Source organism: Pithys albifrons, chromosome 1 (genome assembly GCF_047495875.1).
Source record: "Pithys albifrons albifrons isolate INPA30051 chromosome 1, PitAlb_v1, whole genome shotgun sequence".
Classification (NCBI taxonomy): domain Eukaryota; kingdom Metazoa; phylum Chordata; class Aves; order Passeriformes; family Thamnophilidae; genus Pithys; species Pithys albifrons.
Genome location: NC_092458.1, coordinates 121534532 through 121647555, shown reverse-complemented (window position 1 = coordinate 121647555; position 113024 = coordinate 121534532). Strand labels below are relative to the sequence as shown.

The 113024-nt window shown below is 44.2% G+C and overlaps 3 protein-coding genes and 1 pseudogene across 5 annotated transcripts; 2 read left to right on the top strand and 2 right to left on the bottom strand.

Annotated features, from left to right (window-relative positions):
* The first annotated feature begins 18532 nt into the window (after positions 1-18532).
* On the top strand, positions 18533-63622 carry PKNOX1 (PBX/knotted 1 homeobox 1). 2 transcript variants are annotated; one of them, XM_071566227.1, is made up of 12 exons: positions 18533-18600; positions 31485-31565; positions 35393-35496; positions 38143-38270; positions 39379-39550; positions 48454-48624; positions 50072-50171; positions 51007-51104; positions 53223-53351; positions 54410-54486; positions 56070-56242; positions 57164-63622. In XM_071566227.1, exons 3-12 carry the CDS (start codon positions 35446-35448, stop codon positions 57373-57375), a joined length of 1311 nt encoding a protein of 436 aa, XP_071422328.1. In that variant the 5' UTR covers positions 18533-18600; positions 31485-31565; positions 35393-35445; the 3' UTR covers positions 57376-63622. The 2 variants fall into 2 exon arrangements, with proteins under 2 accessions (XP_071422328.1, XP_071422336.1); XM_071566235.1 differs by lacking the exon at positions 18533-18600 and adding an exon at positions 31175-31235.
* An 8014-nt stretch (positions 63623-71636) lies between these two features.
* On the bottom strand, positions 71637-74417 carry LOC139680770 (fibulin-2-like). 2 transcript variants are annotated; one of them, XM_071573671.1, is made up of 2 exons: positions 74279-74417; positions 71637-72508 (listed from the first exon to the last, which is right to left on the bottom strand). In XM_071573671.1, exon 2 carries the CDS (start codon positions 72506-72508, stop codon positions 72002-72004), a length of 507 nt encoding a protein of 168 aa, XP_071429772.1. In that variant the 5' UTR covers positions 74279-74417; the 3' UTR covers positions 71637-72001. The 2 variants fall into 2 exon arrangements, with proteins under 2 accessions (XP_071429772.1, XP_071429764.1); XM_071573663.1 differs by having other exon boundaries at positions 71637-72512; positions 74279-74411.
* Positions 72583-78193, top strand: LOC139678208 (WD repeat-containing protein 70 pseudogene; annotated as a pseudogene).
* Positions 78194-80799: 2606 nt separating this feature from the next.
* LOC139680760 (cystathionine beta-synthase-like) lies at positions 80800-103874 on the bottom strand. Its single transcript, XM_071573651.1, has 16 exons — positions 103810-103874; positions 101677-101831; positions 97598-97704; positions 95445-95579; positions 93976-94055; positions 92655-92786; positions 91662-91731; positions 90056-90147; positions 88576-88701; positions 87469-87553; positions 85772-85877; positions 85151-85222; positions 83808-83942; positions 83150-83258; positions 82779-82863; positions 80800-80897 (listed from the first exon to the last, which is right to left on the bottom strand). Exons 1-16 carry the CDS (start codon positions 103819-103821, stop codon positions 80800-80802), a joined length of 1599 nt encoding a protein of 532 aa, XP_071429752.1. The 5' UTR covers positions 103822-103874.
* Between the last annotated feature and the right edge of the window lie 9150 nt (positions 103875-113024).

Sequence of the window (113024 nt, the reverse complement as noted above, 5' to 3'; positions counted from 1 at the left end):
CTATTTAATCATCTGTTGAGGGTTCCAGCATCCAGGTTCTGCAATAATTGAAATAATTGAAAATGTAAAAGAATCTCAGTGGGCAGTTCCTAATGAACTATATTGCACTGATTAAACTCTGAGGAAAAGAATTTATTTCTATGGATAGAAACCCTTGAATGTTACTTTTAAATGTGATGAAAATAGCATTACAGTAAAATTAGCTCCTGGTATTAATTGCTGGGACTATGCTTCACTTTCCACTTTTTTCCCCACACTAAATGTTAAAATTGTTGTCCAGCCTCACTCCTGCTCTGCAGAAAATGTGAGAAATGAGGCATTTCTCAATATACGTTATCAGCAGTTCCAGTTGGTCTCAGTAAATTCTGTATTTCCATCCTATTAGTAACAGTCCTCTGCCTTCTGGGAAAATCGCCTTGATGACCACCAGCTGTTGTGGCTTTAGTTCCATTTTGGCTTCTTGTTCATTTTGGGGTTTTTGGAGTTAATTGGTCTTTAAGTAGCTCTCCTTGCAATAGCTGCAGCATTTCCCATCACCTGTCTGTGATTTCAAGCAACAGACCAGGCAAGATCAAAGGGAAAACAGAGTCAGCTTTAGGAGTCTATCTGGGTATTGGATGTGAATCCCTGGGTGCAATTAGTAGAACAGGTATTTTATACTCTAACCTGGCAAAAATGTGGTAAGGAGGATCAAGAGGCCTACATCAATCTGCTGTGTAGAACTTTAAGTCAGAAACCCCTGGCAAGCAATTTTATTGTTCTGTAAAAACTAAAAAGCATGTTACTGACTCCAGCTGAAATGCAGAAATTGGCTCATGTATAAAAATCTACGTGCTGGGGGATAAAGAGCAGGAGGTCACTGTGAGACACCAGTGGTACCACGTACACTGTACTGGTAAAATGGAGAGAAATTTGCTGTTAACGTTAAAAACATGAAAGAATCGGGGTCTTCCTTTATTGAGGGCCCCAGTAAAGCTGCTGTGTTTTGTTACTACCTGAGGCTCCACACTGTAACCTGAACCCCATAGGCTGGAGCTGTGTTGGTGCTGGACTGTGTTCTGAACTGTTCTGTGATTATTCTGCAAATTGTCAGAACCCAAACAGTAAAAGTGAAATGTGTATTTTCTCAGCCTGCCCCCAGTAGCTGTGACTGTTGGCAGTTTGGAGTCAGACTTGCTCGCCTCATGCCCTTTTTACTTTGGTGTTGTAAACACTGACTGAATCCACTCAGGAATGGGTTGAAACTGTGTCTTGTTTCAGTCAACTCCTACTCTCTCTCCTCAGCTGCATTTCTAAGGAGATTCTAATCTGGTTCTGGGCTGAGCCTCTTGCTGCCCTTGTTTCATGATCACAGCAGAAATTAATGGTGAATGCTTTTCCTATCCGTGTAGTCCTGTCTCTGTGTCCTCCAGTGATTTTTCTGTACCTCTAAAATGAAGCTGGAACTTTAATAACTTCACAGCTCTTGTGGTGCCCATCTTAGGTTTGTTCTGTTCTGTGAAACAATCTGCTCTGAAGGGCACTAAGATTTATTTCCTACTGTTGTATTTTCCTCGACTTCAATGAACAAGGCTTCATTTTTTTGTCCTTGGCCACTATCAGATGTTGCTGTGTTTGAGTCATATGCCAACATTTAAATTTCAAGCCGGATGTGACTTAAAATGCTCAAATTCTGTAACATCAGTAACTTTGTCTTGCTGTGCTAGGCACTTGTCAGGTACAGTCAGGGACCTTGCTTGAAAGAATATAGAATCCAGGATATTAACATAATGCCTGGGAAACCCCAGATGTGAAAGAAATTAAATCTCAGTTGCTGTGTAAACCAGCTTTTCAGAACCAACACAAATTTCAGAAGTGAGGTTTTCAATGTAAGTAGCATTACTGGGATAGTACATGACAATCTGGAAAGTGGAATTCACTAACCCTAAAACAATAAAGCAGCCTCTTTTCAAAGGGAGTGTTTTTAAACTTTAGTTCCTTTGAATTTATCTGTTTATTTTTTTAAGTGTAGAAAACTGCTAATAAAATTGCTTTTCATAATTTCCTCCCACTTAAATCTTTTGAAGTAACTTGGAGCCCAGAGGGTTCTGGAGAGCAGTTGAAAACCCACTAATCCAAGGTCCATAAATTATAATGCAAACAGAGCCTGTGGTGATCACTTTAGTTCAAGACTTTTTGGTCCTCCTGGTGCTTCCTTTGGCCTCCAGTCATGGTAAGCACTGAAATACATAACTATCTCTTCAAGATTTGTTTTAAATTTGGGAAATGAGACTTTTAACTGGTGCACTTACAGATCTTCCACAGTATGTCCCCATCATTCAACAATCAATAAACCCTAAAAACCTGCCCCACGTCTTTCCTGTCACCACATGAGGGGTCTTTGCCTGAGCTACTTGCACTGCCTGTCTCTTCCAAACAGTTTTAATTCCTGGTGGATCCAGTCAATTCCTATTGTGCAGTGAGTGTGCAGAAAGCATCCTCAGGGTATCCTGTAGCATCATAACGTCAGAATTCTGCAGCTGGAGGTTGGAAGGGAAGTCCTGAGCTGATCAGTCCTGCTCTGTAACCAGTGCAATTAGATCAGGTTGTCCTGGACCCTGAGTTTTGAATACCTTCAAGGACAGAGGTCATACAGTATCTGGTCACCTTCTCCAGGGTTTGGACACCCTTATGATTTGAAAGGTAAACAAAAAACCCAGAAAGCAAAACATTTATGTGTTACCTAGTTGGAATTTTTTGTTTTCTGATCCTTACTGCACACCTCTGACAAGCCTGGCTTTGTCTTTTCTAAACCCTCCAAGGAGGTAGGTAAAGGCAGCAATAAGGTTCCCCTTATTCTCCTCTTCATACTAAGTAACTCCTGTTCCTTCAGGCTCATCTTGTGCAACAAACTCCATACCCATTTGTGTACTGGTGGGTAAAGCAAAAATATTTTGCGGAGGATCAAAGGACATCACATGACAAACCATTATGATTTTAGGTAAAATGCCCCCCTTTATGGATACACTGCAAGTGGTTTATATAGGGTCAAAGCTACATGCTAATTGGCTATAGTAATTGTCACACCCTAAAGCAACATTTCTTATTGTTTATAGTCCATAGTCCATGAGTGCAATGCTTTTGCCAAACTCCCAAAAGCATTTGGAAGTTGTCCATCTTAATGCTGTTCTTTCCCATTGCAAACCGCAGGTGTCCTGTTTCAGCTTATCTCCTCACAGCTTCAAAGAGTCCACACAGAGCCTGGATTGCTCATATATCCATTCTCTGTAAGAAATTCTTCCTGCAGGTGGGGACATGGTGCACCTTCAGCATATCCTGCTCTCTTCTGTAGTAACACAGGTTGCCTAACTGGTCTCTGAGGTCCCCAGAGCTCCTCAGAGCTTATGATTCAAGGTATATCAAGGGATCCTATCCTGTATCAAAAATGGCATGGCCAGCAGGCCCAGGGCAGTGACCCTTCCCCTGTACTCTGCGTTGGTGAGGCCACACCTTGAGTGTTGTTTTCAGTTCTGGGCCCCTCAGTTCAGGAAAGATCTTGAGGGGCTGGAGTGGGTCCAGAGAAGAGCAACGAGGCTGGAGAAGGGACTGGAGCACAAGTCCTATGGGGAGAGGCTGAGGGAGCTGGAGGTGTTTAGCCTGGAGAAGAGGAGGCTCAGAGGTGACCTCAACACTGTCTAGAACTACCTGAAGGGAAGTTCTGGCCAGGTGGGAGTTGGTCTCTTCTCCCAGGCACTCAGCAATAGGACAAGGGGGCACAGGCTCCAGCTCTGCCAGGGGAAATTTAAGATGGAGATCAGAAAAAAAATCTTTCCAGAGAGAGTGCTCAGGCATTGGAATGGGCTGCCCAGAGAGGGGGTGGATTCCCCATCCCTGGAGGTTTTTCAGCTGAGATTGGCCATGGCACTGAGTGCCATGATCTGGTAAAGGGACTGGAGTTGGCCCAAGGGTTGGACTTGATGATCTCGGAGGTCTTTTCCAACCCAATCGATTCTATGATTCTATGCTAGAAGTGGACTTATAGTAATTTTCCTAATTTTTAGTATTGAATCTTCCGCAGTGTTGGGAAGAAACCTGAGAGTCTCCTGCTCCTCGAGTTGCTACACAGCAACACTATTGCAGTGCAGCTTCAGGTCCCCTCTGCTGTAAAAACAAACAAAAACTCTTGGAATCATTCTTGGCCCAAGTATTTGCCATCTGCCTGGGATTTACAGCCCTCCTGTGCTATTGCAGATTGGTTTCTTTGCTGCTGTTTGCAAACAGAGTTAGACACAAGGAGCTAAAACAAGGGTTAGTACAGGTCCTTTGAACGTCTGAGTGATTGACTTCACAACCAGGGTGTTCTTGTACTGCGGCTTTGTTTGTTTGTTTGTTTTGATTTTATTCTTTTAATAGAAACTCCTCTACACTCTGAGTAATATTAATTAAACTTAGGACTCTAAACAAAATATCCCATCAAGTTTCCAGATAAATCCTTCTCCTCTCAAGTGGTTTTACTTCATGGAATTGTAAATACTTATTATCTTTTCTATGATTCCATGGTTTAAGTGTTTATATATTACCTTTAGTGTTCATGTCAGGATGGTACCACTCCTAATACAAACTACACATATTTTTGAGCTCCTTTTTCTTTTTTTATTTTTGCCTACACACAGTCAATTACACTTGGAAATTCATAACCATCTCTGGAAGTCTTAGGATATGTGGCAGTTTTCAGATAGAAAAGACTGTATTAATGCAAAGTTAGGGACATAAGTTTAAGTATGTGTGTTTGTAATAAAATATCCCCAAAACTTTGGCTCAGTGTATGGTGTCCGTGGGTCAACTCTGACAATTTATTTTGGTCTCTCCTGTGCTCTCAGCAAACTTTTAAGTGAAAAATAGATGAGCAGGAACATGGTTCAGTAAATCAGCAGCTTCACAGGATATAGCCTATGTGTATGATAACTTCTAATACTCACAAAACCCGTGCCATGTGTCTTAGTTAAAATTAATGCCTAAAATTCTTAGTAATTGTCTTTGTTGCTCCATTCTGAATGTGGTTAAATGGCAGTGCCCCTTTCCAAACCTGAGTGTTTTATCAAGCCTAGACAGACAGTTCCTAACGCAGTTAACACCCAGTAGTGTAAAAAATGAGCTAATTAAGATTATTTATGCTTCCTTTTTTTTTGTTGGTTGCACTTTTGATTGGTTTTCTGTTTCTGTCTCATCTCTCTCCATGGTTATGAGATGCTCTTGGTGTTCCATTTGGCTGTTTGTGCAGGGGAGGGTACACTTGGTTTCTAAACTTGGTGACGGCATCTCTCTAGTACGGTAGGGGGAATGTGCAAGCCACAACACACCTTGTGCTTGGCAAATGCTCGTGTCTTGTCTCAAAGAAAGGGGCAAGGGTTATTTTTCCCTGGAGGCTTGGAAAGGGACTTGAGAGAACCATGTCTTTATGCTTTCATTGCTCATTTCCTTGTGCTCCTTTACAAAAAAAAATCTCCTATTTTGTTTTGAGTTTAAAATCATGCCAGACAAGCTCATTCTGAACTGTATGTTTCCCAAACTCTTCTGGGGTATTCCTAAAAGTGAGCTGTATCCTATTGAGAACTGGGAAAAATATGAGGGGAGCTGGGAACAAATTCAGAATACAGAAGGATAATGTAGGAACTGCCGGCAAGGATGGTCCTTATGACTCAGGTATGGGACTGGCTCTGGATCATATGTGAGAGCTCTGGTTGCCTGTGCAACTGTTGGCAAGACACATAATACCTTGGGTTCTCATCCTGGCTTCATAGACGAGGAGAGAGGCTTTCCCTTCGCACATCACGTGTATTTACCGAGCAGCTCCGAATAAAAACTAGTTAAAAATGGGAGAGATTTTTCCCCTACGTCTCCTGCCTCCAGCGCGCACGTCGTTTAGGAACTCGGAGCTGGCCGAGGCTCTCCCAGGAGACACGACGCTTATTAACAGCGTGACAAAAATACACTTCAGATAGTCTGCACAGCAATGCCAGCGATTCTGAAACTGCACTCAGGCAATGGGAAGGCTGTCGAGATACAAAAAAAGCTTTACAACTGTTCCAAATACTTACTAGTGGAAGACTGTTAACAGACAGGAAAAAATGGGGAGGTGTCCAAAACCAGCAATCCACCCTGGTGAGAAATCCAGCTGCTGGGAAGTGGAATGGTGCTGGAATTCATACCAGGTTGTTGTCTCTGGACACCAGTCAATGGACTCCATCTTTTATATCACCCTCCCGTTAGCCATAAGAAATCGGTGTTTTTCAACTCTTTTTCTCTTGGCTGCTGGATATGGAGAAGGAGCTTTTTCTCTCCAGTCCTTGCTGAAGGACTGTTTCAAAGCTGTTGAACTTTGGAGTCCAGGGAAGGAACATCACTACTCTGCCCCACTGCTGCTTCCTGAAGGTCACCATTGGACAGGGAAAAATGGACCGGTCTATCCTTCCTCCAGCTGCTTCTGCTGTTTGGTTGTTTACTGATGGGCCCTGAGCCTTCATAGCCTTCCTCCCCTCTGAATAACTTCAGAATTATCTCTAGAATCAGTGACTGCTTTCTTCTGTCCAGTTTGGGGAAACCAGCATCTTTAAAAATCTCCAGAAAGACACCCCCATTCCCACTCTCCCACCCCTGAAAATTTGAGATGACTATAAAAGAAGAGAACTGAAGAAAGAAATAATTGGGGGCTCTTTTCCTTGATGTTAGTTGCACTTTTATGGTTGTGTTTTTTGAGATTTTCCACATAGCCTCGAGGAATGGGGAGGCTATTTTTTTGGATGTTAAGATTCCAGGTAACAACTACAGGATTCCAGCTGCTCGGGCCTCAGGCTTCATGACACTCACAGATTTACGTGTGCTAATGTTGAAGAGATTTGGCAGCACTTCAAGCAAGCGAGTGAAAACAACGTGTTTATTCTAAGCTTTGCTCTTGCCCTTTGACTCGACAGCGGCTGTGCAACTGGCCTGGCTGCTCAGCTCTGCTCTGCCAGAGCATGGGAAAAGCAGGAGCAGCAGCAAGGAGACAGCTGGCTGGCTGCTGACTTAGAAAGACATCATTGCGTCACGTCACGCTTGGTAAGTTATCTTTGTGATCAGAAGAGCCAGGATTTCCCCCCCACCTTTTGGGGTTTTTTTGTGGGAGGGAGGTGCTCCAAATTGACCACAGGGATTTGGCCACATTGAGAAAAGTGTCCCATCCATCAGGGAAAAAGTGGTTTTTCAGCCCTGAAATGTAATGCTTTTCTGACCCTCCAAAAAAAGAAAAAAAAGATCTTTCCTGGACTCCTTTTGAATCCCCTTTAAATGAACTGTTTGTAACTTTACTAGGATTTTAAGGTATTAGGATCTTTTTCATATTTAGTGTGTGGATTGTCTGAATGGAAATATTAAAGCCAGGACAAGCAATAAAGATGGATTGCCAGTAAAATAAACAGTTTGGCCTCTGACTACACAGAGGAAGGAGATCAAGTCAAGAAAACATTTCCTAAAAGTCACTTCTCTAACTAAGGCAATTCTAATGGCTGATTCTTGCTTAAAACCTACACTATTTTGCAGTTTACTAATCCATTACATTTAACTCAGTGTGAAAGTGCAATTTAATTGATATTCTGCTTCCAAAGCAAGAGTGGTGTTATGATGGGCACTAAACTGCTCCATGAAATACAGAGTAAAAGTGAATGGGAAACAATAGGGATGTATTTCCGAGAATCCAAAGGGTTTGCAAATGATACATAATGAACAAACATGAAATCATATTGACATGCGTATGGATTGCTAGCAAAATTCTGGCTCTGGATGAATCTCAGGGAAAATTTATGATAATTCCTGTCACGCCAGACTTTTGCCTTGTCTCTTTAAAACTCTTATGGTGAAACTCATAGGGAGGTATGTCTTGCCCAGTTCGCATTTACTGTTGTAAAAGTGTACATATGTAGAAGACTCACTGGTAGGGAATCACATATGGGACTCCATCCTTGAAGTCACTAAGCCGGTGAGTGTATTTTACACCTATTTATGTTGAGCAGGCTCAGCAGCTTCCATGAGGAATGTAATGTCCTGGAGGGCTGACTTCATAATTTGCGGCTGTGTATATATTTCCTTCATGAAACCACATTTATGCTTCTCTATTATCCTTATTATTTTAAAGGATTTTAACTCCTCACAATTCCGGTTTCTTTTTCCATGAGCCCTGCTACCCTGTCGTTGGGATTCTGACTTTGTAGGTTTCAAGTCCTGGCTGTGGTGCTGAGGATCATGTTGCTCACTGGAGACATCTGGATGGGTTTGAGATCTGTACGTATCATAATCAGATCTCTTAACCATATATTTTAAGTCCATATTCTCTGCATTTCTCATTGTTTTGTATCCTCTTGGTTTGTATGAGTGTATGCAGTCTCATGTAATTTTATAAAAATGTTTTTCTTATGCAGGGTATGAATTTTTATAGCTTTGCGTTCACTTTCATTCTTTCCTTCCATCATTTTGTGTTTAAATAGGTAGAAAAGTCAGCTAATATGTACACAGGGACTGCTCCACCATGGACTGGATCTCTGAGTATCTCTGTTAACATGTGCTGTAGCCAAAGAAGTTTACAGCATGCAGAGGGAAAAGGTTATTGTTAGTGTAACTGAATAAGTATTAGGGTTAATATATAATGTATAGGTCTATGTAATGGATAGTTTTTATTCATCATAAAATGTTCAAATGACTTGCAGATGTATGACTGCTGCAGCTGTTGCAGACCTTGTAATGGCATTAGGCTCTGACTCAGAGAGCAGCTTGTTTGCCAAGAGATTCTGGCAGTGGCTGTGATATTCCCATTGAAAAAAGTATTGTCAGCAGTGGAGGTGGTGATACAAAACTGAGCTGGAGTATGAGAAAGGGGCAAGGCTGGGTCTAGGTATGACAGGAAAATGGGGATTCTGAAAGCTTCCTTTTTTCCCCCCATGTTTAACTGTCTCCATAGCGTCCTACTACTCCATGGTCTACTAGGGGAGCAGCTGGAATTTATAGCCACCACAGATTCTTGCTACATGCAGCTTATGTTATACTAATTGGGGAAAAACACAAAAGACCAAACCTTTGATAATGTAAAACTTTACTCACAAGTTTTAAAGAGAAAAAGCCAGCCACAGTCCCTCCAAGCAGACAGGATTGAGTCTGTCACACAAACTGTGCAGCATGGGAGCTGCTGCTGCCTATGGAGACTGCGGAGTCAGGGAATACACTTACTTAGCAGCCAAAGGAATGCCAGCATCCTACGGGTGCACACACTATCCTGAAAAAGTACTGAGGAAGAAAAAAAATCCTGAGTGTTTTGTGATTGTTTTCCTGGGTCTGATTGAAGTAGGGAAAAAAATGAAGATTGACAACCAAAATAGGCACATGTTTTATATGTGGGATGTTGTACTGAGATAAACACGCTGGGTTTGACACAGCTTTTTGATTCCTGGAAAAGCAGAAACATGACCATTTTTAGAAGAGAACTGGAGAAGGCAGTGCAAAACAAAAGCACAATTTTGACTGGATTCGGTGGTAATAGTCAGAAAGCAGAACTGAGGGAAACAAAACCAGGAGGCAGCTGAACTGTAAATCTCTGAAATGGTGAGGGAGCAGAGCAGGAATCACCTCTCGATGAAGAGCAGATTTCATCACTGCCCTTTCTGTTGCTTTAAACTACTTATGGAGTGTAGGGGTGAGTTGTGAAATGGACTGCAGTGCTGATCCTGCTCTCTATGAACAGCTACAAAGCCATAAGCAGTATTATTTCTGGCACATTTTGAAAGGTCTCTGCTGATTTCACAGTGTTCTGTCTCACCATGATCAATGCCATATTTATGAAAGTAAGTCGATCAAAATATACAGATTATTTGAAAAGATATGCAATGTACATGAGCTTAACTTCCTAGATTTAAGAAGAAAAGGAAATTCCAACGCTTATTTACGTGGCTTATGCCTTTTATGAGTAAAAGGAGTGAGTTGTTAATAGTTCTCTTTTCCAGGGCTCAGAATCATAGAATGGTTTGCAGTGGAAGGGACCTTAAAGATCATCCAGTTCCAACTTCCTCCCATGGACAGGGACACCTCCCACTAGACCAGGTTGCTCAGAGCTCCATCCAACCTGGCCTCGAACACTTCCAGGGATGGAGCATCCACAACTTCTCTGGATGAAATTCCTTTGATAAGAGAGAAAAAAAGACACCCTGCATGACTGCACTGGCTGTTGACTGGAGCAGTGACCTGAGGATGAGGTGTCTCTCTCCCTGGTAAATGTGCTGCTCACCAGACCAGAGTTACCCATTTAGTCTGAACAAGTCTTGCCCAGCAGACCAAGATCTGCTGGATAACCTCAGGAAGGTCCTATGGGGTGGGAAGCAGCGTGTGCCAGGAGTGTAGGGTGCATCAAGCAATTCACCCTTCCTGTTAGATGGTCCATGGGGGAAGTGGGTCTGCATTTCCTAGCATTGCAGAGCTTTGGGAATGCCTCTCAGGGTGTGCCAGTGGGGCACAAAGCATCTCTGTGCTGCCAATCCCCAATCCAGGGCTGAATGGGCCAGTCTTTCTTGGAGGAAGAAGCAGACCTTGGCAGGGATACAAGCCTGGATCCCAGAAGCAGCATTGCTTTGCTGGGAGAACATTCAGTCTCGAGCCAATTTGCTTCCCAGCCCACCAGCTAACCTGGGCACAGCATGAGGTTGGTATTTCTCCCACTGTTTCCAGATCCAAAGCTGTTTCACACAGAGCCAGCATGGGGTCTCTGCACCTCATTGTTCTGCAAGGTGTTGACACAAGCCTACTATAAATCTTATAAAAATTGTCCAGAAAGAGTCTACTATCTCCTTCTTCTTGTGAAGAAAGGCTGACTTTGATAATCTAAGTCACTGGCAGGCAGAAAGACATCATAGAATTGCAATCTGTAAATGGATTCAAAAAAGGGAATAAAGGAATTAATGGAGAAGTCTGCCAGTGGCCATTGAATATGATGGTCCGATTGCAACTTCTGATTCAGAGAGGTGGAAGCTGTGCCATGGGAGGTTCAGGCTGGACATCAGGAAGAATTTCTTTGTAGAAAGGGTTGTTAAGCATCGGAAGGGGCTGCCCAGGGAGGTGGTGGAGTTCCCATCCCTGGAGGGTTGAAGAAATGACTGGATGTAGCCCTCAGTGCTCTGGTCTAGTTGACATGATGGGGATGAGTCAAAGGTTGCACTTGATGATCTTGGAGGTCTTTTCCATCCTAATTGATTCTGTGATTCTGTAAACTACCAAGCCCAGGAGCTCCTAAGATACACCAGAGGAAAGCTGAGCCAGTTGTGTTTGCTCTTTCTCTAAGCACTTGCTACTGATTGCTGTTGGACTCAAGGCAGTGTGACCCAAAGGTACATGTGGAGGAAAGGATTGTCCTGCACTTAAGACCTGGGTCCCAGCCTGGTCCATCCAATCTGTCATGCCTGGATGTGGTGTCCTTGTACTCATATGACAACAGCCATTCTGTTGAGGAAGAGCCTGAAAGAATTAATGGGAATGCTGCCCCAAGCATAAACCACCAGCTGATCCAGAGTCTGCTCCAGATGCCCATCTGCTCCAAGGATAAGGGCTTCACCTGGAGGAGGTGGTAAAAACGTGTGTCACCTCTGGAATGACACTGTGGATGTGGGCCTGAAGGATATGGTGCAGGTCCTGGAGTGTGGACCATCAGAGACAGGCTTGGCTACGTTCAGCCCAGGGGTGGGAGTGCATGGTAGTTTCCACAAATCCCAGCTTGGAGAAGAGGAGGAGGGGAATGTTTGTGGAATGCTTCTGCCCCTGGCATTTCCTATTTGCTTTTAGCTCAGCGCAGACGTCTGTGTGGAGCTCAGCTTTCCTTTTGCTTTGTGCTGGAAACTCAGGTGCCTGGCTAGACAGTTGCATTAGGCAGCAAAGCGCCTAATCCTTACTGAAGGCCACCTAATCCTCTCAGCTTAATGGCCTTCTGCTCCTTCAGATAGTCTCTTCTTTATTTCTTCTCTATTTGCTCAGCATTTTGAATCCTTTCCTCTTCCAACTGCAAAAGATCCGGCTCGGCAGGCCAGCCATTCTCATTCCTTCTTCCCAACACCTCTTGGTCCTTCTAGGCTCCAAAATGCAGGATTCCATAAAAGCAGCTGCAAGTAAATGAGTAATGGAGAGGAAAGTCAGGTCTCAATGGACTGAAGAAAGTGCTCTGTAGACCAGTGTTTGAGTGCCTCTCATTAATGCTTCCTGGTTATTTTTTCTGCATTTCACTTTGCCGGATCCAAATCCCGCTCAAGCCAGTGGGAATTGTTCCACTGACTTTTGCAAGAGCTGGATCTAACTCCCGGTTTCAAAAGTAAAACTAGTCTCACTGGTTTTCTTTTATTTCAGTTGGTTTCACTTTCTGCTTCTCAACTCCCAGAATAACATGAATGCAGTCATAGTCCTCCATGGTGAGGTTCATACAAAATAATTCTTTCTTATGTTTTTTTGTAAAATAAGATGTATATTAGCAATTCCACCTCTGCTCTCTTTTTTTTTGCCTCATTACCAATGAGGTAAATAAAAATGTTTTTTTACACATTACACATTTTTGAAGAAATTTTGTAGTCAAACAATAGGATACTCTCAACTTTTGGCATTATTAAAAGCAGACAGTTTGCCTGCAGAAGGTAATCTGTTTATAGTATCTCAAGTGGGAAAAAGATACCTTGGGTTGTGAAAGATCATAGAATCATAGAATCATTTGGGTTGGAAAAGACCTCCGAGATCATCAAGTCCAAACCTTGGTCCAACTCCAGTCCCTTTACCAGATCATGGCACTCAGTGCCATGGCCAATCTCAGTTGAAAAACCTCCAGGGATGGAGAATCCACCCCCTCTCTGGGCAGCCCATTCCAATGCCTGATTACTCTCTCTGGAAAGAATTTTTTTCTGATCTCCAACTTACATTTTCCCTGGCAGAGCTTGAGCCCGTGCCCCCTTGTCCTATTTCTGAGTGCCTGGGAGAAGAGACCAACCCCCACCTGGCCAGAACTTCTCTTCAGGTAGTTCTAGACAGTGCTGAGGTCACCTCTGAGCCTCCTCTTCTCCAGGCTAAACAACCCCAGCTCCCTCAGCCTCTCCCCATAGGACTTATGCTCCAGATGTTTATTCCATCACCACGGAACTCCTCACACAGTTCCCAGGGCAAGGCATTGCACATGGGGAAGGTGACAGTGCATTTCTGCATCACAGCTTGATCTCCAGCCTGTAAGTGAAAGCTGTACTTTTATGATAAGCTCTTCTTCCTAAAATAGCAGTTTGTTCCAATTAACATGTCTGATAGCAGAAAGGGAGCAATGCAGAGTGTGGTGCTCCAGAACACAGAGAAGGGAACATTATCTTATAGAGCTCTGGGGGTTTATTCTCCAGATCACCGAAAATTCTTTCCAAGTAACGTGTTAAGATACTGGTAATGCAGTGACTCAACCATATAAACAGATGGAGTGAGTACTGTGCAGCCACTGATTCAGCTAATATACAGCTATGGAAAATGCAAATTTGATTTAACATGAGGAGAAATATTGAATAAGACATTTATAATTTTTCCTTTTTTTCAAAGGAGGCTTTGAGTTTGGAAAAACAAAAGACAATAACAGCTCATCCAAAGGATGGCATCCTGATCCCTACACAGGAACTCCAGGCAGTAGTACTGCACTGCAGTGCCAGCTCTTGGTCTGAGCCCAAGTCCTGCTGTGGGACATGAGCTCTTAATTTCTCCAGAGGGAGTGTTCCCAGCTGAGTTGCACAGATCTCCATGATCTAGTTCAAGCAAAGCTTGACATTTACTTAGACTGAGTTAACTCATTAATTTCGGCTTTAAAATCTTAAAAGCTATAACCATCATAAAGTAAGTCACACAATTTTTTCCCAGGCTCCTCCTATACCATGTAAAGTTGTGGCTGCAGATGTGAATGTGCTGTGCCTGCAAACAGGGCACACCAAAGCCACTCTTTGGAATGCTCTCCAAACAGCCAGAGGACATCTAAGCTGTTGACATGTCCTACTACATCTTTTTTTCCCTTGGAGTGACGAAAGGAGAAACTGGTTTTCTGCAGAGGGCTCACATTGTCAGGAGATCAACACTTAAAAACTCAACTGATTTTTAGGGAAGTCTGGGGAAAACCCTGCTCTGTTTAGATTATTCCAGTCTTATCACTTCAATTACAGTCTTTATTCCACAAGTTATGAGTACAGATTACTGCCACCTATATGGAAACCCATCCCTTCACCTCTATGTAAATGTTTCCCTTGAAAGCTTAATTATGAAAGTTTCAACTTACACAGTTGAGAGCCATGAGAAGTGATCTTTTTCTGAACAGGTTAAATGCATGTGAATGTTATGTTATGCACTGAGTTGTAATATTCAGAACTTGGAAATAACTGAAGTATGTCAGAGTAACCCTAATTCCTCTAGCAGCTGTATGTAGGATACGGTTCTGCCCTCCAATACACTTACACAATCCTTCTGTCACTAAATTGCTACTGCAAGTGTGTTTCAGTGAAGAGATTTGGGAGAGTGCTTGTCTCATTTGGTGAGCTTAGTGTGTGTAAATATTTGGGCCATCTGTGAGGAATGCTCTTATATATTGGGGACTGTTCTCAGTAACCAAGTGAGGTCCTGACCCTGCAAACATATCTGAGCATACTTTAAGTAATGAGCTGTATTTTATAAGTGTATTTAATATACACAATGTAAAGAAGGTAACAGATGTTGGAGAATCTGTGTGTTCTCTTATTTGTCTGAGTGTTACCAAACCTCATTTTTAAGTACTTGTAATTTGCTATTACAGAATATTAAAAAGGCATTTCATTCACCCTGGCATGTAGCTTTTGCTTTTTTAGAGAGAAAAGCAGCCCTCTCACCACTGCATTGAAGTGACTGCACCCATACCAATGGGAGTTCAGAGCATAAAACTCATCAGTTGTGTAATAATCCTTACAAGATGTGCAGTATGAGGAATTTCCTCAGGAGTGCTGTCTTCCATCCTGTGGATTGGACACTTGTTCTTTGGCAGAAGTGATAAGGCACAACCAGAAACAGAAAAAGAAAAGGGCACCTGTCCTTTCCCTTTTTGGTTTGTTTGTTTGTTTTTGTTCTTTGCCTTTGAGTCACACATCAGTTATTTTTCCATCCTTTTCCACTGCTGCTCCTGTTTTCCAAGTTCCCGTCTTCCCTCAAAAGCCCCGTACTTTTCAGTGCCTTTCCTAAATCTTCATCTCCTGCAGCCATTTTAGCTGTGGTATTTCAAAAATTAAGCTTATCTTTCAAGCCTGCCGAGGCTGTATCAGAGACAATGAAAGACAAACTGAAAAGCAGGGACCTCTGGACAGTGGGTGGGATCAGTGCTTTCAGCAAGCTGGAAGGCATGAGTTTGATCAAGAATGATTTTTAGGTTACTTTCTTGTGGGAGGGAGGTTTATACGGTCATGTCATGTAGGTACAGGTATATTTGGGGGGTATCCATCGGTTAATAACGTTTTAACCCAGTGGCTTACTCCAGACAGGATTAAAGCTGTCAGAATAGTTTAGTTTCATGAAAATAAGTTGTGGAGCAGGGAGGATGTGTCATGTACTCCCTGAATGATGGAAAGGCTGTAGCAGGAGCTTTTTAGGCAACAGCACGCACTGTCTAAAGAGTCACCTTAAGTACATCAGAACTTTGGAAGGGATTTCAGTTAAAGTTTGTACCTTAGACCCTGAAGTTAACAAACCACGAGGCACAGAGGTGTGGGGAACCAGGCTTTCTTCACTGTGGTCACATGCTTTAAGATCAAGGGAGATGTTAAAACATCTATTGAGACCATGAAAAGTGTAAGAGGAGAATGAAGGATGGAGTAACTGTAACTACAAAGGAGACCTAAAGATGGGATTACTGGGGTGAGGGGAAAACAGAGCAGATGATGAATTTCTACACCTGTTGTGTGCAGGGGGGCATTTGGGGAAGAGAAAGTGGCAGGCAGGAAGGGAAGGAAAAGCAAAGGGAAGCAGGAGGTGAAAAAAATTCAAGTCAGGAAAGGCATCAAGAAAGGCTTTGAAGATCGCTGGGAGAAGAGATTAAACAGAAACTAAATTAGTTTGAATTTAATTTGTACGTTCTCAGAAGAAATCAGTGAACTCCTATCTAAAGAAGTGCAGGCGAGGCAGAAGAGAACAAAGGGGCTGCAGGGAGAATCAAATTTGAAGAAGAGGCAGGTCTGGACATGGAAGCCAGTTAATTTTAAGCACTGTTTAGTGAATGTGTCACTAATGAATGTGTCAAGGATAATGGGAGCTGAAACTTGTGGTAGAAGATGCCAACCTGGCCACAGGAACTCTGTTAGAAGTGTTGTTACATGGCACAAGACCGGAAACAGAGAAAGAGGCTCTTGTGAATGAGACGAACTACGAGTTGGTTGGGTTTTTTTAATCTTGTTTAGATAAATCATTCCCATTAACTTTGAGCTCTGATTCACCCATCTGAGCACGGTGGATTAGCACAGTTCATTCCCATTCCTACTCTATCTGCCGGGTGTACAAGTTCTGCCTTTTCACAGGCCTGATGTCCATGTGGTTCTGACTGTATGGGGGGGGGGGAATGGCTGGAAAGGAACTCCTGTTAAAGGCTCCAGGCGGTCTGAGGATGGAGCAACTGTTTTGTCAGTGGACAAATGGTGGCAGTGTGCACAGAGCAAACAGATTCCTGAAGCAACTGTGTTGGCTTGAGCAGGGTCTTGACACAGCAGTGACACACAGAGGACCAACGGCAGACCTGGCTGGCAGAAACGTTTAAGTAGCTGTTTCTATTGCCAAACTATTAGCCAGGTTGTTAGAAAAAGCCTGGCCCAGGAAAGTGTTGTGTAAAAAAAGAAATAGGTGGCTTGCTACTGTTAAACCAACAGGAAGAGTGGCATGGACCATGAAAAAGGTAGGGTGTTCCCAGATTAGTGGGTACAGGATCAAGTAGCTTCCCAGCTGCTTTCTGCAGAACAAAAACCTGAAACTAAGCCTTCTTTGGTTTTAAACTGAGCTTCCCAAAACGAGATTAGCTCTGTGTGCATTGGCTTCTTCCTCCCTTTGATAACCTCTGCTCTCAAAGACAGCAATGGGTTATGGAGATGATCTGTCAGAAGTCTTGGGAGTGAGGAACAAGGTGGAGACAAGAGCCCACCTGTGACCTGACTGAAAGGCATTCCAGCCCTTTGGCACAGCAGAGAAACTTTTTAAATATCCCAACAGCAAAATGGCCAAGCCACAGGCACCAGTCTGAAAACACATTCCTGCTGCTCTCCTGCCCCTTACTTAGAACAGCTTGGGAAAGGGGGAATGTTTAACAGGGGTAACTCATGAGGGAAGGAGCTCATGACAGCGCTGGTTTCTTCCAAGTGGATTTTCAGTATAAAAAGTCATGTGTGCCCAGTACCTTTATTTGGGAGCATGGCATGATCTGGGCCATGGGCAGGATCTTGAGCAGGACCTGATCCATGGGCAAAACCCTGAGCAGGACCTGATCCATGGGCAGGACCCTGAGCAGGACCTGATCCACAGACAGGAACCTGATCCATGGGCAGGATCCTGAGCAAGACCTGATCCATGGGCAAGATCCTGAGGAGAGCCTGATTGACTAGCAGGACCTGATCCATGGGCAGGATCCTGAACAGGACACATGATCCATGTGCAGGATCCTGAGCAGGACCTGATCCATGGGCAAAACCCTGAGCAGGACCTGATCCATGGGCAGAACCCTGGGCAGGACCCTGAGCAAGACCTGATCCGTGGGCAAGATCCTGAGGAAGGCCTGATTGACTAGCAGGACCTGATCCATGGGCAGGATCCTGAGCAAGACCTGATCCATAGGCAGGAGGACCCTGAGGAGGAACTGATCCATAGGCAGGATCCTGAGCAGGACCTGATCCATAGGCAGTCTCCTGAGGGACAGCGCAGGGCCTACCCTCCCTCAGATCCCGCAGCCTTGGGCGGGTTTGCGGGCGCAGTTCTGTGCTGGAAGAGTTACCAGGCCCTGCCGGGCAGTTTCACCCCTCACACACACACAGGGCGGAGGAGACGCTTCCTCCGCGCTCCCGGGGACAGCCTTTGGCGGAGCCTCCACCGCGGCGCTCCCGGGGGGGACACCCCACAGGGCGGGGAGAAGGGAGTGAGGGGAGACCCACAATCCCGGTGTGGCGAGCACAGGGGACCCGAGGGCGAGCAAAGAGGACGCGGTGGGAGCGCGGCATGGCGGCCCGCGCCTCTCCCTCCTGGCAGCGCCACTTGACCTCTCCCTCCGTCCCTCCCCCCGGCCCAGCAATGGTTTCACCCACCCACCACCCTGCTCAGGGCGAGGGGCGTGGTTTACCCGGACCCCGCCCCCTCATTAATATTAATGAAGCTCCAGCACTGAGCGGGGCGGGGCGGCTGCGGCCCCGCCCCCCCGGCGATGAATATTGATGAGCGCGCGGCGCGTCGTCGGGGGGCGGCGCGGGCGGCGATTGGCCCGTGCCGGCGGCGCGCGGTGACGCGCCTGTCGGCGGTGCGGGTCCCGATTGCTGCAGCCGCTTGTCAGTGTGACGAAGATTGGCACCCGAGGTAAGCGCTGTCACTCAAACCCCGCTCCAGCCCCGCCGTCCATCACGGCGCGCCCGCCGCCACCGCCCGGCCGCGGCCGCGCCGACGAGCAGCCGGCACAGCAGCCCCGCGTTGTGGGGCTGGCGGGGGCGCGGGGGGGGGGGAACGCGGGGAAAAGGCGGCGAGAGGGGGGGGGGAGAAGCGGGAGGAACGGGGCGCCGCCGCCGCTCGCTCTACACGGGGGGTTTAAGGGGCGGTGGCGGGTGCGGGGAGGGGAAGGGAGGAAGGAGGAGGAGGAGGGGAAGGGAGGGGGGTGTGGGGGGAGCGAGGAAGGTTCTGGAAGGGCCGCCGTGCGCCCGTTGTGTCCCGGCGGGGGCGCGCGCGGGGAGGGGACGCGGGAGCGCGCGCGGGTCGGCGCGGAGGAGGAGGAGGAGGAGGAAGAAGAGGAGGAGGAGGAGAGGGGGCGATGGGATGGGATTGTGGCGGGGAAAAAAAAGAGGAGGAGGAGGAGGAGGCGACGTGATGCTTAAAGGGGCAGCGCCGTGTTGGCCGCTCATGTTTGGGGGAGAGTGGGGGGCGCTCCCGGGTCTCCATCGCCGCCGAGCTGGACCGGGGGGCTCGGGCCGCCGCCGCAGCTCTTCCTGCCCTCCTCCTTCCCTCTCTCCCTCTCCTTCTCCCTCCTTTCCTCTCCCTGCTTCCCTCCCTCCTGCCCTCCCTCCATCGCTCCCTCTCTCTGTCCGCACCTGCTCTGCCCCGGGAGCAGCAGGACGGGGGGGGATGCAGGAGGTACCCCCTGCCCCAGGGTACCCCCGGCCCCTGGCGCCGATTTTGGGGATGTGGGAGGTACCCCCAGCCCCTGCCGCCGATTTTGGGGATGCTCCCCCTTCCCTCCCCCTGATTCATAGAAAGCGGAGCGTGGTCTGGGCCGGTGTTTGTTTCCGCTCTGTTTTCATCTCGCTTTCGGTGTGACCCACTTGTCTCCCGGGGCCGTTTGGGGAGGCACCTCCTTGGCACCTGGACCGAGGAGGATTCGCGGTGTTTACGCGGCCGCGTTTGGGAGCTGAGACTTGACACTGCCCAGAGGCCCCGGTTGGGATGTGTGTAAACAGCAATAAATCAAGCGCTGGTTTTATCCTGAAGTATTGCCTCAATTAGCCACATGTCCCAGGTCTCCGTGGAGCAGTCCAGAGCTCTCCCTCATTCCCACCAAGTCCGGCAATTAACCATGTAACAATATAAGTATTTAACACCTCTGTTGTGCTAATTGTGTCGCTTGCTGGGTTTTTTTAATTACTTATTAAATATTTTAATTTTTCTTAAGTGGTGACATACAGTGTAATTTTAGAGACATAGTCACAGTATTTAATTTTAATAGTTTGGGGTCCCTTTTTTGCAGTTACATTTAAGTAAATGACGGGTGAGATTTTGGGAGGGAGAATCACAGGATGGCTTGGGTTGGAAGGGACCTTAAAGATCATCCACGTCCAACCCCCTGCCGTGGGCAGGGACACCTTCCACTAAACCAGGTTGCTCAAAGGCCCATCCAGCCTGGCCTTGGACACTTCCAGGGATGGGGCATCCACAACTTCTCATGGCAACCTGTTCCAATGCCTCACCACCCTCATAGTAAACAATTTCATCCTGTTATGAGACTCCAGATCTGGTATGACACCCTTAAAATGAGTTTTTGTGCCATGCAGTAAATTATTTTTGTTTCTTTTTTTTTTTCACATGCACTTTAAAGCTGCCCAGGCAGGACTCATTTTTGCCTTTACCCCTCTTTGGAATATGATTTGTGCATTCAGTTAAACACGTCACAGGATTAGGGAGCGTGGACAATATGTCCTGGATGTTGGAAAACACTTGGGCCAGGATCCTGGGGAGAGTAGCAGGAGGATAGATACAATTTCAGTGTATGCTAAATGTCTCATTTAATTTTATTTTTTTAAAGCTAAAAATTTCTAGGTTTTTACAAGAAACATGCAGAGAGTTTCTAATTTTATTCTTGAGCGTGATCTGCACAAAGTTTCACCAGTGTAGATTGTTTGAGGAGGGGAATTGTAAGAACTATAAGAGATCCACATATCTTACAGTTTTCCATACTGTGAACACACTCCCAGGTTGTTCCCTTCCCTGTATGGGATATAATCAGTTTATGATCTGCCTGTGCTATGGGATTATATCCCTTTAGTTGTATTCATATGTGTGGTTAAAGTGCAGTGGCTTCTGCAGGTGGATGGTCCCTGTTAGCTGCGTGTGTGAATTTTATGGATTACACTGGATCAGGAAATAAATTGTTGTGATTGTGTTAGAAATCCTGCCCTGTATTTCCACACTCTGTCATTGATACAGTATCAAGCAACAGCAGATGCATTTTGAGTGGGTTTTCTCTCAAATAAAACTGCAGAATTACCCTATTCTGGGGCTAACTCATACAGTCATTATATTCAGTTTTTTAGAAATTTCTGAGGGGAAAAAAACCCGGAAACATTTCACATCATGTATCCAAAAAAAGTAATTCTGGTGATGTTTTTCATATATATTCTATCTTCAGTTTATTCTATAAACCATACAGTGTATTTTTAGCGTTAACTGTTACCCCTTGACTTAATTTTTTGTCACCTTATGATTAAAGTATCCCCAGGAAAACTTCAGTTTGGGTTTCTCTGTGTTCTCATACCATAATCTCCAGTTGAGTGGTGAAAGGCAGAGCTCAGTGTGCTTCAGTCACAGGGCAAAGATGGGAAGTGCAGGGGCTGTTGGCGGCGCACTGAGGTTTTGGAGACTCAGATAATTTCTCATGGATCTCCTGAGTGGGTTTGGGCCATGGTTTATTTTTTTTCCCCCTCTTACTCTGTTCTTGTGTGTCCTCTACAAAAATGCAGCACTAATACGTGTCTCATATAAGAAGCAGGTTCTGTAGTCATGTCGTGATGTGCTTTGCTGGACTGAAATTGTTGCCATTTCCTGTGTGCTGGTAGGAAAACGATTCTTCAGTTTTTGTGTATGTTGTTGTTAGAGTTGGTTGGCATTTTGTTTTGTGTTTGGAAATTCCACTTTGGCCTGTGAAAAGTCAGTCTGATATTGACTTACTGTCTTGACTTGTACTCTGAATCTCAATACAATTTTAAATATTTGGGTTCCATAAAAATAACAATTTAAAATCAAGTCCTTGCAGTCTTCCATTAGTAGGACCGAAAGCAGTTTAGAATGAATAAAATACATGTTTAAATTTATTTTAAATACTTCAGTTTTATAAAACAGATATGTCTTCCAGAGGCTGTACTTCTTCAAAATTTTGCTTTCCAACTGTATTTCTCTCATGGCTTTCCCTGTGCTGTAGATGCAATGCTCTAATAAAGTCCAAATAATTCTGATTGCTGCCACAGCAAGTTTAGAAGTGTTCAGGAGCAGTTCCATTTCCTGGCAAAGAGTGACTCTTTGGTGTTATTAAGCCCACTATTAGTGGCCAAGGGTGACTGATCCACAGAACCAGCGCTGTGGTAGTGAAACTGCCTGTTCTAATGGCCCTGTTAATGTCCTGAATGAAGCAACCCAAATTGCATTTCAGAATATTATGTTGTGGTCTGGGAGCCAAATGTTGCCTCTGTAAAACTGGCACATATGTGAAAGCTTACAATAAAGCAGATTAATATTTTTATTTTGGTGTAAGTAAGACTGAATGCAATTTTTTGTGTGAAATTTAAAATTCTACAAATGTTATTTCTCTTGCAGCAGCAGCTTGTTACTTCAGTCTCACTTGTTAAAAGAGCCTGTAGGTTTGAAAATGAGAATTCTCTGGGGTAGGTTATTTTACCACAGTTCAGTGCTGTACAAAATGTAAAGCAACTTACTGCTCTTCTAAGCAAGAGGATTCCAAGAGCAAGGAGAAAAAGCTGCTGATGGAGTTCTTTCATTTGCTTGCTTGGTGCCAGATGTTACTGAAATATTTTACCCAGACCATTATAGATCTCCCCAAGGTAACTGAACACTGAAATATTTGCTCTTGTAGCAGGTTCTTCACATTGTTCACTCACTATGGTTGTTTCATGCCAGGACTGTGGAGCACAGGATTCATCAGATGGAACTGGGGCTGGGGTAGAAAATAAAATAGTGGCACCACAGATCTGGAAATGCCAACTTTGTTGTTAGAAGCGCTGCCAAGTTCTGATGAAGCTGGTGAGGGGCAGTAACTTGGTTCCCCTGTCAGCAGTGTGGGGATCCCACATCATTAGAGTGACCTCAGCACTGTCTAGAACTCCCTGAAGGCAAGTTCCAGCCAGGTGGGGGTTGATCTCTTCTCCCAGGCACTCAGCATTAGGACAAGGGGGCACAGGCTCAAGCTCTGCCAGGGGAAATTGAAGTTGGAGAGCAGAAAAAACTTCTTTGCAGAGAGAGTGCTCAGGCATTGGAATGGGCTGCCCAGAGAGGGGGTGGATTCCCCATCCCTGGAGGTTTTTCAACTGAGATTGGCTGTGGCACTGAGTGCCATGATCTGGTAAAGGGACTGGAGTTGGCCCAAGGGTTGGACTTGATGATCTCAGAGGTCTTTTCCAACCCAATTGATTCTGTGATTCTGTCATCATGTGTGCCACTGAAAGGGAAAAGTCAGTATTGGAAGTGGAATTAAAACTTGGCTCTTGTCATCACATGGTTGGTTATCATCCTTCCTGGGAACACACTGGGTTTTAATGTGGCAGCTGCTCCAGGCCATCGTGTGCCCATTGTTTCCTACACAGGCTTATAAAAGGTACTTGCTGTTAAACCTGAGGGCCATTTGAGTAAATAGAGAATCAAAAGGTGATATTCAAAAATGGGAACTGACTGTGATAATGACAGACTGTCCCTTGGCCTGGCTGTGCCCAGGGGGCTGCGACTGTCTCTTCTGCATCTCACAGGAAATTCAGGCAAAAAAATACAGCATGGCAGATTGCTGCTGGTGTAATAAAAGAGGGATCCATTTTTTTAAACAGCCAAATTCCAATTTATATTTTATTGGTGAGCTTTTGGAATTGCCTATGGTTTTTTCTTGAGGACAGAAGAAGCTAGGAAATGTGGCTCTGCTTCACATCCTGCTTGGCTTTCTCCAAATCACATAGCAAACAAAACAAAGGGAAAAGGATATTAGCATGCTTACTGAAAAATAAAGTCCAAGCCTTTCACATTAAGAGGAAACAGAGTCAATTACAGAACAAAAACTGGAGCTTTATACATCTTTAACATGCCTGGAGAACACGGGAATGAAGATGTGTGTGCTCTGCTCTGTTTTTTAACCAAAGAATTTGAACTTCCAGGTCAGTCAGTCATCACTTAATTTATGTGTTCTAACCCATTTTTGTGTGTTCTAGGCCAAGATAGTAGCAGTACTTGAAGTAAGATTACTGGTTTTTATTTGTTTTAATTATTATTTCTCATGGTGTATTCCATAGCTTATTTCTTAGTCATATTGAAATTTGCCATGATGAATATATTTGATCAGGGTTATTCTGGCAATTTGAAGACTCAGCATCTTGAAAATGACTTTAAGGGAAACTAAATATGTTAATTTACAGGAAAGGGGGAATACTTCTTACTTAAGAGCATAACAACAGCTGAATTCTGGAATTCAGCATGGAGAGAGAGGAGAAGGTCAGCATTCACATGGAGCATATGGCTGTTCCTTGGCAAACTTGAACAGCTTGACTGGCAGCTGGTCACCAGTGGTGTTCCCCAGGGGTCAGTGTTGGGTCCAGTCCTGTTTAACATCTTTATTGATGATTTAGATGAGGGGATTGAGACCATCATCAGCAAATTTGCTGATGACACCAAGTTGGGAGGGAGTGTCGACCTGCAGGAAGGCAGGAGGGATCTGAAGAGGGATCTGGATAGACTTGAGAGATGGGCTGATTCCAATGGGATGAAGTTCAACAAGGCCAAGTGCAGGTCCTACACTTTGGCCACACCAACCCCCTGCAGCGCTCCAGGCTGGGCACAGAGTGGCTGGAGAGCAGCCAGGCAGAAAGGGACCTGGGAGGACTGAGTGACAGGAAGCTCAACAGGAGCCAAGAGTGTGCCCAGGTGGCCAAGAAGGCCAATGGGATCCTGGCCTGTATCAAAACTAGCATGGCCAGCAGGCCCAGGACAGTGACCCTTCCCCTGTACTCTGCATTGGTGAGGCCACACCTTGAGTGTTGTGTTCAGTTCTGGGCCCCTCAGTTCAGGAAAGAGATTGAGGGGCTGGAGTGGGGCCAGAGAAGAGCAACGAGGCTGGAGAAGGGAGTGGAGCACAAGTGCTGTGGGGAGAGGCTGAGGGAGCTGGGGGTGTTTAGCCTGGAGAAGAGGAGGCTCAGAGGTGACCTCAGCACTGTCTGGAACTACCTGAAGGGAAGTTCCAGCCAGGTGGGGGTTGGTCTCTTCTCCCAGGCACTCAGCAATAGGACAAGGGGGCACGATGGGCTCAAGCTCTGCTAGGGGAAATTTAAGTTGGAGATCAGAAACAAATTCTTTGCAAAGAGAGTGCTCAGGCGTTGGAATGGGCTGCCCAGAGAGGGGGTGGATTCCCCTCCCTGGAGGTTTTTCAACTGAGATTGGCCGTGGCACTGAGTGCCATGATCTGGTAAAGGGACTGGAGTTGGACCAAGGTTTGGACTTGATGATCTTGGAGGTCTTTTCCAACCCAATCGATTCTACGAAATCTTAAGCTCTTGGAAAACCTGATTTATGTATGTTACTGGAGAACTATTTAGAAGAACTAGATTATCTATTTCCTGTAACATGAGTGTTTTCCTGTCTGTTGGTCCTTGCATGTCCCTGACTGTGCAGTCACCCTCTGGACCAGGTAGTTACCATGATGCATCCCACAGCAGTGGGTAATGGATAAGTTTAATCCTAAATAGTATTTTTTACTTGTGCTTCCCCTCCAACCCCAGAACATTTGGGCAGCAATTCTGCCCCTGGAGAGGTGAACAAACACTGGTATTTGGGGAGAGGTGGAGAACAAAATGGAGCAGGAAAGGAAGGGTTTTTATTTAATCACCATTTAGAAAAAACCAAAGAAAACCCTTGTTCATTTTATGGCCTAAACTTAGTAGCAAACCAAAATTGTTCAGGTTTGTCCAAAAGTCAGGGTCAAAAGAGAGAAGATTCTGGAAGTGTGAGTCGATGGATCGGAACTGGGTTTGACAGAGGGTTGCAGGACCAGCATTTTGTGTCAGTTTCAGTTTTTTCACTAGTCCCAAGTTAATGCTTGATGCATTCAGAGAGTCATTATTCCTGAAATCATAAGGGACATAAAAATGAAATAATTGATAATGGAACATCTTGATCTTGATGAAGTGTTTAAATGCCAAAAATGCATAGAGGGAGTTTTCTTACCCATTCAACATCCAAAGGCCATTTAAAATGCAGTTGTTATGTACATAAAACCCCATCCTTAGGCTGTACTTCAATGGCATGAGGAATTCAGTCTTTTGCAGAACAAATATTTGGAAACTTTTATGGTTTCATAATGAAAATGTTGGAAGACATAACATATGTTTACATAAACTGCTAACATTGTAAGTATTCAATAGCCATAAATGCAGTGAGTGCTGGTTCTTTGTGTCTTCTTTATGAAACCGCAAAGTGTAAACACAAAACAAGATTAATTTCAGTCATAGTTTATTGGGTGCTGATGCAAATCATGATTAAAATAAGATTTCCTGTTGCTTTGACTTAATTTGTCTGGAAGGATATGGTTCTGTGAGTGTCTTCAAAAGTGAGAGATTCACTACAAGCTTGTGTGGATATTCCAGAGGCTTCACTGGCAAAGGGATCTGGAATTGAGTGTAGGACATAAGCAGTGTTGTTGTTTATCCATGTGGGAATTGCCAGGGAGATGTGGAGGGTGGAGTTCTCTCATTTTCCTTTTCTTTTTTTCCCCTTCTTTTCTTTTTTTAATGGAATTGTGTTTGAAAAAGTAATTAAATCTCATTAAGTAGGAAAGTTGTACCAGGATCACTTCCATTTGTGGAACTGCTGGTACATGTTCTCTGGTGTGTGAGGGGTGTTTGTAGTCCTTGTCATGCCACCCTCTCTAGAAACTGCCTTCTTGATTTTTGGGTCCAGAATGTTATGACAGCACATTCGGTGAAAACTGAGAGGAAAAATTCCTTCTCTGTCCTGTAACAAAAAGTACATGTGTGGATTCATGATGTGTGTGTGAGGATTTACATGCTGGAACCATTAAAAGTCCTTTGGTTTGCAGTGTTGAGAAGACAGAAAGAAAGGAATCTTCATTTACTGTGTGAACACTGGTGATGGATGAGGGAGTGATGGGAAATATTTTTGCTCCCTTGGCCCCTAATCCCTCAGGAGTCTTGGAGCAATTAAAGGAGGTTTCATTTCCCCGGACTTTTGTTTTCCTCTTGCCAAAATTGCTGTTTAGTCCCCATAATTCCTTACTTTATGGAGCTAATAAAGCAGAGTCAAATTACAGTGTGAACTGGGTAGGAGAAACTGAGATGCTGCAGAAGGTTTTCTGAATCTGAGAATCTTTTAATAGTCAGAAGAATGGGGTTTTCATTTTGGAGAAGGTAGGAGAGGAACCTGAGGATTTTCTCCTCTAAGGCCAAGAGCTACCTGGGGGCAGGATCCCTGGGATACTGAGGTGATGTTATTTTATGACTGCATTGAGCAAGATTCCTCATCTTTCTCATCCTTGTTGTTAAGAAGTACTGTGGTAAATTGGGAATGACATGAACCAGTAACATGAACCATGATAATGCACCACTTCTCAAGAAATGTGTCAATGTACACATCAAGGATGTGTGCAGAGTTAGTGAAGTTCTTCACAAGACGCAGATGCCTTTAATTTTACTTCTCTTGTTGTGCCTTGAGAAATTTGTATGACCTATGCATCCTTCATACACATTTAATCAGGTAACTGCATATGCAATTTTAGCTTGTTAAGTGGCACATGTTTTATAATACTTTTTTTTTAATTTAGTACTTAAAAGTAGGAGAATTCCCAGAATTAAATATACGAAAAGCAGAGTTTACACAAAAAGTCAATTGCTGCAGGAACACATATCTTTTAATCATAGAATCGATTGGGTTGGAAAATACCTCCAAGATCATCAAGTCCAACCCTTGGTCCAACTCCAGTCCCTTTACCAGATCATGGCACTCAGTGCCACGACCAATCTCAGTTGAAAAACCTCCAGGGATGGGGATTCTACCCCCTGTCTGGGCAGCCTGTTCCAATGCCTGATTACTCTCTGGAAAGAATTTTTTTCTGATCTCCAATTTCCCTGGCAGAGCTTGAGCCCGTGCCCCCTTGTCCTATTGCTGAGTGCCTGGGAGAAGAGACTAAGCCCCACCTGGCCAGAACTTCCCTTCAGGTACTTCTAGACAGTGCTGAGGTCACCTCTGAGCCTCCTCTTCTCCAGGCTGAACACCCCCAGCTCCCTCAGCCTCTCCCCACAGCACTTGTGCTCCAGTCCCTTCTCCAGCCTTGCGAGGTGGTTTGTTGTTTGTCATGCTGTGTGACATTGTGTGGTGATGCTTGGAAGGTGCTCTGTGATAAAAGTGTTTTGTATGGCTTGTTAAGTTCTGAAATAGGGGGATATGAAAAGAGGACACTATGAAAGATTAATGAGACAGCAAAGCAGTGTTTACAGTGTTGGAGAGATCTTAATGAAGTCACTGGTACATAGTATGCATTTTCAAAATCCTGCATGCAAAGAAAGGTTCATGGCAGCTTGTAATGTAGCCTGTATCTGTGCAGAAATTGACCTTTAGTTGCTGATTTTAATTTGTTTTTAATTTTCAGTTTCTTTAAGTATAATGTGCACTCAGTTTTTTAATGTAATCTCATATTCATCAAGATTAGCATATAAATAACTTTACTGCACTGCCAAACAATAAAGGGAGAAAAGTGACACAAAGTAAATCTCATTTTACTGCAACCAAAAATTAGTTTTGTGGCTTTTTAGGGCTTGACTCCCAGGGCAATTGACAGCATAGCTGTTGTGTAATAACTGTGTGGCTGTATCTGTGTGATGGAACTCCCTGAGGCTGGTATTATGTTCCTGAACAGGAACATTGTCTTTCCTAAAAGTGTAATACTCTAAATAATGATTGTACTTTTTAAGTGGATAACATGGAGGAAATGGAAGCCACCTTGCTGCTGAATGAGGAGAGCATTCTCATTGAGCAGTTTTAATAAACTTGTCTGCATCAACTCCACATTGATTTGTTTGTCTTAATTTCACTTCGTGGGCAGGTTGATGGAGATCGATCACCAACCACTGCAGCAAAGGTGGGATGAACCCTGGGTGGCACGTCATGTGCACTCCACTTACTGCTTCATTACTATTATTATTTGAATCTATCAAAATGCAAATGTACTCGGATCTTTGGCCCCAACAACCCCCTGCAGTGCTCCAGGCTGGGCACAGAGTGGCTGGAGAGCAGCCAGGCAGAGGGACCTGGGGGTGCTAATTGACAGGAAGCTCAACAGGAGCCAACAGTGTGCCCAGGTGGCCAAGAAGGCCAATGGGATCCTGGCCTGAATCAAAACTAGCGTGGCCAGCAGGCCCAGGACAGTGACCCTTCCCCTGTACTCTGCGTTGGTGAGGCCACACCTTGAGTGTTGTGTTCAGTTCTGGGCCCCTCAGGTCAGGAAAGATCTTGAGGGGCTGGAGTGGGTCCAGAGAAGAGCAACGAGGCTGGAGAAGGGACTGGAGCACAAGTCCTATGGGGAGAGGCTGAGGGAGCTGGGGGTGTTTAGCCTGGAGAAGAGGAGGCTCAGAGGTGACCTCAGCACTGTCTAGAACTACCTGAAGGGAAGTTCTGGCCAGGTGGGGGTTGGTCTCTTCTCCCAGGCACTCAGCAATGGGACAAGGGGGCACGATGGGCTCAAGCTCTGCCAGGGGAAATTGAAGTTGGAGATCAGAAACAAATTCTTTTTAGAGAGAGTGCTCAGGCATTGGAATGGGCTGCCCAGAGAGGGGGTGGATTCCCCATCCCTGGAGGTTTTTCAACTGAGATTGGCCGTGGCACTGAGTGCCATGATCTGGTAAAGGGACTGGGGTTGGACCAAGGGTTGGATTTGATGATCTTGGAGGTCTTTTCCAACCCAATCAATTCTTTGATTCTAAGATGACTGCAATGTCCACTGGCTCCTTCTCAGCCACATCTTTCCCTCTGCAGCATCTTTCCTTGGGCTGCTGTTTCTTCAACACTTCTTTCTTACTGCCCTTGGTGTCTCATAAGCTGTCTAGAAACTTGCCTTTTCCAAGCTTCAGCTGAAGGCTTTGCAGGCAAGAGCTACTTATTCATACATTAAATATTTTTGACTGACCAGACCTGGCACCACTGGCACCACTGGTTCACTGCTGCAGTTGTCTCTGAACAAAGGGAACATGTTTTTCTGGTTTGCAGTACTTCTATATCTGAGACAAGGAATAGATATTTTATCTATTTTCCCAGTTTATCTGGCAGTGACCTACGTTCTGAAGATAATATGGGTAGTGAGAATTCCTCTGTTTCAAAGTAGTCCAAGAAGTTGAGGGGGTTGAAAATGAGTATCAAAATTATACATAATAGATGGTGTGTGAAGAAGGGAATAAGAGGGTTACACTGTCTCCTCAGAATGGAATTTAGAAGCTTCAAAAGTGAGAAAAGTCCATTCTCTGAGAACAAAGATCTTTAATAGTTTAAGAAAAAGTCATGAGAACTTTTAATGCATCATCTTCTCCTTGAGCCATCAAGTCGAGGTGTATCACTTTGGACTGAAACTCTTTCCAACTCAGTGTTTCATCTCTAACCTATGGCTGGAATTTCTACTGCCTTATAACCCTCCAGAGAATCTTCCCTGCTCTGCTTAGAATGGGTTTTCATGAACCAGAGATGGCATCTGAATTGTGTCTAAAAAAAGTGCACAGATTTTGGCTCTCAAATCCAAATACCAACTTCCTCTCGCTTTCAAAAATGTTGGAGTTACTTTCAGTCCAGTTCTTATGCAGTTGTGGACTTTGTGTGAGAATCAGATAACCTGATTCAAGATCTGAGCTGTGTGTTTTAGCCATCATATCATTTCAGGTGGCCTCTGTGCAGCCTCAGTCCCTGGAACTTCCCCTGAGATGGTTTATAATCTTTTTCAGCAGTTGTGTTTTCTAAATATGTTTCCACAATCTTTGTTTTCACAATTGTTACTACTTTTTAAAAGTAGCTTCAATATATCAAATGGGTGCTGTTAACTATAATTAAAGTAATTTTAAGTGGTAATTTTTTGAAAGCTTTTTAAAATCACGGAATAATCCTGTAGCAGAACCTGTCTTCACAGAACACAGGAGTTAACAATGGCCCAGTCCTATAATCTGTTAGTTTTTACCATGTAGTGGATTACTTGGCCATAGCCCATCATGCTTTGGTTTTACCGTGGAATGTATTCAAATGGTAATGAAGAAAATTTAAGTGGCAGGAGGGAAATTCACCTTTCTTGGTATCCTTACTAGTTTTCACAACACTGGGGAGTTACTCCCGTCTGAATTTCGTAGTTTTATTTTTGGGATGTGCCTTGCCTAATCTTAGCAGGCAGACACTGAGCCAGAGAGTAAAATATGAAGATTGAACAGCAAGTGAGTTACTAATCCAAATGGAGTCTTCTCTTAGAGGTGTCAGCAAAGTCAAAGGTAAATATGGAGAATCAATGTAGTAAGATGAGGAAAAGTTCAAATAATAGCCTGGGACAATGTGTGTGATTAGAGATTATTAACAATGAAAAAAAGTTGGCAAAACATGCAAAAAAGGCCTGCCAGTTAATTTAAACTTGTCAAGGGAACCATATAATAAACCAATATTTTTTATTTAATCATATTCAGTCTTAGAAAGTGTGTTCTATTTTCTTGTCTTCTTCTGAATATTTCTCTATTGTCTTTTAGGTTTCTCTCCTCCACATTGTACATCGGTGGCATCTCTGCTGGAACAAGATAATGTCTTCCTCAACCCACTGAAGGAAAGGGGTGAGCAGCTTTCTCACAGGCAGTATTTCATCTCCTTTAGAAGACACTGTGCCCTGGAAGCAAATATCATGTATTGTGTTGATCAGTGCAGCCAGTTCTGTGTGCTTTCCATGTATCAAACAGACCTGCTCCTCTGATTTTGTTTCTTTTTAACTCTGTATGTGACTGTAAGGATCAATGTTATGTAGCAAGTGACAGGACTAAAGTTAAATAAGAATGAACAAAGAGCTGTGGTGGATATGCCAGTCATCTGTTTCTCTCTGGAGGACTTCAAAGGAACATGTATGATGGAAAATTAGAAGGAATGATTACTTGTTAACAAGTCTGGTGGGTAGTTTCTTCACAAGCCTAAGAGGGTTAGTGGTTAGTTTATAGCCTGAAGCATAACTATTTATATCTCTTACAAACATCTGCTGTAGCTTGTATATGTTACAAATGATACCAGTGAACTCCAGCAGCTTATTGCACCTTATGTTAACGTTACTAGGTGGTCCCTTTGCTCTTAATTGCAAAGGAGTGAGTAGAGCAAATGAGGAGTGATGTATGTGAAGTGATCACTTTGTGTGCATGTTTCAGCTCACCTTTAATCTCTTACTCAGCTTGCACAGTCTCCACGTTTCTAATTATGATTAGCTCTCTTCATTTAACTTCCTTTCTGCTTTACATTTTACCTTCACACTTGATTGTATTAAAGGCTTGCTTTTTTCCCCCTTTGCTTTGTAGAACACAAAGCTTTTATGAATTCCCTTTTGCCACAGATATCAGTGGAGTTTCTGATTGCAGTTCATGCATCAGCTTCCAGTTACATGACCTGAAGTGTTTCCTCGGGTTTTCCACACACTTTGCTTTGAAAATAAATAGAATGAGAGTTGTTCTGTTCTGTGTGGAGCAGACTGGCAGACACAGCCCCGGGTTGTTTTTGTTATTTGTAGCTCTTTGAATATAACACAAATGCACAGCTTTCCTTCTACTCCCAATTTCTTTCACAAAGAATAATAGGCATTTTGAAAGCTGAGTTATCCAGCAGTCATGTGTTCTTGGGTTCACCTCAGATACCTGATATATGGCCTAAGGTGTAGCTGTGCTGGTTAAAGATGGTCCTGCTGTGAGCTGAGAATGGACACACATGAGCCAGAGATCACCCCACGAGGAGGTCAGCCAAGAGCAGGGGTTGTGTGAGTGCACAGCAACGTGGCTGAGGCAGAGCCAGCTGGTTTCCATCATAGCCACCTTGAACGCAGGGCTGAGCTGGCCTGGCTGCCTTGATGTGAAAAAGGATCAGAAACTGTTCCCGTGCTCTGTGAGCTCAGCGGTGGAGCTGTGGCAGTAATTAGCTGTGGCACTGATAAACATCTGGGAGCGATGGCGGCGTTGCTGTCTGCAGAGGGAACATCTGCTGGGGCTGGGGCTGTAACCAGAGCTGGGGGCTGGATCCTGAATTAGTTTATAAAAGCCAAATGTGTAAATACCTTTGCAGTTACTTTTCTTAAAGTTTAGCATAGTTTGTTTCTTACCACTGCTGGGTAATGGGGAGATGTTTCTTCTTAGTGAACCAAAGTAATTCCTCGGTTAATTGCCTCAATTTAAGTATGTGATTAGCTCAATTTGTTCTTCTTGATTTGCAATAGTTGTCTTCACTAAATCTCATCAGTTCCTATCTTGCCTAATAGCTTAATCTTTTTCTACTGTAATTATAAGTCAGAAGGGAAGCTCCAATGGGAAATAAAGGATACACCCATGTAGAATTCTTTCCAGTAGTTCCCACGGGAGAAAACAGGGGGAAAAGTCCTTCTAGATGAAATAATCTGTGGATGTAGCTCAAAGCTGTGCACCTCCTTTCTTCCTTTGTGTGTCCTGAGGGCCTTCCAGATGTGGAACATCTCTTCCTTATGGAATTCTGGAAGGAAGGGTTGGTCCCACTTGTCTCATTCTTCAGAAATTCTTGCCATGTCCTATTGTCTTTGCCAGTTTACTTGTCTTACCTTTGTTGCTTCCCTCTCCATGTAGTTCTTTCTGCCACTTGTGTGACCTCACATCCCTGTGAGCTCTAAGACATTCTTCCTCTTCTACAACTGTTTTATTTCCTCATTTCTGACTGAGAACATCTTTGGAGAAGGAAGAAAATCAGCATTTTCTGTGTGCCTGTTCACTCTATAAATACAGACAGACACTTGCCTTGACTGTAAGCTGCCATTAATGAAAGAAAATAAATCTTTCAGCTTAAGTCCTACTCACAGGACTGATGTTTTAGAATGTGTCCCCTCAAAATATTTTGAAAGGTATTTCACTTTGCTGTTGTGGCAAATGCTGATTTAACTTCTAACAGCAAATGATTCATAACTATAAACAAAATTATAAAATCTAAAGTGCATCTATCAGTGAGTGCACTTATGTTGTTCCCTTTTTATTTTTAATTTTAATGGAGAAATCAGTAATTTTTTCGGAGTTTCAAAGAAAGAAAGTGATGCTTTGTAGACAGATACAACTATTTTGTAAAGGAGGCCACGCTTACAGTGAACTTCTCTGGTCCTTAAAGTCGTTTTAAAATTACAGCAATGCTTAAGAATCACACTTTGAGTAGAACTTGATGCAAAGTAAGGCTTGAGGTTTGTCCTGAGGAGTTTGGTTTGTCTCTGTGCCTGAAACTGTTAACAGAGAAGGGAATCTTGAAATTTGTCCTGTGTTTCCAAAATGAAACACTTACTTGAGACTATTATAATCTGCAGGGGAAAATATCCAGAAAGATAAAAATTGCTCTTAAAAATGGTCCTGTACTGTAGGACTGTGCAATGGTGAAGGAAATATTTAAAAGTAGTTGAAAAATTTTTAGGGATTGAACACATGGCAAAGAAAAAAGCTTTTGTTTCATATTTTACACTGCTGAATAGTCGAAAACTTAGTTCTTCAATACTGACATAAGTCAAAGAGAGCAGAAAACCTGGAATTAATACCTGAATGCAATCTTTTTCAAGACATGAGCTCTGACTTCTTTTTTAATATGTTTTTTATAGTAGCTAAACATTAGGACTCCTGTGTGTCAATGAAAATTGACCTGTGTGGTAATAGTTAATGGTAATGGCTTAATGAGTTATGTGATTTCAGTTGTAATGGCTGCAAAGCTGACAAAAAAATGAAAGGTAAATTAGTCATTGGAAGGGTGCACTCTATCTGGTAGTGGGGCTTTGATAATTTTTTTTTTTTAGTTTTAATTCCTGGATGTCTGACTTAAAAATGTTACACTCGTCTGGGCGCCAAACTCCATCTAAAGCCTGGAGGGAATAACATATGTGCATTTACCTGTGTTTAAATCCTGTTTTAATGAATATTTCCCAAAGCATCAAACGTCTCTGAAAACGAGACTTCTGAATTCCTGGGTCACTTCTGAAACTTTATGATCACGTGGATCTAATTGTTTAAAAGTTGTTAGATATTGTTCCAAGGTTTTTAACCTTTTCAAAACACAGAAACACAAATCTGTTTGTTTCTGGATTTCATGTATTTATTACCTTACAATGTTAGTTAAGGAGTCCAAAATAAAGGCTAAAGTTCACTTGTAGCTTGTGAATGTAAAAGAACCTCAGCCTCTTAGTAAGAATTCTATATTAAAATATAAAAAAATGCATTGAAATGTTTGCTGGTAAAACCTATTAAATTTTCAAACCGATTTTTTTGTTGTTCAAATATTTGTGTAGCTGTCACTGCCAATAAACTTGTTGATTTTTTTTTCAGAGAAGCATGCATAAATCTTATTTTTTCCTTTATTTTTTCTTCACCTTTTAAAACTAAGTGGTCATTTTTGCAACTGACTTTTTTTTCTTTTTCTTTAGAGAATATTTGTTCCTGCTTATGATGATTTGACATAATTACCATTTTATTAACCATGATGGCAACACAGACATTAAGTATAGACAACTATCAAGATGGACAACAGGTAGGTGTGTTTTTCTTTTCCTGTGAACTAAGTGCACTTAGCATGAGGGAAAAAAAGTAATTACTTTGTGCTTAATGGCTGCTTTGGTGTATTTTAATTATCTGTTCTTGTTTGTAAAGCAAGATCTTTTAAAAATAGCAGCTTGGCACTTTAATATTTGGATACTTATTAAAGGTTTGACTACTTTTTGCTTAACTTTTGGAAGAATAGTTAGATAAGGGGATTCTTCTGAATCTGCTCTGAATTATTTGTGTGCTGTGATGTTCCTATTTTTAGGAAAGTCAAATGAGCATCTATAATATTTTGTGTTTATGGTACTTCAGTGTTCCTGTGTCTGAAGTGACAACAGATAGAAGTTATTTACAGTCATAGACTTGTGGTTTTGAGCAAGTGAAGGATCAATTAGGTATCTACAATTTTGTGCTACTTTGACTGCATTTAAGCTGATGGAATTATGCTGCAAGTTGAAAACTGGTTCTTATACTTAAATTCATTTTAATGAGGTTATGGATTAGAATTGATGACTAAAAAAAGGTACTTGGTGGGATTGCAGTTTATTTCTGTTAGCAAACAACTGCAAGAATGAAACATTCTTGGATATGTCTGGGAATTATGTTTCTTTTTTGTACAACAGTCTGTATATTGCAACAGTTTGAATTGCTAAATTAAAATACTGTTAACTGGGGACATGTCATGCAGTGGCCTGGACTCTGAACACCCATTTTTAGGTTACTCTGTGCCAGCCCTAAGCAGTAAATACAAGTCCTTCTGTCAGCACATGGCAACAATGGGGAGCAGTCAGAAGAGAAGCAGCAACATTTCCCATCTCTTAGAAAATATTTATCTGAATGCAGTCTGGGATTATTGATTTTTGTTGTTATTTGTTTCTTTGATTGCAATTCTACTCTCTTCTCTCACCTGCTTTGCATTTTTATTCCCCCAGCAAGTCAATGCCATCCTGTGGCACATCAGTGAAAGTAAAATATGTTTTTTCTTAATGACAGATTGGGAAAGAGTTTTTCCTGTTTGTTCTTTGTTTCAAGCTCTCAGTGTCCAGGTAATTTGGGTGCCTGATGTTTTCGTAGTTTGAAAATGGCCCACAGAAAATACCTTGCAGTTTAAGTGAGCTATTTCCTCCCCATAATGAGATGGAATCCCAGCTGAACATACTCTCTCCCTTCAAACTCTGCAGTTGTTGGCCAACATTTGTTATCATTTGTCTGAGAGTCATCCCCTTTTAATTTGCTCCTCCTTCCTGTCATTAGCCAAGAAATGGGTCCATTAGTCCTACCTTTTTACAAGGATTCTGGCTTTAAAATCTCCTCTGGAGGAAGCTTTTTGCAGGGCAGGCTGCTCAGCCAGGTGGAATATGCTGGAATTTCTCACTTTCTGATTTTGCTAAGACATGGCTTGGCCCCAGCAGGTGGCAAAGCACAAAACTTTTGGTTCTCCCACACATTGTGTTCAGGATGGTATAAATTCTTCTGTTGTGTGGAAATGAATTCATTTCTGCCAGAGTTGGGTTCTCTGACAGTTTCTGGAGGGCAGCCCTGCTCTGGGCGGGTTCCTCTGAGTGATGGGATGTGTTTATCTGGTGGGAGAGGAGGACAGAGCATTGCACTGTGTGCACTTTTCCTCTGCAGCTGTCAGTTCTGGCTGCCTAGAGATACTTGGGTGCAGATGTCCAGGTGTCTGTGCTCTATCAAGGTGTAAAACTTGTTAGAGGAGTAGGAGAAAAGACTGCAGTGATTTCATGTCTTTGTGCAGATACTCAAAGGGGAGAAAACCAAGAAATTTGGGTTGAGATGTGGAAATTACAACTTTCACAGTTAAGGTTCTCTTAAGAACTTTTAGTTCAAAAGATATTTAGCTGGAGGTGATGGGAGAACCTCTTACAACACCTTCAAGGCACCCCAAAGGTGTTCCAGCCACCTGATGCAGTTTAGGAGGTGCTCAGTAGAAGCTGTGGCTCTGTGTTGCTTTCCCAGTGGTGGCACATGGTGACTGTGTGTTAAATGGATGTTTAGAGGGAGTCACTGCTGTTTCTCCAGTATCTTAATGTTCCTAAAATAATTGGTTATTACAAAAATGAAGTGGTAAAGGTCAGGGCCTTCCCTGTGTTCCTGATAACTGAAGGATTTTGGAGGGACACAGAATATTTCAGTTCTTTTTAAGAAAATATGCATTTTAATGGACAAGAAATACCTAAAGATCCTTTTCTTCAGTATCCTGATACAATGTATAGTAAGAAATAAGAGAGAAGACTTGAGAGACTTTTGTTTTCATTGATTTCATCCCAGAGGATTTTTATGCAGACATCCCCATAAATTTTGTGGAGCAATGTACTGTAGTCTATTCCAAAAACAGTCACTTCAGAGACAAAATGCTTTATTAATTTACCAATTTACCAATATCTGTCATTCCCATTTTAAATCCAAATGCTGAAACTTAAAGTGACCTTTACCCATAAGAAAGTGTCAGGGATTAAAAGAGGGGTTTTGTTACAGCTACTTTTTATGTCACTGCCAAGTCATACCAACCTTCTGGCAATTTAGGAGCCCTTTGCTTTGCTCTTTTCTTAGGAAACAGTGCCCTTATTCTATGTCAAGCCTACAGATTTACTTTTAACTCACCCTTTTCCTACAGATGCAAGTGGTAACAGAGTTAAAAACTGAACAAGATCCCAACTGCTCTGAACCTGATGCAGAAGGGGTGAGTCCTGCCCCTGTAGAATCTCAAACTCCAATGGATGCAGACAAGCAGGCCATTTACAGGTAGTAATGGACTCGTGTTCTGTCTTTTGAAGGGTAAAGAATGGAGGAGTTGTTCTTTAATAAATAATAATAATAAATAGCCTAAAACTGGATGATCTCTTGGCTGGCTGTCTCTGTGGTTTGCAGGGTAAAAAATGAGATCAAATTTGCTTCACTGTCAGTCATCAGCCAAGAAAACAACTTCCTAAGTAATAAGATTCTTCAGTTTCAGTATAGTTTTAATGGATATTTAGCAAGCTACCTTAGGCTGTTGAACTGTGGTCACTATTTATTACACTGTAGTTTTTATTCTTAATGCAACTTTTTATTTTACTGTAATTAGGTCAATCTTTTTTTTTTTAAGGATAACAATCTATTGCCCAGTAATGAGCTGGAAAGGGATTCAATATTGCTGTATAAACACACGAATTTGAGATTTTTCACTGTCAAATGCTAAGCAGTTTGCTCAGTTTTGGAGACATTAAATGTTTTTTCACTTTAACTGTTTTATAAAGACAAAATTATTGCTGGTTTTCAGGTTAAAAAAAAGGAAAAAACAAACAAAACTACCAAAAATACAATCCTGAAGCAGAAAGATGTATTCACTCATTTACAGAATAATGCTGGCAAAATCATCATCTCAGAGCATGATTTCATAGGAGGCCTCTGAGTACAGCCTGGTTACTACTCTCAATTTTTAAAGTTATTTTGTCATGTATAACTGTGGCCCACATTAAAGAACAAATTGATCTATCAGATTTCATTTAAATCTGCATTCACCCTATTTGTGAAGCCTAATTCTCATTTCTAGTGCATTGTATTAATGTATTTCTTGTCAGTCAGTTGCAGTGAATTAAATGTTATGGCAGAGCTTTGTCACTTCTGATTGTTCTCTTTATTTAAACATACGTATTTTACTGCTGTATTTGCCTCTAGAGTGGGGTAAACCAAAATGAAAATAAACTTTTATCATACTTTCCTATAACCAGTGGTGTTAAATCCAGTCTCTTCCAAGGCTTGTCACACTTACAGAAGTGACTGTGACCTTCCCTGAGCTACATGTCCTAATTTTCAGTGGTGTACATGTAAGTGGAAATACTTATTCGTGTATTTAAACTTTTTTTTCTAGGCACCCACTATTTCCTTTGTTAGCACTATTATTTGAAAAATGTGAACAGTCTACACAAGGTTCAGAAGGCACAACTTCTGCTAGTTTTGATGTAGATATTGAAAACTTTGTAAGGAAGCAGGAGAAAGAAGGAAAACCTTTTTTCTGTGAAGACCCAGAAACTGATAATTTGGTAAGTACAAGGTGTTAGTTTTATTTCTGAAACAATCATCACATTTGCATCTTCTTCCTAATTTCTGATCTCAACTGGTGCCTATAACTATAACTTACATATGTAATATAAATCATATGTGTACATATATATATAATATATATATATTGCTCACATATTTCTTCCTATATGAAATTCTTCTTTCTGTTAACGCTTAGAAATATTTCTTTAAAATTTTTTCTGACCCTTTTTCCCCCTCTTATCTGTAAATCTGCATGGGGCCCTTCGCAATGGTTTGCTGTTCTCCACTGGCTGAGATCAGATATTGGAAACAAACAGAAACATATCCTTCCTATAGCAAGTTTGACTCTGCAAATTGATTTTAGTGTGTCAAGTGTATAAAATATTTATCAAAAACTTGTAATCGATGTAAATTCTTTCCAACTATTTCTTTAATCAGGATTCATCTAATCAGTGTGGGAGAAGAGCTGTTACAAGAAAAGCTTAGAAACTCTTTAACTCGTACAAATTATTTCTTACATGTCATAGACTCCTTTTGGTTTTCTGGAGGTCCTTTCTGTGATGACACTGTGATTTCTTCTTTTTTTTTTTATATACTTATCTTCAGTATTTTAGTCAGAAATGAGTTAGTTCTGTTCTGCATGAAGCAGCTCTGCTGACCTGCTAAGCCTCAGGTTATTTTCTTTGTGTTTAACTCTCTGAATTCAACACAACTGTACTGTCTTCCCTTACCTGTCTAATTCCAGTTTCTTTTCATAGGCACAGCTGAAATCTAATAGTTGGAATGTAGTAGCTTTGGCGCAGTGGATGAGGAAAGAGCAATGATTGTGGTTTAGCTTGACTTTTGGTGTCTCTTACAATGTTCTCATAGACAAACTGATAAAATATGGACTAGGTAAATGGGCAGTGAGATGGACTGAAAACTGGGTGAACCACCAAGCTGAAAGGATTGTAGGCAGCAGCATGAAACCAGTTGAGGGCAGGCCATAAGGAATGTACTCCAGGGGTTAAAACTGGAACCAGAGAACTGTTTAACATCTTCATTAATGACCTGGATGATGGGGCAGAGTGAGATGTTCCAAAACTAGGAGTAGTGGCTGGTGCACAGATGGTTCTGCCACCATTCAGAGGTACTTCGTTGCTTTTGGAGAAGTGGGCAAACAGGAGTCTCATGGAGTTCCACAAAGGGAAATGCCAAGTCCTGTACCTGGGGAGCAGTAACCCCACACACGTGTGCACTCTGGGGCCAGGCAGCAGGAAAGCAGCTTTGTGGAAAGGGACCTGACAGACCTGGTGGACACCAAGCTAAGTGTGAGGTAGCAGTGAATCTTTGCAGCAAAGAAATTCAGCATCCTTGGGCTGTGTTAGGAAGAGAATTGTGAGCAGGATGTGGTCCTTTTCTTCTGCTTGGCACTGGTGAGATGCATCTGGAGTGCTGGGTACAGTTCTGAGGTCCCCACTACTAGACATGGACATGCTGGAGTTGGTCCAGCAAAGGACCAAAAAGATAATTAGGGGATGAAGGTGTCTGTCATCAGAATGAAGGGGATGAAGGCTGGGGCTGTTCATCCTGTAACAGTGAAGGTTTAGGGGAGGTATTATCAATGTATGTAAATACTTAATGGGGAGGTAAAAAAGACTCTGTGGCCCCTCTCAGTGGTGTCCAGGGAAGAGGCAAGAGGAAATGGACATAAACTGAGACACAGGAAGTTCCATTAAAACCTTTTTACTGCAAGGTGGATTGAATACTGCAGATTTCTCAGGGAGGCTGTGGAGTCTTCATGGTTGGGGACAGTCAAAACTCAACTGGACATGGCCATGAGGAGCCTGCCCCAGTTGACCTTGCTTTGAGCAGAGAGCCTGCATTAAACAATCTCCAAAGGTCCTTTCCAACCTCAGCTATTCTGTGGTTTCCTCCAAATACTGGTTTCCCAAAGATCCTGCATGCCTCAGCCTGCTTCCTGTGCTCTTGGTCAATACACAAACATTCTCTCAGATCCAACTTACTGTGGTTGTAGATGGGTCTGTTGTATTCAGACAGTCCTTCCTGTCACTTGGTTTTGATTTTAGTTGTGACAAAGTCTCTTGGTCTATGTGATATTCACCTTTGTTGCTGGGCTGCACAAATCTGGCTGATTTTGCTTGAGGTGGAGGAGGAAGTATTTATGTCTTGGATTCCATGGCTGCTGAGGTCAGTACTGTCTTAAACTGGAACCACATTGCAAAATCAAAAATCTTTGGCATTGACCTCCTGTCCTGTGGTCATATTGTTAGCTGTGACTTGCTGTTACTGGATGCCAACTGAAATCTGAGTGCAGCTTGTCCTCTGCCTGTCCTGGAGGCTGGGACCTCTGAACAGCTGACGTTCTGACAGGCTGATCATTTTGTCTGGTGCAGTGAGCAGAAGAGTTTCTGTCAAGTACTGAACTGGCTAGGATGGTTTCAGTCTCTTCTTCAGCTTGAAATACTGATGCTTGCACAGAGTAGGCTGTAGATGGATACTTTTTTCTGCCTTGTGTCAAATAAATAATTTTTATACAGATATAAAATCTCTTTTTTAGTAGAAAGGGACTCTATTGTGCACCTTTGTTACATCTTCTGTTCTTGCTTTTCTTCCCTTCTCAACTCAGGTGTTAATTCAACTATTCACTTCAAAGCAGAAGCTGTTAAGGCTGTTAATTAGAACGAGCTAGAAGGGTGGAGCAAGTGGGCCAGACAACTATTTGCTTTCCACCTGTGCTCCTCCCTGGACCCAGGAGAGTCAAACAAATCAGGTATAAATGGTTGCTCAGTAGAAATCCTTCAATGAGGAGCCAGAGCTAAACTGAGATGAATGGAGCATCACAGTATTGTAAAGAGCCAAATTCAAGTCCTATCTGAGGAGTGACAGGCCTTCTACAGTAAGGAAATTGGTCACTACTTCAGCTGTTCCAGGTTTTTTCCTTTCCTTTCTTTGTAAGTGACATGTAGAACTCACCTACTCTTCACAGTTTTTGTGATGGAGCTTTAACAGCTCCAGAACAGCAGAATATAATTTCATGCTCTGTACTGCAAACATTGGATCAGTTTGACCAGAAAGGAAGTTCATTAAGAGCAGTGTATGGTTGTTCCAACTTGAGTAGCTCTTACTAAGCTACAGTCTGGATTACCTCATTACTTTGGTATTATGGTTCCCATTCTGAGTTAATTTGTGGTTTCCTGCATTGGTATTATAAAGGATTTCAGCACTGGGAAATACAGGTATCATCCACCTGAAAGGTAATTTAAGGATACCCACATATTGTTGAGCCTGACTTGGAAACTGAGTTTCAAACCTCCTTTATTACCTGGATGGAGGAATTTTATTCTTTCCAATTAAACACTCCAACAGTGTAAATTGGGGATCTTGAAGCATCACAGCAAAGGGTTCTGGTCAACCCAGAAAGTGTTACCAGGCCTTTTACTTCTGCAGACTCCTTCCCAAGTCTCACTTGGTCAGGCACATGGTCAAAGCAGGGGTTTTGCACTGAAATGGATGAGAACATCTCTGTAACTGTTGATGGCTTCTGGACTGGGTCAGAACTTTTGTGTTAGGCTTCAGCATTTTAGGCGAGTGAGAATTTCTCAGAAGAGATTATAAGGAATTGAAAAGATGGAAAAAATTCCACTTCCCTCTAGAAGGTTTTTTTCCACTTAAATGATCTTTTTAAGGTACTCTGTGAAATTACATGGATTTTTATTTGATTTATTGCTGTGTTCCTGTTCTTTTTCTCGATGTTCATTCATGTAATAGGGTCAGCAGTGGTTTGTGTTCAAAACCTGCAGCACTAAAAACCCCCTCAAAATTGTGCTATGGCTTCCCTGGAGTGTGAAGTTTCAGTGTTTTCAGTCTTTTCCTGTGTATAAGATGCCTCTTTTCTTTCCAAGGAAGAGCATAGATCAGGAAAATGCAAAGTTCAGTTCTAAGATCTGTAGAAAGAAAACTGAGCAGCTTCAGTCCTACTCCTGGGCAGGTGTAGGAAGTCTTGACATTCTAGGTATGTCTGTATTTTTAATGCAGATTCATCTTCCAGTCGGAAGAGATAGTTATCTTTGGACTGAAATCCCGCCCTGAGTTCCAGTCCATCCCTGAAAAATACACAAAAAAGTGGCTTTTCTGTGGTAGTTACATTTGCTCTTCAAGAAATGTTGGCTGCAAAGGGAACTTTGAAACTTTTCCCTTCTGACTCCACTGACTGACCACATAGGTTGGATTATTTGGGGAGGTAAAAGAGAGCAACAATTCATGACTTTTTTTTTCCAGTAAGTTTTTAGCTTTTAAAGATGTGCATGGCACAGCATATTATTTGAGCCAGAGCTGTCCTCTATCTTGGGATGTCCTCTATGGGTTTCTTCCAGTTTTCAACAATTGCATTCTCTTTTCTGACTCTTGGTCACTCATGGTATCTCTGATGTTCTCTGAATTTGATGAAAGTGCTGATCAGGTGCAAGAAGTGCAGTTTTAGAGGGGACCTCATCAATAAGTATCTGCAGGAAGGGGCAGAGGATGGACCAGGCTCTGCTCGGGGGGCCCAGCAATGGGAGAAGAGAACAGGCAGGAACTGATGCCCAGCAAGTTCCGCCTGGACATGAGGAAGAACTTTTTGACTGTGCAGTGACCCAGCACTGAAGGGATTGCCCAGAGAGGGTGTGGAGTCTCCCTCAGTGGGGATATTCCAATCCTGTGCCATGTGCTCTGGGATGGCCCTGCCTGGAGCAGGGAGGAAGTTTGGACCAGCTGAGTCACCCCTTCCAATCTCACCCCTTCAGTGCTGCAGACCTCCCCTTTTGAAATCCTTGTCCCTGTGGGAAAGAAGAGGAAGCTGAAGATTGTGCTCATGTTCTTACTAGCTTGGAAGTGTTCTCTTTCCTAGAGTTTTAATTTCTGCTTCAGATTTTTGGACTGTTATTTGCATCCACCTGAGTCCTTACATTGAGCACCAGTATCAGAGACATGTGTTTGCTGTTAATAACCAGATTTTGGTGGTCTGTATCACTAGCCAGGGGTTCCTAAGTGCCCTTGCTTCTTTCTGATGGTGTGCTCAGCTTCCAGCTTAGTGTCCTCATTACATGGAGTATCATCCATTGGAGCTCCATACCCTTCACCTTTTGCCATCTCTGCCTCATTTTCACAGGTAAAACAGATCTTGGAACGAGCCAATGCACCAAACTGCTCTTTGTTCTCCATTTATATCCTTTCATAGAATCATAGGATCGATTGGGTTGGAAAAGACCTCCAAGATCATCAAGCCCAACCCTTGGTCCAACTCCAGTTGCTTAGGACTTACACAGACAGGTTCCTCCATGTCTAAGAGGTTGTTCAGCATGAGTGTTTGCAGATAGTTTTTTAGAGCTTTCCCAGATCACATTATGTCTTAAGACTTTCATTTCTTAAGATTTAATGGCGTTTTTACTCACTTTTAACCCAGATGCTGCCTAAATATCACGTTGCCTCAGGGTGGTTCCTACCTCTTGTGCAGCTTCTGTTCAGAGTAAACTCTTCTCATATGTGGGTGACTTTTATCTTCCCCACATTCACAAGACCATAGGATAGTTGAGGCTGGACAAGCTCAAGAGGTCTGCAGTCCAACCTCCTGCACAAAGTAGGGTCAGATGCAAAGTCAGAGCAGGTCACTTAAGGCTTTCTCAAGTCTAGAAACAATTCAAAACAAGGAGTGTTAAATATGCTTTCACTTTTGTATTTGAACAGGACACTCACTGCCTTTTTTGAAGACCCATGAGATTTTGTTTCGTTTAGGGTAAGGAACTTTGGTTCAGTACCCTCTTCTCAAAGACTGTCCTGCTGAATTCTTAGTTGTGTCAGGATAAGTTGTAATGGTGAAGCCAACTGATGTCATTTGAACGTTCCTGACTGAACAAGCCATGTTTTTTTATTTCTGACAAGTGTTCTGACTATGTCAATGTGCAGAATTGTCTCATAAACCCATAGTTACACCTTTCATAGCTATGTCTGGTAGCTGAGAACTCAAAATAGGGAAAAAGATTTTCAAATCAAAACAAGTGAAGACAAAATACCCCCTCTCCCAGAGTTTGTGTTCTTCCTCTGAAGATGTAAATCATCCCAAGAGGATTTGGGTCAGGGAGGGAGGTGAGCTGTGAATGTACATATTTTAATTGTTTGGGTTTTTGCAAATGGAAAGAGTCATTTGAGTAAGAAGATTACTTGTCAGTCTATGGAGATTCTTTCATGTATGTTGTCTGAAATGGTACTCCAGCTTTCTACAGCTAAAGAAGTGAATCAATTGGCATATAAAAATCCATTGTTCTGTGGCATATTCCACCCAGAAACACTGGGGGGAAAAAAAGAACAACAAAAAATCACCATGGTTGTAGATTTTGAAGTTGTACCTTCAAACACTGGAAATATTACATCTGCTGCAGCCTGTCTGAAAACACTTCTTTGTATTAATTGTTTTCAACATGGGTGATTTTATTAGGAGTTCTTCTTTATTTTTTATTTTTTTGTAGTTTTAAGGAAAATGTGAACTTGTCCTGCCATGAAAGTTTGATCCACCCAGGCTGCAAGAGGGCAGGAGTCATATGGCCACAATTAGTGTAGTTGTAAATGAATTAATAAGTCCTGGTGACAGGCATGGCATATTTACAAAGTTTTGTTTGCCTCCTAGCACAGCTTCCTGCAAGAGTAGTGTGACACTGTGTGGCTCTGCAGAAACCTGGATAGTGTTACTGAATCTTGATTTATGGTTAATTTTGACTTTAATTCAACTTTCACTTCAAGTATCAACCATCAATTTGAAACTGAATCTAAGCTGAAGAAAGGACTTCTATTTTTTCTGCAAACACAGGTTAATAAATAATACAAATATGGGTAATGTTTTAAGGGCAAAACTGTCTTGACTGAGCAATAATCCCTAATATAGTTAAATATTGTGTGCCCAAAGGCATATTTTTTACTTCAGTTTTAGGTGAACGCTTAAAGCTCTCACTAATACATGTTCAATGCTTGATCTGTCACAATATGAACAATTTTATAGTTGAAGATTTTTTGTCTCTGAAACAGAGACAGAATATACTGGAACATAGAGGACCTTTGTTTTGTGTTAAAAATCTAGTTAAATTTGCATAGTTTAATTTTTTTTGTGTGTTTAAAGGTACTTAAACAGTTTAAACAGAAACCTGGGCTGGTTTAGATCACTGGTTGATGCCTCAGTGCTGGGTCATTGCATTTCAAAGGCTTTTGGTGTCATAGGTCCAAAGAGTTACCAGATATTAAATTGCATCAACTGCCTCAAATCTACAGATTTTTCTACAGCTGTAGAAAGATACATGTTTTGTTTTTCTTTTTAGCCCTGAGAAGAAAGAAGATTTCTTGGGCTATTTTTTTCTTTTTTTGGTAATCACTTTTTTTTTCATGTTGTTTATTTTAACATACAATTGTTTATACTGGCTGAGTGTCCAACAACTGGAATACCTTATGCTGAAAAAACAAGGAAAAGATCTGTCACAATGAAAGAAAAAGTGCTGTGGTGGAGAAGGGAGCACACCGCGAAGCTTTCCTGGCTTGATCTCCCTCAGGTGCTTAAAAAAATGGCACCTTCAGCTCCCAGATGGCTTCTCCAGTTAGAAGTAATAGGTAAATTAGTTCATAAGGTATCATTTCTGGTCACTGGATGAAGTGCTCTGGCCAGGGAAATGACCTCTCATATAAGAAAAAGCTTTCCAAATAATTGTAAAATCGAGTTCTGCACTGTGCTTCAAAATTATAATTACTCAGTTTCATAAAACCAGAGAATATTTTTGTTGAAGATGAAACAAAATGTTGGGGGTGGCATACTGTATAAAATTGCTTATTGATGTGTACATATTTGAATGCTCTGGATTTCCTACTGCTTCATGAAAATTCAGACCATCTGGATTTGGTTTTAGCTTTTGATCCTCTGCCATGACCCTTCCAATCACCTAAGCTATTTCTGTGTAATGCCATTGGTTTTCCAGGCTTACAGGTCTTTTTCTCACAGTAAGCATAAGTGTTCTCACCATGTACAGATCTCGTGTACTTTGGTTTTTGTTTAAACATGGGTTCTGTTTATTTGGTTTATTGTTTTTTATTCAGTGGTTGGTATTTCAGGATCAGTCTCTTCACCTGGAAGTTCTTACAAGATTTTACCTGAGAGTTGTTCATATTTGACATACAATTGCAGGGGAACTTAAAAGCTGTAGGACTGTAAAACTCTTTGATTACCTTAAGCTTAGTTGAATGATGTGACATCATTATTCTCTTTATTCTAATGTTATTGAAAAATAAAAGCTGTTGTGTTTTGGTTGCAGGTGAGATGTCACGCCATTTCCTGTATTTTCACCCTCCCTGGCAGACTCTGTGACAAATTTATGATTAAATCACAGGAGAGTTTTCTCAGAGTGTCTCACACTCATCTGTACACTCGTGGTTTCCTTGGGTCAGGGTGTAATGTGAAGCTGCATCTGTTGTTTCTGATTTATGGGGCTCAGAACAACTGCTGCTGGAACAAGCCTGTTCCAACCATGTTTTCCACATAATATGTGTGGGTGGAATTACTTTCCTGCACTTTCAGTCTTGTGTGGTTTATGACCCAGAGTTGTTTGATGGGGTTAAAGATCATCCTGTCCCTGTGACACCTTCACTGTGCTCGAACTTCCTAATGTGTCACATGTGGCAATGATCAGATTGTTGTTCTGTTCTGTTTCCCCTGTGTGGTACTTCACTTATGTTCTTTTCCCATTTCAGGACTTAACAATTAGTAACTCTGCTTTAATTGGGTCATCTCTGGTACTGGAAAGTAGTGTTTGCTTAAATCTCACACTAAATATTTTTTTAAATTAACAGTTGTTTTGTTTCTAATTTTTTCCCCAATTCTCTCCCTTAGATGGTAAAAGCAATCCAAGTTCTACGTATCCATCTGCTTGAGCTAGAAAAGGTCAATGAACTCTGCAAGGATTTCTGCAGTCGTTACATTGCCTGCCTGAAGACAAAAATGAACAGTGAGACTCTATTAAGTGGAGAGCCTGGAAGTCCTTACTCACCTGTGCAATCTCAGGTATGTTTCAAATACATCTAAGTGTGGGTTTGCTTAGATGTCCTTAGGAACTTAAGCTACAATGGAGTTTCTGCAATTTACTTTCTCAAATCAATTACTAAGAGTAGAAGGAGCTATTTCACTATTTTTTTGTGCACATCTGTGTGCCACTGCCTGATGGACAAATTTGTTCAAATATGTGAGAACATGGACTCAATTTTTTTATTGTCTGTCATCCTTTTATGGTTTTCCCTCAGTTCAGCAAGTGCAGATACTCAGAATAGCCTGAATTAACTGTTTTGTTGGAAGGAGGTTTGGAAACAGAATAAACAAAGGAAAAGAAAAAATGTCCTTATTAAGAAGGTCTCTTTAATCCAATTTGCTTCATTAAAATGTTGAGGTGACTGATACACTCTATGCACAATCTGAATTCTGGAACAAATAAACAATGTCTGATGGATTATAGTTGTAATATTTGTCTGTCATTGCTTCTCACCTTGGGTAAATGTGTAGTTATGGAAAAGACCCATTTCTATACATGTGAATATCAGTTTATATCCTGTTAACATTACTAAATGCAATAACTAATTCCATTTTTTGTAGTAAATTGGTAGCAATTAACAACATTTAGTATATTATGGTTGATATTTTTGCTGTTAGATGCTGCAAAGTGAGCCCTGACACCCAAGTACCTACAAGATACCAAATCTTGGGGTATGACCCTTCCCTGAATCACTCTTGTGTCTGATGCTCTGTATACTAAAAAGCCTCAATGACTTTTAAACTTCACTTTCTGTAGTCCTTACTTAGATTTCAGTGTGTGGAAGTGTGGAAAGGAGATTCTAAAATCAGACAAACAACACCTTTCAAAGCTGTTTTTTCCATGTCTCCTCCAGTTTTCTGTAGAGACAGGAACTCATTTTGCATTTGCTATCAAAAGAAATTATTCATACACAGTAAAGAATGTGTAAGAGTTTGCACGGTCAGGGTTGGGTAAGAACTATCTTGAGCAGAATCAAATATACTGGGCATCTTTAATACTTCATACCTCATTTTGAAATTGAAGGAATTAAGGTGATAACTGAAATTCTAAAGCTTTGATGCTTGTAATCAGAGCATCAAGGGTCATTTCATGTGTCCTTTTTCCCTTGTGCTTTGGAAACTGTTTCTGTTCCTATTTTTATACCTAGAACTAAAATTTCTCAAGGTAGTTTTACCTCTTTTCTAACAGTTGCTTTTGTAAGGGTTTTCAAAGGTAATGGTTGGTGATAATGAGAAAGTTAATGTAGGTAATGATGAACCTCTAATGAAGTCTCTTTCTCTTTGAAGTGATTCTGTGATTAAACTCCAGATGTATTTTAGAGCCAAAAATACATAATACAAAATGCAGAAGGACACAAGCGTGCTTTACCTCCTTACAAAAAAAAAGCTCAAAAAATGCAAGCAACTAATTGTTTTCTTTTTCTAGCAAATTCCAAGTGCCATTGCAGGCACACTCAGTCCCCAAGGGATTATGGTGCCAGCATCAGCATTGCAGCAGGGAAATGTAACTATGGCAACAGTAGCAGGTATGAACAGTAAAAACAACTGGCACCTTCCTCTTGATGTTGGTTTCTTTAACAGTTGTTAAAAAAATGCACAAAGACTTTTAAAAATGTATTTTAACTCTTAATACCAGAGTTTTTGTAATACAGTCAAGTCCTTTACTGGTTTATGAATGTTTGTCTATTTTTTTGTATACCAAGTATGACTGTGTGAGTGGCAGCTAAATATATATAATGTTAAGAGATCTTTCTGTGCAACACTACAAAGACATTTCAGAGACTTCTTTTTTCCCTTCAAAAAAATCCTATTTGTCAAAAACATGCCTTACCTAAAACATTGCACTTGTTGGTTGCTCATACTCCCTGGCGTTTGGAACCACACCTCCAAGTCTGTGTCCTTGATGTCCTTGCTGTCCTACTATTGTAGAAATTACATTTTAACTGAAATATTTTATCTTCCTTCCAAGCAGGGTTTTAAAACAAACCCAGCTGCCTATCCTAAGCACCAGACTCACATAGGTGTGGTCTTGGTGACCATTGTTGGTTGAAGACTTAGGTCAGTTTAAACAAAGTGATGAACTTTTTTATAGCCTGGTAATTGTGGCATTTTCCTTTGACCATAGGTTTGGGATGCCTAAAATGTAGGGAAATACAATCATATTTTCAACAGTTTTTTGTGGACAGAAAAAAGTTGTAGTGTAGCAAAGAGTACATCTGACATGCTTACTAGAAAAGAATAGTTAATGCATTATCAAAACTCTTGTGTTGTCTGCAGTGCTGATGTGTTTATGTGTTTAAAGACAATAAGACTTGAGGGGTTTTTACTGACCTATAATCTGTGTTGCTGTTTTGCTTTAAGGGGGGACAGTGTATCAGCCAGTCACTGTGGTCACTCCACAAGGCCAGGTGGTGACACAAGCACTGTCACCTGGGACTATTCGGATCCAGAACTCTCAGGTTTGTTTCAAGGGCTTCACAGAATACTTATCCTGGGTTCAAATAAATCCCAGTAGTTTTAAGAGGTTTGGTTTAAATTTGGCAACCTGTCAGAAGGAGCTCTGTGTGTACACACATGGTGACTGATGTAAAATTAGTGCAAGCAGTGCTGGAGGAGTTACAAGTTGTATTGCATGATGTAATCTGGAGATCCCAGACACAGCTCCCTTGCCACAACAGGTCATCGTAGTTCCTACCTGTTAAATGTCTGCCTTTACTGATGGCAGAAGAGTTTAGGTACATGGAAGTAAAAAAAAAAAACAAACCAAAAAAAACCAACAAAACCCACAAACAAACAAACAAAAAGCCCCAACAACAAAAAACCCACACACAAAACAACCAAACTAAAAGTTAAAACAACCCCACCCCTAAACCCCTCAAAACCTCCTCCAAAACAACCCAAACCTCCCTTTGAATTAAATAGACACTTTTTCAATTATTATAACATTTCTAATTGTTGTACTAGTTTTATGGCTAAAGAGATTTAACTGTGTTACATTATGGTGCCAGACCTGCTGTTGTCAGGAATCTGACTTCTTATCACAATGGCAACCACTAGTACTGTGAAACTGTATCTATTTCAGAGGTTTTGTCTATTTTGAGAAGCATTTTGCTATAAGACCTTTCAAATATTCAGTTGAGACAGTGGAAGATCCTCACATTTGGCTCAGTGTATCATACACTAAAAGATAAGGGTCAACACTCTTGGGGGAGGCTCCTGAGTCGGACCTGAATAGTTCAAAGAAACAACTAAGGAAAAGGAAACATGAAAACTAACCCATGTTTAGTTACAAAATACCTTGCTAACTTTCTCTTAGAGCTGGAAGTGGTAAATCAAATCTTCCAGGAATCTGGAGTCAATTAAAATTGTGAATGAGGAGCTACCATCTCCACAGCATAAAATCTGCTGGTAATCACTGACTCACTGGCTTCTTTTCTTCCTTATTCTGACTTTCCAACCAAAAAAGTGTGCACAGAGTGTTCTTGCCTTCTTTTTATTGGCAGAAACGTGCATGTGCTTGCCTGTGTTCTTCCCTCAACACACACATTTCTAATCTCAGACACCTTGCAGAAAGAAGTGTGTAAAATTACTCTCCTGGACTGAAGAGGTTTTGTAGAAAAATGTTTTTTATATCTCTTAAGAAAAAATACTGAGTGGAAAATAATGCCTATAGCCTATAAGCAGAAGAAGGACTTGACCTTCTCTACAGATCTGTGGCTACTCTTGGTGTTAGTAGGAATCTCCAAACCCACCTGTGTATAGGTTTGGACCTGTATTCCTTGTCACCCATAGAAAATCCTTCTTCTGTTTCTTCTCTTTCGATGTTTCAGGATGCTGTGGAGGTGGGGAAAAATGCTGGGGGAGAGCTCTGGAAAGTTCATTATAAACCCTCTCTGTACAAGCGGATTATTTAGAATATAAAACATTATTTTGGAAATAGAAGTATGCTCCAAATATATACTTGCTATAATTTGATAGCTTAAATCTTTTTTAAAATTAGTTTTCATGCAGGACACAGATACAGTGATTGGCTTAAGAAATTGCTTTAATCTGTCTGAAAGCCTGATTTAAAATTTCAGTTAGAAATAGAAATGAAATAGAATCTTACATGCAATTTGTGTGCTGTTTCTTTCATAGCTGTGTAAGCATTTAAGGTTGTATCCCCAAATGTTCAAATAGCCAATGTGCAAATGATCTGATGCACCCACAGAAAGTGGAAAATGAGGAGAAATAAATATGAATATTTAGGATGTAGCAAGAGTGTTGTAAAATGTATTATAGGTTCTACCACACAGATCTTGCTTTTTGAGAACTTAGATGCGTTTATTAAAGAGGACCTTTATCATAGTTGTTTGAAGCTCTACCATAATAATTAATTTTACTTTATCCCTTGTTCCAATCTCAAATCCGTAGTATTTTACAGCTTCCATAGTTGTTTATTTGCACACAGTGAATTTATTCAGAATATTCAAGCCTAATTTCTTTTCATTCCTTACATAAATGAGTTGTTTGTTCATCGATACAGAGCTGCTATTTCTGTGCTAACTGCCTTGTTTCTTCTAAAATTATGTGTGCAGCTTCAGTTGCAATTAAACCAAGATCTGGGCATCTTGCATCAAGATGATGGCTCATCAAAAAACAAAAGAGGAGTTCTTCCCAAGCACGCTACAAATGTGATGAGGTCTTGGCTTTTTCAGCACATAGGGGTAAGGGCTGAGCATGGTCAGGAGACACAGTTGTTTATAGAACTCTTTTATGTGGTCTTTTACAATTTTGCTTCATAAAGAGGGTGAATTTATTCTTTTGTCATTTATGTAATCTCAGTTCAGTTTTCTTTGAAGTCACCTGGAGTAATTCTACAGTCTAATGTCAGTTGATTTTATTATTATTTTAATAAATATGTTACATTTATACTTCATGGTCTCAATAAACATGGTTCAAAGGAGTATTTCTTCATTTCACTGTGCTGAGACCTAAATGCTCTCTACACCCTGGTTCATAGAACAAGGAAAAATAGTTCCATCTGTGTTTTGTGGTCTCTTGAATGGATTTTTGATATTTGAAAATTTTAAATTTTCTGGGTTTATCTTCTTTCCAACAATCTACCAAGTGTGTTACTGTCTGCTTGGGCTTCCAGTAGAATCTCTTCTCTTTGCATTAACACTTGGCTTTAGATCCATTTACCCTTTCAAGGTGTGTTACAGTGTTTAGATGATGGACATTTTGTCTTTTACAACTGTTTTACAGCAGGAAACTGCCACAGGGAAACTGCCTGTGCACTTCTTGTGTTACATACACTGACTTCATCTGTTTAGCTCAGAGCAGCTTTATTTAACTAGAAAGTGCTTGTCAGTGCTCTCATATGACATTGCCTTTAGACACACAACTGATCAGATGTTGTCACGTGCTGTGTTGTCCTGGGATCACACTGTTCAATAAAGACTATCAGCCATGAGAAGCTTTTTCTTCTGAATTACACGTCAGTAGTTTAATGGTATCATAGACACTTTCAAGGATAAAATCAGTTTTGTGTAGTAAAGCACTCCTTGTTAAATTATTTATATCTATAAAAGTTTGTGAGGTTTCTCAAGTTCGTGTTTTAATGAGTCAGATGGTTGTAATCCAGCAGCTTTAATCTATTGTAATAAAGGAATTCTTATTTTTGATGAGGAGCAGCTTTAATCACTCGTAATAAAGAAGCCCTTATTTTTGATGAGATGAAACAAGCTTATGCCTTTTTTGTTTGCTTTTTTGGCCTTTTTAGCATCCATATCCAACAGAGGATGAGAAGAAGCAGATTGCAGCACAAACAAATCTGACACTACTCCAGGTTAACAACTGGTAAGAGCAAACCCCTTATTTAGTATCTGTCGTTGTCTCCACTTGCTTGCAACACAGAAATAGTTAAGAGTATAATTTGGATATCTGGAATTGAACTTGCTGTTCTACGTATGTTAGAAATATGTATAGAAATACAGGAGTTATGCACTGATACACAAGCATGTAATTTTTTAAGGTATAATAATACTCATGCCATTTAAATTATGTAAGAACTCCAGAAGGCTTTGCAACTTTAAGGATTTACATTCTCTATTGCTGAGAAAGGTGGAAGTACTCTCATGTCTCTTCTGCAAGTAAAGAAATTTATGTTTTTTAAGGCTTTTAGTGACCTGAAGCTCTGAAAAGTTTGCAAATATTTAAGTTACTGTCAACAGATACTTATTCTGCCCTTGTATCAAAGGATGCTCCTCTAAGCAGTGATGTTGGAATGGAGAGTGGCAGTAACTCAACCACACTCATGGTTCAACATGTTTAGCATGTCTTATCTTCACTGGAGGTGTCAGATAAGACACCTGCCCCCGCAGGAGAGAGGAGGGAAGGTGCCAACATGCACCTACTCGGCTTGTGCTATCAGTTCCTAAAATTACTGCAACAAAGTCCAACAGGGATCTTCCTCAGATTTCAAAGAGGACACTGGCTGCATGGCTGCAGAGGGGTCCAGTGGGGAAATACTTAGGATAGTGACAGGACAGGGGTTCCAAAAGTGGAACAGTGAAGCTGTGCCTGTGTGACATGTAGTCAAGGAGCTCTGTGGTCTGGGATCCAACTCCTGTCTTTGCAGAGCATTTTATTACACCATATGGACCTGCCAGCTGCACCCAACCTCCTTCCACTGCAGGCAAAAGTGTGTCCTGGGTGTGTTTTGTCACATTTAGGGGTGATGTTCTCAGTCTCAGCTCCTTAGCACAGCTCACTGTGTTGAGCTTGATTCAGTTAATTGCTGGTGGCTACTGAGATGTGGTTTAAGTATTTTCTTGCTCACTGACAGGAAGAGGAAAGGCATCAATTAGCATGCTAAAGTAAACAAGTGAAAACCAGGGACCTAAAAGGAATTGGGAAAGATCTGAAAAATGTGTTTGCTGTTGTCTCCTGGATCAGGAGCCAGACCTTGGAAAGCCAGAGAGCCTATAAAATAAGTAATGCAGAAGCTTACGGAAGTAAATGAAACCAGACCAAACAAACTAGGTTAGGCAGGGGCTAGATTTTAGGTGAGCCTTAATGAGAGGAGTATCAGCTTTCTGAGCAGTGCTGTCAGCAAGTTTTCTGGTGCTTAGTTTTTAATAAGATCCTGAAGTGCTTCTGTTGTGCTGTCTGGAGAATTTTTCCTTCTGAGGTGGGAGGAAAAGTGCTGCGAGCTGCAAAATGATGGAAGTACTTTCTTAGCTAGTTTTCCAAAATCAAAGAATGCTGGTGTTCTGGGAGCAGAACAAAAGCTTTCAAAAAAAAAAAAAAAGGTGCAGCCCAGCTGATAGAGAGAAGATTTTATATCCCTGATTTTTTTTTTTCACTGCATGCTTTGTGAATGTGAGAGAGAATTTCCAGCCAGCTGGTCACAAGTTCTCCTTGCCCTCAATTGTGTTTAGGTTTATCAATGCTAGAAGGCGAATTCTTCAGCCAATGCTGGACTCCAGTTGTTCTGAAACTCCAAAAACAAAGAAGAAAACAGCTCAGAACAGACCAGTTCAGAGGTTCTGGCCTGACTCCATTGCCTCAGGAGTTGCTCAGCAGCAATCCAACGAGCTCACGATGTCCGACGGTAAGAGGAGACAGACCATGGATAATGGAGTTAATTCCTCTTTAACAGAGAATGGAGGGTTTGATGCCTTTGGGGGGAGGGAGGGCAGCTTCTTGACATTTCAGTATAAATGTGGTTTTAATCTGGAAAAACATAACAGAAATGTGTCAGGTTTTCCCCCTTTAATTTTCTGTGTTTTGAGGGGAGTATTTTGTTGGACTTTATGTTGAGAGAATGTTGCTTTTGTTTCAAAATGAGAGGTCAGAAGTGAGATGTACAACTCTGATGTACAGCTGAGTTCTCTCAGTGTGTGTGTGCATGTCAGGAGTGTTCTGTTTGATGAGCACTATTGGGCTGCAGCTTGAGTTTCATGGCTGAGCATCTGCAATTCCACAAATGCCTTGTGTGTTTCAAGGTGAACAATGAGAGGCAGAGAAATGTAAAAGAGTCTTCAAAGGCTTTGACTGAAGTAACTTCCTCAACATCAGATCAAACAAAAATACTTAATTTAAGAAAGATAAATAACTGCTTTAATGTCAGGATCATCTTTTCTCTCCTGCTGCCTGCTGCTTTATTCCTTTCCAGTTTGTACCAGCTTTTCCCTCAGCCTCTGCTGGACCTGACAACATTTATCCATTTAAATCACCCTGAATCTCTGTGAACACTCCCATTTTTCTGCAATGAATTAAGCTGCAGAAATGGTCTTGTGATTACTTAGTTGGCAAATTACTGTTATGGGTGTCCATAACACAGCTAAGTTAAGATTCCTGGCATTTCCTGACATTGGGGTGTTTGACAAGCTATGTGGCTTTTATTTTAATCTAGTTTCTTGGGTTTTCTTCCTGTTGATTAGAAGCAAACTCTGTTGTAAATAATGAATATGTATTACTTAAAATTGAAAAGCAAGAAAGGTGCCAAAATACTGTGATTGTGCTTCTCCAGGTGCCGTTGTCACCATTACAGCTCCAGTCAACATGAATGTAGACAGTCTCCAGTCCTTGTCATCTGATGGTGCTACTTTGGCTGTCCAGCAAGTCATGATGGCGGGGCAGAGTGAGGATGAGTCCGTGGACAGCGGGGAGGATGATGGAGGAGACCTCTCAACAACAAACATCAGTGGGCTGGTCTTGGATAACAGCGATTCTCTGCAGTAGGAAACAAGAGAGTGTGACAAAACACTTAGGAAAACGAATGGACTGACTGACTGACTTTTTATAGTTTGCACAGCAAACATTTTACACAAGTTTTATTTCTAATATGTTTTATATGTAGATATAGAAGGGTGCACTTTTTTGTATTTCATAGTAAGCTTAAAGAGTGTTTTTGCAGGTGCAGCAACTTCTTTCAAATGTGTTTTTTTTGTTTCTTATTCCTTTTTTTTATTTCAGAAAATTATATCTAGTAATATAAAGAACCACATAAGCACCCCTTTGTTCTATGAATTGGAAGTGCTGCAGTTTCTAATGAATTATGCAGTTTCAATTAGTGCTGTTATTTAACACAGCTTTTGATGGGCAGGTGATGTAAATTTAAAGCATGTGACACTAGTGTGTGAAACTTGATGATTAAGTTAGATGCATATATTTGAAAGATGCTTCTGCACCTTAAAAACTGCTAGTCTGAGGTGGACAGCAACACACATAAAAAGGAACTGTTCATGTGTGATTCAGTAGCGAATGTATGGCAATTTAAATAAGTTTAGTTTCTCTCATAGTCCGTGAGCCTGTTTATCATTTGCTATAAAAACTCCTATTTTTACCTTGCTGGGGTTATTGGATAAAAAAAAAAAGTATTTTTATAAATTCACTAGAAATTGGGATGACGACTGTATTAAGCAGGAGGATAAAAAAGAAATTTCCAGAGGGGAAAAATAAATGTTTAGTATTCCTATTTGGAAGGTCTGAAAACTGACCCAATTTAATAAACAAGCCTACAGGAGCATTCTATGATTCTCAGCTATCCCACAGTGATATACTATATTTGATAATAGCATAAGAAGGGCCCACTGTTTGATGGGATTTTGATATTGTCAAACATTGATTTATATTATGTGTAAACTAATATTCAAATTACATAACTCTGTATCTAGACTTGTATCTGAAAATATTTGCTAAATGAGTGTTCAGGTGAGTAAATTCAAATACCCACAACTTTTCCAGTTATTAGAGAAATTTAACAGTTTATAGTTTGTACAACTGAATCTGAAAAAAATGAAAGTTGCCTACTGTAAAGTCATGAATTCTGCTATTTTATTGCATTTGAAATATTTTCCCCTACTACAAAAAGAAATATAACTTATGGATTTATATAAAATTTCCTCAAATCTGAAGTTTACTACCAGAATATACAGCAGGCTTTATTAGAGTAGAAAATCCTTGTGTGTCATTTGAAAATGAAGAGCTGTTGTGAAAACAGCTGTTTTTTGGTTTTGCTTTTTTTGTGGTAACAGTTCATTTCTTTTATTTTCCCGAAGTTTGAAGTTGGTGTCTGTCTATCAATGGACTTTTGGAACTTTTGTATATCCCTTTGTTAAGTACAAATAACAGACTCCAGGAGCCTCATGGTGTGATCAACATCCTCTTTTGTCCCTGTTTGTCACAGTGATGGGTTAGATCAGAACTTCCTTCAGATTTAAACAAAATCTAGTTGTGTTTCTGATGTGACAGGGGTAAAGATGTCAGCTTTTAGACATTGTATTTGAACAAAGCCCTTGAACAGATGCAAATATTTCATTGTAGTTTGTGCTTCTCAGAACACTCATGTGCTTAGGTCCCGTTGATTTCAGTAGGATTAACACATATACTCTTAAATGGTTGGAAGGTGGTCACTGCAGATTGTCTTCCAAGGCAAGTGTGAGTTGGTATGAAGAAAAACTTCAGGAAGAAATGTCAGTAGCATTGCCATGTGTACATGGAGAATAATACTAGTTTTCAATGACTAGTAGCTATTTTTGGAAAAAATGGTGTTGGTTTTTCCTCAACACAAGTGATGTTTCTGCTGTGGCACTTATTGCTGGCTGAGGATCTTCCTTAGTTTAAATGCTGTAGTGATCTCCCCCACTGCAGTGGTAGTTCCTAAAGGACTTGTTTTCTTCTGACTTCTCTGCTTTGCCAGTAATGTGCCATGTTTGTTAAGCAGCACAGTAAATGAATAATGAAAGATTTAATTAGGAAGGTGTTGACATAGCATAACTATCTCAAAGGCTATTGTCAAGCCCAGTTTGACCCCAAAACATTTTAAAGGACAGAAACCATGTACAAATACTGCTCCTTTGGAAACATTCAACCTACTGCCTCTACAAAAGATAAGTGAGATTACTGAAACAGAGAGACAGATTCTGTGGTTTTGTTTTTAATTGTTTTTGATTTAACTGCAAAAGTGCTTCACCACCCCCACAGTTTCCATTATACAGCAGGTCATATTTGTTGGTTGATTTGGGTTTTTTTTCAGCCACCCTTGTTCATGTTAATCCTTGTACTTGTTGTGGCATGTAGGCAGAGGAATAATCTGGTTTTCAGTGAGTACAGGCCCATGGACAAACACCTGCTTTTCCAAATCAGGCTGTGCTGGAGCACCCGGCTGTTTTCCACCATCTCCTTTCCCTCCCTGACCAGCTGTTGATGCCTCAGGCTTTTCCCATCCTGTTTCAAGGTGGGCTTGGGAGCAGCTGGTACATCAGCTGATCCATGGGGTAGCAAAGAGCCAGCAGGGAAGGGAAGGGTAAACCAAGGTGGGCAAAACTTCTGTGCTTTGGAGAAAATGTAGCAATGGGCATTTGCCCACATCTCAAAGCTTTGAGAACTGAGATCCTAAAAAGAGAGGGAAGGTATTAAAGCAATTTAATATCTATACAGCCAACTGGAAGAGGGGTCAGGAATATACAGTTTATGTGCCACTTGGAATTCCATTGGAAACAATCAGGCCTCAGGGTTTACAGACTTCTGAAAGTTTTATTTTTCAGAAAGAAGCCATTATCTAGTTAGCTGCTTTTTTTTCTTTATTCCTTCCACCCTCCATGCAGATGAAGTTTTATTCTTCTGAAAAATTTGTAACATTGTCTTCAGCTACTTTATCAATACCTAGACACTGAAGTGTACAGAGTTTACTGTGGCAGGGGAATATGGAATCGTTTGACAGTAAGATTAGAAACATAAAATCATAAGGATGTGAATTCCTAAAGCTGAAAAGGCTTTACCAATATAATCAAAGCTATTGCTTAACATATGAAACTCAACCTTTTTCTTTAAATTCTGTGAGAACTCTGTAGTGGGTATGAACTGCACAGAAGTGCTTGTTCTTCTCATGATTTAAAAAAACACAAAGGAGTGTCCTTCATTTTTGCTGTGGAAGAAAAATTGCTGGTTTCAGCAAAGCATCACCATTCAGGAAAGGTACATGTTTACAGTAGTTAAAAAGCCTTTATAGGGGACCTAATATTAAACCCATGTGTCATTGCCCCCCTGCCCCCAATTAAAGTCATATTCAAATACAATAGAACTAATTTGTTTTTAAAATCAATGTGATTCTTCTGCAATTTTGATTATTGAAACTCCTAATTTTTTTTCAATTGAACCCAAAACAGGGTTCTCAGTCCAATGTTTTCAAGGTTCCTGTAACAGGCAAGGCTATTTCCTGTTGTGTTTCAAGTTTGGAAGCATTGCAATGTAGTAAATCAATTCCAAAACAATCAGCATACATTTCTAAATGACTGTTACAAAAAAATAATCATGTTGGAAGGTATTTAGGATCAACTCTGGCTCTGCAATGGGTTTTCTGTATCTGAATATTGTGTCAAAGTGGAGTCCTTGCAGACCTCAGGGAAACTCCATAAGGATCCATAGCAGACTGCATTTATCTGCCAGAGAATTGGTTCCTTGTTCTGGTACCTGATGTCTGTTGGGAACATTTTGGAGAGCCCTCCAACTTTGTTTTGCCTGCACACCTGGGTGTTCTGCCAGTGGAAACCAGGGTATGGATCAAGGGCTTGGAAGGGCAGGAACTCGGGCTGACCTGGGGTGCACCACAGACTGGTTTGTTCAAAATCCAGCCAGAATCCACACCCAGAGTGAGGAACTGGAGTTCCCACTTCCTGTGCTTCCAAGGTAGCTTCAGGTTTATGGATATTCTAGTGGAGTAGAATAACAAAGACTTAATGCATGAATAACATGTGGATTTGTTTCTGAAAGAATTGGAAAGTTTATCTTCCTGCCTTTATGAACTTGACAGCCCATAGGATGAAACAAAGCCTTTCCAAGGGATGATATTTGCACTTAAACAGACAAAAACCCAGAACACCCTGGTCTTTTGGGAAATTGGAACACATGCATTTAATTGTAATTAAAGATGATATAACATTTATTTTCTGATGCTGATTTGTCTTGGGAGAAAAAAATAAGTATTGGTCTATGCAAGACACAAATGTCAAAAATGTGTGAATTACCCATTTTTAGGTGCTGTATTGTTGCTGTCTTTCTGACTTCTGTTACTTTGTTTAGTCTTTTCAACCTTTCAGCCTTACATTCAGCTTAGAGTTGAATAGGCAAAGTGTAGTTTGGAAATCCTGTTGGAAATGTAACTAACCTTCATTCCCTCATGAAAATCTCGCATGTTGAACAATTAAGTGAAATGTTTTTGGTTTCCTAATAATAAATTCAAACTCTCACCACCTCCTGAAAACAGCATATCCATGAACACGCACGTTTAATTGTGGTGTGCAAACGATCAAATCATCAGCCTCGTGCTGAGGGCACTGCTCACTGTTCAATGCAGGTGAAGAGTAAAGCAGGTTCATTTTGCCAAGCTCAGTGTGGATTCCTTCCCCCAACCCAACCCCTGGCATGCTAAACTCCTTCAAACAGATTTGGAATTGTTTCAAGTCCTAAAGTAACCTGGTCATCCAGTGTGTAAAGCACAGTGAAACTGCCACTAACATGTTTTTAAGCGATTGCCCAAATCAGGTTATTTGTTCATTCTGGTCACCTGGAAATATCAAGTCTGTTCCTTTTTCTGTGACTTAGTTCTTTAGGACCTGCTGAGTGATCCCAGCTGGTTTTGCCAGAGAAAAGCAAGGTGTGAGAAGGCAGTGAAATGCCTTTCCAACCTTGTAGGCTCCTCTAAAGACACAGAGTCCACGTTAATAGATTCCAGTGTTTTCAGGTCGTGACAGAAAAGGCCCATAAGTCTTTCCATGGGTTGGCACCATTGGGTCTGTACAATTGACAATCTTTAAAATGTGAACCCTGTAACTTTTATTTCCTTGGGATTTTGAAGCAACTGATCTATCAAGGGATAAAATTAAAAATGAGAATATGCTTCCTGGGTGATTTATTTTTACACTGCTGTTCTCTGTGAACAGAAAAAGCACATTTTTAAAGCAAAGCATTTACATTAACAGTATTGTTTGGCTGAAAGACAAATATGTTTTTAAGAAACCTTGAGCATAGTTTCAAACTATTTAACCAGTTTTTGGCCAGGGAAAGTCATTGCCCTTTGTATTTGTTTGGGATTTCCTGTTTATGCAAATGAACAAAAATGTTTACTAGTTCTTACCAGTATGGGGATTTTTATTACGCTTTTGTAATGCAGGAGCAGCTTCAATGAAAGAAAGAAATAGCAGGTAAATAGTCCATAATGTGTGTGACTTTGGGTGTTTTTTTTCCTTTGTTGTTGTTTCAAAATTATTAATTAAAATGGCATGGACATCAAACTTCCAGTAATGGTTCCAAGCATAAATGGTAGTGACTTACTTGAAAAGACTTCCTGCAAGTGCCATGTGTTAACTTGTTTAGACAGATTGTCCTGCATTTCTGAAATTGCCTTGTTAATCAGAAATCTTCAGGAAATGAGCAGCCTCTTTATTACAAGGTAGTGATTCTTCTCTAGCAAGAATCTCAAACTCATTTCATCCACTGTGTGACTCTTGCTCTGCAGAAGTGAAGTCAAACGTGGGTGACCTGCAGATAAGATTTACTTCTGCTTAGCCCTGGAGCATTATTTATTCCTACTCTCTCTTCCCCAGTGTCTGGCATGGTGAGATCCACGTGTGCCACCAAAGGGAACAGCCCAGAGCCTGGCACACCTGGGGAAGGGGCTGTGTGTGACTGCACTGCCCAGAGCTGGCACAGCCTCCAGCAGCCCTGCCTTGCTCAGCAATCTGTGTGACAGGTTTCCTTTTACCTTGAGGAGCATGCAGTTTCTAAGCATGATTGACCAGTTTCTTAGAAATAAAAAATTATTTTTGTAATAGCTGTTTTCTTACTCCAGAATTTTGGATTGTTTTTGTGCTTAAAGGGTTAATCTGTGAATAGCTGAGTAGTATGTGTTCCAGACACAGGAGTATTGGATCATTGCTTTGACCTTAGAAGAGGGTCTGAGAGTAGTGCCAGTAACTCCTGGTGATATCATTGGAAATAATTTTAACTCCACTGCTGCCAAGGAGCAATTTTTTCCTTAATCTGAAATAGATAAAAAACCAACCTAACAAACAAACAGACAAAACCCCCCAAACCAAACCAAAAATAAAAACCTCACACCTCTAAAGGACAAGTGAGAATGGCTTCAAACTGACAGAGAGTAGGTTTAGATCAGATATTAAGAAGAAATTCTTCACTGTGAGAGTGGTGAGACACCGGCAGAGGTTGCCCAGAGAAGCTGTGGCTGCCCCATCCCTGGAAGTGTCCAAGGCCAGGCTGGACAGGGCTTGAAGCAACCAGGGCTGGTGGAAGGTGTCCCTGCCCATGGCAGGGGGTTGGCACTTGATGATCTTTAAGGTCCCTTCCAACCCAAACCATTCTATGGTTCCATGTTGATACTGCCTAAATTATGCCCCATATAGTGTATTTTTATTAGATTGGTTTTGAATTCCCCTGAAAAGTGAATCCCCTCTTCAAGAAGCCACCACAGGAATTGGAAGCCTTAGTTCTGGGAAACTGGTGACTTGGTTTGCTGTTTCTAAATAATCCCCTTTGTAAAAAACAGACCAATATCCTGAAGTCTAAAATAAGGGAAATAAACTCCATACTTGATGTAAAATGAGGATTCTACAGGAAAAGGAACAATAAGGCTGGGACACATATTGGGTACTGTGTTATTTATTTAAAATCCATATAGAAATTCATTCAAGTTCATAGTGTGTCGGGTATGTGGGATGGAAGTCTGTGGTGTATTTAAAACACAAAATAACAAATCACCATTTAGATACTCCTGAAAGCAACGTGACCTTTGTAAGTCAGGTTTGGCTTGTGTTCCTCATGCAACACTGGTGTGATCCAGGGCTTATGAAGTAATCAGGGAAAATGTGGGTATTTACCTTCTCTGTTGGCCCTTGGACTTTGGTGTCACTACTAGCACAAGTCAGGAGCTGAGTCCCTTGGACCATCATTCCTGGCACACGTTCTGTTAAGTTAATCCCTGAATCCTAAATATAAACTGATGCATATACTAAATCTGAATGTGGTAATAAAAATTAATTTAGATAATTATTAAGATCCAAGAATTTTTTAATGCAGATTTTTTTAAGACATGAGAAAGCATTCAGGTAACACTTAAGGAACTAGTGACTGATGTACATGACACTTTTGCTCTGTGTGTGTCCTCTTTCTCCTTCAGCCTTTTACTGAGCTGCAAACTGGACACTTCCCTTAATTTCTTGACATTCATCAAATTATGTTGTCTCACATTTCTGAGTAGCTCAGCTTAAGGCCCTGTTTGGTCTGTAAGATAAGACCACTTGTTTTCAGCAGAGGCTGGCACACAAAAAAGACAAGGGAACTTACTTATATGTGCAATTGCAAGTAATTGCAAATTCAATTACTGTGCAGCTACTGATTTTTCTAAGATGCTTTGGAGTATATATAGTTCCATGGGCAAGATCCATATTAAGGTAAGGAAGGAGAGAGAATATTTCTGTTGCTGGTGTCTCACTGTATTTTTATATTGGAATTAGAGGGCTATTTTTACTTTTTTCATACACAAAGATGGGAGGGTTTGCACAGCTGATTCCGATTAAGTTCCTTAACTCAGTCTTGCAGCTGGATCAAGACCTGAAAGCTCTGTGCTGGTTTAAAGGTAAACTGGCAGGAGAAATGAACCCACCACAAGAGAGATTATAAATCAGAGTTACAATTTAATAAGAAATATTACAATAAATACAATGACACAAAGAGAAATTGCTGTTAACCCACAAAAAACAGTAGTACAGCCCAGTGCCCTGGGGCACAAACACAAATGGGTTTGTTGACCCCTGTGCTGAGACCCACGTGGTTCCCCTGAGTCCGAAGCAAAAGGAGGTAAAAAACCTGTTGGTGCAGATGGTGGTGGTCTCCTCCTGTCGAGGTTCTGCTCCTCCTCTGGGTCTGATGAGTGGTTTCAAGGTCTTCAAACCCCAAGATTATGTACCCTCAGGTCCAGATGTGAGCACCCAGTACCTCCCCCAGGACGGGGAGTTACACAATGGATGATCTGACTCTGTGAGTCATGTGGTATTTGGGAATTGTTGATGTCCCATTAGCACCCTCAGGCTGGGTGTGAAGGTGCTAACGACTCCCTGGAGGGGAGTTATCACAGCTCTTCTCTCACAGGTGTCTTTCACACACAGCTCACATCCTGAGGAGTCTGGTGTGCCCTGGGCAGCTGCTACAAATGGTCCATTGTTAAAAGTTCTTGGGAAATCAATAGAGGGTGTGGAATACCCAGCTTTGATCACCTCCACACAGTGATAACCTGGTCCCACCTGCTGAACTAGGACAAGCTCTTAAAAATTTTAAGAATCAACATCAAACGAAACTCAGAATTGCAAAATTCCAGGGATTTTGAGGAACTGAGTTGGCATTTGTTAGGTAATACCTGCACTGCCTTCTCAGCTTTTCAGAAAACTGTGTTCCTGACTCACTTACACACACAGGGACACTTTCAGCAACTGCAGAAATAATATTCCTCTAAGATCCTCCATTCTGCTTTAAAGAACTGGTTTTGTGTTCCTGTCGTTGGGTTTTTTTTCTCCTCCCACCTTCATTTCTTTGGAAGTTTGCAACAATTAATCCTTAATTACATACCCTGGACTTTTTCTGTGTCTCTTGAGCTTCTGGACTGTGAATAGCCACAAATAATGATTCTGCAGATCACCCCAGGTTTCAAACCCAGCTGCCGGGAAAAGTCCAAAAGCCTTACAGAACTGAGTTTTGGATGCTGCAATGGATGCAGTATTGGAATGATGACTGAAAAAAGAGCTGTCCTTAGAGTAGATATGGAACATTGAAGCTAAATCATAGAACAGAATCACAGAATCATTGAAGTTGGAAAGGATTTCCAAGATAAAGTCCAGCCTTTGACCAAACACCACCTTGTCAACTATGGCACTGAGTGCTCTGTCCTGTCATTTCTTGAACACCTTTAGGGATGGAAACTCTACCACCTCCCTGGGCAGCCCCTTCCAGTGCTCAACAACCCTTTCCATGAAGAAATTCTTCCTGATTTCCAACTTGAACCTCCCCTGGTGCAGCTTGAAGCCCTTTCCACTTGTCCTGCAGAAATCACTTTGGCCCTGAAACAGTTTGTGTGTTATTTTTCCACATGCATGTGTGTCACTTTTGCCATGTACAGGGTTTTTTATGTGTGTGTTTGCTCCTGTAAAAGGTTTTGGGCGTAGAAATGCATATTTTAATACTCTGCATCACAAAATATGCACATCTTATGGAAACGTGCATAACCCTCCCTATTAAATCATGCAAATTTTTAATTTAAAGAAACTAAAATTTAATGATTAGAAAAATACATTTCTGTTTCATATTTCAGAAGCAAAATGTACACTGCATCAAATGTGCACATACTGTGTTTGTCCTGAACCTCCTGGCCACTAAATCCTTCTTCTTCTGCAGCCCTTTCCTTGCTGTCCTGTAGTTCTGACCATGATAACCCAGATGTCATCTCTGCTCTTCTCAAAGGAGATCGGTCTTAAATGCCAAATCTACTTTTTTGGTCTCCCCTGCCCACCCACACGGAGGAAGGAAGGGCTGTTAATTGTAAGAGGGAGAACAGCTGACAATCAGCACTTAATACCATGCAACAGTGGCTGCAATTTCTTCAGAAATACCTCCCCAGCTTTTTTACCATGACACTGAGCCAAAAGGATCTGGCAAGAAGTCCCATTTTTAAAAAACTTCTTTAGCTGAATGTCCTGGTGTAGGTCAGCTTTTACTTAATAATGTTTTTCTATGTTAACCCAATCACACTTGTGTGTGTGGGTTTAGTTCCCATCCTTGTGCCATTTGCTGGTTTGTGCATCACATCATTGTGTCAGGGCACCTGTATATGCTTAAAATTTCCTATGAGAAACACGTTCAAAAGACAATCTCAAACATCAATCTCTCCCCCTGTGCCCAAATTTTAACAAGGAAGTATTTCTAGGAAGATACAGTCAGTCCATTACTAACACTGAGTGGGTATGGTTTAGTTAAATTAGAGGATTCTCCAGGAAACCTCTGTTGCTTTGTTCTCATCAGAAATTGCAACTGCAGAACCTGCCATGGATCAGGATTTCTGATAATTTAAGAGCATAATACCTAGGAAAAAAATGGGAGAGAGCCATCCCCCCTCACCTGGGCTTTGCAAATGCAGGCTGGGGTGGCTAAAGCAGTTTGGTGAACCACAGAGAAGGAATTTGCTCCTGGCAGGGTGTCAGGAAAGGTAGAAGGACTTGGGCAAACACTTCAGCTTCTCAGCAGTGGGGGAAGTTGTGCCCACAGGATGCCTCCCAATGCCTTTTTTCACTCATGGATGTTTAACCCTAATATTTTATAGCCTCATGAGGCCAGAACTGAGAGGGCATATTAAAAAGGACTGATGGCTAAAGCATGGTTCTACTTAAATCAATCATTTTATGACTAACACAATGAAGAAAGGCCCTGTCAGCTCCTCAACAAAGCATCAGTAATTATCTTTGACAAAGTTATGGGACACTGAAGAGCACAGATGATCCCCCCAAATGTGATTGCACTACATGTAAAATGAGCTCTTTTTAGGGCTTGAAAATTTCAGCCTTTGTCTCAGTCTTTAGGGCTAATTTAGGGGTGCACAGGAGTTTGTGTGTTGCTTTGCTCTGGAGGAACATGCACAACTTCTTAGCTGGAAACATGTGCCTGGCTGTGATGCCAAGTTACAGTGACCACATGAATGAGTAGCCACAAAACTACACCCTTGTCCAAACCATAGGGAAAATCTGACCTGGGAAAATATAAATAACACCATCAACACTGTGTTCAAATTGTAGACAAGCACGTGGGTGATCAATGTTGGAGAATCCAGCACAACACCCACTCAAATAAACCATGCTAAAACCCATGACTTTAAACTTAGATGAATAAATTCTGGCAACTGATCTGTGTGTGGTCTTTGAACAGGGCTTGAGGCTTTTTCTTTTCTTTTGTCCCTGTGCTGCTGCTATTCAAGGAAAAAGTAAAAAAATGCAATTGCTTCTTCCAATGTGATAAAATCCAGAGAGAGATCCTGTGAGACTCACAGGCAGAGGCTGCAGATGGAAGGTATCTTCAAATCAGAGGTGAGGGCAGAGCAAAGAAGCTCTTCACCACCTTCAAGGAGCAGCTTAAAAAAGGGGCCTGCTGGGACTTTTATTGCACAGATATTTGAAGAATAACTCTTTCATTGTTCCTGTGCTGACCCTGGATAAAGAGCATTCACACAAACCCAATATTCTTCAGGGATTGCTCATCTGTGGGTCATTCTCCTCTGCTCAAAGGTTATCAGTCACACCAGGCAGCGAACCAGTGTGACAGATAAGATGTGTGACAAAGGATAAACTACCCCAGCAGTCCACCACCCTCCCCAGGCAGCAGGGAGTCTGCCCAAACCCCTCATGACTCCTTCCAAATAATCCCTCTGCTTGCAAACCCCATCCCTGCCCTTGGAAACCCTGTGGAGTTGAACACTCACACCTTGCAAGCACATACAGGATGTGAATTCCTTCAGCCACTTGTAAGTACCTGGACAGTAAATAATTAAAAACCTTTAATGGGAAAAATTTCTTGTGCTTCTGGTGGATGTGGCAGCATGGAATGCCTGGTGTCTGTCTGGGAAGTAACAGCGAGCTTTAACCTTACTAAAAACTAGGATTTTTACACCAAATTGGAAAGAGTGGAGATGGAAGAGGCATTGGGTAAAACCCCCTTCTCCATCCTTAGGTGAGACAGAGCAGCTCTCCTGTGAGGAAAGGTTGGGAGGACTGGGATTGTTCAGCCTGCAGAAGGTTTTGGGGTGGCCTAATTTTGTCCTTCCAGTATGTGAAGGAGCCTACAACAAAGATGGAGAGGGACTTTTCATAAGGAACAGGACAAAGAATAACAGGTTCCAACTGAAAGAGAGGAAATTTAGATCAGATATATGAAAGAAATTCTTCACTGTGAGGGTGATAAGGCCCTGGCACAGGTTGCCCAGAGAAACTGTGTCTGTCCCATCCCTGAAAGTGTTCAAGGCCAGGTTGGATGGGGCTCTGAGCAACCTGGGCTGGTGGAAGATGTTCCTGTTCATGGCAGGAGGACTGGAATGAGGTGACCTTTAAGGTTCCTTCCAACCCCAACCATTCTGTGATTCTCTGGGAGCAGGGCAGGGAACTGTGTGAGACTGGGGGCTCTCACAGCTCAGCTTGTGCTGGAGTTGGGAGCCCTCACAGCCAGCTGGACCCGAAGCAAGAGGGGGCCTGGGCACCATGTCTGCTCAGAGATGGGGGATTCTGCCCCTTCCCACAGCTCAGCTGCAATGCAACCACTGGAGGAGGAGCTCTGTGTTCTCTGTCACATACTCAGTGTTATCTCACATCCACAGTGTCCGTCTGCCCTCTCTTGTAGCACCCATCTCAGAAATCCAGCAGGGAGTAAAAGGCACTGTTTCCTAACTTGCTTCTTGTCACAAGTGAGAAGCTTCTCAACCCAGCAAGTGCTGCAGGAATTGCTGCCTGCCCAAAGGCAGCTCAGCTCGAGTGTTCCTGTGGTTTCCCATGCTGGGTGGGAGATTTTGTGCCACATGTCAGTCTGCAGTGAGTGCTCATCCTCCCCAAGACCAGCTCTCAGGTTCTCTGCAGTTTTCTGAGAATCACATGGGCAGGAGGCAAAACTGGGGAGCACTTTGGTGCTGTGGGATGGGTGGTGGTTGCAAGACTCATCCTGACCCTGCTGAGGGGATTTCCAGGTGTGAATCAGGCACTGGAGACAGGGAACTTTTCCCGTTAAAGACATCCTTGTGTCCTGTTCCTTTGCTTCCCCACCCTCACAGCAGCTGGTGCAGGACCAGGGCAAGGAAGTATCCAGCTGCCCTGGCTCCACATAGAACACATCCCCTTATGTCCCCAGCACGTCCCTTTTGTGTGTTTTCGAACTACCCGGTGCAAAGCCCCAAACCACTGTTCCCCTTTTAGTCCCCAAGAGCCCTCCAGATTGTGGGAATTGTCTGAGTTGGGGGTCCCAGCTGAGGGCCATTGATGGTGTGGCCATACCAAGGAGGGTCTTTCAGGTATCCTTATGCCCCAGGCCCAGCTTTGAGGTGCAGTGTTTATTCAGATGTGCTGAGCTCACCAGAGCCCTGGGCAGGGTCAGTCTCTGACAGCCCCAATCAATGGGGACCTTCATTTCATCCTGAAAGGTAAATCCACCTGTTTCCTCCAACCTGTTCCTAATCCTCCACCTGAATCCCATCTGATCACTGTTTTGTTTGTCTTTTATTATGGTGAAACATAATCAGACAGAGTAGTAGAGAGGAAAATTAAAACAACCTGGGGCACATGTTTGATGTTTCCAGGTATACCTGAAGCCAAGGTGGTTGGAGAGAGCTTTGTGTGGCCCAAGTACCACAGGAGGAAAGTATATGTGTCCTTAACAGTAAAGTCTTCAAAAGTTTATTGGTAACATGGATTTTATTCAACCCCTTGAAGGAACACAATTAGCATTTGTTAAAAAACCAGCCTGATAGAGCTGTGGCTTTTAGTAACATATCCCTGAAAATATATATATATATGTATATGTGTGTGTGTGTATCTGTATATGTCAAAGCATTCAGAAGATGAAGTTCTGCTGTATTCCAAGTCTGTCTCTCCAGAGGACACAGCCAGAGGACATGTAATTTGGGGTATTCCTGCTTAACTGGGACATAGCAGAGGCTGACAACGGGGTCACCCCTGGGTAACATCCAGGTGGCTGTGAAGGACTGAGCCTTCACTGCCAACATCTTTATGTGTGTCTCAAGGCTTTGCTCCAGAGGATGGAGACATGAGAGGGGTTTGCCTACCAAGAACACAGCTCTGTGCCAAACCACCTCACAAAAACTTGAAGAGGTTTCAGCCAGTCTTCTGATCTTGGCCCCACCCCTTTGAACCTGACAGAAATACAGAAAGCAAAAACTTGGCTCCTGGGAGGAAGTTTATCCAGCAAGTTTATTATAAACAGCCTATATAAACATGAACACGTACAAAAGCAGAACCATCTCACAAATAAATAAATAGCTGTGTCTGCTCCAGTTACAGGCAAGCAGCAATCAGTCTAAGCTCTCATAGCCCACTGTGATGGAACAAACCTTACAACCAAGCAAGCCCACCCGCTACAGACACTTGGCCCCGGGGAATAAATGACAGAGAACGTGGCACCTCTCCAGTGCTCCATTGGCACGGCTGTGACAGCCCCCAAGTCCTCGAGGGCAGCTTGAAGAATAAACACATCTCAGTGAGGATGCCCTCCTGCTGCCAGAAGGGCTCCCCTGCCTTCACCCAGCAGAGAGGGGAGTTCACTCCTTGCCCTCCCCTCCGCTGCACTGCAGCTGACCCCCGTGGGGAGGGCAGGTGCAGGTCTGGGTGCCTCGGGTGGTGGTGGTACCGGCGGGCACTGCCATCTCCTCCTGGTCGTAGCAGACACAGCGGGGGCAGCCATCGGCCACGGGGCTGCCCACGGCCTGGCAGGTGTGGGGCAGGCGTGGGCACAGCGGGGCGCAGGTGATGGCCCCGCCAGGGTGGCAGGTGCACAGCTTGCGGGCGAAGTCGATGTAGAAGGAGCGGCCGGCGGGGACGTGACCGCTGGAGAAACCTTGCATCTCACATTCACTCTCCAGGTAGGGTGGGCAGGCGCAGGGTGGGGGGCATGGGGGGCAACAGTCCCCGGCAGTGGGGGTGGTTGGCCCCTCCAGGTCCCTCTCGGGGCATGGGGGGCAGGTGCTGGGCTCACACGTGGGTTTTGGGGCCGCACCGCAGAGCAGGAGGCAGGTGAGCAGCAGGTGAAGGATGACAGCCAGGACCATCTTTCTGAGGAGGGAAAGTGAGATATAGGAGCACATGTCACACTGGGCATGGACACATCAACCCCTCTATCTCCATGGTTAAAAGTAAGGGGGATGCAGCTGTGTCTTCCTAACCTGCCCGTGGCTGTAATTTCATTCATCCACAGCTGGCTGGTACCAGGGTGTTTTGCCCTAAAACATAAAGTCCCTTTCCCAAAAGCTCATCCTGGCTTGACCACAGTGTCTTCTACCCCCCAGGTGTGGCTGCAACATGGGCACTGGGTGAGCCAAGTCAATGATGCAGCACACACGGAGCTTTGGCACAGTTGCCCTGGGCAGCAAATGGCACTTGTTCACCCCTATATTGATGAAAATAATTTATGTTTAACTGACTAACTAGTTGTTCCTGAGAGGTATTCAGGTATGGACACAGGAAGGGCTCAAAGAAGCACTGTCTGCTTTGGTGGGTCTTGCTGTGGCTACTACTGCAGTTGGGACCTGCTGCTCCAGGGACCAGGTTTGGGTGTCAGCTCCCAGCCTGTCCTGCTGTGCCACTCATCACCTGGCAGCTCACTGCCTGCCTTTTCCAGCCACTTCACTCCCTCTTGGGAAGCCAAAGGGGTCACCCTGTCCTTGTTTTAACTGGAAAAGGCATTTCCTCTTAAGGAAGATGTTTCCAGTATTGGGCACTCCTGTGGGACTCTGTTCTTTGCCTTTTCCAGGTTTTCAGCCCCCTTGTTTTGAGGTGGAGAATTGTTCATGGCATGAAATCCCCTCCCTGTGCCTGCTCCCTCCTCCTCTTCCTCTCACACCTCCTCAGATCCACAGCATCTGGCAGCCCATGCTGAATCTCTTCTATTTTAACGCTGAGAACTCTTTTTTTTTTTCAGACTGACAGCTTTTCAAAACCCAGCATTTCCTTAAGTACACTTTTGTATCCCTTCCCTCTGTCTGAGTGACCTAAAATCCTGCTGTACTGACTACAGCTGCTTCCCTCCTTCACTGGGTCCTTCCAGGTTTGGTCTCTTCTCCTGTTGCCCCTCTGCCACCTTTGATTACAATTGTGTCATTATGCTGTGCATGTGACAGCCTAAATTTCCTACTCTTGCAGACATGCAACTACTTGCAATTACTTTTTAGCATTTCTTAAAACAAAAGTATTCCCAAATTGCATAAGCATGAAGAAAAAACTTGAAAGCATGGACTCTCTCTGTCATCAACCAGAAAAAAAAACCAAACAACTTTCAAGCGTTTCTGTTTTTAAAGCAAACTCTAACTTGTTAAATTTACTGGTAACTGCTTTATCTTGGCTGTAAGTTACTGTTCTGCCCTTTCCTTTCATTCACGTATTTTGATCTAATGGTTATTTTACCATCATTCCCAGAGGACTGATGGCTATGCTGAGCAGCACAGAACCCAAACACACTCCCTGTGAAAAGGTTGCTGCAACCTCAGGCTGAGAGCTCCCTCCTGGCTGTCCCAGTTTCAACCACCCCACACAGACATAGAGGGCACCACCATCAAACATCATTAAGTCAAAGGTTTCTCACACCTGAACCTCTGCCCAACACTGTCCGTCCCATTCCCTCCCAAAACCTCTGCCCCCACCCAGCAATGAAATCTGTTTTCAACAATTTCCAGCAAAACCACACCATGGAGTTTGTCACTCAGCAGCAGCAGAAACAGCCTCCTGTTATTTTCTGGTGAAATGTTCATCCTCCCCCTTAGCTTTGGAGAACCAGGCTGGCCAAGGCTCTCCCCTCCTCCCCTGTGCCAAGTTCCCGTGGTTACCTGGTTAACTGCAGGGTGTTCAGGCAGTCTGGATGGGCGCTTGGATGTAGTGCAGGACCCTGAGAGGTGTCTCTGGTCTTCACCTCACAGCCTGCCCAGAACTCCTATTTATGTGGCTCCAGTGGTGGCTCCACGATAAAACACTGGTGGGAGAGACAGGGGAGGCGGGGAAGCCTCCAAGGTGGCTGGGCAGGGCCAGCAAGATGCTTATCTTGCTCGTGGAGTTGGTTTAGTCTGACCACAGACTTAACCCGGCATGTCCCAGCGTCTGCAGGTCTGACATCCCTCCCCGCACCCCTCTGTGCAGACTTCACCAGCATTTCTGAAGTGTCAGCATCCCCCTGTGCCTCACAGACTGCTGGGGGCATGGATGCCTGTGTTCAGAGGGAAAGCAAAATGATTTAAAAGCTCTAGCTTGGCAGCCAGCTCCAAAATGCTCCCCCTTCAGGAGCCAGTGGTGGGCATGGACCTCCTCAGGGCACACATCCTTGTCCCCACACAGCTTCCCAGGACAGGGCAGCCCTCCCATGCCACACTCTTGACATACACTGTTTAAAGCACTTGGAGGGTTTGTTTTCCTCCAGATTAAGCTGCAGGGAGCCCAGGCCACATGTCTCAGCAGAGAAGGGGTGCACGACTTCCATGTGTGGGCATAATCTGTGTGCCCTGGCACAGGCAGCCTGAGCTTTCCCTGGGGCCATTGGTGTAGAAATGTCTTATCCTGAGGTACTAAGGAGTTCATTGGAAATGTACCCCACAGCCTTACAGACTAGTGGAGTGAAGAGCAGAGGCATCTTGCACCAGAGGGGACTGTGAACAGCAGCAAGATTTTGGGAACATGCACTGCCCCCTGCACATACACGTTAGAGCTGGAAGTGTTGGGACAAGAGCATGGGCTAAAGCTGTAGATTGAGGGTCCACCTCTTGCATCAGAACTGAGCACCACACTCAGGACAGTGGGATGGGATGCTGCCTGGCCCTTACCCATCTTCTGCTTCCTTCTCATGACTCCTTAAAACTGGAAAACCCCATTCCTTTGGTAGATATGTGGGACCCCCATGCCCTGCACCACCCTGCACTGAGCTGTGCTGAGTTGGGCAGCTGCCTCTCACTGGATACATAAAATATTGATAGGGCCTCTGTGGGAAGGGAAACAAACTCAAAAGACCAGTTACCTGTCAGAGGGCAGCCCTGGGGACATAGGGAGAAGGGATGGTGGGTGGTGGATGAGACACTTGGACACACTGCTCCTGCCACCAGTGATCTCTATAGGCACATGTTTATTGGTTCTGTAGAGATTTCTGCAGAGAATTCAAACCTCTTCAGGTACTTCCTGAGGCCTTTTCCATCCCAGAAGCACATGGGCAGGATAGTGCCAGCCAGTCCTTCTCACCACCCTGCACCCCCAGCTCTGCACTTCAGGGTGCTGGTGGGGCAGTGCGCTGCCCCAGTGAGTGCTGTGGGGCATTTTTGCATCCTCAGGGTCACAGTCTGGCAAACTACAGCAGACTTGATGCCAACATCCCTGGCCAGGTGTCCTAGTTCAGCAGGTGGGACCAGTTTATCACTGTGTGGGGGTGGTCAAAGCTGTGCATTCCACACCCTCTATTCATTTCCCAAGAACTGTTAACAATGGACCATTTGCAGCAGCTGCCCAGGGCACACTCGACTCCTCAGGGTGTGAGCTGGGTGTGAAAGACACCTGTGTGATTATCTCCCCTCCAGGGAGTTGTTAGCACCTTCACACCCAGCCTGAGGGGGCGTGTCTGCTAATGGCCCATCAGCGAGTCCCAAACACCTCATGACTCACAGAGTGAGATCACCCGTTGTGTAACTCCCTGTCCTGGGGGAGGTACTGGGCAGTTCCACCTGGACCTGAGGGTACATAATCTTGGGGTTTGAAGACCTCGGGGAACCACTTGTTGGATCCAGAGGAGGATCAGAACCTAAACAGGACCGTGACCACTGTCCACACCAACAGACGCAGAGATGCTGGGAACACCCGGCCTGGAATTTGCGGCCACCGTGGACTTCTCCAGCTTCAGGAAGAAAGCTTGGACTTTCAACCTCGAAGCAATGTTTGAGCAGACCAGAAGAACTGCAGTGGAGAGGAGCAGGAAGGTCTTGGAGGCCCGTGAAAGAGAAAAGGAAGACCAGACTGAAAAGGAGTTTAGAATTCCATGCACTGATTCATCAGCTTCAGCATCTGGTGCAACAGCAGCTGCATCCTCACTAACTGAAAGAGAGACAGCCTGTAGTGAAAGTGAGGACAGCTCAGATGAACAGCTAATTGGTCCTTCCATCCACTCCCAGAGTTCTGCCAAAGGTCCAGGTGAGGGTACTGATAATGATGATGATGATGAATTCATTGGGCCACCACTTCCCCCTGGGTTCAAGGATAGTGATGACAGTATTGACAATGATGGTACAGAGGAGGAAGATAACAACCCTGTCAACAAAATTCCAGATTCTCATGAAATTACACTCCAACATGGAACAAAAACAGTTTCTGCTTTGGGCTTGGATCCTTCAGGTGCTCGTTTGATAACTGGTGGCTATGACTATGATGTAAAATGTTGGGATTTTGCTGAAATGGATGCCTCTCTCCAAGCTTTTCAGTCACTCCAGCCTTGTGAATGCTACCAAATTAAATCTTTGCAGTACAGCAGCACAGAAGATGTCATTCTTGTTGTCTCTAGTAACTCTCAGGCTAAAGTTCTTGACAGAGATGGCTTCCCAGTAATGGAATGCATAAAAGGAGACCAGTACATTGTGGATATGACAAACACAAAGGGCCACACAGCAATGCTCAATTCAGGCTGTTGGCATCCAAAAATAAAGGAAGAATTTTTGACATGTTCTAATGATGGAACTGTGAGGACATGGGATGTTAATAAAGAATAAAAGCACAAAAGTGTGTTTAAGCCACAATCAGTTCAAGGGAAACACGTGATTCCTACAACTTGCACATACAGCAGAGATGGCAAACTTCTTGCATCTGGCTGTCAAGATGGCTCTATCCAGATCTGGGACAGGAATATGAGTGTACATACGAAGTTCCACTGCAGGCAAGCCCATGCCTCAGGCACTGATACTTCATGGTTGATGTTTTCCTATGATGGCACTGTCCTTGCCAGCCAGGGAGGAGATGATACTTTAAAGATATGGGATATTAGACAATTTAAAAAGCCTCTTAATTCAGCAGATGGTCTGCCCAGCTTCTTTCCAATGACAGATTGTTGTTTCAGCCCAGATGATAAAATACTTGTCACAGGCACCTCTGTTAAGAAAGGTGGTGGCAGTGGGAAACTGTTTTTCTTCTGTCGTGACACATTCCAAAAGTTGTGTGAGATAGAAGTTACAGATGCAAGTGTTGTGCGTTGCCTTTGGCATCCCAAGCTGAACCAGATCATGGTTGGTACTGGAAATGGTTTAGCCAAAGTGTACTATGATCCTGTCAAAAGCCAGAGGGGAGCAAAAGTATGCGTGGTCAAAACAAAACAAAAAGAGAGACAAGCTGAGACTCTTACACAGGATTACATTATAACACCCCACGCGTTTCCAATGTTCCATGAACCACGACAGCAAAGCACCAGGAAACAGCTGGAGAAGGACAGGCTGGACCCCCTGAAGTCTCACAAACATGAACCTCCAGTAGCAGGAGCAAGTTGCAGTGGGCATGTGAAAACTCACGGAGTTACCCTGTCATCATACATAGTCAAGAAGATTGCCCTGGATAAGAGAGATGATAGCAACCCTCGAGAGGCTACTTTACGTCACGCAAAGGCAGCAGAGCAGAATCTGTACTGGGTTACTCCGGCATATGCAAAAACACAGCCAAAACCAATTTTTGCAGAAGTGGAACCCAAAGATAATGAAACAGACAAGCCAGAGTGGAAAAAACGTAAAATTTGAAAAACAGATTGGTTTAAAGAGTATTATTAAGGCATTTAAGACAAAATGAAACATTTATTTCTGTATTTTGGGTAGCCAATCAAGATTTGAAAGCAAAAATTACTTCAGTTTATAAAACTGGATGCAGGGTAAAAATGGGTTGTTGTACTTCACTGGCTTAATCCCACATCTGAATTTTGTAATAAGGAATTAATTATATTATACAGATAACTCCTCTATTGTCAGTTATTTAGCTTTGTGATTTGAGTGAAAAATAGGTCTTTATAAATAATGAATTCATTATATTGCCAAATGTTTTTTTAATTACCACCAGCTTTACAAATGCTGTGTCATAACAGTGTTCACTGATTTTAAGTATACAAATGTTATGGGTTTAGCCAAGTAGGCCTAAATTTAGGCTTTAGATTTCAGACTAGACCTGGGACTATCAGCTGACTTGAGCTGGGCTGAACCATCTGACAGCTGACTACCAGTTAATAGTATTCCATACCATATTCCAACATCATCTCAAAATGTGGGAGCTGGTGCGGGAGTGGCTTGTTCAGTTCCGTTATGGCCAAAGTAGAGGCAAGACACGCAGCTGCTGCCCTGCTGTCTTGGGCCCTGCTGCTGCTGCTGCTACTTGCATTTTGTTTGAGTTCAGGGAAGTGGAAACATTTTGTTTTTATACTTTCTGTTTCTTGCTGGGTGTCTTTTGGGGTGCTTATGGATCTAGAGTGATGGAATCTGTTTTCGGTGGGACATAGAAAATTGTTGCTATACGTAACTTGTGTAAGTGCATGTTATATTGTATTTTTCTTTTAATTTTCCCTTTTCTGTATAAATATATATAGTTAGTTTAAGTTTAGACCCAGTTTGAGAGGGTTTTTTCCCTTTCTCCCTTTTCTTGGCGGGGGTGGGGGGGGGATACACTGACTCTGTTGGGCAGTTGGATTTTGCCAGCTCAACCCAGGACACCAGGGCTCAGTGCCACTGTGGGATGTGCCTGCTAAGGAGCAGGGGGAGGGGGGCCCTGGGTCCACCTTGGCAAACCTGACTCCAGCCCAGGTGGAGCAATCCCGAAATATCTGGAGCTCACACCCAGCTTTATTAGCTCCCATACTCATAGTTAACATACAGAGGCAGTTGTAAATATTCGTGGTCAATACTCAGCGGTTACTTCATCTCTGATAAAGTGCAGTTGCTGCTGCTGGTGATGATGATGCCAATGATGATGATTCTGGGAGCGCTGGGCATTGAGCTAATCTATAGCAGCCATAAGCACTGCAAAGAGGTTCAGGGTAGTAAAAGCCTGACATGCTGCCAACCCATCACCTGCGTTTTCACATGGTTATTTTCTGAGACTTGCCACTTTTTGCATGCCCAGGTGAGTGCACAGCCCCCCAGGCCACACACTCAGCACCTCAGGCAGCAGCCAGCTCTGCAAGCAAACATTCCATTCAAATACATTGAATATCACAGTTGTTTCTGCTCAAACACATGGTAAAGAAAAGCTTTTGCATGAACATACACAATTTCTGAGAGGAAAGGCCCTGAGCATGGTTTGTTCCACACAGCCAAGTCTATTGCACAGAAGGACATTTTACAGTTAGGGGCACCAGAAAGGGTCTGGCACATCCCAGGCTGGTCCAAATTCAGACTCAGTTCTGGGTTTCATGGAGTTGTGGGGCACTTTAAGACTTATTCATGTGAGATGGAAATACATTCATGGACTAACATCCTTTACTATACAACTGAATTGCTAAAATAAATGCAATATAATGAGGTTGAGATAATTAGTTTTTATTTTTCTGGTCAAATATGGTTATTGCTCCAGTACAAACTCACAGAAGATCTATTAAGAGCTTGTGTCACTCAGGAAACAACAGACAGCAGACACTATTCCTAAATATAAATACTTCAGCATTCTATAAGTTAATAAAAGTCTCATACAAAGTAGACTGGGTTGAGAATATGGACTAACCACTTAGCAGCAAGCCAAAATTGAAATTGGTTGTTGCTACCTTGGAGCAGCTTCTGAAACTTACAGACAGATTGCAAAGGCCTTTAGGTCTTTTTGGAGAAACTCCCCCAAACCAGGTTTTGATGGCACTTCAGTTTGGTCCCACAGCTCTTTTCTCACATTTGTTTTCGTTTATGTTTTTTTGGCATCCATGGCAAATGGCTCTCCTGACCTTTATTATCAGTTCCTGGAACACAGTAGCCTGACAGCAAAATTAAGATCAAACTTACCTTCCCCAGGACAACTCACACCAGCTGTAAACACAGGCAGGGCACAGGTACCAACAGCTGCCAAACACACCAACCCCACCTGTTAAAATCTGGACAGTAACAAACTTCCCCTTTGCATCCCCACCCCACTTTGCCCATTCAGCCCTGGGAAGCTCCACACATGGCTATTAAATGCAATTCCTGTAGTTGTCTTCTCTTTAGTGATACTCTGGGTGGTATTTGGCAGACAAATATTAATACATTAATATTTTCACCTAAGTCATTTTGAGAAACTGTGGCTGGATTAGTCAAGAAGGTGCCCTTGGCTGGATGTTTTGGACTGGGGGGGTACACCTGGTCCTGCTGGAGGAGGTGGGGGCAGCTGAGCTGCTCTGCTACTGCTTGTCATTTCTGCTGACAAAGGTGAGGAGGTCCATTGCTGTGACCACACCAAACACCATCTGCTTCATGAAGGAGCTGCCATTTCCATTGACTGTAAGCACAGAAAATAACAGTTTAGTGAAAAAAAAACCAAACAAAACCATCCCCTTTACCTCTCCACCCACTACTCCTATCCCTTGCCAGCTATGCAGAGGCTGCTGTTCATTTATTAAAAGAAAACCTTAATGGGCACAGCATCTGTCTCTGCTCTACCTCCACAGAAACTACTGATGTAGCCTCAGTCAGGTTACTAGGACTGCACCAAAAAAGTTTTAGCTGCAAATTATGCACCTTTTCCCTGAGAGGAAACTTAATTTCCCAGTTGTTTTACCCAACCTCTGTTCCAGTCCTGCTTCTATCACCATAGAACTTTTCAGGGCAAACTAATGAGACTCCCTAAAAGCAGCACTGAGGCACTTCCCTGCTCTGTTCTCATAATGCCCTACACCACCATTAATGAAACAGCACTTTCACAATTGCTTTAACTGCCTGATAAATGTTTTCTTGAATAAAAATAAAACTAGCCACCAGAGTCCAAACATGAGATAAAATGCTAGCTCTGAAGGTGTGGGAAGAAAGTAATAAATAAGGGGGTAACTGTGAAGGCATTAAAACAGCAGCTCTGGAAAAGAAAGAGGGTGTTGTTTGAAAAGCAGAGCAAGAGGCACTGCATACAGGTGGCTGATATTTTTTGGTGCGTGCCATTTAATTTGCTGATACCACTGAATTTATATCAAAATGTGATACAAAGTTATTTTATGACAATAGAACTGAGAAAGGAAATTCTACCTAGCATTGTTCTTGGTGAGAGAATTGGAAATGTGCATAAAAGGCAGTTTTGAATGACAGGCTTCTGGTTGCAACCTTTTGTGGGACCATGGCTGGACTTACAAACTTTAGTGCCGATGGGGCTTTTGGGTCTACAGGTCTTGGAAATACAAGCACAGGGGCTGGGAAGCTTGGGCTGGTGGGTTTCAGAGGCCCTGAGTTCAGCAGGCAGCCACCCTACCATTTTTGGTCAGAGGATGAACAAGTTGTGTCAGCAACCCTCATGCTCCTGTGGTCCTGCTGCAGGTGACTCTACTGAGTTGGTTTGCTACACCAAGGAGGGGATGGCCGTACAGTGGATTAAGAATAAACTAAACCTGCTGGTATGGCTGCTTTGTTGGAGTAGTCTGGTGGTGCTCCTGAATTGACAGAGCATTCCTATGCCCAGCCATGGTGCAGGTGAGGCTCACACAAGTGCCCCAGGCTACAAACACCAGTGCCCATGATCATCTGCCAAGCCACAGTTCTTGCTCATGGTCTGACCCTCCAGTTCTCAGCTTTCTCAACTTACATGCCTGAATTCCACCTAAGCTTTATCTAATGTGACCAAACACTCCTTTAGTCCTTGCCCTTGGAAGTCTGTGGAGATCCCTAAATTTCCCCCTTCTGCCTCTGCTGCCCACAACCAGTAAGGCAGTGATTTGAATTCCAGCTCAAGAGGCAAGTGCAGTGCAGCACAGACATGGTGCCCCTACAGTCACCCACAGTCCACCTTGGCTGTCAGATAAATGAGATCCCTAAAAGTGGGATTCCATGGGAAACCATGGAATTGGGTGAGGGGATGGAGCTGATGGGTTCTTCAGTGCATGGGGGCCCAACACAGCTTCCAAGGACAGGATCTGGGAAGTGCTCCTGCAGAACACACATCCAGTAGTGTGCTGGTCCTGCAGTTAAGGCTTCCTCCCTCTCCCCTCATCCCTGTGGTGCCAGGAAAAGGCAATTCCAGGGCTTTGCAGAGCCTTGAGGCAGAAATCCTTTCTGCAAAGGCTCAGGGGCTGCACAGCTGGAGCAGCTGCAGTGATACCTTCCACTCTCAGTTTGAGAATTTCCCTTTCCCTCTCAAACTTCCATGCAGAGCCTGTGCAGTGCTCCTGCAGATACCTACACTGCATTTGCTCATGTACAACGACAGCAAAGTGATCGTTCTCCAGGATGCAGGAAAGCTTCCCAAGGCTGTCCTCCAGGCCAATCTAAACAGGACAAACAGAGACATTTAACATTTCACTTCACATTTAAAGGACAGGGGTGCAAAGCCTGACTCCTGTCTCTAATTGTAGCTGCCAGTGACAAGGTGGACCAGAATCAGATGTCCCTCACCCACCCACACTGTTTTGGGAAGACCTATCTCTGCCTTCACCTCTCTGTCCTTTCATTGGATATCTTGTCCCAGCTCCTCTCACACTTGAGGGGAGTGGTGGTGCCCCTCTCCCCGTTTTCCCACCCCTGGACAGAGGCTGACACCAGCCTTAGAGGTACCTTTGAAAACTGGTCGTAGATAACCTTCGTAACAGGGTCTGAGAATTCTGCATTTCCAGCCAGCACTGAGGTGAGGGTGTTGCTGAGGGTCACCATTCCCAAAATAAGTCTGTAAGGGAACAGGGAGGTTTCCAAAAGATCGGACCTGAGGTAGGGCATATGTTTTATGTTGGGGCTGAACTGTCTCCCTTGATGTCAGTGACCAAATTGCTGCTGCCATCAGTGTGAGGCATCAGGTTTCTCCTCATTTGAAAAGGACAAGAAGCTCCTTGTCCTCACCAAGCTGGTGGTTTAACAGTAGGTAAAGTCTGCTGTTGCAGTCCAGGATTTAGCAGCTGGGAGAGAGAAAACTTGTGGGCTCTCCAATTGCTTATTTGTGTGGGTTTCCCATCCAGCCCTCACCACTTCTCTGGCCTCCCCTTGCCTGTGCACTGATCCAGCCTCTACTGAGTCTGGTGGGCACTGGCTTTGGCTTTGACTTGAACTGGCTCATTTACAGGAGTTTTATTGATGGATCTTCACAGTGAGGCAGATTGTATTTTAAAAGTGTGTATCACAGAATTCAACACAAGAGCCCCAACTCTGAATGAGTAAACGGGACTTTACCTTCATGACGGATTTTCCTGTGTGAATGGCAGTCTCTGTAGAAAATACTTACCCTGACTCAGCAACAACAGGAGCTTGGTCAAATCCCTTCTCCCGGAGGATCTCAATTGCCTTTTGACAGCTGACTTCTGGGAGGAGAATGAGAGGTGCTGAGAGATTCAGTTTCTGCACCTTGATGTTCCACCACCTGTTGAAAGACAAATGGCAGCACTGAGCTGTCTGATGCACAGCTGTGGCCTTGAACAGTCAGGCAAGGCCTCTAGAGCTGAGCCTGCAAAGCCACCCCACTCCTATCCCCAAGGCAGTAATGTTACAAGTTCCTCATGGCCAGGTCTTGTCGAAGCCAAGCTTTCCCTATGCCCAGTGCTCATACAACTCCAGAGGCAGGGCTGAGGCCAGCAGTTGGCAAGGGGCTGAGCTGTCCTGCATCCAGGGAAGCTACTGAGGGCTTCACTTCAAGCTCATAAGTGGGTGATGTACCAGTTTTACTTCTATGGTCTGTATCTTTGTTTCTCAAAAAGCAGCTCCTCCAGGACACAGCCTGGCAGAGATGCTCGTGTGACTTATGAGGGCAAGCTACATTTGTTTGTGAGGGACCACAGGCACCTCCCCAAACATCTCAGCCCTTTGTCCTTGCAGAAAAGACAGCGCAATGCTAAAGGCTGAAAGGACAAAGAGCAATCCTAACAAGACACAAGAGTCCCTAGAAATGTATTAAGTTTTTTAGGAAACATTTTGCAATAACCTTTGGTTATAGTAACCCAAAGGAGCAGGTGACATCAATCATGCCTATTGTCTTAGAGGTGGGATAGGTGCTTTCTAAACAACTGGCATTTGCCCAATGCTCATCAACTGGAACCAACAGTTTGTGTCTGACTCCCTGCCTTGAGGGAACTCTTTCTTTGTGGTGTCCAAGAGAAAAATGAGTTGATCATCTTTTCTGGCCAGCAGTTCTGGGAAGTTAAAATTTATTGTCTCCTGCCTGAAAAGACTTTCAGAGCTGTTTGAAAGGGAGTTTGCTACAACAGGGCCCATCTCCCCACTAGCCTGATGGTCCTTTGAACATCAGCTGTGGAGCAGAGAGAGGTTTTGTGTGGAGCTGGATGTTCACCTTGGCTGTTCTGCTCAGCAGGGCCTGTGTGGCCTGGGGGCCACATGGCAGTAGATTGGCTACTTTGGGACAGAAATGGCTCTTTCATAGACTTTGGTTGGAGAACTGGGATATCTAACCACACCAAAGAGAGGAGCTGACATTACAACCTCCCCAGAGGGATCTGGACTTAACTGTGTTTTTTGTAAATACTAAAAGAGAACACTTTCCTTTGAAGTTAATACTTTCCAGACTCAGGAAGCTGATTCTCTTAGCACAGTTTATCCCAGCAGAAGTTGTCTTACCAAGGCTTGTGCTCCTGGATTTCATTTAGGAACCCATTTTTTATCATCCACTTATCATTCACGAATTTGGACCTAGAAATCACCAACAAAGAGCAGTCTGTGAGCCTTGCAGAAGAAGTCGTGCTTTGTTTCATGCACTAGACCACAGCACTGCCCCCGGGGCTCCCATGATTTTTGCAGCTGCCTGCTCTTAGCCCCTTTTAAGGTCAGCTGGGGCTGCGGGTGCTCAGTAACTCCCAGAAGCATGCCAGCTATTTGCCTTCCTAACTTTAGGCATGTAAGTTCAAAACCTGCAGCTTTGCTGACTCCTGCTCCGTGCAATGAGTCAGTGGTAAGAGGAGATACACCCCCAAGTGTCCCAACACCCACTCCTGGTGCTTACCATAGTGGTGTGCAATTTCTCCCTGTTGTTCATTTAGGGTTTTTTTCTGTGATTTGCCCAAGGGAGACTCACAGCCCTGTGCTTGCTCTGTGTGGCATGATATCAGAGTTATTGGGGTGGTTGACAATCAACCCCCAGCACCCAGACTCAGCTCACATCACTGAAGGGCTCCATGGGGAAGAAGGCCATGGGAGCTCCCACTCAGGTGCTGGAAACAGGCAAGGAAGCACAAAACTCACATGTAGTTCCTGACAGAGTCAGGCAGGATAACAACACAGCGCTGACCTTCCTTTAAATCCTTGGCAGCTCTCACAGCTGCAGACATGGCACTGCCTGAGCTGCCTCCTGGAAGGGTACCAAGGAGAGAGAGACAAGTGTCAGGGCTGCACAGGGTGTAGGGCCACAGTCCCAATGTGGTTGTCACCCACTTAGTGGTGCAGAGGCACCCAGGTAAAGGTGGCATCTCGTGGGATGGTGGCTTGAGATGTTGTGATAGGAGGACAATTGATCCCAAAGCCCTGTAGGCTTTAGGGTCACATTAGGGATCTGAGTTAGGGACTGAAGGATGTGTTCATACACATTGCTCTTGGCAATGGGCTTTTGAGGCACCATAAAAGTCACATTCTGAACTTCATGAAGCACTTCTCGGGTGACTCTGTGGACAGACCAAGGGCTGAATAGTTCAGTACAGGGACATTCATAACACCCTGCCCACGCCCCAACCTTTCTTTGGGTGAGAAGACCATGTCAGTTCTAGAACTTCTGGCTGACATACTTGGCAATCAAAGATTGGCTTTAAATGCATTGTGAAGGCTGAAAAAAACCATAAACATTACATTCATGCTTGGAATACCAGGCCAACGTGATGGGAAGACTTAAACACTCCTTGTGTCTGTGTGCACACATGTGGTTTGCTGCACGTAGGGAAAGCAGGTCCCTGCTTTACAGAGGCAATTCTTCCACCAGTAGTTTGAGTACTGGAAGTCAAACACATTCCACTATCTGTGTGCCAATTACACACTGCATTCAAGGCAGCACGTATTTTACAGCAGGTTAATTATCACTGAGTCACACTTTTCAAACAAATGAGGAATGGCCCTGAAAAAATGCAGTTCAGGGAACATGAAGCTGTTCACAAATTATAGTTGAGTTCAGCAAGTGGTTTCTGTTGAAACACCATGACTCTGTGCTAGGTTAAATCAACATTGAAGTGTTTCATTATATGTGGCCTGATCTTTTCCAAAACTCCCTGGATATGAGTGCTCAGGATTTTTATCAGCTGTGACTACAAACCTATGTAGTGTCTGCTCCTGGATGCAAACATGCAGGTACCTGCTCAGTGGCAGGGAAGGATGAAAAACATGCTGATGTTGTATAGAGCCTCTGAGGATTTGTCTGAGGGCACCTGTTCATTTTGGAAGGCCAATGGGATCACTTACAGCTTGTTGGCACAGAGAGAAATACTCAGTAAGAACATCTCACACCTTCTTTACTTTCAGTTTTTCCTGGTCCAAACCTGGCACCTCTGGTGTGGCAATGACACAGAGTACAGCCTCGCAGAGTTGTTAGTGGAGAGACAGCTTTAGGCCACCTGTCCTGCCCCAAGCCCCATTAATCCTCTCTTCAGGCTGTGTAACACTACCCTGCACAGAGTCAGGCCTGAAGATCCAGTTACACTGCAAAAGTGCTCCAGCAAGAGGAGAGTTGTCGCTTCTATAATTATTGTGGCTGATGACTCAGATCCCAGACCATGGATTCACAGACACACCTCTGAAATCTGCAGTGACCTACACACCAGCTCACGATTCAGCTATTCAGCCCTGCTAAACCAGCAGACACAAAATACAGAGAGCACCTACACTGAAGTGTTTTGGTCCCAAATGGATAAGGTTCAGAAAGTTTGTTAAGAGAAGCAACTGTTGTCACTGGTGCTTACCACACAGCAATCCCTCCTCTCTGATCAGCCTGCGAGACATGAGGAATGATTCTCTGTCATTGCTTTTATACCACTGATCAACCACCTGAAAGGAAAGCAAGAAGGTTGAGTTTCGGCACTGCTATTTCAGGCTGTCTTGACCCTCTGAGGTGTCTTGTGATGCTGATGCCTACAACATCTGGCAACTTTGAGCTGCCTTCCATGCTTGTTGGAACCAAATGCATTTGTCAGGGCACTCTTGGTCTGGAGGTGTGTCCTTGCTTGTTGGCACCCACTCTGGCCTTCCCAGCTAGCACCCTTTCTTTAGAGTTAGGATGGCTGACAGGTCCAGAGTCAGGAGGGAGCATTATCATAACGTTCCAGGCCAGACTATACTAATGTTTGTTATTTTGACAGGCAAAATCAGACCCAGCTACAAGAAGTGGTTTGGGTTATTACAGGTGACAGCTCTACAGCCACATACTGACAGCAAAGACACAGTTAACACACAGCTGAAAGCAGAAAGAGTCTGAGGCTGTGAGGAACCTTCCTAAGAATGAGGCCAGAGGGAACACAGGCAGCTTGAATTACAGATTTAAAGCTCTGTGCCTGTTGGCAGATGATACATCAAGAGGAAACACAACAAGAAGGGATGCAAGGTTCATGATCTGCAGTCTTACAGAGCTTGGAGCTTGTCTTCCAGCCCGTACATGGTGCAGGATTTCTGCTGTGTGTGTGTGGTGGCTGTAGTAGAGAAGCCTCAGGAAACAGTAGAGTGATGAAGATCAGTCTCAGCACAAATATCTACTGTGTGATTGTAGTGAAAGACACACTCTAAGCATTGGTGAGGCTGAGCAGATGAGGCTGGCACTGTGCTATAAGCTTGTTTTTCTATTCTATTTGCCTTCTCCTTGTGGGTCAGTTAGAATCAGGGTTACTCAGAGAGATGCTTTAGTGCTGGGGTCCCAATCCCTCCACAACAGCTTGTTCTGCACTGGAAAGGTATGCAAGAGCCTTGGGGCTGGGTTACAGTTGGGTATCAGAGTTGGCTACCTCTGAGTAGGCTGGAAGTAGGCTGGATGCAAAGCCAAAAATCAGGCAGAGGCCTCTCATCACATGGCTACTTACTGATCTGTCAAGGACTGTAGGGATAAAGTCGTGCCCAATGCCCTCCACTTCAATGGTCGTGGTGTTTGTCCTGTTCATCTCACTGGGAAGAGCGACAATGGAGCCGTCGGGGTCTACACCAACAATCTTTGAGAGAAGGAAGTCTCGATAAACCACAAAGGGTTCAGACACAGCCAAACATAAAACTCAAAGGAAAAAATTATCTACTCTCTTATCAGCAATGTTTTCCTTCCCATAATTTTCATTAATATCCCCAACCACTGGCAAGGTGGAGGGCTTCCAGGATAAAGGGGTGATTTTCCCACTGGCATTTTAAATAGATCTTAGATAATAGATCTTAGATCTTCAGCTGTTGCAGAAGTGACTGGTGGCTTAAAATGTTATCGGTCTCAAGGTGTTTGTCATCACCCCTTTGGCAGAGCCTGCCACTTCCAAAGCTCAACCCTTCGGATAGTGCAAGTGCTCCTTAATCTGCTCCAGGGCGAAGACAGCCAGCAAGCTTAAAATGCTGAAATCCATGGCTACAGCCATCCTTTCTGGATCTGGTTGTGCCAGCTGATGGTGACACCTCTCTGGGTGCTTGCAGCTTTGTGTTTGCAGCTCAGGAAGGGATGGTGACACTGTTCCATGCAAAGCTGCACCCAGTCAGGGAGGTAACCTCATGCCCTGGTCCCTCCAGTGGGGTGTCCACAACTTTCTGGTGGATCAGAGATTGCTCACATACTGACTACACCAGAGAGGCAGCATCTGTCAAGCCCCCAGTCTGCCTTGAAGCACAAGCTCTGCAGAATGAGCATCATTACTGATGTCAACCAAAAAGCACAAAGGGGTCTACAAGGGTAGAGGAGAACCACTTGTACAGTCTGTGCCCCTCACAGAGTTGCCAGACCAGAAAATTCCACCAGGCAGTTTAACCAGGAGCAATAACACCATCAGCTGGATCAGCCACTCCTGCCATGGGCATCCAACAGTGTCCTGCATAGGGTAGGGCACAGGGCAAGGGGGATTTTAGTGGGGCTGTGAAAAGTTTGGTTTCTATGGTATTTGGATGGGTCTAGGCTGACCTAAGCTCACAAAATTGCTTCCAACAAAAGATTGCTGTGAAAAAGCAAATACATGGAGACAACTGCTCACTCAGGTGAGCCATGGGGTTAGTTTTGATCAGAAGCACAGGAAGGAAATGAGATGCAACAATGGGGAATGGCTTTGAGCTGAAAGAGGGTAGGTTCAGGTTGGATATTAAAAAGAAAATCTCTACTGAGAGAGTGGTGAAGCACTGGAACAGGTTGCCTAGAGAAGCTGTGAATGTTCCACCCCTGGAGTTGTTCAAGATCAGGCTGGATGAAGCTCTGAGCAACCTGGTCTAGTGGAAGGTGTCCCCACCCATGGCAGGGGGGTTGGAACTAGGGGGTCTTTAAGGTGCATTCCAACCTAAACCATTCTGTGAACCCGTGAAAACCATGGCAGCCTCCTGGCTTACCTTGCACTCTGGGCACTTCTCCTTCAGCTTTCTGGCGACACCAGTGATGGTGCCTCCTGTGCCAGACCCAATGACCACCATGTGGACCTTGCCTGCAGGTGAGGGAAAAGAGAGACTTGCAGGGACTCAGCATGGTCTGCAGCATGGGCTCCCCTTTATTCAGAGCCCATGTCCCTTGGCTACTAGAACCCCACATGAGAAAGGCCATGCTGGTGGCCAAAGCCTGGTCATGTGGAGAAGCTCAGATGAGCTTACAGGATCTCATCCTGCCTCAGCACAGGGAGCTGAAAACGACCTCCAGATCTCCCACTTCAGGTTTCCATGCTTTATGCATCTTTGGCATCCACTGACCCAAGGGAACAGTATGAAGCTGTGTCAGCAGAGGTTTGGGTTGGATATTAGGAAAATATTTTTCCCCCAAAGGGTGGCTGGGCAATGGAACAGGCTCCCCAGGGAAGTGGTCACAGCACCAAGGTTGGCAGAGCTCAGGGGGCATTTGAACAACATTTTCAGTCACATTGCGTGACTCTTGAGGCTGTCCTGTGCAGGGCCAGGAGCTGAACTTTGATGATCCTTGTTGGTCCCTTCCAACTCAAGGTATTTTGTGATTCTGTGGCTTAGGGAGTAGGGAATATCACAGCACTTCCAGCGCTTTCAAACCCCACCACACTGAAGCAAAGCACACAGGTGACTAGCAGCTCATATCACTAACAGGTACAACTATCAGCCTGTGTTGGCTTGCACAGTGGAGAGATGGCTGAGCTGTGCTCTGGCACCAATCTGGGTCAGATGTATCCCCACTGGCATTGCTGAAATGATACAGATTTAGGGCTGGTAAGAGCAGAATTGGAGTCAGGCCTTCAAAACCTGATGCTGCAACTGCATAGGGAAAAGGGAACCTACAAACCATGTCTGGTAGCCAGCAGGAGCAAATCCTTATGCTGTAGTGGAGGGAAGGCTGGGACTCCATTGTTCCTGTTGCTGCCAGGCTGCTTTACAGCCATGGTAACTGCTCTCCAGTAAAACCCTCGAGTCCTGTTTACCTTTTATAGTGTTCCCAGAAATGGTAATAAATTTCAGCTCTATCTGCAGTCATGGACCAGGATAGTCCTTTATCCTCCCCTACTGTCACTTCAAATGCCATTAGTTTGTGAAGTTTTGATCTGTTTTGACTTGCAAATGAGTGTGCTGGGTCAGATGCAGTCTGCCATGCCCTGATGGATTTATATTCCCCAGTAAGAACTCCTGGGACATCTTGAGTTCCCAGCTGACAGGTCCCAGAGATGTTGTGGTCACCAAAAGACATGTTCTTTCTCCTTTAGGTACAACCTCATGTTCCTAAGCCTCTGGTCTCCTCCCTCAGGCTTTTGCAATGGGAGGCCACAGCCAGCAAGCCCCGCAGGCTGAGGTGTATCTGGAGTGGATTAGGAGAAGTTGCTACACCCTGCGTGTCAGGGTTATTAAGCTAACACTGCCTTCACCTACAGAGGCCCTTTGGGCTGTCTCTAGACGTTCAGGTCAATAAATGACGTAAAATAAGCCTCTCAGAGAGAGCTATAGCCCTCTGCATGCCCTCAGCATGTAGAAACAACAACCCAGACTGTACCTTCACACTGCTCCAGGATCTCCTCAGCTGTGGTGTCGTAATGAGCCAGTGGGTTGCTCGGATTTCTGTACTGTTTATTTCAACAGAAAACAGCAGGAGTTACCATGTGAAGTGTAGGTCAAATACCAAACCAGCCATAGCTCCTGGAGAGCTGTACCCAAAGCAGGAAACTGCCCCCTCCTCTCCCTGGTGAGGGATGAACTGTGACCCAGCCAGAGCAGATATAGGTATTCCTCCTAGTTGGTGCTTTGGGACAGGTTCCCAAGGACACTTGGGATTTTTCCACAGTGGAAGATTAAACATGCCCACAAACACTCACTCCATGGCACTTTTTGCCCACTAGGTGTGAGGATGTTCAGGTGGGTGGGAACTGTGGGCCAGGAGAGTTCTCCTGCCTGTGCAGGAGAGTTTGCCATGGGACGTGTACAGGTGATGTGTGTGTACCCCCCACTCACATCCATAGACCAGGATGCTTTTGAAAAGCAGTCTTTGAGCTTCTTTTTTCTTAAAAGGAAGGAGCTCCCTACTCACTACAGGGAACCTCCACTCCCTTCCCTGAGACTGAAGGGAGAAGTGTCCTCCTGTTCAAGACCCAACACTGCAGGAACTGCTGGTATGAGTCATGGGGGTTTGCCCTTTACAGCATGAGGTTATTTTTGAGGTAGAACCAAGTTTGAGCCTAGCATAAAAAGTGATTTTTTTTCAGGTCAAAGTTAAATCTGAAGCAATTTGAGGAGTCTTTGAATTGTGCAAGGAAACCTAGCCTTGCCCACATACAGGTTTTGCCAGGAGTATTTCAGGTTTGGAAGTGTCCCTTAATTTGTTTCTGTCACCCTGTGCTTGCAGAAGGGAGATTAAGTTTCAAAAGCCATGAAACACTGACGAAATCTGCCTCCTGTGCCAGTTTGAATGAAGCCCCCAAACACAGGCACACTTGGAGCACACCCTATAAACTGTGTTTGGAAAGAGAGTCAGTGGAGGGACAGCATTTACCTGGTCCAGGATGTGAGAGTTTGGGATTTCACTTTTCATCTTCCAGGCAACACGGATGTTCGACTCCGGGGCATCAAAGGGGGTACACGGGGTCCTCACAATTTCAACACCCAGTGCCTTCAGAATATCGACCTTTGGGAGGGAAAAGAGTAGATGTAATGCATCTGACCCCATGTAGGGATGGTAATCCAAACCTGTGGGCTCATGGCAGAGTCAGATGCCAGCGGAGCTTTGCATGGGGAGACATTTATCATTTGCAGCTACAATGTCCAATTCTGGACTATACTATCTCTGACATGCTCCTGGCACCCTGGGGCCTCTTGCCTGAAGCTGGCACATGGATTCAAGCCTGGCCTCATGCCCTGTCCTACTTGGAGGGCAGACTGGGGACAGGGGAGAGGGAGGTAACACTGCTGCTCCTTGTGCCAGGGGAAAAGGGCAGAGGGAACCAGGTAGGGAACAGTGTCTCCTTTGTGCTGGGGTCTGAGCCCCTGCATGCAAGGAGGAGGTTTTAAAGCTGTCTTTGCCCTGAGTCCCTTCCCTTCTCTTCTCTCCCCAAGCACATGGAAAGAGTAAATACAAATCAGCCCTGGGGTATAATCCACTGGGAAATGGGGCTGTCAGGGAGAGAAAGGATCAAAAAGGGAGGGTAGGGGAGTGTTGGGGCACCTAGAGGTGGCATGTGATCCAGACTGAGCTTAAGTAAGATCTAGGTTTCAAATGAGGGTTTCACTTCAGAGAAGGGCTCATTTTTGAGCCTGGTCAGGGTCCAAGTCTAACTTCACTGGCACAAGTTCAGCTGAGGAGTTTGTGAGGCTTTTGGCTCACCAAGACAGGATTTCTGCCATCTCCAGATCAGGCAGTTTTACCTCAAGTGACATGACTTCCACCACCTCAAGAAAGCAGCTCAGGTAACCATAAGTGTCTCCATGATAAAAAACCCCATAAATATACAGAAAGACCAAGTGAATTTTCAGACAGAGGGGAAGTGGGCAGGACTGGCAGGTGAGCCCTGGCATCTTCCTGCCTCTCCTGCACTCCAATCAGGCCTTACCCTCCCAGACAGCAGCCACACACTGTGTTTGTCTAACACACCACCCCAGTGGCACTGCTGACACCAGACAGTCAGCCAAGCCAACACATGGGGCTTTCTTCCATCAAGAGTTGACCCTCTGAATAGCTACAGAGCTCTGACAGTGTGTGCACAAGGCTTGCTAGCCCTTAAAGCAGAGGTTACTCCAGCTCTAGGAGGGGAAAGGCAGAGTGAGGCAGGGAAGGAGGTGTTCCCCAGCTGTGGGGTAGTACCATAGAGAGTTCTGACCTTCTCCATACTCATTTTCTCCGGCAAGACAATGATGCAGCGGTAACCTTTCACTGCAGCCACCAGTGCCAGCCCGATCCCTGGTGTTGGGGAGGAAAAGGAATTGTTTAATGACAGCATTTGGAAAAGCCAACTGACTGATGTTCATTGCTTCCTCTCCCCCTCGGTGAATGGAACCTAGAAATGTTCACCAGTGAACTACAGGTGAGGGCATCCTCCATGAGCCTTTTGGGATGTGCTGGGAACACCAAGAAGTGTGGGAGGATGTGCTAACAGGTCAGTTGAGCTCTAATGCCTCTCTTGCTCTCAGGAGTCTATTAACCTGCACAGAGCGAATGGCAAGGCTGGGGAGCATTTTCCTTCCCTCACCAAGGCTCAGACCTCTTCCTTTGTGTCTGGAAACATGGGAGAGAGGTGATTTTCCTTCAGGAGTGCCTTCCCCTCCCCCTCAAATGCTCTCAGTTGTGGTGGCGATGGACACATACACACACACACAAAGCTGCACATGTCACCCTGAGGCAAGCAGGCGAAGGACACCTCTGCTCCGATTTCACCAGGGGTGATGGATGGAGCCAGCTGCTCCCCAGCCAGAGGAGGAAGGTGAGGCTGGAGCAGTGTGTCCCTGTGAGGGACTGCAGGGAGACTGGCATGACTTCAGCTGCCCCAGGCTGGCAGGGTCCCAGCGTGATCCACCTATGGAACAGCTCTGGGGAAACACAGGTTCCCTTGCCCCATGTTTGGTGGGTGGCTGGGGAAAGGAGGGACTGGCTCTGGGGCTGCCTGTGACAGTGGGGGGGAAAAATTCCTAGAGATGAGACCCATTCTGCATGTCTAGTGAGGGGGAGGCAGGAGTGCAATGAGAGACGTGGCCTCAACTCCATCCAGAGCACCTTGACAGCCTCTGCTGTGTCTTTCTGTATGGAAGAACTCTGTGCACACACATGTGTCCTTTTTATGGGGCAGAGAGCAGCAATGGGACATTGAAACTTGAATTAGTGATCCTGTGGAGGCTGTAAAATCTGGTGTGCCTGCTTATCTTGCAGCCCACCATAACATGTGGAAGGACAGGTGACAGTGACAAGGAAAAGATCAGATAATTCCTTTTCCAACCCATCAGGGAAACCTTGTGTGGGAACTTCTGAGTATTCAAAAGCTTTCCAGCCTGGAAGTTTCTGGAGTTGCCCCAACTCCTGAGACTGTTTGCCTTGCCACAACATAACCTTCCAGGTACACCTGGGCAGGTGTGGGACCCTCACAGGCCCTCAGGAATTTCAGCAGTGAGGCACCTCAACACCCCATACCCATGTCCACCAGATGCCCATATCTACCAGGAGGGGAACTGAGGGAATGATGGAGCCAGAGCTGGTTGGCGTCAAAGTGCAAGAGCTCCTCAAATCCCTGCCCCTCCTGCAGCCCCTCAAAAACCACTGTGCCCCCAGGCAGAGGGAGATAATCCCAGCCCTTCCCACCTGTGTTTCCTGAAGTGGGTTCAATCAGTGTGTCTCCAGGTTTTATAATCCCAGCTCTCTCTGCGTCTTCCACCATCCTGAGGCTGATTCGGTCCTTCACGCTGCCCCCAGCATTGAAGTACTCACATTTTGCCACTGGAAATGAAAGGAGAGGCTCTGTCAGTTTTTTCATAGGTATCTCAAAATGTCCCCTTCTGTAGGGATGATCTGTAGTCCTGAATGGGGTGCCATAAGGAAAAGTGAACAATAGAAAGAACACTTTCAAGTGTCAGCCAAAATTATAATTTCTTCACTGAGTTACTGAAAAATCAAGTAACTTTTCAAGGCACTTTCAGACTCCAAGGCACACCTCAGTCCTCTTTGGGTCCTCCACACTGCTAATACGTGGAGCAGGACTTATCTCCCCAAGGCTCTGATGAGCATCTACATCTGAACTGATGGTACTGAGCTCTGTTTTATGGACACCAGGGAGAAATGGGTTCTTCCAGGATGTCATTCACTTCATCCTGGCAGAGACAGCGACTTCAGTCTGAGGAATCAGCCTGATTCCCAAACAGCCCAAATGGGAAAAGAAATCTTGTGCATATAATTATATTTTGTAAAGCAAAGTGCCACAACTTCAGAGATCCCTGGAGGCACAGAAAGTACAAGGTAATCCCATTCAGCTGTAACTATTTCTTGAGGCTGCTGTGCTGCAAGCATTCCTATATTTGCTTGGGAACAGCCCCTGTGCTAACGTGTTGCTGGAGAGGACCCTGTAGTTGCTGTTCCTGTCCTGTTCTCCTTCCTCTCCTGTGCCAGGGGAGGGAGACACCATCCCAGAAAACGGGATCTGTCAGGCTTATCCAGCACCAAATTTTCCCACGCCTCTAAGGCTCCTGTCCCAGTAAGACATCCTCCAAAGGACAACCTGCTTCAGAGGTGGACCAGACACTGCACACCTGTCCTGCCACCTTCACCACCTCTGTTCCAGTCTCCTATCATCCTCTCAGGTCTCGTTCTGGAAAGTGAGAGGCAGTGCAATGTAGAGATTACAGGGTCACTGGCCCAAAGATCTCAGACCACTAAAAGAGATCTGATGGAAGAGCACAGCATGCTCCATGTGTCCGTGTGCCTGGTGGAGGCTGGTCACCCTGAGGATGCCCAGCTGCCAAACAGGACCATGAGGCACCACTAAGCCTTTTCATTAAAGATGAGCATTCATTAAGTCTCTCCTCCTCACACAGCTATCTACCATTGACAAAAGCTCCTGCCTCTGAGAATCTGTCTTTCTGCCCAGTTTGAGTGAAATTAATTATTAGGGTTAGAAGTTACAGGAAAGGAGACTGAAAAGTCCATATGCACAGATCTGATCTTATCCTTACTCCTGTAGGGCACCAGGCTAAAACTGACCCTTTCATGAGGCCGCACCAGTGCTGTGCTAACATCTCCAAATGGTGAGGACTTGGATCCTGCTGGAAAAGCTGTCCCTCCAGGAGCACTTTGGCCTGCCTCTTAGCACCAGGGACTGGCACCCATGTTGCTGATAATGCCAGCTGCCTGCAGACCCCTCTCCTCTGCCTGGGGCTTCATTTTAGGAAAGTCCCCAAGGGAAGCAGTTGCTGCCCTGGGACAGTGATGCAGCAGTCAGCAGTGCTTGGCAGAGGATTCCCCCTTGCATGGGAGCTCTGCCTGCAGCCAGGGGTGACACTGATGTGTGTCCTCACAGCCTGAGCTGCATCCTGTGCCTGGCAGGCTGCAGGAAGGAGCCTGCCATGCCCTTTTCCCCATCCCATCCACTGCATTTCAGGAGGGCTCAGCCAGTCTCCCCTGTGCACACCATGTGCTACCCCAGGTGCTGCAGCATCCCTGCCTTATGCCAGTTGTTATCCACACACCCCCAAATTTAGGCCAGTTGTGTTCTTGAGCACATATGCTGTTATTTAGAAGAAGAGATGCTCCACTATCCTGCTCTTTGCTGCTTGAAACCATCCTGTTTGGCCCAAGAAAAGAGTATAATGTAACCTGATAAGCAGGAGGACCCAGCACGTGCCACATCTGTCCCTCCCCAGCGGTACTTGCTCTCACAGAGTCTCTTCTGAAGCCTCCCTCCAGCACTGCCCCTCACTCTCACCTCATGGCATGGAAAAACCTGGTGGAAAGGGGACACTCACAAAGCTCACACTTGAGCCCATAGGACTTCCCAATCTTGTTGATTCGGACCATTGGGGTGCAGCCAACTTTCTTGAGGATATTGGGCAAGATCTTTTTTTCTTCTGTCCTGAAATAATATAGGAAAAATAAAAAGTCATATCAAAGCTATTCTATGCAACATGAACCAAGATAAAACCTGAGTGAAGTTTCAACAGCTTTATCAAAGCCATGGAGAGACATCCCAATTCCAGGAGAACAAGCCCCCATCAACAATTAATGGCCCCAGGAGGTAGTTACAGTTTTCCATCATGAGTTAATTTTTGCACAAAAATTAAGGTACTTAATTTTCAAGACTGTTCTGAAGTGTCTTGTTCTGCAAGGCCCTAGGCCTCTATAATGAGTGAGAAGAGGCTGAGAAGCCTCAGGATTTTATGCTGTGGGTGAGAAAGCCAGAAGACCATGCACAACACAAAGTTCCTCTTCCCACTGTCCTACCCAGCACCGCCTCTGTTTTTTCATTTCCAGCTGTCTTTGGGCCAACAGTTCCTTGCCCAGCCAGGACTCCTAAACTTGCAAGGATGGCTTCAAGCCATCAGAAAAGCCCAAGCCACAGAGGACTCTGAAGGTTTTTCTGCAAATAATTAAACTGGGCTCTGTGATCAGGGAAATCCAGCTGCCTGGTTTTGTTAGTCACTGCCAGACTCCAGCAGAAGCCAAGAACCACCTCACAGCAGTTGCAACCAGAATGGAAAAGACCTGTTTGCCCAACACACAACCAAACACGCCCAGCCAGGCAGTCATGGAACTCACACCCTTGAGCTCTTTCAGAGTTGGAGCGAGAGGATTGATGAGGGCTGGGTTTATCTGGGCATATTGTCCTTGGTTGCAAACCAGCACATCTCTCTCCCAATGGGGTGACAACCCCCACTCCCTCACTGCTCAGCTCTGCTTTGTGCAGCTCTCACCCACTATCATCCTCTGAACCTTGAGCTGGAGTTATCCCTGCCTGCTATCATGGCCAGGCAGATGCCTGGCTGCTGACAGAAAGTCCATGTGCTGCAGGGTGACATGCTGGGTTACTTAAAGACACACACACCTCCCTCCAGGCTTTGCAAGTATGATATAAACATTTCTTGCCTTGCAGGAGTGCAGGAATAGTGGTTTAGTGAAGACCTTTACTACCAAAAGGAGCCAGTTTCCTTGCACCTCAAGCCCAGAAATGATGGAGTATTATATTGTTACCCCTCCCTCTGTGGAAAGTGTTTGCAGAGACATCGTGGCCTCTGCAGGGTACTGGTAAACGTGAGGCAATAATAATAATAAATGAGCTCCCCCCAAAGCTGCAGCCATTACACATCTGCTCTAAAATCCAACAAAATGCTCAGGGATTTCAGGGGTGCTGAGCCATGGCACAAGAAAGCTCCAGTTCCTTCAGGTGACAATTAACTAGAGCCTGGCTTTGAAGAGATTATTACGTTACACTTCTAGGTTGCAGGAGGTCAGCTTGAGAGAAGAAAGCAAGGCCATTTATTTACCTAGTATTTGTGGTAAATGGGATGCTACCATGTCCTCTGAAGCCCAGAAAGGCATGATCATAGAATCATTGAATGGTCTGGGTTGGAAGGGACTTAAAGATCATCTTGTTCCAACTCCTCTCCCATGGGCAGAAACACCTCCCACCAGACCAGATCCATCCAATCTGGCCATGAAAACTTTCGAGGGCAGGGCATTCACAACTTCTCTGGGCAGCCTGTTGCAGTGTCTCACCACCTTCACAGTAAAGATTTTTTTTCCTAATATCTAATCTAACTTTCAGTTTGAATCCATTCCTCTTGTCCTGTCACTCCAGAACCTTCTAAATAGTCTTTCTCCATCTTTCTCATAGGCTCCCTTCAGGTGCTGGAAGGCTGCAATTAGGTCACCCCAAAGCCTTCTCTTCTCCAAGCTGAACATTCCCAATTCTCTCAGTCAGGTGTTCTCTCCCTCTGACCAAGTGGGTGCCTACTCTGGACTCACTCCAACAGGTCCATGTCCTTCCTGTGCTGGAGGTCCCAGAGTTGCTGTGCAGTTCCAGGCTCTGCTGTGGCAGAGCCTGGTGAGGGGATGGGAAAGAGAAAGGAATATAAGTCCTTTCCTAATCACTACCATATTTTACTACAAAAATAGTAACTGATGATCATCTTCCTTTCCCAGCTGTGAGAGCTCTGTGTGTGTGTCCTGAAGGGAGAAGGTCTATGAAAAATGCCTTTGGATGTGGTTGCTAGTCTAGTCCTGCAGATGCTGATATCAGTTCAGGATTGCAGTGGACAAGGATGGTTTTTCTCCAGGATTCCTGCCTTTCCTCATGGCCTGTTATTCCATAAGATACCCAGGGAAAAACCAGTCCTGGCAAAGCAAGGGATTCTTGCTAAGGTCAGAATTAGCTTAAGGGATAGTAGAGCTAATTCTGTATTACTGAAAAAATAAAGAATATTTTTAATTAAAATAACGTCTTCTCTCTCTGCTTTTACCTCTAAAACTCAAACAGATTTCACATGGGACCCTCAGGAAGTGCAGAGATTTTTGTTACATTGGCTCCATCTGTGAGCAGGGAAGCCAAACCAGCCCCTCCACACAGTGCTGTAAAAGAAAAGGTGTGATGTGTCCCAGTGCATTTTCTTAACTGCTGTACAGTGGATTAAATTTCAGTTCCTGCCCCAGTGATGCTGTGTGGGCACCCTCATCTGGATCCCATCCCCAGAGAGGTGCCTGATGCCCGGGACTGGGGCTGCCCTGATGCCCCCTGGCAGCCCATCTCCTGTCTGGAGATGGGATGGGTTCTGACACTGGCACCACCTTGCCACCCCATGGCACCCTGATGCTAAATTGACAAACCCCAAGAATGTTTTCCTGCTCAGGACAATTGAGGAAAAATAAATCAGTTGGACTGAAAAGTGCTGTCTGTATCCTGGGGCACCATCTGCAGGGGTTGCACTGAGTGAATTGCTAGATACAGTTTGCTGGATCAGCTTGGAAGCTCTGGAGTCCACTCCTCCCTCCCTCATGGGCCAGCCCAGAGGCTGCTCTGGACTTCACATATGCTGAGGGCTGTGGGCCAGCCTTGTCCTCCCTAACATTTGATCAGGCATGACCACGACCACGCAGAGCGGTGCTGCACCATCTGTGGGCTCCAGTTCCTCACTTGCTGGAGCTGAATTCCTGTTTTACACCCTTGCTCTGCAGGGACATGTCTGCTGTTCCCCTGACATTTATGGGAGAGCCTTATCTTTAATAGCTTGTATGTGTCTGGTTTGCCAGGTCATTAAAGCACCTCTTGTCAAGTCTAGTCTGGGCCCTCTGGCAGCCTCATCTCACCCTGGGAGGGAACTCACTGCTGTGAGGGCAGGAACAGATCAGGGCAAGCACTTTGCTTTGCACTGAGCCTTTGGGTTGCTTACACAGAGTGGGTAAACTCTGTGAGCCCATTTTCTACTTGTTTACAAGCCCAGACCATGGTAATCCACTTTTATGAAGGTCTCTCAGCCATCAGTAAAGATATTGCTGTTACTTTGACATCTCACACAGAGCTTCAGTTTGTTTGAACAGACAAGGGCAGTGAAACTCCTGACAGGGCTCTATGAGGGGATGGGTGCCACAATTTTGGGGTATATTCTGCCCTGTGCTACAGCTAGGAGAGCCATTCCTGCATCTCCTCAAGTGCCTGACAGCTGGGAGTGCCTGTGCTTCTGCTGTGTGACACCAAACCTCAGAGAGTCCTCTTTGCAGAAGTGTGCAAGTCCCTGCTTGAAATCTGTCTATGAAATATGTTCCTCAGTTCTAAAATAAGATGCCCCAAACAAGCAGATGCTTTCAAAAGTGTGCTGGAAAATATAGAGCTGAGATTCAAGCCAGCTACATCTTTCTGCAAAGTAAAGACAGTGAGAAAAACCTTCTTAGAGAGGAGACACTAGGCTGGTTTTGCCTTCTGGAAAATGAATCATCATTAGTTTAACAATCAATTTATGGTCATGAGAGTCCTGGTGTAACAGTAGCACTTCATCTTCAGGAAAAGATAGTAAAGTGCAGTCTCAGAAATAGCAAGCATGAAAGAATTACTTACAAGGGCATGCAGGAATGTGGAGACTTGCTGGCAGGTGTTGTGGCTGTCCATGTGCACTTACTGGGCAAGTTGGGAAGGATCCACGTGCTGTCGGCTTTGTTTTCCTGACTTCCCACACAACTGCCATTCATGAGTGAGCACGTCTTGGTCAGCTCCTGTGTTGTGGAAATAAAGGTCACCTGGGAGGAAAATAACTGTTGAAGGCAAAAAAATGACATTTGGGTGTGAAGGCAAGGTGGCCTGCATGGGGCATCCTGATGACATTTCAAAACCAGGGTTGGATTGATGAAAGGAGGTTGAAAGAAGATGAACAGATGAAAGGAGATTGTAGTGAGGTGGGTGTCAGTCTCTCCTCCCAGGTAGCAGGGACAGGATGAGAGGAAATAGCCTCAAACTGTGCCAGGGGAGGTTAAGGGAAGTGGTGGAGTCACCATCCCTGGAAGTGTTCCAAAAATATGTGCCCTTGACAACATGGTCTGGTGGTGAACATGGTGATGCTGTGTTGATGGTTGTATCTGATGACCTTAAAGGTCTTTCTAACCTTAACAATTGTACAATTCTATGCTTTGTTGATGGTTGTATCTGATGACCTTAAAGGCCTTTCCAACCTTAACAACTGTATGATTCTATGCTTCCATGATAAAATTCATCTTTCAGAGTGGTATGCTAGACCTCACACATCATAAACCATCATCTGTGCACCCTCTCCAGTAAATCTTCCTCTGCTCAAAAACATCCCCTCCACTAGAAAATTTGCTGCTCCTTATTTAATTATTTGGTCAAGAGCAGTATTTTTCACCCTAGCAGTAAAGAAACTGCAAGTAAATGTACCCAGCAATAATTTGAGAATGTCTCTGTGGTGGTGGACCTCAGAGGGCCAGAGGACATCTCTACTCAAGTGTATAAAAAATGAAAAAAGGAAATCAATAGAAACAGAACATCAGGGAAGGGAAGCAAAGGTGCTGAGGGGTACAGAGCAAGTTCTGCAGTAAAACAGCTTAAAGAAGGGAGGATTCATCAGACTGGAAATGAGAGAGGTGGCTGGTGGTGAGAGTGGACATAAATCCTGGGGGAGCTGGAGAAGCTGCATCAAATAATTTCAAATAAAGGCAAAATGGAATTACCAGAAACAACTACAGGAGCAAATCAGGTACAAATGGAACAAGAAGAGGGTTAACTACCACGAGTCTTAAACATAAAAGTCCTAATGGCATCTGAGCTCTGTAAGAAGAAAAATTGCTGTGCTGTCTTCTCTGTATTGCTGGTGCATATGCAGAGAAAGGGAATAGTGTGGGTTTATAGTTTATTCTGAGGATCTGCTACTGACCAACTGCAGAAACAAGGGTTACATGGAGTTTTGGTGTGATCCTGCCTGCAATTCATCCACCACTCTTCTGTGCTAAGGAACTCAGGCACATGGAGAAAAGACATATGATTTTTGGCACATGGAAGTTCCTTTTCTGTCTTGTTCACAGAATCAACTTGCCTTGATTCATCCTTGGTTGAATAAAGGATCCTTGCAACTCCTGGGGACATGTGTTACTTAGACTGTTGATGAAAGCTTGTGTTTACCTGCTTTTTGCAGCAGCCTTCCCTGTCTTCCTACACTTCTGTTGTGGTGCATTTTACAATTAGAGCACATGTAATGCTCTCATTAACTTTGCTGTGGTAGAAATGGTCAAAGGCATGTTGCTGGACCTTCCTTCTGCATTTAACCTCAAAGTGAGGGAAAGAAATGTCATTTTGAAATCTGATAGAACCACGTCAGTGACTCAAAGATGAAATATCTCTTTTCTAAACACAGAGAACTACCTGCAGTAGGGCCAGATCTCCTGTCACGTGGAGGGGATGTTCAAAATCCACTCTACTCACTGCCCCGGGCAGAGAACTTAGGCTGGTGACAGGAGGATGCTGGAGCCAATGTGCCCAGCATGGAGAGCAGAGGCCAACAGGTCTGTGGAGCACCATCTTCATCCAGGCCATAAAGCCACTGGCCTGCCCTTCCTGGGCACCTGGGCTGCCTGACTGACTCACAGTAGCCAGGGCAAGCAGTCAGCAGGATGTTGCGGCTGGCTCCTGATTATCTAATTAATTTGTGGCTCGATATGTGAGCCCACAGGCAGCCTTAATTACCTTTTCTGCCATCCTCCTCCTCCTGCTTGCTTGTTTCACCCCCTTGGTGGGAGTTTCTTTGAAGAGGTGTGGTAGGACTCCCTGAGGTCTGTGCTGTGCACTCCTGGTTGTTTCCACACCAGGCTGGGAAGATGGGGCTGTGGTTTGTTCCCTGAGTACTGGGCTGTCCCTGGAAGACAAACACAGCACACCATTATTCCAGCAACACCAGAGGGATGAAACAGCCCATGGTGTATGTCTGAGCTTCCTTCTTATCCAGAGGCTCCAGGGCACCTCCAAAGATGGAGGTCAACAACCTTGTGTCACTGCCCGGTCCCACAACCAAAGCAGGCAGGGGACTCCAGTCCACCCTCCACATCAGGCTCTGAGCCACCTGTTCTCCTCCAGAGACACCAATCCTGGACTCAGAAACTGCCAAGAAACCATGAGGGTGTGGGGTAGTCACACCACAATGGCTTGGATCTTCCAGCTGACAAAAGCTTTCCCAGTAATCTTTGCTTCCTGGTGCACCACTGACAAACCTGCTGCTTCTTAAAGGGATTAAATTTTTTAAAACATGCACATTTGTTTGCAAGCCAGGATTTGTGTTGGCCTTGAGTGTATCTCCTGAAGAAGATCCGTGTTTACCTAATGAATTAACTGGGAAGGAGCAAAAGTCACTTGCGGGTAAAGAAGAGGTAAGTTGCAGTGTCAGCACACTTTCACAACTGAGGTCACTCCAAATGTTGGCAAACTGAATTTTATGAGTGTATTTTTTTCTTTTTTTTTTTCTGGTGATGCTCATCTCTACCATTTCAAGGTAGATGGTTCCTGTGGCCATCTTTCCCCATGGAGCACCTCACAGAGCTGCAGGAGATCTGCCAAGCCCTGGGTGAAGGTGGGTGACCTCTCTGGGGGCTCAGGAGCACCCTGACTCCCCTCAGAGACCCACCTGGGAACAGCAGCATCCAAGCACCACAAAGCAGTACCTCAGGCCCCAGTGTCACTCCTGCCAGGAGCAGCCACTCTGTCCCAAAAGCCAAGAGTGGGAGTCAGCAGCTGGGCTGAGGGGGCTGGTGCAGGAGGGCTTCATGGAAAGAAGAGCATTACTGGCTTCCCATCATCTAAAATCAGGCTCCATTCTGCTCACTATGTTGAGTTCCCCTGACATCTGATACAAAAAAATGTCAAGAATGGCATTTTTTCATTTTTTCTTTCACTTAAAGCAGATACAGATGCATTTTCTAGACACCCAGAGAAGAAAGAAACAAGAGCTGGTCCTTGACTAGGTCAAAATATACATTTGTCTCTTCTGGAGAATTCCTCATGTGTATCCTCAAGGGCTGGGTAATTCCTGGCACTGTCCTGCAGGACTGCACAGATGTCCTACATGGATGTAGTTACAATACACACTCAAATCACTGCATCACTGTGTCCAGGGTCTGGATCCACATTTAAAATAAGATATGCCAAAGAAACACATTGGTTCTGAAAGTAATCTAAAAAATTGCCTGAAGAGTTGAAACCCCAAAACTGACTATGAGAGATGGCAGAGAACCTGAAATGGTACCAAATGATGGGAAGAATCCGACCTTCCTGTGTCTTTTAGAGGCCTTAACAAAACACCAGTGAGCTGCTCCCATGATGACAGTCTCAGGAATCACATCCCACAAACATGCTGGGTGGGAAGTGAGCAGAATCCTCTGTGGTTTACCAAACCCCTTACCTGTGTCCCCAAACTCCTCCCAACCCCTGCCTGAGGCTTCAGGGATCATCTGATCAGCATCAAACACACCTGACCTATTACAGGTGTCCTGTGATGGCCCCGTTACTTCCTGCTAAATAGAGGATCTTGAGATGGCACAAGACTGGGCAAAGGATGAATGGAAACCTCCACTGGAGTTGGGAGGCAAGCCAAGAGAACAGGAATGATAACACACAGCTGCTGTCACTCAATGAAAATATATGAGAAGGAGCATAGGCTAATGTTTAAAGAGTACTTTGCAGATAGGAGATTGCACTCATTAGGTTATCAGACTGCACTAATAACTTCAAGAGGAAGAAAATCAAGATGCTCATTAGGTAAACTTGGGAAAATAAGATGAATTCAGCAAGGCAGGAGTTACATGCAAACTTACCACATTCAAAGCCATTTTCTTGCTTTATTTTAGAAAAATGTTATTGCTGTCACTGAGCAAGTCAAATGAGGGACCTCAGGAGGTCCTAGTCCAGACTCCTGCTTCAAAGATGGGGAGCACTAAGTTCAGCCCAGGCTTCTAAGGGGTTTGTCCTCCTTGAGTCTTGAAAACCTCCAAGGATGGAGCTGTACCACCCAGCTGACCTTGTAGTGTAAAGCCAGAACCTCCCAGGCTGCCTGATTTATTCAGAACTTGCTGAAAGCACAGATACTCCCCAGGTCAGTCAGTCTTAGCTCAGGATGAGGAGCAGAGGCTGCCAAATGTCAAGTCTCTCCACAACACCAAAGTTACCTGAGTCCCACGAGGTAACAGATAAGCCACACTCACCTCCTCCAGCGTGTCAGCCAAGTGCCTTCCCTGCACTCCAGAGCTGAGTTTATATGTGCTGGCGGCAGGGGACACCCGTGAGCTCCTGGAGGGACGCTGATTGGGTCCCTCCCCACACCTCACTGTGCCCAGCACCTGACTGCTCTCCAGGGGTAGATGATTGGGGTATAAAAAAAAGATAAGCAATTTATTGTTTGTTTTAATTTGCACTTATCTTCAGGAGTGCTTTCAGCCCATCCCCCAGCAATTTTGTGCTGGTTTTAGAGTTTTGTTGCTGATCTGGTTTTGTGTCTTGTACTGAACCTGCTGCTTAAACTCAGCTCCTCTTTGTCAGCCTGTGCCTTGCTGAATCAGGAACAAGCAATGACAGAAATTACATAATATGTTAGATGCTGTCTGGTGCTCTATGTCCTCTGGGTTCCTAGGATTAGTCTCTGCACCTCTTCCAGCTCTAAACCTCTTTCTGTTGTTAGCTCCTGCTCCTCATGGGACTGCTTTACTATTAAATCAGCTGAGAGCAGTGAACAGCTTCTGCTCTGCGGTGTTTCCCAAATGCCAGGTGGGTGATCAGGAAAATATCTGGATGCAGATTTTACTAGAAGAGGAAGAGCCCATGGGAATTCCAGTGCCCTATTTTCCCACTCCTTCACAGAGTCAATATAGAGCCACCTGGCCTAGGTCCCCCAAAACACAGTAGTGAAGGAAACTTCACCACTGTTGAGGTGACCAGGCAAGAATAAGGCTTGTCAGAATGCTTATTTTAGAATTAAACCTTTTGAAGACATGATTGGTGTAGGTATTAGCACAGGGATGACATTATCTTTGGTCTTTTTGCAATAAATAGACTTTTTGGAAAACATTACCAGAGGTAATCCATCATAAGAAAATCTTGTGGGCTATCTGATGTGACACAGAGCATACAGGTCTCTTGTGAAGAGACTGCAAATAACCCCAACCCCAGTAAGAATTGTGTTTTCTGGGCATTGAAGTTACAGAACAACCCAGCTGCCCCTGCCTGGCTGTCTCCTGCAGCAGTGGGTGCTCAAAAATAAAATTTTTCCCTTTGGTGAACAAACTGCAAGAAATGGGGATTTTTCCAATCTGAAAGGAAACTGAAATTTAGGGGGATATTGGAGGATCAGAAGACAATTTTGAAATAAAATGCTTCATTAGATAAATACATTTTTAAATGAAAGACTTTCCTCAAAAAAAGGTCTAAGTGACAAATTTGGGGACTTTGAAACAAAAAAATCCCTACATGCCCCTTTTTCGTGACAAGGTAAAAGCAGTAAGTTGCATCTGATCAGAAGGCTCAGGCTTAGTTTTTGCCTGGGATTAAACCCCAACAGGCTTTTTAGGTGCCCATTGTGAGGCTTGGAAGGTTTGAGATGGCAACAGATTTGATTAGGATGTGCTACATTGAATTTATGAACGTTAGTGCTGTTTAGCTATTAATTATCAAGCACCTATGCTTGCCTGATTGGGTATTAGAATCTAGTGCTTCTGAGTGGCTGCTTGTTGCTTTTGCTGCTTTCTGGAGCACTTTGCTGCTCAGCACCTTATTCCACTGTGCCTGGGGACATTCCAGTAACAGGCATGGCCAGGGCACCACTGCTGCTTCTGTGGCATTGGCTGTACTGGACAGGCTGGAACTCCAATGGAAGTCAAGTCAAAGGGACCACAACCTGTGGATGAGTCCCTGTGGGAGAAGAGCACCCTGAAGCCCCTGTGGCTGTGGGTAAGTCCATCTGGCAGCAGGTACTCCTGGAAGCAGTGCTGTCTGTTCCATGAGGTCCTGCTGGAGCACCTCCAAGTGTGTGGTCATGGTTAAGCCCCCAGCAGAGCAGGTCCATCCCTGAGGGACTGCAGCCAGGAGTAAGACCATGTTGGCGTGCTGGAGCAGGTACATCTCTGCAGGTGCTGTGGCCCCTGGAGAAGGCCACACACCAGAGAGGAGGCTGGGGATGCACAAGGATTTGGGAGTGACACAACTGGGATACCTGACCCCAGCTGACCACAGGGATATTCCACACCATATGGCATCGTGTTCAGCATGTAAAGCTGGGGGAAGAAAGAAGAGGAGACATTTGAAATTATGGTATCTGCCTTCCCGTTACTTGTGATAGAGTCCTGCTCTCCTGGGGATGACTGAACACCTACCTGCTCATGGGAAGTGGGAAATGAATTCCATGTTTTGGTTTGTTGCACACACATCTTGTGCTTTACCTATTGTCTTTATCTCAACCCATGACTTTTTCACTTTTACCCTTCCAATTCTCTCTCCCACCCCCAGCAAATGAGGGGCTCTGTAGGCCTGAGTTGCCAGCTGGAGTTAAACCAGGACATTTTCCCACCACCACTATCCTGCTGCCTTATCCAGAGCTGTTGTGCAGTCCAACCCTGTGGCATCACCAGCCCTACGGTCACACACACACACAGCAGCTTTTGCCCTGGCAGGTGAGGACAGCAGATATTTTGGCATGAGTTTTCCTGCTTTTCCTGTGCCTGGGTTAAGAGCAGAGGAGGAGCTGGTCTGCAGTAGACTGGCTTGGGTCTGCACTGGCATCCTTGTCAAGCTTCCACCCACACAAGAACAGCAGGCACTTCACAGCCCCTACACATAATAAAAACGTGTCTCATGGGTACCTGATCTTACCTTGCCATTCTGCAGTGCTTGTGTTGCTAAGCTGAAAAAAATACACACAGCAGATTCCATAGTGGGCTCACACTGCCCCATCTTCTATCTGGAGTTACCTTGCAACATTTAACCTGCAGGATTCCACTGACTAAACGTTAGTGCCCTCAGGCTGGGAAGCAACAACTGGAGAGAACCAGCCAGCTGGCCATAAAAAGGGAGGGAGGTGCAGGGAGTGATGGAGGCAGCTGAGAACACTGGAATGGCTCTGTGCTCTCACAAGGTGTGAAAAGAAAGTTCATGTCCATGCACAGGGAGAGGCACTCTGCTTTTAAACTATCATCAAAAACACTCTTTGCAGAGATAGTTTCACAGTATTCATCTTATCCTTACTGTGAGGGTGGGGGAGGCCTTGGCACAGGTTGCCCAGAGAAGCTGTGACTGCCCCATCCTTGGAAGTGTCCAGGGCCAGGTTGAATGGGGCTTGGAGCAACCTGGGATAGTGGAAGGTGTCCCTACCCATAGCAGAGGGGTTGGAACTGGATGGTCTTTAAGGTGTCTTTGAACCCAAATCAGTCTGTAATTCTGTGATCTTGGCAGGGGTGCAGCACTCGAGTTTTACTTCTGGGCACTTGAGAGGAGAGATCTTTTGTGACCACAGTCTCCCCCCAGCAGTGAGTTTTTATCTCAGAGGAGACAATCTGGTTTTAAAATGTTCCTCATTCTGCTGTACCAAGTGGGAAGAAATCCATGTGTTTCTGTCCCAAATAATTTAATAATCAAAATGGCTTTATCAAAGCAGTTGAAGCTTCACAGCAGGGCTTGAGAGGATGTTAGGAGAAGCGTTAGCAATGTTCTGGGAAGGCCCAGGAGATAATTCAGAGCAATTTTGCTATGAGGTCATGAGGTTAAAACTGCTGCTGGTCAAGCTGAATTGGACTGTGAGTTGGAATATTGGTGATAATACCTGCTATCTGAATTATGTGGGTAAACTGGGAGGAAAGGAGGATATTACTTGCTGATAAACATATTTTTCACCAGTTCAACACACTTTTTGAAAAGTCTGACTTTAGTGCAAAACTATTCCAGCTGAAAAATGATGTGTACCATCTGTCCAAGACATGGAGTTTGTGCAGCCCTCCACCCCATGATGTAAGTCTTAGCCAAAACAGATAAAACATTTAATTGCCCATGGCCAGGGCCCACTGACACTTCTGAGCAGGGCTGTGTTTTGTGAAGAGCCTCTCTCAGCAGGGATCTGTATGATGGAGTGAAGTACTCAGGGTAAGGTGCACTAGTCCAAGCCTGTCACAGTCCAATGCAGAAATGGGTTAGAAAAGTTACATTTTTGTTATTGTGCTGAAGCAGCTGTTCACAGCCAGTTGTTTCAGGAGAGGTCAGCATTTGCTTGGAGTTTTCAGTGTATCTGATGAGCCTCCTTTGACAGTGCATCTACTGCTGGTGGCGATGCTCCAGAGGCACCAAGGGAAGAGCAGACCTGGCTTCTCTTCGGAGGACACTGGAATGAACCCAAGGCATGAGCAGCTCTAAACTCTCTGGGTTTGCAACTATTCACAGGTCAGACCTTCCTTGTTTGTTGCATGGGGCTGATCCACTCCTTCCTGTATCCTTGTCTGTTGCAGGCACACTACACAGGGAATAGAGGGGTGGGTGGTGCCCAAAGGCCACTTGCCCTGTTTGTGTGGGCACACAAACCCAGCTGGTTACCTCTAGAGGAAGCAGTGACTTTCCAAAGCCTGGGATTTGGCAGGTGTGAAAAAAGCCATGGTGTATTTTTAGCTCCTGAAAGAGCAGCACAACCTGCAGTGTAAACACTCCCTGTTTTTACCTCTAAATAGGGGTAGATTTTTTCTCGAGGCTGAGGCAGGGTGTTGGCAGGTGAGTTGGCTGTTCTTGCTGCCCCACCAAGAGTCAGGTCCTTGGGCTCTCCCCTCACTCACTATCCTCCAGCACCACAGCCACTGGGTGACTTGGCATTTGGCACTGAACAAACCAGTGGCTGGACTAGTGGCTCTCCTCCATCATCCCCCTGACCTTGGGCAAGGCACAGGGATGGTCCTCCCTCCCAGCCATCCCTATCATACTTTGCCCTCCCCATTCCAGGCATCTAGAAAAAAAAAAACAGAAAACTGATTTAATTGATGAGGGAATGTGGTGTGGGAAAGAGGTGATTTCAGCTGGGCAATGTAATGGAGTTCACTGTGCAGAGCTAGGACAGCTTTGGGGACAGGGTGGGTCCTGGCAGGCAAAACAGCAGCATGGTGGCTGGAGGCAAAGCTGAGCACAGGCATGGCTGCAGAGGAGTCTTGACAGGGGCTGAGGGAAAAAGCCTGGGCTCTGAGGGACCCCTCCCCACACAGAGCATCCCCACTGTATGCATTTACCCCTAGTGCAGGCTGGACATCTCGTGCCCTCGGGGGGGCTGTGTCCCTTCCCTCTCCATATTCCTCCACTTCTGGTAAGTACATATAGATAAAAACACCTTTAGGAATATTCCATGAGCAAAGCTCAAACTTGTTTGCCTTTACCTTGCAGTGGCAAAAGGCATCACTTGACCAGCAACACAAGTGTGGGTTGGTGGTGGGTGGTGGGGGCTTTTTTTTTTCTCCAAGGGAATTTATTGCTTTCATAAGGCAGCTCTCTGGACTGAAGTCCTCCCTTTATCTCCAGAGCCAGAACAGCTGATTGTACCCAGTAATTTTCCTGTTGGTGACCCATGAGGAGGGGCAGCTCCTCAGCTGGGGTCAGCTCAGTCCCAGGGGTGCCATTAGGCTGTGACTCAGCTCTCAGGAGCTCTTGCAAAAGTGGGGTGTGGGCTCTCAGTGCTCAGACCCGGGGGCTGCTGCTAACAGGGCACCGAGGAGCCCTGGATGGTTCTCTTAACAGCTGCACTGGCTAAAACCAGTGATCTGCTTTAGAACCTGATCTGCTTTATAGGATGTTTCTTAACCTGTTCAGCCCCGTGTTCAGGGTTGTGGCCACAGCCCAGCAACAGGAGCAGGAGCCTCCAGCCTGCTGGCAGGTGGAACTTGATCCCACACTCTGCCTGCTGCTCTCTCTGCCTGGTTAGCCTTTGGCCCTATGCTGAAATGGTCTTTTCTTGCACACATGATCCTGGGAGCAATGCTGGCCTTTGGCCTGTCAGGCTGTGATATCAGGATCCTTTTTTACCCCCTCTGAGTGGACTGTCAAAAAGTGATGCTGTGATCTGCACTTGCTGCTGGCAATGACAGCATTTCAAGTCTCACAGGAGAAGGATGTGTCACATAAGGAAGATAAAGCTGAGGACAGAGCATACTGTGTGCGTGAGGAAGTACCTGAATAACAACCACGAAAGGAAGCAGATCACGCCAGCAGGACTGCCCCTGACCCCCGAGGCAGGCAGAGGAAGGCTCCCTGTACCTATTCCCCTCCCAGCCTTTTCCTGTGTCTTTGAGATGGAACAACATCCCCCCTGAGACTGGCCAGCAGGGCCCTCAGCTCTCAGGACAGGGCTGAGCAAGGATGGACCACATAAGGAAATAGGGATCAAAACCCAAGGGATGAGTGGTTTACTCACTTGCCAGATATAAACCACCTTCATGGTGGTTTAACCTGAGCAATTGCCCAAGACACTGAGTGACAGCACAAATAAAAAGCTCAGAAGTGCCAGACAGTCCCTTTGGTTCCTCCCACCTGCTCCTTACACACAGAACACCCACACACCTCATGAACTTACGCACCTTTTAACATCACAGCCTCACCACAGTTCCCAAAGGACACTGCCTTCTCACAGAAACACAGGCTGGCCCATCCCCTTTTCATCTATTCCAGAATCTCTGTCCAATTTACTGCACAGGTGTCTGTTGTAGGAACTGCGGCAGTGGCACCTGAGTTCTTGCTCTGCATCCCTCCCTTCATACCCTGCACAGAAACACCAGCATTGGTCCTAAGCCAGCCATGAGAAGCAGAGGATGGGCAGCTCAGCCAGCCCTGCCCTGCCAGCAGCATTCTGGCAGAAGAAAAGAACTGCAGACTCTCACAGTCCACACACTGAAAGCAAGGGGTCTTCAGCA

Excerpts from the sequence above, each read along its gene's own strand:
- LOC139680760 (XM_071573651.1), bottom strand. Across the intron at positions 94,056-95,444 it reads ACCCACTTCAGGAAACACAG|GGATCGGGCTGGCACTGGTG; the intron begins GTGGGAAGGGCT and ends CCCCAACACCAG. Across the intron at positions 82,864-83,149 it reads TCTACGACCAGTTTTCAAAG|ATTGGCCTGGAGGACAGCCT; the intron begins GTACCTCTAAGG and ends TGTCCTGTTTAG.
- PKNOX1 (XM_071566227.1), top strand. The coding sequence starts at position 35,446 with ATGATGGCAACACAGACATTAAGTATAGACAACTATCAAGATGGACAA. Across the intron at positions 54,487-56,069 it reads CTACTCCAGGTTAACAACTG|GTTTATCAATGCTAGAAGGC; the intron begins GTAAGAGCAAAC and ends AATTGTGTTTAG. Across the intron at positions 56,243-57,163 it reads CGAGCTCACGATGTCCGACG|GTGCCGTTGTCACCATTACA; the intron begins GTAAGAGGAGAC and ends GTGCTTCTCCAG.
- LOC139680770 (XM_071573671.1), bottom strand. The coding sequence starts at position 72,508 with ATGGTCCTGGCTGTCATCCTTCACCTGCTGCTCACCTGCCTCCTGCTC.